Genomic DNA, 144,179 nt, shown 5'->3' with positions numbered 1-144,179 from the left:
CTGAACTGATCACTCACTAGTAGCTTGTTATTAGTCACTAGCTAATTTTTGAACCTCACCTGCTGTCCAATTACATAAAAGGAATCAAATAATTTTTTGAGAATAGGTACAGCTGTTGAATACATTGACCATATTTAATTTGTTTCTTGCTGAGGAGGCTTAAACTCTTGTTTCCACAGAATTTCAAAATCACAGACTACTCCCAAAGTGTGCTCGTTATCTGTGCATATAGCAACTCTCTTCTCCATTGGCAATCTGTGGTGAGTATGATAGGTTCTGTCATCTGAACAAACTCTACTTTAGCTGGGGGATCATTGTCTAGAGTTAAAACTGAAATCTGTTAAGGCATATCCTGTCTGAACATTTCCTATTTCAATCTTCGGATATGACCTGCCAACAAACAAGATTAAATCTGGAGTTTTAGATGCTAATAGATTTGTTCAAGGCTTAATCAGTTCTTAGAGGCAAGATAGTCATGGATTTCCCTTCCTCAGGTAAAGGAAGAAAAACAGCAGGATTTAAAGTGTCATCACAATGGATAGAAATGGATGGAGGAATGAAGCATGAGAGACTATGGACTATGAGAAACAAACTGAGGGCTTCAGAGGGGAGGGGGGTGGGGGAATGGGATAGACTGGTGATGGGTAGTAAGGAGGGCACGTACTGCATGGTGCACTGGGTGTTATACACAACTAATGAATCATCGAACTTTACATCAGAAACCAGGGATGTACTGTATGGTGACTAACATAATATAATAAAAAAAAACGTTAAAAAAAGAGAAATGGTTGAGAATAAAATAATAAAAATCTGTAAGAACTAAGCCTACATACTGAAAAATGTGGTAAATTTTCAGTCAGCAGCGAGGACTATATAACATAAGAGGCCATTGTATTGAAGACACACCTCAAATTAAGTCAGCAGAAGCCTTCACTTATGTAGTTGCTGCTACCACAGCCCTTGGATAAGGTGAGTAGGATTTTCCCCTAGATTTAAGAAAGGCCGATGTAAGAAACTGGCATATCAAGCTTCCTTTGAAGTTGAGTTAGAATATCAAGGGTTTATCCAGATTGATCATGTACAAATAGGTGTGTAAAGTTTTATGATACTTAGAAAGGACAGACTGGAGAGATGCTGAAAACCTGATTTTAAGTTACAAAATACCATTCATATTTAGATTAAATTACCAAGAGTGTATAACATCATTCCTATGTAGTGACTCCAGAAAAATGGACACCCTGTTGCCTACAATGGCTAGTGAGGCCTAGCAAACCTCTTGTCTCTTAATAGCTTAGAAAATTTTTGAGTGATTTATCATCTATCAGGATGGAGATTTAACTCTTCAGGATTGCCCTAGTATAGTCTGTGATAACAATACCACACATTGAGTGCCTTATTACCAACGTAAATTTATTTCTTCTAGTTCTGGGAGGTGGAATCCAAAATCAGGCTGTTGGCATGGTCAAGTGAGGGCTGTTTTCTGGGTTGCAGACTTTTTACTGTGTCCTCACATGGTGAAAGGGGGCAGGGGGCTCCTTGGGGTCTCTTTCGTAAGAGCACTAATCCCTTTCATAAGGATCCACCTTTATGACCTAATCACCTCCCAAAGGCTCTGTCTACCAATACCATCAACTTTGGGGATTAGGGTTTCAATGTGTAAGTTCTGGGGAAGATGCAAATGTTCAGACCATAGCAGGGATTAGTCATGACCCATAGAATATATTTATTCTGACAAAATTGTACATTTTCTTTGGTACCTCTATACATTGATCATGAGAGAGAATCTTAGTGGTCACTTTATCTTTAGGGTATAGCAAAATTTCCCTCACATGTTACTTGAAGGGAGAATCACACAGAAGATTAAGGTGCTTGTAGTCTTAGTTAACAACCTGTGGCAAAGGGAGAAAGTGTGCCTCAGTAAACCTCTAGGCATCACTGTCCGGGTAGATTGTTGAACTTCATAGGGAAAGTCAAAGAGGTATTAGTTACCTTGACCTAAAGCAACATGAAGAAAGCAGAATAAGACCCATGCAGTAAACCATGCAGTCTTGGATGGTACTCAACACAACATAGTATACATATTTTTGTCCATAGCTTGTTGCACACTTCGTGAAGATCTTTAAATTGTACTTAATTTGAACACAGATATATTGAAAGTTCAATGTTCAGATAAGCTGTCAGCAGATTATGAACAGGAGAGGAGTCAAGGATCTCAGACACGCCACTGAAGGAGCATTTGTTTTGGAGATCTTGTTTGCTTAGTGGACCACGTACTGTGAAGCTTGCAGGAGAGGTATCACAGAGGCAAGGAATCTGCAGTGAAGGGTCTGGTGGGGACAGGCACAGGGTGGGGCTGAGGACTCAGCTGACGCAAGCTTGCTGCAGAATTTGAGGTGGATACTGTCCTACTCTATCATTAAGGGTTTTGCAAGCCTGTCTTCAATATTTAAAGAAATGTCTCCTTGTTAAGACATCGAAGTGTGATTCCCCCTCAGAGGAGAATAAACCTCACTAATGACCTACTTCACTTTTTCTCTTTCAGTTTTTTTCAGCTAGTGTGAAGCAATTGTTTTTCCAATGTCCTTTTGTTTATATTACTTAAGGGTATTTTTATAAAACGTTTTCCTCCTCTGATGCTTCATGACTCTGGTGGCAGTATCTAGTTGCTCTAACTGTAAGGCCATCAGTATATTGTCAGGGCTTCTGTTTTGTTTTGTCTTTGCTTTTGGTCTAAAATTCTGTCAAGATGTTCTGTGAGGAGATTGACAACAGAGCTGTTTTATACTCAAGGATTTGCTCGTGTGTTTGATCCCTTATTTTTGCTTTAGTGTCATTCACAGAAAGCAAGTAAAGAGCTCAGGACGTATTTTCTCCAGGATCTATTCTTTTTTTTTTTTTTTTTTAGATTTTTTTTTTAAATTTGTTTATTTATTTATTTGACAGAGAGAGAGCTAGCGAGAGAGGGAACACAAGCAGGGGGAGTGGTAGAGGAAGAAGCAGGCTTCCAGCAGAGGAGCCTGATGTGGGGCTCCATCCCAGAACGCCGGGATCATGCCCTGAGCTGAAGGCAGACGCTTAACGACTGAGCCACCCAGGCGCCCCGCTCGAGGATCTATTCTTTCATGCTGTCTCCAGGTGCTAAAAAGCCCATCCCGAACATCGCTGGAGACTTTGGAAATGGATTAGTGTCCAGCCTATTTGGGCAAAAAGGATTTTAGAGAGTCTCCGAAATATGTTATCCAATATCTATGGCTTTTCCATATCTCTTCATTTCTCTGCCACTTTCAGTATCTTCTCACTCTGCATGTTCCTTATATCTTTCTTCTTCTTTTCTTTTTCTTTTAAATCTGGGGTTTCTATTAACATCTGAAACCGCTGATAGAAAACTGATAACCTTAGATTATATGTTCCTAGGGCTACTCCAAATCCCCTCTCTAAATATTTGTTTATCTTGTGTAGACTTTTGAAAGTCTTTGACCAACTGTCAGGTCAGAATGAGACCAAGGCTGAAAATACCTTGAGAGAATTGGCCTGTTATAAAGGGGATTTAAATATAAGAATTCTTAGAGCTTTGTGAGTTCCTGGCTGAGCTGAGGGGGCAGGTGGGTCAGGAGGAGGGAGAGGTAAAGGAAATGGAGAAGCATAAGATGGAGGAGAAGAAGAGTATACTAAAGCCACCAAGTTCAAATTGTCATTTGTGGTAATCTAAAAGTGAAATAGTTTTAAGCATTTTGATTGCCTTAGCTGAAAAAAATTTTATAAGGAAGCAATTTGTGTATCTGAATTTCATTTGGAAGCTTTCTCATTCCAATAAAAAAAAATGCAGGCCAATAAAAGGAATTTTACTTCCATTCTGTTCTAAAGAGCCTCTCATGAATAATTTTATTCTTATCAAAAGTTGGGCAAACAGTTAAATTTTCCTTGGTGTATTTAAGCTCTTCAGAAAGATAGTCACTGGAATTTGAATTATGGTATAAATTTATGTAAGAGGAAGGGGTCCCCTATAAAGAAATCATTGACTTATTTTTGGACTGAGAAAACCCAGAATTGTATGGTAACAGTTTGAGAAAAACATTGTTTATATGTCTTGTGTTTCAGAGTTGACCTATTGTCGACTCACTGATCACAGACTCAACACCCTGTGATTCTCAGTAGTCAGAGGTGTAGAGAGAAGCTGATTCAGAACTAGAACACACAGACCACACAACCCAGGACTGGCTTCATAAGGTCTGGATCACTGGCCAAAGGCAACGTTTGTTCAAAGGGCCCACACTGGGAGAAACTTTATACACACTTCAGGCTCTGAGCTAATTGCAGAAACATATTTATTAGGAACAATGTCGGTTCTTCCCTAAAAACATCCTCCTATATACTCACAACAAAAAATGATGAGGATAGGCAACAACAATTGACCTGGAGTGAAAGATGGGGATTGGGGTTATTCATGTCCATGGTCCAGAAGATGGGGTGGTTCAGTGTATACCTTCCCGTTTCCAAAGCTAGCCCTCAAACTCCCAGGCAGCCAATAACCTTAATGAGAAATCAATGTGTCACAAGCAGAGGAGCGGATCAAGAATTAGAATGAATCAAGAGTTGTTAAAACCACAAACTATAAATTCATTGTTCTGGAAAGGGAGAAACCAAACACCATAAAATAGTTTCTGGGAAAGAAAAAGAAATATTTTTGCCAAATTAAAAGAGAAAGTAAATGGATTATATAATAGGATAATAGCACTCAGTAGACGGATGATTTGCAAGACCAAGCTAAGGAACTAGCCCCCAAAATAGATGAAGAAATATGGAAATAGATGAGGAGCTGGTAAGGAATATGGAAATTCATAAATAGAAACTTTACGGCCTGCAGAGAAATAAATAAAGGTGTGAGAGCTTTCAGGATGGCCCAGATTAGAGCAACCCGCCCAAGAAGGCAGGAGAATGACGAACACCCAGGGCAACCTCAAACACTATCAAAAGTCCTAAACGCTCCAGAGACATTAAGCTGGCTCCATAAATAGTGACAGATCACTAAGTGATTAATGGTTTACATGGTGATCAAAGATGTCTGGACTAAGCTCTCTTCTCAATGAGGCCCTGACATTTGGGGTTGCCTGTTTGTCTCTGCATTGTCCAATTTCAGCAAGAATCTGGCTCTGTCAGTTTAGCCAGAAACCCCATCCTCCGTGTTTTACTCTGTTTTTCTTCTAGTCCCAGGACTTGACAGCATCGGTTTACATTGTAATCTAGCCATTTAATCCCAGTGCTGGTTCTGCAGTGATATTTACTATTGACCCAATCATAACGCTCCATGTACTGTTTAATTAAGCTAAAAAATCATATCCATCATATAGGAGAAAAAGACTGTGTTCTGACTACAGAGGAATTTATCTGCTTTTATTTTATTTATTTTTATTTTTTTTAAAGATTCTATTTATTTATTTATTTGACAGAGAGAGAGAGGACGTGCAAACAAGGGGAGTGGGAGGCAGAGGCAGAGGGAGAAGCAGGCCCACTGCTGAGAACGGAGCCTAGCTTGGGGCTGGATCCCAGGACCCGGGATCAAGACCTGAACCAAAGGCAGACGCTTCACCGACTGCACCACCCAGGTGCCCCCACATCTGTTTTTAAATCTAGGAAAATGTCAAGACGGTAAAATGACTTACAGAACTTACAGTTAGCAAAAAGGAACTGAAGTGTACAGAACGGCACTTTCATTTCATTTTTTTTCTTTTTAGAGAACAAATTCAAAGGATTATTTTAAAAAAGAGTGGCTAATTAAGAAGTTAGAATTTAAACGTATTATTTAAAGGTATAATATCAGTAGCAGAGCAACTAAAAATAGCCCTAAAACTAAAATATGTAAGGATTGATTTTTTGCCAGGAAAAGAAAATTGTGGTTGATTTAAAAATATTTCTAAAGTGTGTTGTTTTATAACTAGAAAGTATTTTTAAACCCGAATTAAAAAAATAAATTTTTACAAAAGTGGAATTATATTAAGAGAGCACTATAATCTATATTGAATTATATACTATGCTAATTTTCATTAATATGCTAATTTCGATTTGTCTTGCCCACATATGTGAACACGTAATGGGAAAGAGATGATTATGTCTCCTTCTTTCCGTGAATCTATTTCTATAAGCAGTACGACAAATTGACTCAGTTCCCAATGTTTATTCTATGGAGAGAAAGTTTTGCTCGGCCTGTTTGTCAGGTTAAGAAAGGTGAATTACATAACCCAAATATTCACTAAGGTCACCTTGCTTTTTTGCAATTTAAATCAAATTGGCTCTATTACCCAATTCCTCTGGGTCTTACATGTTCCATGGTCATTTCTGCCTCCTCCATTCCTGTTTCAGCTACCCTCTTAATATCACTTTTGCTTTATTTCAGTTGGCTGTCAATTCTCTTTACTTTATTACGCAGAGAAATTGAGCTTTTCATTTTGTACTTGTATGGGGTCTGCCTTTGTATATCAAAAGACTCTTTAAAGCTTCTGCTGAAACAAAGGAAGGACAATGGGATCCCAGCCTCACGTTTGGGCAGCAAAGAAGGAATGTCTGTAGCTTTGAAATGTGAAACTTTTATACTCTTTCCTCACCTTCATGTCTCTGTAAGTGGAAGGAGACACCATATGTGTAGGAGAAGTTTCCAGATGTATGGCATTGCGCCACCTGCCAGCACCCTGCACCACACAGAAAGCAAAAGCAATAGTCAGTTTCTCTGGTACAAGTCATTCTGTCTGTTGCACGAATACTCATTTAATACACAAGTAATGCTTAGCAGGCAACATCGGCATGCAAATGCAGCAAGGTTTCAACCTGAGTTACAAAGGACACACACAGCTGGAAATTATACGTGCTTGGGTATACTTGATAAGCAGGTTTTGAAGCCCATTGGAGTGTGAGGCTGTGCAGACTTCTTGCGGAGTATTCATTCTAAGGGAAGAGAGAGACAGCCAGCATGGTTGGGAGCAGATCTTTGTTTTAGCTGGGAAGGGGCTGGTCCCAAGCCTGGCACATAGTAATCAGGCGACAAATGCATGTGTGAAGGGATTGTACTGTGTTTGCACTCGTCTTCTAGCTCAGCAATCTCCCAACTTTAATTCTGAACTCGTGTGGGGATGTTAAAGTAACTAGATTGGACCCAAGGTGGAGTTGTTCCTACGAAGCTCCAGGTCAGAAACCAAACATAACTAAATTTCTGAGCTCGGCGATCCCAGAAAAGGAAGACCTAGGCCAACCCGTGAGGTCTTGTCTGTCGGTTCCCTGACTTCTCCAAGACTTCCCTTTGCTCCAATAGGGTGAGGAACTCTGCTTTAACCAATCAGGCAATGCCCTAGAGACCTTTCTTGTTCCTGCTCACTCTGATCTAGAAAAATCTCTAGCCTTGTATAGCTTTTTGGAATTCCTTTCTATCTTCTAGATTGAATGCTGCTGGATTCACGAATCACTGAATATCGCCAGTGAGATCTCTAACGTTGACTTAGTTGAATTTTGTTCTTTAATGGGCGTTAGGGTCCAGGCAGCATGGTGACCTTTGAGTGGGAGGGGAGCATGCACACTGAAGGGCACGTGATCTGTTACTCCCCATCGGAAGGGTGGACAGCTTTACACCTGGTCTCTGTCACATCAGCAGTGGAGAGGTACATATGGAGACTGTGGTGTCCATGGAAAGAAGCATATTACCCACCCCACATCACCATAATGCCACCCCCTGCAAGCAGTTAGGGATCATCCTTCTTGTTAATCTTCCTCTTCCTACTAACAACTTTTCATTTTGTAACATAATATTAAACATAATGTTTTGGACATATTTTTAAAACACAGTCCTAGTTTTAAAAGAAATCTGTGGCATCATATAAAACAATTAGAATCAGGGGCACCTGGGTGGCTCAGTCAGTTAAGCATCCAACTCTTGATTTCAAATCAGGTCATGATCTCAGAGTTGTGAGATCGAGCCCTGTGTCAGGCTCTGCGTGAGGTGTGGAATCTGCTTAGGATTCTCTTTCTCACTCTCCCTCTGTCCCTCTCCTCCTCTTAAAAAATAAAATAAAATACAATAAAACAATCAACTCTTCCCTAAAATAGTTAAATATTATGAACACAGAGTGAGAACTTCCAGGGTCGACAACTATGAATTTGACTCCTTACATATTGAATAATTCATACTGATGATATAAAATGTAATTCTATGTTTGTTTTAAAAATACATTTTTCCGATTGATAAGGCAAGAAACAACAATTGTTGGAGAGGATGTGAAGAAAGGGGATTCCTCCTACATTGTTGGTGGAAATGCAAGTTGGTACAGCCGCTCTGGAAAACAGTGTGGAGGTCCCTTAAAAAGTGAAAAATTGAGCTACCCTATGATCCAGCAATTGCACTAATGGGTATTTACCCCAAAGATACAGATGGAATAAAGAGAAGGGCCATATGCACCCCAATGTTCATGGCAGCATTGTCCACAATAGCTAAATCGTGGAAGGAGCCGAGATGCCCTTCAACAGATGACTGGATTAAGAAGTTGTGGTCCATATATACAATGGAATATTACTCAGCCATCAGAAAGAACGAGTTCTCAACATTTGCTGCAACATGGACGGCACTGGAGGAGATAATGCTAAGTGAAATAAGTCAAGCAGAGAAAGAAAATTATCATATGGTTTCACACATCTATGGAACATAAGAACTAGGAAGATCAGTAGGAGAAGAAATGGATAAAGAAAGGGGGGGTAATCAGAAGGGGGAATGAAGCATGAGAGACTATGGACTCTGAGAAACAAACTGAGGGCTTCAGAGGGGAGGAGGGTGGGGGAATGGGATAGGCTGGTGATGGGTAGTAAGGAGGGCACGTATTGCATGGTGCACTGGGTGTTATACGCAACTAATGAATCATGGAATTTTACATCAGAAACCAGGGATGTACTGAATGGTGACTAACATAATATAATTTTAAAAATTATTATAAAAATAAATAAATAAATAAATAAATAAATAAATAAATAAAATTCTAAAAAAAAAAAAAAAACATTTTCCCAAAAGATTTACACCCCAGTATATCCAAAAATTCTCTTGGGAAATTTAGGTTTTGTGTTTTCCAGGATGTAAAATTTAGTTCAAATAAATAAATCCATTGGAAATCTTGCACAAGTTTGAAAAATTCAGAAAAATAACAGCCATAACAGAAATGCTAATATTCAGAATCCATTTAGTCTTTTGTAGAGACACAGGGAACCAGGTAGTATTCTAAGTATTTAATATAAATCGACTCATTGAATCTTCACTACACGCTCATTAGAGAGTCACTAGTGTTTTCCTCCTTTTACACATGCGTGAGCTAAGGGACAAAGAGCAGGCAACCTAGCTCCAGGGTCTGAGTCACTATGACTGACACTGCCTTCCATGTTGCCCTTCATGACTGTGTTTGAAATCAGAGCACCAACGACTTCTCTAAAGTGAAGGGACAGAAATGTTATAGGGGTAGAATGAGATGTTGTAAACTCTATGCATCCAATGGAAGACTGGTACTTAGAGGCCAAAATGGAAGAGGTAGAATGGCAGAGAGATGACTTATCTGAATAATCCTGCACTCTTTGAGGGTGAGGGGAAGTAGTCACCTAATAGGTTACTTTAATTTGCATTGAGTTTCTGTCCAAGCCTTGATGACTATCCACTGACAAGCACTTTCAGACTCAGGTCATTTGTTGCTTTCTTCCTCTTGCCTGATAATTATTTTATTACTAAGATAGAAACTATGATGGTTTCTCTCTCCTGGAAATCTTTCAATGATTTCATTTGAAATTTCAAGTATCTGAATTATATTTCTTAAGCTGAACTAGTATCTCATATCTATAAAACAAAACAACAAAAGCAAAACTAAAACTTCAATCTCATTAAATTATTGGAATGAATTTGGGATGCAATAGTTCTATCCCTTTTAAGTGAAAAGTAAGGTCACATAAAATAATTTCTTACCTTTCTGGACATAAATGAATACAAATATGCTAAAACTCCTGCAATATCCATAAACAGAGGAGCTCCTTTTCTTAGGAAAAGTAGAGCATTTATTTATTTTGCTTTCAGTTAGGTAATAAAGGCTCTCAAATAAATTTATTAAGTGAGTCCATTTTTTTTTTCAATCTGAGCAAATGTGCATTGTTAAAAAATTATAATATAGTGATTTAAGGTAACTTTGCTATTAGTATTCAAGGTCAAAAATATTAGCAGAAACTGTAGAGAAGAAAGTTTCAATATATCTGTCAAAAATATAAACTTCACCATGAAAAGTTACTTATGACTAATTGGCTTGAAGTATCAAGACATTAAGCATATGTTCAGTGGGGCTTACACATCAAAAACTTGCACACAATCTGTTCATGTGAATTGTCTATTGAAGACATTGGGGTGATTAGGTGTGCTTAATGAGCAAGGAATTTAAGGAACCTTTGTTGAGCATGAAAAGTACACAGGTCGGGAGGTCTAACTGATGAGAAATGGAAACACTTTGTCAGAAGTTCAATGTGAGCGGTGGATGAATCTCCAACTCACTTTGATCTGTTCCATTCTGCCCTCCCATTTGTGGCGTTCTGGAGACTATGGATGGGAGCTCATTACTAAAAAGGCCTGTGTGCCATATTGAAAAGAGAATCGACTTGGAGAGCTCATGGCTATGTGCAGAACGAGGGGAATGAGGAATTAGAAGAAACTGGTTACTTCTTCTCCAGATGAAACTTTCAACTCACTTCTCAGTGACAGTAACTTTAAGCAGCTTCTTTTTTTGATCATCCTTAGGGTATTTTTGACACGGAAATTAAATTTAAATCAAAGTATTTACAGAAAACTGAATTTTAGTTTTGGATACTATTATTCAGTAGCTGAATGATTTTGTGTAAGTTGCTTAAACTTTAAAACAATGCAAAACTTAGGTATAAATTGAAAAATTCATACATTAATTCACATGTGAAGTTCATTCCAGGCTTGGTCTTCTATGGTCAAATTGTTGTGTGTGAGATTGGAGACCATTTAATTTCTATGAATGCGTTTTCCCAAGATTAAAGGCTATGTCTGTCCAGATCCAGACAGGAAAGCGGGAATGCATGATATTATGTATTTCTAACATAGGGTATTTAAAATAGGGAAAAGCAATATAGGTTTTGAAAGGTTGAACCAACAGGGGGCGGTACTGCTGTGCTTGCACCTTTAAGGAGACCACATTTTGGGTCGGATACTCAAAGGATTAAAACAAAACAAAAGAAAACAAAATTAAAATAATAATAATAATAATAATAATAATAATAATAATAAATAAAACAGGATGGGGACTACTGCAGCTAAAACCTCATGGTCCAGAATGAGAATACCAGAAAGAAGTACCTTCTCCCCTCTTGCCCCGCCCCAGGCTCCCTCTAGGGGGCTCCCACTGACTGACTCCTAACAGAAAGCCCACTGCCCAGAGAGTGTGAGAAATGGAGTTTCAGCAGCTAATCCAGCCTCTCAGGAGGCAGGGTAAACCAGGGCGGGGTTGTAGCTGAGAAAAACGCACGCAGAACCACATATCTTCTCTTCAATGTGTCTACCTAACAATCAGTGCTCAGAACACAGAGCCCTCAATTATTTATTGCCTTGTGTGAAAGCAGTGAACCTAATATGGCAAGTAAATAATGAGAGGAAGAGAGAACTCTGCCATCAGTTGGTCTATAGGATGAGTAATATACTCAACATTTCATAGCCTACGTGACCGTTGCTGTCAACAGAAGCCCCAATAAATCAAATACATACAAAAGTTAAATTATCTTTCACTAAAAGAAGAGGAAGAAGAGAGGGAGAAGAGAGAATAGCAGGTAAGATCATGTAACTGTACAAGACACAAGCATTTGGTTACCTAGGAGTATATTTTTGTCCTTATAGCAGAGAAGAGAGCATAATTTGCAGAAAAATTACTGAATTTTAATCAAAAAGTTTTGTTTTTTTTTAGTGATAGAGTGAAATCATTAATAATAGACTAAGTGGATGCCTTCTGACATGAAAATTGTGCCCCGTGGATTAATTAGAAGAAAAAAAAGTATTACTCTACACCCTCCCCCATCTATGCGCTTAGCACTGCTGTGACTACCGGGCTGCTGATACCTTTCCCGTGATGTTTAAAGGTCTTTTACTCTCTCTGTAATGCATTATTCAAATATCCAATTTCATAGGTTGTTTTTTCGTTTTTGTTTTTTGTTTTCGGCTTCATTTACTTGGACACAAACAGTTGCACCACGGGTGTGTTCACAGCCTTTTTTTTTCCCCCCGGGGGTGGGGGGGAGGTATGAGACCAAACCTTACGCAGAAATGAAATATATGAAAAATAAAAGAAGAGCGATTTGAGCTGAAATGCAGGGCAAGCATCAAGCTCCTTGCGCCCAGCCTCCAATTTGCCTCGGCAACCCTGGAACCGCTCCTCCGTGCCTGGGGGTGATGAGGAAAACAGCCCGAGAGCCCCAGTCCTACCAAGGGGGCTCCTGCATTAAGGTCTTGCAGGAAGTCAGTACAGTCACCAATTAAATATGCAACAGCAGCTAAAAACTTTAAATACGAATTTGTAATATGACCAACTTAAAGGTTATTACTTTTGCCCTTGTTACATTACTTCTAAATTAAATTTTAAATTAATTTTCATTTCTGTGAACAAAAGATTAGCCAGTTGAAAGTGCTGTGGTACAAGCCAGGGAAGATCACCGTCTTCTGAGTTACCAGCCGTCTAATGAGATCTAGTTCCGTTGATGATTTAATTATCCCTGTAATGCTGCCTCCTATTTTCTTTTGACTTTAATTTTTAAACTCTTTGCTTTTTAAATTTTAACATTCAATAAATATTTTAAAATTACTTTATTGCAGTTGAGGCCAATTCTGCTTATTGTGTCGGTAGAAGTGGGGTTACAAGTGGTTATGTGTTGGGTGTTTAAGCAAGGTTATTCACCTGGGTCCTCCGGCACCAGGCTTGATAGTATGATTTCTTTTAGCCAGGACTAGGGATTGTCCTGGCTTGACTCTCTACCATGACCATTTTAGATTAATAAACGTCTGGTCGTTTCTGGAGAAGCAGCGAGGCAGTCTCCGTATCTGCATGCACAAGGGCCTCCTTTTCCAGAACGCTTCTTAAGGGAAGTATGGGTCAGCTGAGTGCCTTTGACTCTACAGTCGAAGTGAGGTTGGCACAGTCTCAGTCCGATGGACCGCCAGCCCAGTCCCCTGTGAACATTTACCTGGGTCCGAAGGAAGGAGGCTTTGAGAGAAATGTCAGGTTAGTTTCCACAAAAATCTGTGTGAGATGTTATCTTAGGAGGAGGTGTGGGGGGGGGGGGGGGCGAGTGAGACAAAGCTGTCAGGAAATGGGATTTCTTCCATTTCTCTGGCAGAGGCACAAGAATTTGCTGAACTGAGGTCTCCGCACATCGGGGGAAGGGGATCAGTAGTTTGGCATACTGTAATAATTCAGAGAAGAGCACTGTCTCGAGCAACCCAAGGTTGTGGCACTGGCAAATTTTGCAGTAACATAAATAGAGCTCTGGGAGCCCAGACAGAAAAAGGAAGCTATGCCGCCTCCCCGCCCACCCCAACACCCCCACTCCCCCCCACCCCCCGGCGCAGCACATTCAGGGCAGGCACCTGCAGCATCACAGTGGCAGGACCACGTTCTTCGGACAACAAAGGAAAGAAAGAGCCAGACTGGCAGGAAAGGGTACTTGTTTGTGTCACACGTTAAACAAGAGACAGTGTCCTCATGTGACTGTGTAGGTAAGGGCAACTTGCCTGAGGGCTTGGTGGTCTCCCAGAAACAGTCACAGAAAATGCCAGAGGAAAACCAGTGTTTCCTCCACCCCAGGCATGTATTTATCCATTGTTACTGCCCCCCCCCCATGGTGATGTCAGCACCTTTAAGGTCATCACCTATCACCTATCTGCCACCTGCCCTGTCGCTGGTAATGGAGCGCCGTGCCCTCACACAGCCATCACACCAACGTTTCTTAAATTGAATGTATGAACAAGGCCGGTTACTTCAGGATGAATCTTGTTTAACATGTCTCCTTTTCCCTTTTTTAAATAATAGTAGTGGATATATGTATTGCTCAGGACAACGTGAGAAAGACATAAGGGGGCAGGCACAGGGTGCTGGAGGGCGTGCCCATGTCACAGCCCCCCATCACTTACAGGCACCATCTCACTGGTACAATTACCTTTTTATAGTGTAAAATATACATGACATAAAAGTTTACCATTTTTAAGTTTGGCATCAGGAGCATTCACATTGTTGTGTCACCTCCCAAACTGAAACTCTGTCCCCTTTAACCACTAACTCCTCACGCCCCCTCCTCCAGCCCCTGGCACCCACCATTCTACTTTCCGTGTATGCATCTGACTCCTCCAGAGCCCTAACACAGCTGAAATCACACAGTATTTTTCCCTTTGTGCCTGGTTGATTTCACTTGTCATAATGTCCTCTTGGTTCATCTACCTGTGGCAGGTGTCACAGTCCCCTTCCTTTTAAGGCTGAATGGCATTCCATTGCATGAATGGGCCACGTCATGTTTATCCATCTTCTGACACATAATCCCCTTGTTTTCACATAATTGTCTTGCTCAAAAAAATCTTTGGTATTTTTCTCAGAATAAAATCCTGTATCATGGGACTATTTTTAAACTTTCAATTTCTTGCAACTTATCTTCTAATGTCACTTGCCAGAACTTCTATTCTAACCAAACATTTTCACAGTATTCCACATCCACAATGTACACTATTCCGCATCAAAATACAGTCCCATCTTATAAGGCCCTCCTTTATCCTCTTATCTGCTTAAATTATGTTCGCCATTGTAGACTGCACTCAAAGCCCACCTCCTACAACAATGCGCCCCTGTCTACCTGAGTCAGAGGCAAGAAGTCCTTATAACCAGAGAGGGAGACAAATCATGAGAGACTCTTAACTCTAGGAAACCAACTGAGGGTTGCTGGAGGGGAGGTGGGTGGGGGATGAGGTAACTGGGTGATGGGCATGAAGGAGGGCACGTGATGTGGTGAGCACTGGGTGTTCTATGCAACTGACGAATCCCCCAACTCTACATCTGAAACTAATGATATCCTATATGTTAGCTAATTGAATGTAAATGAGGAAAAAAGAGAAGTCCTTCTTCTGATTTCTTATCCCAAGTTATTTTGTTTGTGAATCCATCTGACCATCAGACAGCACTTGGGAATAGAAGTATGATGACCACTTTGTACCATTAATGAAATTTCCTTTCACTCTTTGTCCAAGTATCATTTTCCCAATTAATCTCTGTGCCTTGCAGGGAATTTTCCCCGGATTTTCCTTCCTCACTTCTCCACTGTACCATATCTGCACCCATAATATCACCTCTGAAATATTTTTGGTCACCTTACCTCTCCTCCTCCAGTAGAACCAGTCATGCCTCCTGTGTTCTCCCAGACCCTGAGGGCAAACCTCTACCTTGGTGCTTGTGCTGCAGAACCAGCCACGTGTTCGCTTTGGCTCTGATTTTCAGTGAGCTTTTAAGGGCTAATGTCATGCCTGGCTCCATTTTTCAGCAGAGAATCCTGTTATGCCTGGCACACATTTGCCGTGTCTCTTTCCTCCACACACTGGACAAGGAAAACATACTGTTTGATTCCAGATGGGAGGAAACAAACTTCAAAGGTATAATACCAGTAGCATCATGGTGACATCTATGATGAATATTTAGGGAGCACCCAGGTGCCCAGGATTGTGATAAATACTCTGGAGGGTGCACAGATGAGTAACCCATGGTCTCTTTCTTTAAGAGCTTAGGATATATGAATAAAGAGTTCATAACACTAGAGGTCAGATGGGCTATGTCTTGTAACTATGTACAACAAACCATGATGAGGAAGAGAAGGACAGTGTCAATGCAATGATTGATTGATTGATCTACTGATTTAGTGTAGAGTAGTACATGTCAAATGGTTTGAGTCCAGATAGAAATGGGGAAGCCAGAGAACATAACATGAGTGGAACCATGGAGACTGGATAGTGCAAGGTGCCAGTAGGAGGACAGCATATTATGGATTTGCAAGGACAGTGGGTAGAGGTTCTGGGGCTCAGGGAGCAAGCTTGGCTTCCCTTCACTGACAAAAGCTTTGCAGCAGGATTTTGAAGAGGAAGGCACCAGGATAGAGAGGTGACCTGAGAAGCAAGCAAATTCTCACCTGCTGGTTCTCTGTCCATGCTCAACATTTCACTTCAACTTTTCATCAGTCTATATCAGAGAATTCCAAGCTGTCTTGAGCTCCCTTGAAGAGGCGTAGAGGCAGTGATCGTGCAGTACAACAACGAGTACAGTGCTCCCGAGGGTACCCTGTATTCCCCAGAAACTCTGGAGCATTCAAGATGAAAGAGACAGCAATCCTTATTTTCCTGACTCCCTGGGAATCCTGCCATGTGAACACACCAAGTGACTGCTGGCAGAGAGAGAGAGAAGCAGCATGTGATATATCAGACAGGGACAGAGACATGGGCAGCACAGTGGTTGGAAGGGCAGCAGAGCATTCCTGAAACAAACAGAGCAATGTGGGACTGCCCCTTGGTTTACACTCTGCCGTCAGTTGCCCACGTTCCTGGAGCTCTCACAGCAAGCCTTGCCTTGCTTTCTTCTATCTGGGCAGTTTATCTGCTCTCCCTTTCAGGCTTTATTCCGAATTCCAGCTCTTCTCCCCTAATCAATGACTATTTTTCATAAATCTCAATCACTGCTCTGGTAAATGGGGTCTAATGAAACAACTAATATGCTCATTTAGTGCCTATTAATAGGAATTACTGAGGATACATTGAAGCACAGGACCAAGAATATAGATGAATTTTACCTTCAGCCAGAAGAGAGTGTTGACAGATATCATCACCCTCTAAGGTTTTTGTTTGTAAGATAGTTGTGATTATTACACTAGAGAAAACTACTCTGAGTATCTTATATTTTTTAACTTGTAATTTGCTTCTGCTTTTTCATTCTGATACCCTCCATCTATTCCTATTGTAAATGTTAGGATAAAATGGGCCACCAAGAAAGGAAAGCTCAAACTGATTCAATTTAATAACTGTATCTTTCGGCTTCTAGCTCAATTTCAGAAATTTACCGCTCTCAGTGCTGGGTATACACATAGTAAATGCTGGACGAGTGATTGAATCCCAGAGCACTACTCAGTAATTTTCCTAGCCAGAATCCCATGTCATTGACAACCTTTGTTTTTTTCCATGTGCAATAATTACAAGAATAGCAGTGGAGGATCTCACAGAAGAGAGGGGGGAATAAGGGAAAGAAAGAGGGAGGGAAGGTAGGAAGGAAAGAGAAACAAAATGAAAAAAAGAAAAGATAAAGGAGCATAGAGGGGAAAAAAGGAAAAGAAAAGAGTATAGCAGCTCTGCCATTCTGAATAGATAGTTTATAGTTTAGATCGAGGAGAACAAAAAGTTAGGAATAAAGATTTGTGGGTCATCTAAGCTACATTTGGTACAATGGGCATTCTTCTGATATGTTGAAGACCTTCCTCCATAGAAAAATCATTATTACATAAAGCATCTATGAACAGAAAAAAGCTAGGGTTTGAATAAACACTTGAATAAAAGCTTCTGAATAAAACTTTCTTAGTAGGGGCACCTAGGGGGCTCAGTTGGTTGAGCATCAGGCTCTTGGTTTTGGCTCAGGTCGTGATCTCAGTGTCCTGATGTGGAGACCCTCAGCCACTCAGCACTCAGTAGAGAGTCTGCTTTCCCTCTTCCTCTGTCCCTTCCCCTACTCACACACACTCATTCTCTCTCTCTCTCTCTCTCTCTCTCTCTCATAAATAAATAAATCTTAAAAAAAAAACTTCTTAGAAAATGGATTCAGCTGCAAGAATAAAAGAACAGGGGTGAATCATCACAGAATTCCAAAATGACAACATATAGTGATAAGCACTTTCGTTGATGTGGCTTTTGTACATGTTGTATTTATCTTCATACTGTCGTGAGGTCAGAATTATTTCTGCCTGTGGATATGAAAACCGCTTTCTTTCTCTAACATCTGTATCTCAGAGAGTAAGGTGATTTGGGTGTTCCCGATGGTGCAACTACAGCATGGTCTTCATTATTGTGCTCATTTTACAAATGATAACACTGAGACCAAAGTGAAATGTCCATAGATATGGCACAGTTAAATTCCAAAACCATGATCTGCAGAACTTCTGCTCTCAACTACTGCTTTATGACATGTCCCATGGCACCTCTTCCAGACTAATAAGATTAAGTAGCTAGAACTCTGTGCATGGTAGGGTCAGGTCAGAGCACAATAGGGACAGACAACCAGACACCTGTCTTCTGTCCTAAGCCTCAGCCACCATCTCACTCTTTGAAGATTCAGCAGGGCTGCTCCAAGGTCTTTCTGTCTTGTGTTTCCACCCATTGTACCCTAACAAAGGGTGCAAACCAAAAGAACTATCTCTACCACGTGACCCACTTCACCTCATTTTCCCTAATTCTTAACCACAGTTCCTCCAAAAGAAGCAAACCATAACAGATTTTGAATGATTTCTCTAAGGCTTACTTTTTTGTAGAGGATGGTCAAGGCTTTAATTCTTATTTTCTATTTTAATTTGATGAATTATGATCAAGGGGATCATAGTTAGATCACGCATCTGTTGATTGTACAATGATCAGCAGAAGTAATGTTTACTATATAAGATTTTAAAAATTTCTTATTTGAACTAATTTTAAATTTACCGAAGTGCTGCAAAGATAGTAAAAGAGGTCTGTGTTACCTAGCATACCATCCATATAATTTTGTTGTTATCCAAGATTCAACCCAGGACATTGCTTTGCATTTAATTGTCACCCCTCTGCAGTCTCCTGTTTGTGACAGTTTCTCAATTTCTTCTTGGTTTTCATGCCCTTGACGCTTGTAAAGTCAAGGTCACGTATTTGTAGCATATCCTTCAGTTTGGTTTTATCTGATGTTTGCTTGTGTTTTGATTGGCGTTGTGAATATTTTTGAAAAATACTACAGATATGATGTGTCCTTTTCATCAAATAATATCCTGGAATACATTGCATCAACATGATTTATTTCTGCTGATTTTTGTTTGACTGTTTGTTTGCTTTAAAGATTTTATTTATTTGACAGAGAAAGACACAGCGAGAGAGGGAACACAAGCAGAGGGAATGGGAGAGGGAGAAGAAGGCTTCCCGCTGAGCAGGGAGCCTGATGCAGGACTCTATCCCAGGACCCTGGGATCATCATCTGAGCCGAAGGCAGATGCTTAACGACTGAGCCACGCAGGTGCCCCTCTGCTGATGTTAACCTTGATCACTTGGTACTATCTTCCTAGTTTCTCCACTATAAAGTTACTGTTTTTCCCTTTTTGTATCTTATGTTTAGAGGCGAGTAACTAAAGGTGGTAGATTCAATAGACGAATGGATAAGAAAACTGGTACACACACACAAATACACACACACACACACACACACACACACACACTGGAGTATTACACAGCCATAAAAAGATACAATTGTGCCATTTGCCACAACACGGATGGACCTAGAGGTTATTATGCTAAGTGAAGTAAATCAGACTGGGAAAGAAATATACCATATGATTTCACTCATATGTAGAATTTAAAAAAATAATACATAAACAAACAAACAAAAAGCAGAATCAGACCTATAAATACAGAGAACCAACTGATGGTTGCCAGAGGAGAGGGACAGGTACAGGCTTCCATTTATGGAATGAATACATCACAGGAATGAAAGGCACAGCATAGGGAATAGAGTCAATGGTATTGTAACAGTGCTGTATGGTGACAGATGGGAGCTACACTTGTGAGCATAGCACATACAGAGAAGTTGAATCATTATATTGTACACCTTAAACTAATGTAACATTGGATGTCCACTCAAATAAATTTTTTAAAAAGATTTTATTTATTTATTCATTTGACAGAGAGAGAGACAGCCAGCGAGAGAGGGAACACAAGCAGGGGGAGTGGGAGAAGAAGAAGCAGGCTCCCAGCAGAGAAGCCTGATGTGGGGCTCGATCCCAGAATGCTGGGATCACGCCCTGAGCTGAAGGCAGACGCTTTAATGACTGAGCCACCCAGGCGCCCCTCAAATAAATTTTTTTTATTAAAAAAAGAAAAATAAAAGAAGTGAATCACTAAGTACAGTTCCCTTTCAAGGAGGAGGGAATGAAACTCCACATCCTGAATGGAGTAATATCATGTCACTTGGGAACATATCTTAAAAACCAGTACAGTAAATAATAAATATTGTGCTAGGGATACTCTGGGGCTCTGTTATCTTCCTATTCTATTTCCCTCCTTCCCCTACATTTAATATTTGGAATTCTTTTGTAAGGAAGATATGTCAGTCATTTATTAATTCACTGATTCATTCATTCATTCATTCTTTGATATCCATACAGACTCATGGTATTCATTTTATTGTTTGTGTTATAATCCAATACTATCATTATTTTTAAAATAAATGTATTTGTTATCACTTACTGTATAACTTTTAAGATGTATTATACCAGGCCTACATATTGCTCCTAAACTCAATGAAACAACCATATGTGGCAGCAACTCAGAAGGGGAATTTGAGGCAAGAATGAAGGATGCAACTGAAAATCTGTGGCAAGTTCTGGAAGTCCATATCTTTATTCAGCCACCCACCCCTGCCACCCCGTGCTACCAGGTGGTGACTCAATTTAGTGAAGAGCTGGTGGCTGATCTATAGCTCGCCTTAGCAAACTTTGAGCAGCCCCGTGCAAGCCTGCCTGAGTCTATTCTTGAACTTTTCTATGCACTGGAACTGCCTTAGGCTCCTACCAAATATTGTAGAATTCAATTAGATTTTAGGCAACTGATTACTTGATTAAATTATTCCTAGGAAGGTGTTCATTTCAAAAGATGAGCTTGTCAAAAGACATGACTTAATTGGAAGAGTCTATTTGGAGATATTTTTGAACTGTGTGGTTATTTATATAAACTCTAAATATATACAAGCCCTGATCCTGTGTCTTTCAGGCTCCCCCAGGGGATATCTTGGAAGGGGAGTGACAATGACTTCCTAAAATTGCAATAAAATCTAGTTATTTTCTCAGTTTTGTTAATGACAATTATAAAAAATATTTTATTGCCTTGTTATGACTTGAGAAAAATTGGATTAGAAAAATGATAGAATGACACTCCATGAAGATGGGCTGAGTAGGTAATAATTATAAGTTATTGAAGGTGAAGTTTTGGCGAAAGGACAAGGAAACCTATTTGGAGCCAAGAACGTAGGTGACCAATGGATCTAGGTGACATTGAGAGTAAAGAGGGATGTGATGGCTTTTGAGTGGGTCCTCCCAAACCAGGGAATTGACCCCAGGGACATCAAGAGCAGTCTGGTCTGTCTAGAAATATTTTATCTCTGATTTTTGCACAAACATGCATACACACACACACACACACACATTACTCAAATCACTAGTCCAGAAAACATCCCTTTCATCCATATAACAATTTAAAGGAGTCAATATATGTCTTCCCAAAATATGTCTCTTTGACAGAAGAATTATTTTGAACTGAGGACAATTAAGAGACAGCAAATGCAGGGAAAGCTCTCTGCCTCTCTCTGTCTCCAGTGGGACAGAAATTTACAGAAGTATCCCCCCTCTCTCCACCAGGAAAGACAAAAGTTAATCATCTGAGACAATTTTAGACCCTCATTAGCCTACAGAGGGCACCAGAGGAATCTACATAACAAACATTACAATCTAGACTTTATCTACAGGTGTTTTCCGTATATTTGCCTTACCACAATTTGCTGCCTATAAAAACTCAATGTCTTTTTCTTTTGTTTTGCCACTTCCCTAAAAATGTATTGTTCTTTGTTGAACATGCTGTATAAATCTGAATTCTAAGCTACCTCTTAGAGTTACTCATCCCTGAGTTTTTCTCATATATATCCGAGGTATTCATGTAAATAAGTTTCTCTTTATTTTTCCTTTCTTATCTGTCTTTTGTTGCAAAGTCCCAGCCAAGAACCTAAGATGAGAACCAAAAGATGTTTTGTACTGTAACAATACTCTACAGCAAATTTCAAGGTCATTTATATTGTTTGAGCATATTCATAGCCACGTCCTCCACACATAATGCTATGGGAAATTTGGCTGTCAAATATTCATTTCTTTCACTATGGTAAGTATTTCTGAATATATTCAGGAAAAAAAGAAAAGCACCTGAGAAATCTTTGTCAGAATCCAGGCTTCTTCTTACAATGTTTGGAATCCTCAAAAACATACTTCCTCTCTTAAGAAAGAAAAAAGCAATAAGCATTCTTCCACATAAGCCCATGGGAAGATACCAGGTTCTTTATTATCTTAAAGAATCATAAAATCAACAATTAGGAAATTAAATGAGAACCTTCACAACATACAGAAGTTGAACAAAGAGAGTCATAAGTTAATTTTCTATGTGGTCTGTATCAAGAGGTTCTGAAATTTATTCCTGGTTTAGAACATAAAAACATGCATGTATGTGTCAATGAACGATAGTCCAGACAATAAAAGTACTAGTAGTTAGACACATAGCCTTAAGAATTATGGCAGTTAAAAGTATGTAGTTATGGTTTCTTTCCAAAGATTTGATTGTAGAAAAAGAAAAGACCCAGGGATAGTCTAATAGGGGAGGAGAGAGTCAGGTATGATGACTGGTAAAGGGATTAAGAAAATATAAACATACTTAGAAGACCAAGACATTATGGAAGCCAAATTAGAGTTTAAAAATTTTTTAAGTGAGAGAAAATGGTGTTAGAGACATTAAAAATGGTGACCCAAATAAGTTGGGTAAAATACTATGATTTGAGTCTATAGGAATTAACAATGTAAACATTTTATTTGTTTATTTTTATTTTTTTAAGATTTTATTTATTTATTCGACAGGATAGAGACAGCCAGCGAGAGAGGGAACACAAGCAGGGGGAGTGGGAGAGGAAGAAGCAGGCTCATAGCGGAGGAGCCTGATGTGGGGCTCGATCCCATAACGCCGGGATCATGCCCTGAGCCGAAGGCAGACGCTTAACCGCTGTGCCACCCAGGCGCCCCTAAACATTTTTTTTTTTACGATCACATGGATTCTCTTGGCCAGTTGGCCTTCTGAAAAGTTAGGTTAGCAGGACTGATATCTTCGAAAATTAAAATATATGGAGGAGGAAACAACTATCCCCTTACCCTTTTAAGCTTTTGGCTGAAAATTCTGTAACAAAAAATACATTCATACAAGAAAAACACAAAAGTTCATTGACTGCATACCTCACATGTACATGGGAGACACCCAGGGAAAAATGAATAACTCAAAGAGGTAGCTTGGAATTCGGGCTTATACAGTAATTTCAACAAAAAGCAGTACATTTGTACAGAGATAACCGGACAAAGTAAATCAATTTAAGGCATCCAAAGGAGGTAAACTGTAGGGAGATAAATTTATGTGAAACAAATGGATAAAGGTTAGTAAAGATTTTTATGTATATTCCTCAATTTAAATTTACTGAATTTACTAAAATAACATAAATCTTTTCATGTTTCCATGGAAAGCATGCTGACCTAAGAAAATATATAATGAATGCAACTTTTATTAATACATTTTTGTCATTTATTGAGTTATTAAAAATGTTTTCATAATATACCTTTATAAATACTCAACTCAGAATAGAAGTGACTTTACCAATTTTAAATTTAGATGACAAATAGTTCATTACTAGGCATGCTGTGATCCATGTTAAAATGAAAACTGTAGGGAGCGTCTGGGTAGCACAACCCATTAAGCATCTGACTCTCGGTTTCGGATCAGGTCATGACCTCAGGGTGGTGTGACGGAGGTCCACGATGGGTTCCATGCTCAGGGTGGAGTCTGCTTGAGTTTCTGTCTCTCCCTCTCCGCCTGTGCTCTCTCTCTTTCTCTCTCTCTCTCAAATAAATAAATAAATCTTTTTAAAAAATGAAAACTGTAGGTTGCTGGAGATAGGGACTTAGTATTTTACAATTTTTTAAAAAATTTTAAAAATACTTTATTTATTTATTTGAAAGATAGCACGTACAAGAGGAGAAGGAGCTGAGGGAGAGGGACAAGCAGACTCTACACTGAGCCCAGAGTCCAACATAACTTCCATCTCAGAACTCTGAGATCATGACCTGAGCTGAAATCGACAGACGGACACTTAACTGACTGAGCCACCCAGGCACCCTGAGACTTAGTAGTATTGATGGAACACTCACTGAGTGCTAGCTATTATGCTGGAATGGGGGGAAATCAAAGATGTATCCAATCTATACATAATCCAAGAGACTGGGCACCTAGGAATATGCATAGAAGGATAAAAGGCAGTGTAGCCTCTTCTAGGGAGAGGGGAAACCCTTATAAAATGATTCATATGGACTTGAACATACAAAACATGCTTTAAAAGAGGAGTAAGTTTTCTTCATAGTGAGGGAGGGAATTAGTAGACTCAGTATAGTTTACAACTTCAAGATTTTTTTTTAAATAAGCCCAAAAGTTAGGGAAATATTTTTGCCAAGCCCTTTGACCATTTTACTGATGGTTGATACAATATCTGCTAAGGTAAAATATCTTCAAACACCATTTAATTGAAAAGGAAGGCTCACACTTAAACAATGGAGAAACCACTATGAATTCAGCATCTCCAACTAAAAAGGAGAATGGAAAGCACTAGAGGAAACAAGGCTTCCAAGTGATCTTATTTACAGGAAGTCTTCACAGGCTATTAACGTATCAGTCAATGTCACAATGTCTTTACTGCACTGACCTGTGGGTCATTTTATTAACTGATTCCAAGACTTGTAACTGTACATGGTACTATTTGCTAGAAGGTACATGGGAGCAAATTACATTGCAGGGAATAAAGTCAAGATCTTACACTAAAATAAACACCAGTGTACCTGTTAATAGATATCATCCAAAGTCAAATGGAAAGTTTAATGTCACTCCTGTGAAATGTTAAATCCGGTTGGACACAGATCCTAAATGAGGATTAAAAACTAAATAAAATACCACTACAAATATGGCATAATTGCTACTACGGCAAATGCAATGCCTGGGTCACTTATCCTTACCAGATTGGATGCCTTACAACACATACCTCACACATATATTGCCTGGATAGAAAAAGGTGTTATAATTGATTATAATTTTATCATAACCAGGATCTGAGGGGGATAGGGATTACTGAAATGTAGGGAAATGTGGTGGCCAGCACAAATATCAGGAATTTAGGATCAAAAAGGACTAAAGCCCACAAGACATTTTCAAAAATGACGTAGAAACACAAACAAAATGTAACCAACAGCCATTTTTGATGGATGAAGAATCGTATTTATTCTGTCCTACAACTTGGAAATTGTACTTCTGTGACCTGAAAAACAGCACCTAGCACTGATGAGGACATGCCTCCCAGACAAAGAACAAGAACATTTTTCACCCTGAGACAATTCTCCAAACCCTTAGTTATCTGGGCAGCAGGAGTCCTATCCAAACTGCCATTACCATAGCCAGTCCTGGGTGCTTACTTCTTCTGCAGTCCAGCAAGTGACCGACCTGACACTTTTTATTTTCCTGTGAACCAACGGGACAACTACAGCCTGCAGTTGAACAGACATATGAACAATTATCCAGGAATTATTTTGAGTAGTGGCCTTCCAGGAACGCATCCTCCTACACAAACTAAAAACAAACAAACAAAACCAAACAACAACAACAAAACAAACTGACTTAATTAAAAAAATAAACCATTTCCCAGGGGCGCCTGGGTGGCTCAGTCGTTAAGCGTCTGCCTTCGGCTCAGGGCGTGATCCTGGCGTTCTGGGTTTGAGCCCCGCATCAGGCTCCTCTGCTTGGAGCCTGCTTCTTCCTCTCCCACTCCCCCGGCTTGTGTTCCCTCTCTCGCTGGCTGTCTCTCTTTCTGTTAAATGAATAAATAAAATCTTTAAATAAATAAATAAATAAACCATTTCCCAGAGTCAGGGAATTCCATCTGCATGGCAAGTTTTAGACAGAGCTTTTGTCTCTGATTGCCCGTTCTAGACTGTCTCCTGGGCTGTGCATATGCTTCTTCAAACTGATAGTGACAACGGTTGAATTATATAAGGTCAGAGTATATGTGGGCGAAAGTTTTGACACCAAGCAGAGAAAAACTAAAAGGCAATGTTCTGGCTTATGATAACCAAGTCTGTGTCTTTTAGGGAAAGACAAGTTTTGACAGCTGGAGAAACAAGAACAGCTCCAAGGTTCCAAGGACAGGACCAAATTGGAGTGAGAAGAGTACCTGCAGGTCTGGGAGATAGCCGTGAGCGCTGATGGATATTTTTGGCTCGTCATCATAAAAATCAGTTTTACTCTGAGCCTGTACTTCACATTGGGATCACAGAGAAAACTTTCATAAAATGGTACTGCTACATAAGTAGACTACTTCTTAAAATTAAAAAAAAAAAAAATCCCAAGGTATTTCCACTGTGTAGACAGCATTGAGAGCTACTGATGCAAAGTGACAAAAGGTTTTAGGAAATGACCTTGAGATAAGAATGTCAATGCCACAGCCAAGTTTATATTAGTCACATGATTTTATTCAAATAACCCACTCCTCTTTGGTGGTGATGTTTATTCCATCACTAAAACTTGTCTGCTACCCTAGCAGTGATCTTCCATGAGGCAAGGGCTGGCTCCCTCCACTCTTGCCTGTGCCTTAATATTAAACTTTTAATTTGATTGTCATTAAATATATAAAAGACATATGCTGTTCCGAGTCAGTGTTTGAAAAATTTGATACATGTATTCAATTACGGTACCTATATCATAGCCTGTCGGTATTTATTTCAAAATATCCTAATCACTGAAGAGCAAAAATAGCAGTGATTCAATGGACAAAATTGATATGGTCTGATATAAATATCTAGATTTCTCATATTGCATTACCTTGCTAAATTACTTATCAAACATATTGATAGAAAATACATGTATTGATAAACGTGTGTTTACCATGAAAAGATGTCACGAGTGAAGTTGCCTAGAATACCAAAAGTTACAGTGCTGATGGTGGCTTCAGTATAGATGGCATGGGAAGCTGTAAGGATGTCTGGGATCTGCAGAAGTGAGATAAGAGGAAATGATAAAATTGTGGCTGGAAAAGCAAAATGTGCATGTTAACGTAAGTGCAGCACCTTGTGAGCTGCACCTTCAGTCCCAGTTTTCCACACCGGTGGGTTCTGGGACCAGAGACTTCTGCTGGCATTGGGTGTCTCATAGTAAAATAGAAAGAGATCTCTGGCTGCCAACATCTAAAGTATCAGGTTTGATTTGACCATTGCTTCTATAAGCTCGAGCCCACAACATCTTTTTAAATTACATTCTGGATGCCTAATGAATCAAAACAGACATCCTCTACCCACTACAATTCTTATTGCCCCCTGAACATCATACAGTTCATTTCTTCCATGAATTTTGTTGTTGCATTTGGTGGCTGGTTTATCTACACATTATTTTTAAGGTGGTTATATGTCCTAAGATTGAGCATACTTATTGTGTCAAAGTAATCAATATGTGTCCATTATTAGGTGAATTGGACCAAGGGGAATAGGAAACTAGAAAGTCTTTTTTTTTTTTTCCAAAGTAAGAAGCTACAGGCAACAATGAGAAAGAACAATCAATATCTGTCAATTGTTGCTTCCTAACTACAGTTATCTATTCAAGTGGGTCTATCCTCTGCCCTAGAATATCACTACTACTACATTCAAAGACAAAAACCTTCCCATGAAAAACTTAGCTAAGCCTTTGACATTATCCGTGTAGATCTTATGATGAGTGAAATTTGCATTCTAAGCTCCAATAAATATTTGTCTCTATGAATCCTACTTTACATTCTCTGTTGCTTTAAGAGGAAAATTCTGGGATCGCATCAAACTAAAAAAGCTTCTTCACAGCAAAGGAAACAATCAACAAAATGAAAAGGCAACTTACTGAAAAAGAGAAAATATTTGAAAATCATAATGATAAGGGACTAACTGCAGCAGCCCTTGCCCAAGAGCTTATGCTAAGGATATAATAGGAAAACATGTTTGTGACCCTGCGGGCTTTAGTGTGAACGTCAGAGCATGAGCAGATGGGAATGCCCAGCTTGCTCAGTGTGGAACGCTGCCCTTCGTGAAACCCGCTCAGATAATGAGCGGCCAGGAATGCCTGGTCCTCTAAGGGCGGAATGCAGCCCAACAGAAACCTGATTGCTCTTGACAATAGCCCACGAGGTCCATAGAAACATGCTTAAGAATAGGCCTCACTTGCTTGACTTTACATCATTTACTCCCGTGACTTTCCCCATGATGTACTACTATTCACTAGGATCACGAGACTCCCCTTGATTGTCTTTGATTGTTTATCGCCAATAAATATGCGAGGTTGCAGCTGCTTGGGGCAATTGCGCACTTTGGGTCGTCCCCTGCACCCACGCTCTCTTTCGCAGCTAACCTGTCTGTGCCTTGTCCTTCTCTGAATCATGCCGTGGCTCCGCGGGCGGTGTCAGGGCAACTAACATCCAAAATAGATTAAAAAACCATATAACCCAATAGCAAAAACAAACCAATTAAAATATGGGCAGAGGGTCTAAACAGACATTTTTACAAAGCATACAGATAACCAACAAACACGTGAAAAGATGTTCAACATCACTCGTCATCCGGGAAAGGCAAACCAAAACCACAATGAGATATCACCTTATACCCATTAGAATGGCTATTATCAAAAAGATAAGAACTAACAAATGTTGATAAGGATGTGGAGAAAAAAAGAAACCCTCCTTCCTTGTCTGTGGGAATGTAAATTGGTGCAGCAACTGTGGAAAACAGTATGGAGGTTCCTCAAAAAAAAAAAAAAAAGATATGATCTTGCAATCCCACTTCTGGGTATTTATCTGAAGAAATTGAAAACGCTAACTAGAAAAGATACATGCAATCCTATGTTCATTCCAGTGCTAAAGTAGCCAAGAGATGGAAACAATCTAATTGCCCATTGATGGATGAGTAGATGGAGAAAATATGATATATATCACATATATGTATGAAGGAATATTATTCAGCCACAAAACAAATGAAACCTTGCCATTTTTGGCAACATGGATGGCTCTTTAAGGCATTATACTAAGTGAAAGAAAGTCACATAGAGTGAGAGAAATACCATATGATCTCATGTATATGTGGAATCTAAAACAAAACAAAGCAAAAAACAACACAGAACAAAGCTCACAGATACACAGACCAGATTGGTGATTGCTAGAGGGGAGGGTGAGGGATGAATAAATTGAGTGAAGGGGGTCAAAAGCCTCAAACTTTCAGTTATAAGAGAAACAAGTCATGGGGATGCAATGTACAGCATGACAGTAGGAGTTAATAATATCATATTGTGTATTTGAAAGTTGCTAAGTGAATAGATTTTAAAAGTCCTCATCACAAGAAAAAAAAATTCTGTAACTATGTGTGTGATGGATATTAACTAGACTTATTGTGGTCATCCTTTTGCAATATATACAAATATTGAATCATTATGATGTACACCTGAAAGTAATATAATGTTCATGCCAATTATACTTCAATAAAAAACTGCTGTCACAAGTTTTATTGAAATATCAATTAGGAATACCCATAATATACAAAGTGCTTGTCAGAAGATTACAAAAATATTACCTGAATACACAACAGAGCAAAGGACATCAGCAAACAGAAGGGAGGGCTCACAGTCGGCTGCTCAATGGTTAAGCATCCAACTCTTGATTTCGGCTCAGGTCATGATCTCAGGGTAGTGAGATCAAGCCCCGCATCAAGATGGAGTCTGCTTCTCTCTCTCCTCCCTCTGCCATCCCCTCCCCCTCTAAAAAAAGGGAAGGACAATTATCTGCCTCCCTAACAACTATAAAAATGTGCTTCTGAAAAATGAACAAGTATAAAAAGTAGTGCGCAAAAATTACATATTCTATAATTTAAGCTATGTAAAACATTTGTGTATTGTAAATATCAAACAATAGAATAATGTTTGACTGTTTAATATCAGGTAAATAAAATCAGATTGTTAATTACATGAGATGGGGTTGAGGGTTTCTTTTTAATTCTACATAAGAGAAGTTGAATTTTCAAAATAAGCTACGTATTGTACAATAACTTCTTTTTAAAGAAAAGAAGCTAAAATAAATTATAGTCATTATATTTTGATAAAGATATGTTGAAAAGAATACTCTGGTCTTTCTTCATAACCCCAAGGATGTGCATGAGGCCAAAGAAACGTGGAAGTAAAGCCTGTGGGACAAGTACATTTGCAATGTTTCTGTCCAGTGAAAATCCAAAGCACCAACTATTTATGTCCTAAATATGAGAGGATGAAGCTCCCATTTAAACAACCTGTTTGTAAAACCTTTGGGACATATGTACACAAAAAGAAAAATTCTGGTCTACTGATTTTTAGGTTTGTTTTTGGCCATTAGAAGACATGTGAACAATTTCATCTAACTTTTCTTAGTGAGATTTCTGTATAAATTACTGAAATTACAAATGGAGATTGGGTTAGACATTCTTTTCTTATTGATGCTAATAATTTCAGGCTTAAAGTTTCAATTGCAATTAGTCAATTAAAAATTAACAAAGATACAAAATAATACAATTAAAGCAGGATTAATATATTCAGTAATACAGACATTGGCTGCAAGAGATAGAAATTAACATGACAAGAAAAAAGCTAAAACTATAAGATGTAAACATATCATTTATCACAGGAATCAAAAATTGTTTCAACTAGACGGACAAAACAAAAACAAAAACAAAAACAAAAACTAAAAAACAACTCTCTTTGAATGTGTCAAATAACAAAATTCAACTCCGTTAAGCAACGTAAGATTTCTATTGATATGGTCTCAAAATGGTAGTGAAAAATGCAAATTATTTCCAAATAAACACAACCATACCAAAAGAGAGACATGAGTATACTATATACAGTATATATTGAAGTATAATTTAAGGTAAATAAAATTAAACATATTTTGAGCTTTTTTTTCAAATTTTGAACTTTTATTGAGGGAGAGTAAATGTATCAACCTATCTCTCAATTTATCTATGTAAGTAAAATTAATACAAAAGAAGGAGTAAATGATGGGAAAACAATATTAGAAAATATAACCATTCCTTATCAGTCTATAAAAATATTACTGAGGACTTATTAAATTTTAAATTTATTAAGGATACCAATATGTATGTTTATGTGTATGCACCTATGTAACATATACTTTATTTTATGCTCTCATGGCCTTAAAATCTTAAATAAATTCCGAAACAGAAACAATACTAACCTTCTTATTTGCTAAAATGCACCGCTTTATTTAACACTTATTTATTCATCACTTATGTTTTGGCTGTTCCTCTGTCCTTGAGGGTATAGTGTTGCGTCACACACAGTTCCTGCTCCTGTGGGGCTCCCATCCTAGTAAAAGTCATAGGAGTCTAAAAGCGGGCACATGTGAACCAGATAAAATCAGGAAATGTTAAGTGTTACAGGGAAATTAAAGTAGGGTGTGATGACCACATATGGCTAAGTGGAGAATGGAGGGACTGATGGATGCTGGGTGGTGAGGGGTGGTCCCCCTGAGGAGTTGACATGTGAGTAGAGACCTAATGGGATTCCAGAATACCTGAAATATAAAAGCTAAATGAATATGTGCTAAGTAAAGCTGTGCATTTTTGAAAATTCTAAGTCCTGTATTATTTTTGTTTTGGAAATTTATTTAAGTTTTAAAGGCCATGAGAGCATAAAATAATGTATATCTTTATTTATATACATGTTTATACATAGGATGGCTACGATTGAAAAGTCACAGAAAACACATTTTGGTGAGGACATGGAGAAACTGGAACTCTTGTGTACTATTGCTGGGAGTGTAAAATGATACAGCGCTGTGGAAAACAGTATGGCAGTTTGTCGAAAACTTAAAAATAAAATTAGCATATATCCTAGAAAGTTCACTTCAGGGCATACTGACTGTGGAGTCCCAAAGATATATTTATACATCCATTTCATTGCGGCATCATTCACAATAGCCACGATGACAAAACACCCAGTTGTCCGCTAACAGATGAATGGATAAGCAAACTGTGGTATATACATATAATAAATTATTATTAAGCCTTAAAAAGGAAGGAAATTTTAATATATGCTACAACATGGGTGAATTTTGAAGGCATAATGCTAAGTGAAATGAACCATCACAAAAGCCAAGTACTGTTTGATTCCACTTGTGTGAGGTACTAAGAGCTGAGACAGGAAGTAGAACGATGTTTGCCAGAGGCTGAAGGGAAAGGATCCAAGGAGTTATTGTTTTGTGGGTAGTAAGTTGCTGTTTTACAAGATGAAAAGCGTTCTGGAGAGGGATGGGGGTGAGGATCACACTTTACGAATGTTTTTAGTACCACTGAACTGTACACTTAGAAGGGGTAAATTTTGTTTGTGTATTTTACCACAATAACAAAAATGGAAAAAAAATGCATTAGAGCTTTTCTGAGTAGTGCATTTTTACACTTGAATACTTCCACAGTTGCAAAGACAAAACGAAAACACATAAAGTAGTTTTAGAAGAAAAAAATAAAACAAATTCATGAGAAATTGGGGGAAATACGCATGAAGACTGTTCCTCTGCTGGCCTGCCATTGTGTCTGAACACTAGTAGGGAAGAATATTTCTTGAGCTTAATTCTTTCACGCCAGAAAACATCCTTGAAAAAGCCAGCAGTTTCAACTAATTCAGACCCATCCAAAGAATTCTAGTACAACATGGCAGCTGGCTAGCAGCCTTTCATAAAACCTCTTCCAAATTCCAAATAGAACAGGCCACACAAAAGAGAAATTTGGAAAATAAGACACTAAAATATAGCTCACCAGTCATCCTACTAGAGGAACATTGGCCCTGTCTTTACTCTTAGGCAGATGGAGCAGAATGGAAAATGAACTACCCATTCTGCCCCCCAAATAGCTGGACTTCATCTCATAAAACTGTGGCCAAAGCACAGAACAGCCATTTTTCTATCCCAGGACAGTGATGTGAGTACTGTCTGCCCACCACGTCCACCAGCTTCCTCTGTACCATCACTCTCTTCCCACGATGAAGTTATGCCTCCAACTCTTTAGAAGATTTGGGTTAATTCCTATTGTTAGAATGTCTGACTCTTCCGTCTGCCTAGCCCACCGTGAACCCTTTTTTTAGCACTATTCATACTACTTACCATAACCATATTTAACTTTGTAGAAGGATTCTAAAAATAAACAATCGGGACATAATTACCATGGCTTAATGTGGTTTATTACATAAACAAGCAGCATCCTCTGATCACCTTTTCTTTTTTCTAGGCCCAATGTTATGACCCCTGTGACATTCAAATGATACTGTTCTTGAATCCAATTTGAATGACCCTTCCTCTGTCACACTGTATCATTTTGTAACATTCTCTGGGTTTATTAAAAGTTCAATTAGTTGAAACATTCGATTTCCCTCATTCCCAAGACACTTTCTCTCTGGCCTCTCCACAAACGTTTGGTAATTGGAATTCGTGGAGAAGTTAAAAATCAGTTCGGTCTGCCTTCACGCTTCGTTTCTATTTTGAGAGAGCACTTTCGTCTTTAGTTTGGGAATCTTTTCTACAAGATCTAGAAGCCTTCTCCAATCACCCTCTGCTGATCTGTGTGTCAGTGAGGAGCCTGGCGTTAGAACGAGTCATGCCCCTCCTCTGGCATTCTGTTCTCCTTCTGGGAGCTCTGATGATGTACTAAAATGTTACCCTGATGGAATTAGTTGGGGTGCACTCATTGTGCAGGACATTTGCTGTGTTCACGTCATCTGCAGCCTGCTGGCCTCGACAGTGGTGGCGTTCCCTTGGGGACTGATCCTCCGTTCTCTTTATATATATTCAGTTTTATCTCTTTTTTGACTTTTTGTTTTACTTTTGGTGAGATTTCTTCAATTCTATTGAATTAAAGTGACTATACACACACACACACATATGTGTATATATACATACACACACACTTTACTATTTTATATATATATAAGCTTTCTATCTATATATATAGGGTAGATTTAAATCTATATCTATCTATCTATCTATCTATCTATCTATCTATCTATCTATCTATCTATCGTAGATTATATAATAAACTCTGATGGCCTATTCACATGAATCAACCCCCTCCCAAACCCTCAATACTTTTTTTTTTTTTTTTTTTTTTTTTTTTTTTAGCATGCCTAGCATTTAAAAACTCCTCTGCCTTTTGTTTTGGCAGAGTTGACCTCAAGTTACACTGGGTTCTTACCCTTTTGCAATAGTTATTACTGAATAAAATCTCTATCACCTTTCCCTCATATTTGGCTTCTGTTATCTTTGACAGTGAAGCTCTTTAATCTGGAGTACTAGGATCTCAGTATCTGCCCTAGAACTCCCCAAAGAGTAGATTCAGTTTCTTTAGAGAAGCATCTTTCAATATTTCACCTAAGCAATAAAATTCCTGCCTATAATCCATTCTGCTTTGGCTATGGAGGGGCCAGGGCCAGGGTTGATCCTTCTGTGCACAGAACTGAACTTCCGCTAACTCCCTGATCATAGTCTGATGCCTCATTCTTGCACACGTTTATAACATCTCCAAGTCCCTGTCCCTGTCTCTTCAAGCTACTTGCCCCCTTTCTCACCTGTAAGTATGCTCTCTGCTATGCAAACTCCTAATGGGAGCCTACTTTGCCCAGTTTTACTAATTCCTGTGCTTCTTTCTGCTTTCTGCCCTTCAGAATATTGTGGAACTACTTCACCCGTAGAAGGACCTCATCGATTATATTTGCTTGTAGGGATTATATTTTATACTAAAGTGTGTGTGTGTGTGTGTGTGTGTGTGTGTGTGTCTGTTTATTGAAACAGAAAATACTATGAATACTTCTTATCTAATAAAATGGGAGACTTTTCTAGGAAAACATGAAGTACCAAATATTAACCAAGATGATCTCTCACAATAAGGAAATCATTAAGTGTAGAAAATTATGAACATACATTTTTACAAATTCTCTTTAAAGAGTAGATAATACAGATAGTTTTATAGAAATGAAGATTTTAATCCATAGGAATCTAATAACTTCAAGGGGTATAAATTGATCTAGAGAATAAAAGAATTGTGGATAATTTCCTACCATGTTAGTTCAAAGTTAGAGTGGAAGGTTATCCTACTGAGATATTAATTTTTGCTCCACCTATATGTTTGAATACTCTCATTCTGTAAAGTAGTTGGACCTTTTTTTGTTTTTTTGTTTCAAGGATACTTTCAGACTGAAAGCAGAATAGATAATAGCTCCTGGGTCACTTGTGAAAGATTCAGCTTATGTCAATTATGCTAAATATCTCTGTAAGAAGGGAAACTGACCAGGGCGCCTGAGTGGTGGAGTCAGGTAAGCCTCTAACTCTTGGTTTCCACTCAGGTTGTTATCTCAGGGTTGTGAGATTGAGCCTTGCATCAGACTCTGTGCTCAGCAAGGAGTCTGCTTGAGATACTCTCTCTCTCTTCCCCTGACTCTCCTGCTTGTGTGCTCTCTCTTGCTCTCAAATAAATAAATAAATAAATAAATAAATAAATAAATAAATATCTTTAAACAAAAAAGTGGGAGGGGGCACTGATCATAAAGGAAGGGCAATAAGAGAAGGGGGGTGGAGAAACACAGAGAGAGAGACAGAGAGGGGGGAGGGACAGAGAGATTCAGAAAGAGGGAGAAAGAACATTCCACATTCTAAAACTTGCCCCGAGATTGGTGTCAACCAATTCAGAGCCTGCGTGCCACTCTCTGGAAGGACTTAATGATCCCATTTTTGAAAACAAAAACTAATAATTCTGTGAGCTGCTCTTCGAAAATTACATTAAAACAAACTCTTAGGTAAATTAGTGAGAAAAATATAGAAAAGTACAAATAAAATAAACAACTAAACAAAACAGTGAGAATTTATAAGATAAGGATTGACTGGTTTGGAACTGGAAATGTATTTATGAAAATATTTCAAAACCTGGTTGAAGAGGTGAGTTTTCTAGCAAAGTGAAAAGGGTCGGAAGTAAGCTCTGAAATAGCAACGTTGATCATAAAAGAAAAGAGAATATTGTCAGGGAAAAAAAAATCAAGAGATCCACAATATTTCACAGATGGTCTAAAGCCATATGGCTCTAATGTTTTCTAAGTTGCTTTGAAACATGGAAAGACAATGTCCAAGTTCTTGCTGTAAATTATTCTCATGAAGAAAACATTATTTTAACATGAAAAATTACATGAGCATGTAAACCTATAAAACCATCGTAAAATTTTAGTTATGACCCCAGATTAAGATTGAATCTTATATTTAAAAAATATGAAGTCCAAGGACCTTAACAGACAATTCATCATAAAAAATATAGAGATGACAAATAAGCATATGAAAAGATTTTCCACATCATTTGTCATCAGGGAAATGCAAATTAGAACAAGGACATAGCATCCACACCTATTAGAATGCTGAGATTCAAAACACTGGCAATGCCAATCACTGGAGAGGATGTGGAGAGACAGGAGCTCTCATCCACTGTTGGTGGAAATACAAAATAGTACAGTAACTAAAGAAGGCAATTAGGCAGTTTTTCATAAAATTATACACATTCAGACCAGCAATCATGCTCCTTGGTACTTACCCAAAGGAGTTGAAACTTAGATCCACACAAACACTTGCACTGAAATATTTAGAGCAGCTTTATTTATAATTAAGAAAACTTGGAGGTTACCAAGATGTCCCTCAGGAGGTGGATGGATAAATGAACTGTGGGACATCCAGGCAATGGAATATCATCCAGTGCAAAAATTAAAAGAGGTATGAAGCCATTAGACAAAAATGGAGGCACTTTAAATGCATATTACCAAGTGAGAGAAACCAATGATAGTAGTCTCCACACTGTATGACTCCAATGCTATGACATTCTGGAAAAGGCAAAACTGTGGGGACGGTAAAAGATCAGTGGTTGCTAAGGGTTGGACAGAGAGGGAGAGATGAATGGATGGGGCACAGACAATTTTTAGGGCAGTGAAACTATTCTGTGTAATATTCTAATGAGGGATATGTGTCAGTATACATTTGTCCAAACCCATAAAATGAAACATAAGCTATGGACTATGGTCAATGTTGGCATAAACCATGTGCTTTGGGTGATTCTGATGTGTCAATATGGAACGTCAGTGTAACAAATGCACCGACTTCGCTGGGGAACGTCCATGATGGACGAGGCTGTGCATGTGTGGAGGCAGGGGGTAGTTAGCAAATTGCTGTACTTCTTCTTAATTTTTTCTGTGAACCTTAAACTTAAAAAAGTAAAGACCCAATGTTTTAGTTTTATTTTTTTAAAGATTTTTAAGTAATCTCTATGCTCAATGTGGGGCTCGAACTTACAACCCCGAGATCAAGAGTGGCACACTCCACCGACTGAGCCAGTCCAGTGCCGCAGGCCCCCCAACATCTTAATTTTTAAAATTGAGGTAAAATATTGGTAGACTTAAATATACAATGTAATGGGAGAATAATTTCCCAAGAATACATGGGAGCTGTACCTAGTAAAAAAAGATTAAAAAAAAAGAGTAATAAAATGATTTATTACAGGATAGTCAAACAGAAAAAAAAAGGGATCATCTTAAATGCTGATAAGCTTTCGAGTAAAGTCAGTATCTAATCTTTATTTTAAAATGCTTAATGAAAAAACAATAATATGCTTATCTTCATAAACATCTGCACATTTACATGCAATGTCTCATTTTTATTCTATTTAACATGACACTAATTTGGAGTACAATGTGTGTGTGTGTGTGTGTGTTTTGTTCTCACAAAATTGATTATACTTGGAGCGCCTGGATGGCTCAGTCGTTAAGCGTCTGCCTTCAGCTCAGGGCGTGATCCCGGTGTTCTGGGATCGAGCCCCACATCAGGCTCCTCCGCTGGGAGCCTGCTTCTTCCTCTCCCACTCTCCCTGCTTGTGTTCCCTCTCTCTCTGGCTGTCTCTATCTCTGTCAAATAAATAAATAAAATCTTTTAAAAAAGTTGATTATACTTGACTCGTGGCAAACAAACATGGAATCTTATATGCAAATAATATGTAAAATCCCAGTGTAGCATCATGTGAATAAAGATGAAAACATGCTAGAACCATGTGAATTTTTTTACTAAGTCAAAATTGAGGAGTTTCTTTCTTATTATGACATAAATGTCCAAACCACTCCAAAGCAAATAAATTTTACCATATGAAAACCAACAACAATTGGCAGAAATGACAGTTAAAAATCACCCTTCAAAAGTTGAAATAAAAATAACGAACTGTGAAATTTTTGAATACTTAAAGTAATAATTCTTCTAAACTAATGAGTTATAGGTCAGTAAATAAAAGGATTCCAGTAGAAAAACAGGCAAAGGGCATAAACTGACAGCTTACAGAAAAAGAATAATAAGTGGTATGTTAAATATGAAAATAGCAACACCACCATACTTAACAAGAAAAATGCAAATTAAAACTTTAATGAGGTACAAATTTTTAAGTTCCTGGTTTGCAAGTAACTGCATGATGATTGGAAGGCAAGCAGTGCGATCTTTTTGAAGGGTGTTTCACAGGTCTAGCAAAGTCAAAAGACCAATTATTTTACCTAGATGCATACCCCACAGATAGGGCTTTAATTTGCATATATCACATGTCCCTAAAGATACCCCTTTGATTTTAGTAATAAAGAACCAGAACAACTTAAATGTTCATCGATATGGGATTGCTAAATAAGCATATTATATATTTACATTGGAATAACACACAAACAATAAAAAATAAAGTTATCTCTCTATGTGTCCATATATAATTATCTCTGAGATCTATATTTGGCAAAATAGCAAGACTCAAAACCATGAGTAGTCTAATATAAAAGAAAGAAGAATCTGATTTGAAACTATATATGAAAGTTCACATGTAAGACTGTGTGGACGAAGTATTTCTGGAAGAATACTAGGGAACAGTGGTTGCTGATGGGGCAGGGAACTCAAAGGCCCTTAGCCGGTTGGGAAATAGAATGAGAACCTTAAACCACTGTGACAAGTCAGACTCTGAGGGACACAAGGGGAGTACAAAGTGAGTCAGTGGAGTGAGGGCTGTTATCCTGCCCCATGAGCCAGATTGCAAGGCTTGGATCTGAGTGCGACAGATGCGTCCAGGTAATGATTGCATGAGCATGGCCAATCTCTGGACCTACGGCTTCATGAACAACCATGTCCCACCTACCTCCCTATCCCTGAGCGGATCCTGTGTTGTAGAGAAATGACTTTTAATCATCTTTGCTATGGAAACCCTTCTGAAAGAGCTACCACAAGAAGTGGAGGGATCTTTTCTGCTGCCCAGGGGCCACAGGGCATGGCAAGCCAAGAGTCCAGAGAGCACTGACCAAGAGACAGGTCACTAATCTAGGTCAGGGGTATGGAGGTAAGTCCCAGCAACGTGGACAGGTGTGCAGACCCAAACCTGCAGGCACAGCCTCAGGAAGCCAGTACAACAGACCCGAGCATGAGGACCAAGACCCATGACATCTCAGGATGTCTGCAGAAGATGGAAGTTCAAGTATTAGGCACAGGACATTCAGAATAATATTTTTCTTCTTCTAAATGTATTTGTTTTGCTTCGTGCAAAGAAAGATTGTTTACGGTATTGAAAATAATGTAAAAGGACTATAGAACCTGGCAAAGGACCAAAAGGAGAATTCAAAGAAGAGAGAAATATTATGTTCCTAGGTGGAAAACATCACTATTTCAAACATATCAGTGCTCCTTAAATTCATATTTATATGTTACTTTTTCAATGAAACTTTCAATAACATATTTTTTGTTCCCCAAAAAATGATTGCAGAATCCATCTTGAAGAACAAATATTTGAGGGACGTAGTAAAATAATGACAATGAGAAACAGTACATGAGAATCCAAAAGACAAGATTATAACTACATAAATCTGATATCTGAATTACTTTCAAAACAAAGCAGATTTAAGAGCCCAGAAATAAATGTAATGGTCAGTAGAATGTAAGTATGTGGATGGCAGGATCTGTCTTATTCACCAGGCCTGGCTTTGTTGAAAGTGCCAGCTTTCTCCCCCTCTTCCTCTCTTTGTCTCTCTCTCTCTCCATGTGCAAGCACACACACACACACACACACACACACACACACACACACACTCTTGTTTGCAAAAACACACACAATGTAAATGCACGTGTCAACTAATTAATTAAAATAATGAATATGAATAACAGAAAAGTCCAAAATCATTATTATTTACTTAAGTGTACGTAAGAAATTTAAATTGTATATTTTTAAAACACCAAAAATTCATGTATATTTAATACTGCAGAAAAATACTCATAATATCCATTCATGTACAAACCCGTTAACATTTAGCAAACAAAAAAAAAAGTGCAAACTCCCAAAGGAAAAATGAACATGAGATATGAGTAAACAATCCAAAAAAGAAAACAATATAAAAGAGAAATATTTTAGTGTTATGAAATTTATAAATATATCGGCATACATAAACAATTGTGGCAGAAAGTTTGAAATTCACTGTCAACATTTTTAAACTGTAAATTTTCTCTGACTCAGCAATTCTCCTTTTCGAAACCAGCCCCACGCAAGCATTGTGGTGATGACAAAGATGGATCCAGATGGGGCATTACAGTATTATTTGCAATAACATTTGTCTTTTAAAGAAAACTTAAATGTCAAACAAAAACAAAAAAAAAACAACCCTATGATTAATGAAGTTAAGATGTAGTAAGATCAGTAATGTGAAAATGTGAAATATACACCAAAATATTGACTTTAAGTATCTTTCAATACTTCAAAATTTTGGTAATTTCCATTTTCTTTTGGTGTCTCTCCTGTGTTTTGAGTTTATGTACACTGAACATTCAAGCTATATAGTTATACCTAATTACTTAAAGCAAATCCTCAGAAAACTTTTAACCAACTGACATACATGGCATAGCCATACATTTTTCTCTTAAATGTACATATCTTAGCCTTAATATGTTTGATTTTTTAAAAATTATGAATTAAAAAATCCAGTAAAACCCAATAAATACATATTTTTGGATATTTAAGTGTTAATGGAAAATTTAAAAGATTATTTGTCTGGACTACATGAACATATATCCAAAAATTAAATTCACAGTTATCAATCCTCAAGGATTTGTTCTCTGCTTTTGCTCTTATGGTGATGATTTTCGTTATGACTTTGTGAGCCAGAAACACATCTAGAGTCTTCTCTTCACATTGAACATTTAGAAGACACTAGGAAGGCTTATTATCTCAAAATCACACCATGAAATTGAAACTTTTCATGTATTCTGTTTTCATAGGTTTATCTACTTAATATAAGCCGTTAGGTTAAAAAGTGAAGTATATCGAGACTTGTGGTAGTCTACAAATGAAAAGTATAAAACAATTTACCTAACAGTCTTAAATTTATGACAGTGTGCTGTCATGAAGTATTACCTAAGCCACAGTTTTTAAATCTTTTTCCCTACAAGTATCTTAAAATGTGAAGACACTACTTTTTTAGGCTAAAGTATTCTGGAAATATATTTAGTAGAAAGAAAAAAGATCTACACATCTTATTTTTATCTACAATGGGATGTTTACTTGATTTTTGTATGATTTTATTTCTCTCCCCAGACTGAAAATATGTGGTCTCTGCAAATTTTTTTGGTTATTGTATAAAATAATCATCATATTTATATATTTGTATACTACATTTATGTAAATAAATTAAATGTTATACCTAAATATTTATTTACCTAATATAAATATATTTGTATATTTATAATAATATAATATAATTTATAATAATTATTTATATATCATAATTCTTATGCTTCTACTTAGTATAATAAATATTCAATGATATTAATAGTGCATATTATAATAGTACACAATTAAAATTATAATAAATATTCCATTTATAATAGATATAAGTAGCTATAAACAAAAACTATATGAATATAAGTGAAAATTATAATTCTATTCATATCTTCTCAATCATCATAAAAATGTAATATATAATGGAATCATATAATCATAACTATATACAAGTTTCTTTTATGTTGGAGTTCTGTGGTGGAAGAGCACAGGCTGCTTTTTGACAAAAAAATAAATAGATATGATATCAATAGAGATTTTCTGTTAGTCACCCTTGTTGGCCCTTGGGCTGGCACCCACAAAAGAAAATCAATAGTTCCTTCTATGTGGTAGGACTTTTCAGTCTGCAATATCATTTCATGAAGTCATTGTAGTTGTGAGTTTTCTGCATCTCCTATCATACACTGTATGCTGTATCAGTTTTCTACTGTCGCTCTAACAAATTACCACAAGCTTAGAGGCCTAAAAACAGAAACAAAACAAAAAATCACGTAAGTTTATTTTCTTACGGTTCTGTAGATCAGAAGTCTGACGTGAATCTTCCTGGGTAAAGATCAAGGGCACATTTCTTTCTGGAGCATTTAATAAAGACTTTGTTTCTCTACTTTGAGCAGCATGTAAAGGTCACCTGCATTCCTTGGCTCATGGTCCCGGTCCTCCATCTTCAAAGTCAGCATCATGGGGTAAGTTCTTCTCATGCTGCCATATATCTGACTCTGTCTTCCAATCCCCTCTTCCAACTTTAAGGATCCTAGAGATTACACTGGGCTCACCCGAATAATGAAGGATAAACTCCTTGTCTTAAGATCAGATGATTAGAAATTTTAATTCCATCTTAATCCCCTTTATCATCCAAACCTGATGTTATCATAGGTTCTGGGAATTAGGATGTAGACATTTTTGGGAAGACCATTTTTTTTGCCCTTGATGGGTTGTAAATTATTCTGGTAATTTCTGTAGGATAAAACTTTTGACCTTTTAGTGATTGAAACGTCACACAATTAGGCATGTACAATAATATACAGATATATAAATATAAAAAACACAAGTAGAAAAAAATCACATTTCTGAACATTATGGTAATTTGACTAGAAATACAGGATCTTCACTCAAAAATACTTGCCTCTGGGAAATGGGAAAAATTTGATAAGTGATGAGTAAAGAATATATTGAAACAAAACTGTTTGAGAGAAGAAAAATAAAATTGAAGTTAAGATTTTTCAGTGTGTGGTATCATCTTATTAAATTATTATGCATTGTACTTATTCTTACACAACAGTAGCTAAATACATGATAATTTCCACTCTAGCCATGCATTTATTCTTATTGTAGTCCATCTGTCATGTGTGATAATCTATTAGAAGTCACAAAGGAAGGGAAGTAAGGACAAGGTGGAAAGTGTCATGGTAGTGGTTACAGCCATTGTCATCATCTGGGAGGTAAAGGATTCATTAGATGCTTTACTTCTGTTATTAAATTTTAACAATATTAATAATGGTAAGAACAATTATACACTTCACAAGTGAGTAATTGATGCTGTGAGATAAAATAGACTATCCCAAATCACATAGCTAAAAAGAGGCCTTGAATAAGGACTCAAACCCAGTTCTCTCTGACTGCATAGGCTGTGCCTTGTCCATATCACAATGCCACAGAACAGTAGAAATGCAGCAAGTCCTCATTCTCTCTGCCTGTCTCTAGGTATCTCAGACATCCCATCAATTCATGAGATACTGGGGATGATCCTGGGGAGCAGCTGTTGTAGTAGGTTAAAGTGCTATCTGGTGCTCAAAGTGCATGCATTTGCAGAAAATTCTTAGACAATGTCAATGTAAGTGTCACCAAAAACTACATCACACAAACATCCTTCTCATGTCCAGATCCATATGGTTGTCACTATGCATGGATAGTCTTGGTGACCCACTTCTACCAATGCTTGTAAAACGCTCTTTATCTAGACTCTTCCACAGTATTGATGGGGAGGAGGAAAGCAGCTATGTGAAGGTGGCCTGGTGTACTCCCTCCTGCTACCTCCTGCCTGAATACATGGTGTTTGTGAAAGCCTGAGGTAGGGACAAATGCCTTCTCACAGAGAAGAAAAAATACTTGAGGAGTCCAGTGTTCTGTGTAACTTATTTCTACTCTGATTCTGCTGATGCCCTGCACTGCTAGGTGAGAGGGGTTTTGTTTAATTCATAGGAACAAGTTTAGAACTCTGTAAACATTAGCCTCTCCCTTACATTTATTACCACTGTTTCAATTCAGTTGAACAAATGTTTATTTACACAGTACCACTGGTTTGTAAAATATTCATGACTCCTTGCATTACACAGATAGGTTAATATTATGCTTTTCTTAGAGCTCTGGCCATAGAAGTTTCATATGCTTGAAATGCTGACCACTTTCCAGACTTTGTAAATTTGCTTTCAGCCTATTCAAATTGGTATATATAAGTCATGAAGACTGAGGCATTCAAGCTATCAAACTGTTTTAAAGTCTTCCCCCTATGGGACCAAGCAGTTAGAGAATCCCAAGTGGGGTTTGAGTCATGGCTGTAAACCAAATGCCTTACTATCCTAGAAAAAGCTTTGACATTTCCAGACAGCCTCTTTGAGCTTTCCTATTTCTGCCGGAAGAGTGACCTCACAATGATCCTCATTGACAGCCCACCCTTACCTACAAATCACACACTGGAAGAGCACGGCAGTAGGAGCAAATGTCTGATAGGGCTGTCCCAGCCTGAGCCCTCTAATCTGGAGCAGGGATACTGAGGTAGAGGTGGAGGAGCTGCTGAGGGCCTTAATTAGGCAGACACACACCAAATCTGATTTAACTGAGCCTTCTGTCACCCTGGTCCTTTGTATCTTCCATGTGTCTTCCCTTATCTTTGTTCCCACCCCATCCTCTCCAACTCCACTCTTCCCTTGCTCTCTTCTCATGTCTAGGAAATTCCTATTTACTTAAACATCCATTTTTAGCCCTGATTTAACTTCTTGAACTTACCAATGGATAAAAACTTGATATTCCATGACTCTTTGCTTGAATTTTCCATTGTGTCTCTCCCAACTTCTCCCAATCTCCATTATCTCAGCTTATTTGATCCTTTCTCTGGCTTATTTGATCCTTTCTCTGGAAGATTGACTTTGATTCCACAGAAGGCCCCATTACTTACCAAGAAATATCACCCTGATCGGTACAAGTTGTTGCCTCTAAAATTGTACCTTTCTTTCATTGCCAGCCCTTATATGGAGCCCTGTTCTGTGTAAGGGGAAGGGTGTAGACCTAACAGAGGCAGGCCCTTCACTGGGCCTGGAGAAAGAGAGAAAGATGAGCACTGCGGGGAGGAAGAAACACTTCATGAGCCTCATTGCTCCATTTGAGAAAGATCCTGGATGGCTAGAAAAGCAGGGCTGGAGAGAACAAATCGATGCTTGTAAGAGGAAGGGGGTGGTAATGAAGATCTGGACAAACTGGAAAGAACCTAATGAAATGATAAAACCACTCTTGGAAATTTTTAAGCTGAATAATGAAGGATATCTCAAACTTCTATGTCAAATAAATAATGTTATCAACTATCTTTGTTTCTTTCTCTCATTCTTTTGCTCTCAGTCTTTCCATATGCCCCTTTCTTCCTATTTCTGTGTTTGTGCCTTTCTGACTGTCTTTTTTATTTATCCATTTGTCTTGCCATTTCCACATGTACCATCCAAGCAATGTAGTGAATATCGTTTCAATTTCTTTTCGATCTACTTATTTGTTAATCCAATGATGTCACAAGTACCTGATTCTGAATTTTCAATTGTAGTTTAACCTTTCCACAAATGAAAGAAGAGTCTCTTTAATGTAAGCCTGATCTCCAATCTAATAACTAAAAAGCAATGTCATGCTTAAATCGACTCTCTGTAATCCTCCAAATGAGGTGGAGAGATTAGAGAGAACAGGAATTAATAGATCATGGATATTGAATGAGGAAAGTGTTCTTTAATTTAATTCATACTTCAACTCTGATGGACTCTGATAGCTTAGGAATGGAAAAGTACAAAGGGTGAAAATATGACTGATAACAGCTTTGAAGTTTAACATTATAGAGGCAAATGGAAAAAAAAAAAGTACTGTGTTGAGTGACAGCATACATACCAGAGTAAAGCAGAGTAACATTAAAAAATAATAATAATATTTTAAATATTAAGCTGATTTCAGCCCAGAATATGATTACAAAGAAGATATTTTTGGCAAGCCACATCCCCCTTAACAAAGATTTCAGATATTAGAAAGGATAAGAAAAAAATCAGAAAAATACACAATGCTGATATTTAACAATGATACATAGATTTCACACTCAACAGCACTTCCTCCTCAGGTAGGCTAGCTTCACATTACACTGGTGGAAACTAAACTGTAAGTATTTCTGCTTCTGCTGTTGCACCAAAAATATAAAAATTATTATATTATCCATATTTGAACCAAGTTATCATTTAATATTAATGATTTTTAACACCGATGTTGTAATCAGTATATTGCTTTTTATGATTTAATTTAGTATGTGGAATTTCTGTGGGCTTTCAAATCAAATATAAATCAGAAATAAATCATAATACTAACTTATCATCCAACTATCTGTGGAATGCATTATTGATTAGTTTGGTCTGATGTAGAGCTTTTCTGAGAATGAGAATGTCCTTCTCTGAAGTATAAACAACCTTCAATTTTCTTTTTTAGTGAGACTTCAAGTATTTCCACGTGTTACTCTTACCACCATGTACTGGAAGAAACAAAAGAAAGGAGGAAAAAAATTATTCATGAATTTTGGATGTGGACTCAAAATTCAGCTGTGTCAACTGATACTGGGCAATGCTTGTCAACTGACTTCCTATGAGCTGCATTGTCCTCATATTAAATTCAAAACCATAATGTCTATATTGTTGCTTATATTATCACTTAAATAAGACCATAAAAGCATACATAAAGCACAAAGCTTCATGTCTACTATTTGAGTTGATTATTAACGCATATAAATAATTATCTCATTCGCCTTAGAGTTTCAAATTTGAATTCTATTTACTAAATCTTATTTGCCAAGAAAGAAGTTCTGGTTCTTTCTTTTGAGTGGTCCTTATTTACAGATTGTTACACAAGCAGAGTAATGTGAGATAGTATCCTTCCTATCCTTTTCCAGGACATCAATAAAGCAACTAGGTGAATGGGTGAAATAGGTGGAGTGGCAAGTAGCAGAAAAAGAACTGTACAAATATTATTGTCATCAAAAGTAGAAAATATTACAATTTATAGACTGTAAAAACATCGAACGACCACCAAACCTTGCTGCGATTGCGTGGATCTACAAGGGAGCATCGTACTGAAGTAGATGTTGTCTGTTGTGATGGTAGATTTCACAGAAAGCCTGCAACATAATGTACAGAAGCGAAAGTTACTGTTTTCAGAATGAAGGCAAACAGAGATGTGGCAGCATTCACGAGAGAGGAAATACAATGGAACAAAAACAAACAAAACTCCAAAAAGTAGATAGGAACATGGCCCAGAGGTTGCAGATTTCAGAAAATGTCAATATGCATACAGTTCCTTGAGATGAAGGCTCACTTCACAAATAAAAGCTCTGTATCTTACATGCAGCAGTGAAAGGGAGTACCTGTATGGGCAGGCACGACTGCAGAGGCCCTCTGACAGCACATTTGGTTCAGAGAAGCAGAGGAGAAAAGACTAATCAAAAAGAGCAAAGAAAGCTATTTTTTTTTTCCGAGAAGTTACCCACCCAAGAAAAAGTGAAGAAGAAAGTAATGGGCATCAGAGTTGGAGTAGGATCCAGGGCAGTTTGAAATGCAGAGATCATTGGGTGTAGCTAACAGTCCATGATGTTCCTAAGGGTGAGTGAAGGATTTCATTATTTGACTTATGAATAGGATCAGCAACTGGCAAGGAGAAGGATGCTCTTAGCCACCCTAATAAAAAATATATATGATCCTTGGCCTGCTTCCACTTTTGATCAAGTTCTCAGACTCTGAGCTGATCAAATGAAGGGAAGTCTGGAAATTCGTTTCTTTTTTTTTAAGATTTTATTTATTTTAGAGAGAGAGAGAAGACAAGCAGGGAGAGGGACAAATGGGGAGGAGAGGGATAAGTAGACTCCACACTAAGCATGGAGCCCAATATGGGGCTCAATCTCATGACCCTGAGATCATGACCTACACTGAAACCAAGAGTTAGATGCTTAACCAACTGAGCCACCCAGGCACCGTGGAAGCCTAGAATTTCTTAAAGAAAGGCCTTCTAATATTAGTTATTGAGGCTTTGTACCATGGAAGGCCTTAAAGGACAGTTGTGAGGGGAAATTCAATGTGCAGAGCTTTAGTGGTAAACTTGTTTACACAATGAAGTATGAAGTCACAGTGGTCTGAAATGAAGATTTGGAAGGACTCAGTGTTAATGGCAAATAGTTCAGCTTGTTGGCAAAAGACTGGAAGGAGAAAGATTAGAATATCAGAGAAAACATTGTCTGAGGAACAGTCATGAGGATACTTTATGACACTCATACAAAGTGTGAGGATCTCTGTATCTCACATCAATAACCACCAGATATTGTCAGTGCAGAGAAGTCAGTGGGAAGTTATTACACAGAGTACTGACAGTGGAAGTGAGACAGTCTCTGTCTATACGTGAACTCAACAACACACAACTTTCTTCACCATGGCTATCTAGCTACTGCATCTGCTAAACATTCTACATATTATCAAGAGCAATGCTAAGCTGTATATAAGGCACTACACCTTAAGGAGACTGAAATACACTGCACGATGTGTTGTTTACATCAGACCTCTATTATGAGGAAGGCAGCGCTTTGCCCTCATTTAGAACTGATTTTTTTAATAGATTTTATTTATTTATTTGACAGAGAGAAAGGCAGTGAGAGAGGGAACACAAGCAGGGGGAGTAGGAGAGGAAGAAGCAGGCTTCCTGCTGCACAGGGAGCCCAATGTGGGGCGTGATCCCAGAACGCTGGGATCATGACCTGAGCTGAAGGCAGACACTTAATGGCTGAGCCACCCAAGCACCCCTAGAACTGATTCTTAATCTGATGAATCTGTGGGTAATATTTGCCTCCCTTCCCCAAAGTTCCCATGAGTTTCTTTCATTTAGAAACCAAAAGGGTAGAAAGAGAATTGGCTCCTCTCTCTATCATTCCCAGGGACTCCTGTGGGGAGTTTGAACTATCCAATGCAGTTTAAGTCTCAGTATAATTGAAGGCACTCACATTAAAGGATTGGGGAAGAAATGCTTTCCCCAGAGTATACAGTAAGTGTTTCACTGAATCTAAAGCTATCATGCACACCTGTTCCTCTTGGTAGACCATTGGGCAAAGAATAATTTAATGCTGGTGATGATGATGAGAGAACAAAATTGCTGCTATGTGTTGGGACCTGGATAAGTTTGTGTGAATCCCAGGTAACTTGTGCTGGTTTCATGATTGGTGAAAATGGTAAAATGGAAATTAAAGCAGCAGCAGCTTGATAAGGCTACATTAACTAGGGACTCAAATTCCTCAGGAAAGAATGTCTGGACTGTACAAGCAAACTGAGTAGAAAAATTCACCAAAAAAGAGGCAAATCTATACTGGAGAAAAATGATGACAGCTGCAGCAGTAGGACTATGGAATGCTTCCCATATTCTGTTTTAAAAACTTATTTGCAGAAATTGAAGTTGGCTGCCAATGTGAAGTATAGTAACAGAGTGAATTCACAGTGGACCATGAACAGTCTTGAATGACAGGAGTAAACTGCAGCAGACATGGTTGTCATGTCACCACATATCCCGTTTGCCCATCTCTGAGTAATCTGCAGCCACAGTGGACAATTCCTAGTGCTTCGGCTGCTAGCTTAATCACCTTTATCCTTCTACTTCTCTTCCAGAGAGCTCAAGAACTTGCCTTGGGAACTTGCTGAGCCCCTCCCCAGGACATCCTAAAAATTCTGGGTAGCTAACATCTCCAGGAGCAACCCTCAAGCAATGAGGGCCTGGAGGTGGTAGATAAACATGCCAGGTTTCTCATCTCTCCATTTTTTATGGTTCTTCTGAGAGTTCCCATAGGACTAAACTGCAATTGCTGACAATGATAACATGCTCATTAACACACATTTACCGCTTTTTCTTAATTCACAGATTCACCTTCTTTCCTTTCCTCCTTTTATATTCTGAAATCACCTGTATCCAAGACCACGTCTAAAGGTCTGCTTCCGGAGAAAGTCGCTCAGATATAATTCAAGGCATGTTTTCTGATGTTAAAAAAGAAACCTTTACTGTAAGTATTGAAAGTGTGTATTATGTGTCATGGACCCATTCTGATAAACACTAAGACATTCCTTCATAAACTTATAAGGTATACACTTAGGGATAAATTGGGCAGAGAGAAAAAATAATCAATTGACTTACAAGGAAGAAAATGTTAATGTAGCCTCAAATTCTCTACAGAAATATTCACAAAAAATAAAAATGAGACCCAAGAATTTAATGTGGCGCTAAGCCTGCTTTCAATAATTAAGGTTTCAGGCTAATAGTTTTTAATGTAGGTCTCTATATACCAAACAAGCATCACTCTAGGAAACTATGGGAGGATAGCCTCAAGAAATGACTTACCTAGAGTGACAACAACAAAATGGAAGATAAAAAGCCCAGGTCCCCATAACTCAAGGGAGACATTGAGCTAACAGCAGTGCATGGACCACAATACCCTGATAAGAATACTAGAAACCATTTAAGGGACTGCAATACCCAGGCAACTACATAATCAAGAGAAGGAATTATGCCAGTTAGAAGATTTTATTGCATTTTGCTTGTTCCTACCCTTTTTCTACCTAGCAAAGCTTGTTGTGATTGGTGTGATATTCCAATTTTCAACTCCTTCCTGAGGACAGAGGGAAAGAGTGTAACTTGAATCCAGTGTTTGGACTTGTCTGGAAGCTGCCCAAGGGTTGGGTTTCTAGGTCATGTGTCCCAAGCACTGACAGGGATAGTGGTATACTTTGAGGCTGCTAAAAACAGAGGCAAGCACTGCTGTATCTTCAGTTCTACAGCTTAGCACCAAGGGGAGTAAGAGATTATAGGCAGAAGAATACAACAGAAAATAAAACTGAAAACTCCTAAGAAGAAACAGATATGGGCTATTGAGGGAAATCAAGATAGTTGAAAACAGCCATGTGTGCTAGAATAAAGGCACCCACACAAATCTAGAAAAGATGCATCCCCTGAAAAGTTTGAGTGGTCTTCAAAACCTCTAGCTGAGTATATTGGTGAAGAGCTTTCTATCATGAAACCAGCCCATAAAGACTGGAAAAGGTGGCTATTATTTCAAGTGGTCAAATCTCACCAAATATAACAAGCCATATGAAGAATTAGGGAAACATGACCAAATCAAAAGAACAAAATAAATATCCAGAAACTTACCATGAAGAAATGTAGATTACTGAGTTTCTTGACAAAGAATTTAAAACAAATCTTTTAAAGATGCTCACTGAGCTAAAAGAAGACACAGAAGGACAGTTGACTGAAATCAGTTAAATGATGCATGAAAAAAATGAGAATATCAACAGAGATAAGAACTAGAAAAATAACCATACAGAAATTTTGGAGATGAAAAATACAATAACTGAATTAATAGATTCACTAGAGAGGTTAAACAACAGACTTGACCTAGCAGATGAAAGAATCATCAAACTAGGAGATAGGTCACTTGAAATTATGTAGTCAGAGGTTCAAAAAAGAAGAAGAAGAAGAAGAAGAAGAAGAAGAAGAAGAAGAAGAAGAAGTCTACAGGACTTATGGGATAAACATCTAATGGACCAGTACATGCAATACGGGAATCTCAGAAGAAGAAAGTAAAAAGGGTAAGAGAACTTATTTAAAGAAATAACGGTCAAGACTTCTTACTTTGGAGAAAGAAATGAACGTATGGACTCGGTAAGCTCATTGAACCCCACTGAGGCTAAAAACAAAGACATCCACACTAAAACACATTATAATCAAATTGTCATAAGTCAAAGACAAGAGAGAGCCTTGAAAGCAGCAAGAGAAAAGCCCTACATCATATTCAAATATGCTTCTATAAGGTTATATGTGGATTTCTCAGCACAAATCATAAAGACAAGGAAAGAATGGGATGATATATTTAAAGTGATGTAAGAAACCTGTCAACCAAGAATCCTAAGGACAGCAAAACTGTCCATCAAAATGAAGGAGAAATTAAGGCATCCCCAGATAAACAACAGCTGAGAGAATTAATTACCATTAAACTGACACTACAAGAAATGTTAAAGGGAGTCCTTTGAATTGAAATGAAAGGATACCTGACAGCAACATGAAGCTACTTGAAAATATAAAGTTGTCAGGTAAAGATAAATATATAGATAAATACAAGTCCTGTATTATTGTAATTTTGGTGTGTAAAATCAATATGAATCCCCAATTTCTATTCCTGTATAGAATTTCAGAGACAAAAGTATTTTTAGAAGCACGTGGGTGGCTCAGTCAGTTAAGCTTCTGACTCTTGATCTCAGTTCAGGTCTTAATCTCAGGGTCATGAGTTCAGGTCCCACCCACATTGGGCTCCAAAGCTGGGCATGGAGCCTACTAAAAAAAAAAAAAAAATTAAAAAGCCTGTAAAATCTATGTTAATGGGAACACGATAATAAAGAATTGTATTTGTGACATAAATTTAAAAAGTAGGGGGCAAAAATGTGAAAGGGCAGAGCTTTTGTACGTGATTAAATTTAAGTTGTTATCACTTTAAAATACATTGCAAAAACCTACAAGAAACAGAGAAAGCAATTAACAAAATGCCAATACTAAGTTCTTCACTGTTAGTAGCTACTATAAATATAAAGGGATTAAATGTCCTAATCGAAAACATATATTGGCCGAATGGAAAAAAAGAGAAAGAAAGAAAAGAAAAGAAAAGAAAAGAAAAGAAAAGAAAGAAAGAAAGAAAGAAAGAAAGAAAGAAAGAAAGAAAGGATACAATGATGTGCTGTCTACCTGAGACTCACTTTACATCTAAGGACACACAGAGGCTGAAAGTGAAAAGATAATAAAAGATGTCCCATGCAAATGGTAATCAAAAGAAGGCAGGAGTGACCATACTAATCAGACAAAGTAGACTTTAAGTCTAAACTTTCACAAGAGAGAAAGAAGAACAAAATATAATGATAGTTGTATAATGATGGAAGGATCAATTTGCCAGGAAGATACAACAATTATAAATATTTATTCACCATATATCAGAGTTCCTAAATATATGAAGCAAACATTAATGAAATTGAAGAGAGAAATAGAAAATAATATAATAATAATAGGAGCCTTCAATACTCTAATTTTAATTAATGGATAGAACAATCAGATAGAACATCATTGAGAAATACAGAACTTAAACAAAACCTTAGAACAATTGGACCAAAAAGACAAATAGAGAACAACCCACTCAACAATAGCAGAATACACATTTTTCTGAAGTGTAAATAGAATATCTCCAAGATACACCAGATTTTTTGTCACAAAACAAGTTTCAACAAATTTAAATCGTTGAACTCATTGAAATCATACAAAGTATTTTTAGGATACAGTACTTTTAGAAATCAAAAGCGGATGAGAAACTGGAAAATTCAATAATATGTAGAAGTTAAACAACACATTCTTTAAAGAAAAAAATATTTTATTTATTTATTTGACAGAGAGAGACAGCGAGAGAAGGAACACAAGCAATGGGAGTGTGAGACAGAGAAGTAGGCTTCCCGCTGAGCAGGGAGCCCAATCCCAGGACCCTGGGATCATGACCTCAGCCAAAGGCAGACGCTTAATGGCTGAGCCATTCAGGGCCCCCTAAACAACACATTCTAAACACATTTTAAAATGACCAATGAGCCAAGGAAGAAATCACGAGAAGTTGAAATGAATATGAAATGAATGAAAAGAATATAAAATATATTGAGACAAATGAAAATAAAAATATAACATGCCAAAACCAATGGGATTGAGCAAAAGCATTGTTAAAAGGGAAGCTGATAGCTGTAAATGCTTATTAAAAAAATCTCAAATCAACAACCTGAGGAGCAACCTATACTTGCCTCGTCCCTCAAATACAGCTGGATAAATATCAGATCCTTCTGAACACCCAAGAAATCAACTTGAAGACTGACAGAACAAACTACACAACTAGAGGGAGAGAAGAAGCCACACTGAGGAAGGTAGAAAGTGCAGAGACATGGTTTGGGGTAGAAACAGATCGTGGGTGCTGTAGAAGGGAGGAAGCTCAGGTTGTGGAAAAAGGTGAGAGAAAGTGGAGTACACAGGGATATGCACAAGAACACTTCCCTAAAACCATTGGCTGGGAAAATGAAAGTGGCTTATTTTTATGAGTTTGTAACTAGCAGGGCTCAAAGGCTGGAGCTTTAGAGGTCCATTCTGTGGTCAGTGTGGAGCCCAGTGGGCACTGCAGTGCTCATGTGGAGAAGGAGGGTAGGAGCATGGAAGTAGATGGTATGATCTGAGGATCCTCTGGGACACACTGGGAGAGATGGTTCCCCTTTCTTGGAGTGCATTTGGGAGAGGTGGCATTGCCTCTCTAAGGACAAAAGAGCCAGAAGATGTCATTTCCTTCCCCTATGTCTCAGCATAGGTGCATTTGCTGAGGGAGGCTAACCTGGACACTGGTTTTTTGCTGTGCTTTACCCCAAACTCCATGATGCTACACTTTGGTGTGTCTGCCCTCCTAGCAAAAACCTTCATCAGTCCCAGCACAGTGAGACCCTCCCCAGGGGACCAGTGTGGGTCTATGCAATGCCAGGTCCCTAAAGTTTGGTGTTTTAAAAAGTCAAGCAAACTGCCTGGGTTAAAGCATAGGTGTGCTTCACAGCTGGGTGGGCAGGTGGCCCAGACACAGACAGGGTGAAGGGATCACCTGGGACACATAAGGGGAGATAGTTTGCTCTTCTAGGAGGGTTTCTTGGACAGCAGCAGGAGCAAAATCCCCTCTCCTAGGATGAAGGAAGGAACTAGTGTCAGTTCACCATAAATTGACTTCAGTAAGCAGCACGGTGCCAACACTGGTGGCCTAAACCACTTACACCAAGCCGTACCCCTTTGCATTCTGCAGGTCCGCCCTTCCTTCCTTCCTTCCTTCCTTCCTTCCTTCCTTCCTTCCAACCTTCCTTCCTTCCTTCCAACCTTCCTTCCTTCCTTCCTTCTTTTTTTCAGTTCACTGATTTATGTATGTATGTATGTATGTATGTATGTATGTATGTAAGTGCTGTTTTTCTAGGGCAAATGTGCCTGAGAACAACAACAGTGTGCTCCTTTCCCAGAAGACCATTACCCACCCTGTCAGGCACTAAGTCTCCTGACTATAGAGTGTTGCAAACTTTGGCTCTAGTGGAAATAAGACCAGCCTTCTTATAACAAGCAGACTGGAGCACACCTAGTTAACACTTGCCACATTCTGGCCAAGGTCCAAACACTCCCCACTGCAGGCAAGGAGAAATTCTGCAGAGGACTGACCTGAGGGAAAGAGCAACCATAAAACAGCAGCAGAGTGCACACAACATACACCGGAACACTTCCTGAAGCACCAGGCCCTGGACAGTATATGACCTCTTCTTCATAAAGCCATTATGCTCAGGAGCAGGAAACATAACAGGCTTTCTTAACACACAGAAAAACAAAAACATAAAACAAAAAAAGAAAACAGAAACGAATAGAGACCTAGACAAAATGCCAACATTGATGAATTCATCCCAAAAGAAAGAACAAGAAAATGACATGGCCAGGGATCTAATTGAAACAGATATAAGTAATATGCTTCATCCAGAATTCAAAACCATCATAAGAATACTAGCAGGGCTTGAGAAAAGCATAGAAGACACCAGGGAGTACCTTATCACAGGGATAAAAAACAAAAACTAGTCAGGCCAAAATGAAAAATGCTGTAACTGAGGTGCAAAACTGACTGGATACAATATTTGTGAAACCGTAAGGATAGAAGCACAGGAATGAATAAGTGATCTAGAAGATAAAATTATGGAGAATAATTAAGCTGAAAAGAAGAGGGAAAGAAAAATAAAGTCACAGATGTAGACTTAGGGAACTCAGTCACTCCATAAAGGATAATAACATTTATATCATAACAGTCCCAGAAGAAGAGAGGGAAAAAGCAGCAGATGGTTTATTTGAGGAAATTATAGCTGAAAACGTCCCTAATCTGGGGAAGGAAACAGACATCCAAATCTCAGAGACACAGAAAACTCAGATCAAGATCAACAAAAGCAGGCCAACACCAAGACATATCATAGTTAAATTTGCAAAATATGAAGAAAAAATCCTAAAAGCAGCAAGAGAAAAGAAGTCCCTAACTTATAAGGAAAGACAAAGAAGATTAGCAGCAGAGCTAAGAATATTCTATCCAGCAAGGGTGTGATTCAGAATAGAAGGAGTGATAAAGTTTTCCAGACAAACAAAAAATAAAAGAGTTCATGACCACTAAACTAGCCCTGCAAGAAATAATATTAAAGGAGACGCTTTGAGTGGGAGAGAAAGACCGATAGTGACAAAGATTAGAAAGGAACAGAGAAAATCTCCAGAAACAATGACTTAGCAAGTAACATAATGGCATTAAATTCATATCTATCAATAATCACGCTGAATGTAAATGGACTGAACACTCAAATAAAAGATGTAGGTGTCAGAATGGATAGAAAAACAAGACCCAACTATATGCTGCCTACAAGAGACTCATTTTAGACCTAAAGACACCTGTAGATTGAAAGTAAAGGGACAGAGAACCATTTATCATGTGAATGGACATCAAAAGAAAGCCAGAGTAACCATACTTATATCAGACAAACTAGATTTTAAATCAAAGACTTTAACAAGAGATGAAGAAGGGCATTATATAATAATAAAGGAGTCAATCCAACAAGCAGTTCTAACAATTGTAAATATTTATGCCTCCAACTTGAGAGCACCCAAATATATAAAATAATAACAAACATAAAGCTGTTGATAAAAGTTTCTAATGATCCTTCCTATTTCATTGGTCTTGGTTATGACCTCTCCCTTTTCATTCATAATTTTATTAATTTGGGTCCTTTCTCTATTCTTTTGAATAAGTCTGGCCAGTGGCTTATTGATCTTCTTTATTCTTTCAAAGAACCAGCTTCTAGTTCTGTTGATCTGCTCTACTGTGCTCCTGGTTTCTAATTCATTGATCTCTGCTCTAATCTTGATCAACTGCTTTCTCCTGTGTGGGTTAGGCCTGTTCTTCTGTTCCTGCTCCAACTTCTTGAAGTGAGAATATAAAAACTGCATTTTAGATTTTTCTGTTCTTTTGAGTGAGGCTCGGATGGCTATGTATTTTCCCCTTAGGACTGCCTTTGCAGTGTCCCTAAGGTTTTGGACCATTGTGTTTTCATTCTTCTTGGTCTCCATAAATTGTTTAAATTGATTTTTTATTTCCTGGTTTATCCAGTCATTCTTGAGCAGATGGTTCTTAGTTTCCAAGTGTTTGAGTTTCTTTCAAATTTTTCCTTGTGATTGAGTTCCAATTTCAAAGCATTGTGGTCTGAGAATATGCAGGGAATAATTGCAGTCTTTTGGTATTGGTTAAGACCTGTTTTGTGACCCAGTATATGGTCTATTCTGGAGAACGTTCCATGTGCACTCAAAAAGAATGAGTATTCTGTTTTTCTGGGGTGTAGTGTTCTATATATATCTATGAGGCCCATCTGTTCCAGTATGTCATTCAAAGCTCTTGTTTCTTTGTTGATTTTCTGCTTAGGTGATCTGCCTATTGCTGAGAGTGGAGGGTTGAGGTCCCCTACTATTAACGTATTTTTATCTATATGCCTCTTTATTCTGGTTAAGAGTTGGCTTGTGTATCTTGCTGCTCCCCTGTTGGAGGCATAGATATTTATAATTGTCATAACCACTCGTTGGATGCATTCTTTAAGAATAATATAGTGTCCTTCTGTACCTCTAACTACAGTCTTTAGTTTAAAATCCAATCTGTCTGATATGAGAATTGCTACCCCAGCTTTTTTTGAGGTTCATTGGCATGAAAGATGGTTTTCCATCCCTTCACGTTCAGTCTAAATGTATCTTTAGGTTCAAGATGAGTCTCTTGTAGACAGCAAATGGATGGGTCATGTCTTTTTATCCAATCTGCAACCCTATGGCATTTATGGGAGCATTTAGGCCATTCACATTGAGAGTGATTATTGAGAGATATGATTTTAATCATGTCATGTTGCCTGTAAAGTGTTTGCTTCTATAGATTGTAAATTTCTGTTCTGTATCACTCTTGGGGCCTTTTTACTTTTATAGAATTATCATATGGTTTCACTCATTTATGGAACATAAGAAGTAGGAAGATCAGTAGAAGAAGAAAGGGAAGAAGAAAGAGGGGTAAACAGAAGGGGGAATGAACCATGAGAGACTATGGACTCTGGGAAACAAACTGAGGGCTTCAGAGGGGTGGGGAAATGGGATAGGCTGGTGATGGGTATTAAGGAGGGCATGTATTGCATGGTGCACTGGGTGTTATATGCAAGTAATGAATCATGGAACTTTACATCAAAAACTAGAGATGTACTGTATGGTGACTAACATAATATAATAAAAAATATTATTATAAAAAATAATAATAACAAACATAAAGGAAATCATTGATAATAATACAATAATAGTAGGGGACTTTAACAGTCTACTTATAATAATGGACAGATCATCTAAGCAGAAAATCAATGAGGAGACAATGGCTTTGAATGACACACTGGACCAGATGGACTTAACAGATATATTCAGAACATCTCATCCTAAAACAGCAGCATACACATTCTTTTCGAGTGCATATGGCACATTCCCCAGAACAGATCACATACTGGGTACAAATCAGCCCTCAACAAGTACAAAAAGATTGAGATCACACCATGCATATTTTCTAACCATAATGCTATGAAACTTGAAGTCAACCACAAGAAAGAATTTGGAAAGACCTTAAGTATATGGAGGCTAAAGGACATCCTACTAAAGAATGAATGGGTTAACCAGGAAATTGAAGAAGAAATTTTTTAAAAATTACATTTAAACAAATGATGATATAGGCCTACTTGAAGAAGCAAGAAAAATCTCAAATAAGCAACCTAACCTTACACCTAAAGTAGCTAGAAAAAAGAACAACAAATGAAGCATAAAGCCAGCAGAAGAAGAGAAACAATAAAGATTAGAGCAGAAATAAATGATATAAACAACAACAACAACAACAACAACAAAAAACCAGTAGAATAGATCAATGAAACCAGGAATTGGTTCTTCAAAAGAATTAATAAAATTGATAAAACCATTGCCACACTTATCAAAAAGAAAAGAGAAAAGACCCAAACAAATAAAATAATGGATGAGAGAGGAGAAATCACAACCAATACCATGAAAATACAAAAAATTATAAGAGAATATTATAAGTTGTATGCTAATAGATTCGGGAATCTGGAAGAAATGGATAAATTCCCAGCAACGCACGAACAACCAAAACTGAAACAGGAAGAAATAGAAAACTTGAGTAGAACACTAACCAGCAAATAAATTGAATCAGTAATCAAAAATCTCCCAAAAAACAAAAGTCCAGGGCAAGATGCCTTCCCAGGAGAAGTCTATCAAACATTTAAAGAAGAGTTACTACTTATTCTTCTCAAACTGTTTCAAAAAATAGAAATGGAAGCAAAACTTCCAAACTAATTCTATCAGGCCAACATTACCTTGATTCCAAAACCAGACAAAGACCCCAATAAAAAAGAGAATTACATACCAATATCCCTGATGAACATGGATGCAAAAATTCTCAAAAAGTACTAGCATTGAATCCAACAGTAAACTAAACAAACAAACAAATAAGTAAACAAAACAAAAAAACATGATCAAATGAATTTATTCTTGGGTTTCAAGGGTGGTTCAATGTTTACAAATCAGTCAGTGTGATATACCACATTAATAATAATAATAATAATAAATAATAACAAAAGGATAAGAACCATATGATCCTCTCAATAGATGCATAAAAAAGCATTTGACAAAATACAGCATCCATTCTTGTTAAAAATTTTCCACAAAGAAGAGATAGAGGGAATATGCCTCAACATCATAAAGACCATATACAAAAGACCTACAGCTAATATCATCCTCAGTGGGGAAAAACTGAGAGCTTTTCTTCTACAATCAGGAACGAGACAGGGATGGCCACTCTCACGATTGTTATTTAACCTAGTACTGGAAGTCCTAGCTGTAGCAATCAGACAACAAAATAAATAAAAGGGATCCAAATCAGCAAGGAAGAAGTCAAATTTTCACTATTTACAGACAACATGATACTATATGTAAAAAACTCAAGACTCCACCAAATATTGTTAGAATTGATACAAATTCAGTAAAGTTGCATACAAAATCAAGGTACAGAAAATCTGTTGCATTTCTATACACCAATAATGAAGCAACAGAAAAAGAAGTCATTGAAAGCAATCTCAATTACAATTGCATCAAAAACCATAAGATATCTATGAATAAACCTAACCAAAGAGGTAAAAGATCTGTACTCTGAAAACTAAAACACTTATGAAAGGTATTGGAGATGACACAAAGAAATGGAATAGAATCCCATACTCATGGGTTGAAAGAACAAATATTGTCAAAATGTCTATACTACCAAAAATAACCTATACATTTAATACAATCTCTATTAAAATACCAACAGCATTTTTCACAGAGCTAGAATAAACAATCCTAAAATTTGTTTGAACCACAAAAAAAACCTGAATAGCCAAACAATCTTGAAAAAGAAAAGCAAAGCTGAAGACATCAAAATTCCAGACTTCAAGTTATATTGCAATTCTGTAGTGATCAAGAGAGTATGGTACTGGCACAAATACAGACATATAGGTCAATGGGACAGAATAGAGAACCCAGAAATGGACCCAAAACTCTATGGCCAATTAATCTTCAACAAAGCTGGAAAGAATATCTGATGGAAAAGACACTCCCTTCAACGAATGATGTTGGGAAAACTGGACAGCAACATGCAAAAGAATCAAACTGGGTCAATTTATTATACCATATACAAAAATAAATTGGAAATGGTTGAAAGACCTAAATGTGAGACAGGAAGCCATCGAAATCCTAGAGAACACAGGCAGCAATCCTTTGACCTTGGCTGCAGCAATTCTTCCTAGACATGTCTCCAGAGGCAAGGGAAATAAGAGCTTAAATGAACTATCAGAATTTCATCAAAATAAAAAGCTTCTGCACAGTGAATGAAACAATCAACAAAACTAAAAGGCAACCTTCGGAATGGGAGAAGATATTTGTGAATGACATATCTTATCAGATAAAGAACTTATCAAACTCAATACCCAACAACAAATAATCCAGTTAAGAAATGGGCAGAAGAAATGAACAGACATTTTTCTAAAGAAGACATACAGATTATACGTAACTAATGAATCATCAAACTTTACATCAAAAACCAGGGATGTACTGTATGGTGATTAACATAATATAATAAAAAATATTTTAAAAAATTAAAAAAACAAATAAAATCTTTAAAAAAAAGAAGACATACAGATGACCAACAGACGCATGAAAAGATGTTCAACATTACTGATCATCAGGGAAATACAAATCAAAAGCACAATGAGATATCACCTCACACCTGTCAGAATGGCTAAAATTAACAACACAGGAAGCAACAGGTGTTGGCAAGGATGTGGAGAAAGGCGAACCCTCTTACACTGTTGGTGGGAACGCAAACTGGTGCAGCCAATCTGGAATATAGTATGGAGGTTCCTCAAAAATTTAAAATAGAACTACTCTATGACCCATCAATTGCACTACTAGGTATTTACCAAAAGGATACAAAAATACTGATTAGAAGGAACACATGCATACTGATGTTTACAGAAGCATTATCAACTATAGCCACATTATGGAAAGAGCCCAAATGTCCATTGACTGATTAATGGATAAAAAAAAATGTGAGATATATATATATATATATATATATATATATATATATATATATATATATATATATATATATATATATAAAATTCAGCCATAAGAAAAATGAAATCTTGCTATTTGCAATGATGTGGATGGAGCTAGAAAGTATTATGCTAAGCAATATAAGTCAGTCAGAGAAAGACAAATACCACACAATTTCACTCATATGTGGAATTTAAGAAACAAAACAGATTAACATGGGGGGAAGAGAGAGACAAACCATAAAGCACCTCTGAGCTACAGAGAATGAACTGAGGGTTGCTGGAGGGGAGGTGAACAGGGGGATAGGTTAAATGGGTGATGGGGGTTAAGAAGTGCACGTGTTGGGGCGCCTGGGTGGCTCAGTCATTAAGCGTCTGCGTTCAGCTCAGGGCGTGATCCCGGGGTCCTGGGATTGAGTCCTGCATCGGGCTCTCTGCTCCACTAGGAGCCTGCTTTTTCCTCTCCCACTCCCCCTGCTTGTGTTCCCTCTCTTGCTGACTGTCTCTCTCACTGTCAAATAAATAAATAAAATCTTAAAAAAAAAAGGTATGGGACCACTGGGTGTTGTATGTATGTGATGAATCACTGAATACAATTCCAGAAAATAATATTACACTATATGTTAACTAACTGTAATTTAAATAAAAACTTGAAATTAAGAAAAACCTAATTTTATATCTCAAGAAATGGGTAAAAAGAACAAACAAAACTCAAAGTTAACAGAATGAAGGGGGGAAAATGAGAGATAAATGAAATAGAGAATTAAAAAATAGAACAAATCAATGAAAGTAAGAATAGCTTTTTTGTAAAGATCAATAAAATTGACAAGAGTATAGGTTTACTAACAGAGGATAAAAGAGATAAGATTCACATAACTGGAACTATAAATGAAAGAGAGGACATTACTACCCATGCTGCAGAAATACAAAAGATTATAAAAGACTATGAACACTTACATACAAATAAACTGGATAACCAAGAAATGAATACATTCTTAGAAACACACAACCTACCAATATTAAATCATGAAGAAAGCAGAAAATATGCATAGATCTGTAATTAGTAAGGACATTAAATCATTAGTAAAAATTTCCCAACAAAGGGCAAATCTAGGACCAGATGTTTTCATTGGAGAATTCTATCAAACATTTAAGAATTAACATCAATCTTCCTTAAACTCTTCCAAAAAAAGATTGAAGGGGAAGGAATGCTCCCAAACTCAATATATGTGGCCAGCATGACTCTAATATCAAGGCCGGACAATGGCACCATGATGAAAAAGGCAAAACAAAAACAAAACTGCAGTTGATAAATATTGACGCAAACAGAATTCAATGGCATATTAAAAGGATTATACACAATGACCAGATAGGATGTATTCTTGGGATACAAAAATGTTTCAGTATGCTAAAATCACTCAGTGTAATACACAGCATTAACAGAATGAAGGCTTAAAAAAAGGAAAAGACATGATCATCTCAATACTGCAGAAGAGCATTTGACAAAATTCAACATCCTTCCTAATAAAAACACTCAACAAACTGGGAATAAAAGGAAACTATCTGAACATAATAAAGGCTGTATATGAAAAGGCCATTAGCAAACATCATAGTCATCAGTGAGAAACTGAAAGCTTTTCCTCCAAGATGAAGAGCAAGAGAAGGAGGCCAACTCTATACTTCTATTCATTATCCTACTGAAATCCTAGCAGAGCAATTAGGCAAGAAAAAAAAAATAAAACACATCTGAATTGGAAAGGAAGCAGCGAAATTATCTCTGTTCACAGATGACATAACCTTATATATAGAAAAAAACCCTAGAGACTACCCATGCATGCACATACAACTATTAGAACTAATAAGTTAATTTACCGAAGTTTCAGGATATAAAATCAACCCAGAAAAATCAGGTGCATTTCTATGCACTAACAGTGAACTATCCAAAAAAGAAATTAAGCAAACGATTCCATCAATATGTATCGGTCATGCTCAGGCTGCCATAACCACAGACAGGGTGGCTTGAACAACAGAAAATTGTTTTTCACAGTTCTGGGGGATGGAAGTATAAGAATGTGTTCTGGCTCTTTTTCAGTTTCTGGAGAAGGCTCTCTTCCTGCTTGTAGAAATCCACCTTTTCACTATGTCCTCAGGTAGTCTTTCCTTGGTGCATCCAAAGGGAGAGACCGAGACGAGGGGGTGAGGGGGGAAAAAGGAAGGAGGGAGAGAAGGCAATCATAAGCTCTCCTATCTCTCTCCTTCTTATAAGGACACCCATTAATATTGGCCTAGATCCTAACCTTTAAGAGCTTGTTTAATCTTACTTACCTCTTCATAGGCCCTATCTCAAAGTATAATCACATTAGGGTGTAAGACTTCAATGTGTGAAGCTTTTCAGGGGGCCCAATTCAGCCCATAAAAGAAATAGCATAAAAAATAATAAAGTATTTAGGAATAAACCTAACCAAGGAGAAAAAAGGTGCACTGAAAATGACAAAATATTGCTGAAAGGAATTTAAAAAGACACAAATAAATGGAAAGACATCTATTTTTAAAGGATTCAAAGCCTTAATATTGTTAAGATGTTATGGTTACACAGAGTGATCTACAGATTCAATGCAATTCCAAAATCCCAATGGCCATTTTTAAAGAAATAGAAAAGTCCATCCTAAAATTCATATTGATTCACAAGGGATACTAAATAGCCAAAACAATCTTGAAAAAGGAAAACTAAGTTGGAAGTCTCACACTTCCTGATTTCAAAACACATTAAAAATTACAGGAATCAAGATGGTGTGGTATTTGCATAAAGACAGATATGCAGACCAATGGAATAGAGAGCCCAGAAATAAACCCTCACTTACATGATTGAAGGATCTTCACCAAAGATGGCAAAAATATACAATGGAGAAAGGATAGTCTATTCAACAAACAATGTGAAAACTTGATATTCACATTCAAAATAATGAAATTGGATCTTTACCTTACACTCTTCACAACAATCAACTCAAAGATTTAAATATAAGATCTGGAACTGTAAAACCCCTAGGAGAAAACATTAGGAAAAGTGACTTGATATTAGTCTTGGTGCTAGGGTTTTGGAATATAGGTGAGGTTCAGTGGGGTGGCGTCCAGAGCTGACGGCCAAGAAAGAATTCTTGAGACTTCTTTGGTGCAAAATGGTGGTTTATTAAAGCATGGGGACAGGACCCGTGGGCAGAAAGAGCTGCTGCCCCGGGTTGTGAGGGGTGGCTGATTATATGCTATGGGGTTGGGGGAGGTAAGGAAAAGGGAGGTTGAGAAAGAACTTTCATGTATTAAAGAAGACTCACAAGATACCGGAGACCTTGTCTTTGTCAGGTTAGGGTTGTTGACCCTTCTAGTAAGGCATTAACAGTAAGATAGTTGGGAGCTTCCTGGAGGAATGTTACATTCCTCCTATCACACGTCCTTATCAATGGGCTACAGGTTTAAAAGAAATTCAATTTTATTCACATTTCCTTCTGCCTCAGCCTCCCTCAATTTTATGGAAGGGAGGGTGATGTTAGGGCTTCTGTCAGGAAACTGAGTTATGGGTCTCTGGAAGTTAGGCTATTGATAAGAAAGCTTTTTCCTTGTAAATCACTAGGACATGTGTAAACTGAGGGAGACTCAGGTCTTGCAGGGTTGTGATCTTTACAAGTTAACTATTTGTTTTTCCTTTAGGGCAGCCAGGAGTGCCTGAGGAATGTCACATATATCCCGGGGCGGGGGGGGGGGGGGGGGGGGGGGGGTGTCAGCTTCTGCTTTGTCCACAGCTTGCCTTCTGCTCCCTCATCATTGGCAGTGATTTCTTTGATATGACAACAAAAGCAAAATAGACAAGTAGAACTACAAAAAACTAAAAATCTTCTGCAACCAAAAGAAATAAACAGTGTGGAAAGACAGCCTATGGAATGGGAGAAAATATTTGCAAATACTGTATCTGATGGAGAGTTAAATATATAAGAAACTGGCCACTCAACAACAAAACAAAACAAAACAAAACAAAAAAGAACTACCATATAACCCAATTAAGAAATGAGGAAAAGAGCTGATAGATATTTCTTCAAATAAACATATAAACAGTCAACAAGCATATGAAAAGGTGCTCAGGATCACTAATTATTAGAGAAAAGCAAGTCAAAACCACAGTGAGATGATCTATCACCTCACACCCCATTAGGATGACTATTATATAAATAAATAGATAGATGAATTGATAGATGGATAGATAGATGATAGATGATGATAGATAGATAGATGATAATAGATTTTAAAAACTAATTTTAAAATGGAGTGTGGGAGGATATGGAGAAATTAGAACCCTTGTCTACCATTAGTGGGGATGTAAATGGTGTAGTTGTATGGAAACAGTACAGTGGTTTCTCAAAAAAATAAAAATAGTATTATATGGTCCAGCAGTTCCACTCTGCCTATATATCCAAAATAATTCAAAACAGAATTTGAAGAGATATTTGTACATCTGTGTTCACTGCAGTTTTATTCATGATATCCAAGAGGAAAAAACAACCTAAATGTCTATTGAAAGATGAATGGATAAAGAAAAAGTTGTATATACATACGATGGAATATTATTTAGCTTTAAAAAGGAAAGAGATCCTGTAACATACTGCAACATATATAAATGAGCCTTGAAAATATTATGCTAAGTGAAATAATCCAATCCCAAATAAATGAAATATGATTCCACTTATATGAGGTATCCAGAGTTTTCAAACTCATGGAAATCAAAAGAGGAATGGTGGTTGACACTGGTTGGCAGAGGAGAAAATGAGTAGTTATTATTTAACGGGTCTAGAGTTTCAGTTCTAGAAGATTTAAATGGTCTGGAAATCGGTTGCATAACAATGGGAATGTACTTAACAATCTTGAACTGTACATTTTAAAACAGTTAAGATGGTAAATTTTATGTCATGCATCTTACCACTATAAGTTTTTCTAGAAAAATTAAAATAGCATTATTGGAAAAAGCTGGTGAAATGCAAAGTCTGTGGTTTAATAAATAGTATCGTACCCAAGTTAATTTCTTGAGTTTTATGGTTATAAAAAATGTTAAGATTAGGGGAAACTGAGTGAGTAGAACTCAGTACTATTTTTTAAAAGAAAAAAGAAATATTTAATTTCACTTAAATATTTATTTTAAATATTTAAACATTAAGTATTGTTGAATAAACAATAATAAACTCAAAATTGATCATAAACATAACAGAAAACCTAAGATTATAAATCTCCCAGAAAAAAATGTGAGGGAAAGTATTTGTGATCCTGGGCTATGCAAAAATTTTTAGATACTATACAACAAGTATCATCTATAATGAAAAGAAAAAAAAAAGATTAGACTCCTTCAAAAACAATTATCAAAAATTTTTTTCAATTATCAAATTTTTAATTTTAAATATGTACGATTTATTTTTTTGTGCATTATGCCTCAATAAAGCTGCTTAAAGTAATAAGTATAAAAAAAGTAGTGACTTATCCACAGAAAAGGAGCTGATGGTGAATGTTTAGCTAGAGAATTAAGACCTTAACAAATATGGGGATTAGAGCAACAAAACAGAATGTAAGTATTACATATCCTGACAATGAGGAAATGACACAGCTGATAGTACTTGGCAGAAATAGTCGTAAAGAAAATGAGGAGTAATATAAAGACTCTGACTATATTTTCCTACCAAGACCAACCACTCACATTAAAGCTGAGAGAAATCAAATACCATTTAACAAGTCAGGTACACTGATTTTAATTGTTCAAAGGCAAATGAGAAAGAGTATATTAGCAATTATAAAATTATGACAGAAGAAGAGTAGAAGAGAGAAAGAAGAGCTGGCAAGTTGTACCATTGTTCACAGTAGGAAATAACAGTGAATTTAGGGGTGCCTGCGTGGCTCAGTCAGTTAAGCGTCTGCCTTGGGCTCAGGTCGTGATCCCAGGGTCCTGGGGTTGAGACCCACATAAGGCTCCCTGCTAAGTGAGGAGCCTGCTTTTCTCTTTCCTTCCCACTTATGATCTCTCTCGCTATCTGTCTCTCTCTCTCAAATAAAAAAAAAAAGAAAAAGGAAGAAAAAGAAGAAGAAAGAAAGAAAAAGAAAGAAAGAAAAAGAGAAAAAAGAAAAAAAGAAAGAAAGAAAGAAAGAAAGAGAGAAAGAAAGAGAAAGAAAAGAAAGAAAGAAAGAAAGAAGAAAGAAAGAAAGAAAGAAAGAAAGAAAGAAAGAAAGAAAGAAAGAAAGAAAAAGAAAGAAAGAAGCATTGAATTTAAAAAGACAAACAGCACTACCATGTGTGGTGTGTGTGTGACAGAAGAGGTGACAAGTAGGGGACAGAGAGAATCTGTTTCTTCTCATATTTCAGAAGATTTTGTAATCACTAAATGCATTAGTTAAGGTTTCCAGAGAAACAGAACCAAAAGATATGTACGTATGTATTATTTCGTTTATTGACTCATGATTTTGTGGAGGACTGATTAGTTCAAAATCTGATGGGGGAGGCTGGCAGGCTGGAAACTCCATGAAATGCAGTTGGAACCCAAAGTTCATCTGACAACAGAAATCCTTTTTGCTCAGGGAAGGTTAGTCTTTGTTCTACTTCTCCCTTCAACTGAACGAATGAGTTCCACCCACATTGCTGAGGGCAATTTGCTTTACTCAGTCTATGCAGGCGTAGCTGGGTGGCTAAGCCAGTGAAGTGTCTGCCTGCCTTCGGGTCAGGTGGTGATCTCAGGCTCCTGGGCTTGAGTCCCACATTGGGCTTCCTGCTCAGCGGTAAGCCTGCTTCTCCATCTCCTTCTGTGATCTCTCTCACTCTTGCTCTTTCTCAAATAAATAAAATCTCTAAAAAAAAGTTTATGTAAATGTTAACATTATCCAAGCACATCCTCATAGAAACATCCAAAATAATGTTTGACCATACCTCTGAACACTGTCACCCAGCCAACTGACACGTAATCATCGTACAAATATCAGAAGAAACACACACGAAAAAGGAAATGGACCACAAGGTGTAAGTCTATGAATAATGAGATGAATCATTGATTTTAAAGTCATCACTACAATTCAAAAAACTTTACTTCATATTAATAGAAATAAAACTTGATTTTCAGCTACTAGGGCTTCAGAAGCATTTTCTAAGGGGATTTCTAAAGAGCCCATCCACTTTTTGAAGTTGTTCTCTTGGTAAATACTTAAGAATTTTTACTCTATGAAAATGTCACTGCTAAGCCTCCAGCCTTTCCCCTTTTTACTCTTCAAATTCTTTCTGCTTAGGAAAGTATGGAAAGCAATTTTATCTGGGAGTATTTGGGTGTATTTAGGTGTAGGAAACAAAAGCCCATTAAATTTCTGGCACTGGGGTAATGATGTGTCCCTTCCTTCTCAGTTATCTTTTCTAAATGACCGCTGCCTTACTCTTTTTTTTTTTTTTTCAAAAAATCCACACTTCTGATAGTGTAACTGTGGTATTTGTTTTTTTTTTTTTTTCCAGTTTGGGAAAAATCTTTTTTTAAATTAACATATAATGTATTATTGGTTTCAGAGGTACAGGTCTGTGGTTCATCAGTCTTATATAATACCCAGTGCTCATCATGAGAGACTATGGACTCTGAGAAACAAACTGAGGGCTTCAGAGGGGAGGGGGTTGGGGGAATGGGATAGGCTGGTGATGGGTAGTAAGGAGGGCACGTATTGCATGGTGCACTGGGTGTTATACCCAACTAATGAAACATCGAACTTTACATCAAAAACCAGGGATGTACTGTATGGTGACTAACATAATATAATAAAAAATATTATTATTTAAAAAAAAAAGTAACTGTGGTGTTTGTGGTAGCATTTCTTCAGGATGTGCCACTTCTTAGCCTTGTGAATTCTTTGCTTCCCCCCAGACTGCAGTGGGAATCTCCTGAGAGTGCATAAAGTTGGCCTTCTTTGTCATGGGCACAAAAAGGCCAATCAAGCATTGTCTCTAAGTTATGTCTAAACCATGCTGGATGTGTGCGTCAGGTTTAAAATATTCTGATAAATAGGCTGCTCAAACTCCTTCCGGATCACTCCCATCTTTACCACTCACCCACCCTCTGAACTCCCCCCACTTAAAGTTAAAGAGACAGTGCAGGACAATAGGACATTTATAAAAGAATCACATTAGAGAGGATCATACAAGCCTTTCTTCTCTTAAACTACAATATGCATCCCCACTCTGCATTGAATAACATGAGATTACAGTTTTCAATAACCACACTCCCTAAATGCCCTAAACCTAAATGTTCCAAGCCAATTAATTATGAATAAATTTGTACACAAACTAGAAAATATTAAGTATAATACTTTCATTGTCATTTCCTGGAATAGTGGATTGGCTTTTATTATAGTGAAACTTCCCCATGAATAACTAGAAGATATGAATATATGTAAGAATATATTTAAACTGCTGAAGTCACTGGGAAACACTAAGATAAGCAAAACTTGAGGGGCCAACATTCCAGAAAAAAGGGAAAACGAATGGCTTTGAAACTTAATGGCGATTTCCCTCTTTAGTTTCTTGATAAATGGCTTGCCCAAAGCCTGAGAAGTCGAGTGTCTGAAAATCAAGTTTTACTTATATCAGTACAAAATAAGATTTTCTCAATCGCAGTAACAATTTTTAAAAATCTATTCTTTTCCTCATTTTTCACAGCCTTCCACCATGTCTATTTTCTTTGTTGTGTGTGTTTCTTTTGATATTTGAATTTAGCAGCCTCACAGATGAACTGAAACTATACTGACCTTTGCAAAAACTAAAACCAAGGTTTGAAACAACTCATTCCTAATTCGTATTATGGGGATCTGCCATTAGCTTCAGTAATGGTAAGAGACCATGACCCTAAGAGGTGCTTTCATCATCGGCAACAACTTTCAAGGAGGCAGATCACTGGTAAAAATTAATGAGTTAAGTTAATTAATTAATTAATTATTACGGTTTTTAGTTGTTTCTGAAGGCCATAAATTTTCCTTATAAAGATAAAAACTTAGCTTCAAATTAGTTCAGTCCCTTACTGGGATAAATCCTATCTAGAGGAATAAAGTATCATTTTGAGCTTCAATTATCTCTCCAGTGTTTTTACATACAACGTCTAGCATTCAAAAAAGCAAGGCCAAATGATTTAGAGCCAAAAAGAAGAAGGAGGAAGAGGAATATGAGGAAGAGGAGAAGAATTGAAAGAAGAGAAAAAAGAAGAAAATAGTTAATATAAACAAATTTCCAGGAGAGCTAAATATTCTAGTTAACCAGGCATAGACTTTAAAATAACTAATTAGTGTGCTCAAAAAATTAAATTTGAAAAATGAGAAACTTAATAGATAACTTGAGTATATATTTTAGAGGAATAGAATTAAAATTCTAAAGATGAAAATACAATACTTGACTTTATGAATGCTATAGATGGAATTATCAACAGAGTAGGCAGAGCAGAGGAGAGGATTAATGAAACAAATACAGGTCATAAGAAAATGTGCAAACAGATGCACTGAGAGTAAGTTTAAAGGAAACAAAAGCAAGAGTGTCAAATACAAAAGGACATAGGGAAAAGGTTTAATATATGTGTAATTTGTATAATTTGAGTTCCAGAGGAAGTCAAGATATAAAATAGAACAGACACAAATATTTGAAGAGATAACCATCAAGAATTTTTTTAACTTATAGAAAACATTAAGTTACAGATTCAAAATTGCTATAAATCCCAAACAAAACCAACACAAAAAGCCAAACTATTTTTTTTTATGTCTTTTTAAGAGAAGTTTTAGGTTTACAACAAAATTGAGAAATAGGTACAGAGACTTCCTATACGCTCTCTGCTCCGACATGCACATAGCGTTCTTCGTTATCAACACCACTCACCAGAATGGTACATTGTTTTTCACCAAGGATGAAGCTATGTTGACATATCATAATCATCCAAAGTCCATAGTGTACCTTAAGCTTCACTCTTGGTGTTGTACATTCTATGGATTTGGGCAAATGCATAATGGCATATATCCAGCATTATAATATCATATGCAGTCCTTTCACTGCCCTAAAAATTCTGCATTCTGTCTATTCATCATCCCCCCACACTTCCTGGCAACCAGTGATTATTTTTTTTAATCACCATCATTCATGCATTTTCCAGAATGTCTTAGAGTTGGAGTCAGACAGTATGTAAACTTTTCATATTAGCTCCTTTTACTTATTAATATGCATTTAAGGTTACTTCATGTCATTCTATGGCTTGCTTGCTTATTTATTTTTAGTACAGTATAGTATTCCATTATCTCAATGCATCACAGTTTATTTATCCATTCACCTGCTAAAGAAAATCTTGGCTGCTCTCAAGTTTTGGCAATTATGAATAAAGCTGCTATAAACAATCTTGTGCAGGTTCTCGTGCAGGCATAAATTTTAAACTTCTTAGGTTAAATACCAATGAGTACAATTGCTGGATAATATGGAAAGAATATGTTTAGTTTTATAAGAATCTGTCAAACTGTATCCAAAAGTGGCTGTACCACTCTGCATTCCTATCAGTGATGTATGAGAGCTCTTGTTCTCCACATCCTTGTCAGCATTTGGTGTTGTCAGTGTTCTAGATTTTGGGCATTCTTACAGGTGTGTGGTGGTATCTCACTGTAGTTTAATCTGAATTTTTCTAATGGGATATGACGTAGTACATCTCTTCACATGTTTATTTGCCATCTGTACATCTTCTTTGGTGAGGTATTAAAGTCTTTGCCCCATTTTTTAATTGAGTTGTTTGTTTTCTTACTGTTGAGTTTTAAGAGCTCTTTATATTTTTTCAATAACAGTCCTTCATCAGATGTGTTTTTCGCAAATATTTTCTCCCAATGTATGGGCTTGTTTTCTCATTCTCTTGACTTTGCCTTTTTTTTTCTTTATTTGTTTTGTTTTCTTTTGAGTCATTTCTACATCCAATGTGAAGATTACATTTACAACTCCAAGATCAAGTCTCATGCTCTACTGACTGAACCAGCCAGGCAACGCTTGACTTTGTGTTGTACAGAGCATGGGTTTATAATTTTAATGAAGTCCATCTTATCAATTATTCCTTTCATGGATCATGTTTTGGTCTTGTATTTAAAAAGGCGTCACTATACCTAAAATCATCTAGGATCTCTCCTCTGTTAACTTCCAGGAGTTTTATAGTTTTGCATTTTGCATCTACGTCTATGATACACTTTGAGTTAATTTTTGTGAAATGGATAAGTTTTGTGTCCAGATTCATTTTTTGTATATGAATTTCCAGTTGTTACAGCACTCTTTGTTAAGGAATATGTCTTTGCTCCAATATATTAGTTTTGCTTCTTTGTCAAAAATCAGTTGACTGTATATTTATGGGTGTCTATTTCTGGGCTCCATATTCTGTTGCGTTGATCTATTTGTCTATTCTTTTGCCAATCTCACACTATCTTGATTGCTGTAGTTTTATATTAACTCTTGAAATTGGGTAACACCAGTTCTCTAAACTAATTTTTTTCCATCAATATTGCGTTCGCTATTCTGGGTCTTTTGAGTATCCACATAAATTTTAGAATCAATTTATTGATACCCACAAAATAACTCACTGGGGTTTTTATGGGGGTTACATTGACTTCATAAATTAAAATGGGATAAACTTGCATCTTGACATTATTGAGTCTTCCTATCTAGGAACATGAAATATCTGGCTTTTTTTTTTTTTTGTCCTTCTTTGATTTTATTCATCAGAGTTTTGTACTTGTCCTTATGTAGATCTTGTACATATTTTATCAGATTTATTACCTAAGTATTTCTTTTTTGGGGGTGCTAATGTTAATAATATTGTGTTTTTAATTTTAAATTCTACTTGTTCATTGTTAGTATATAAGAAAGCAATTAATTGTATATTAAGCTTCTATCCTGCCACCTTGCTTATTAGTTCTAGGAGTTTTTTGTCTGTTCTTTCAGATTTTCTACATTGATTATGTCATCTGCAAAGACAGTTTTATATTCTTTTACTTCTTTTTCTCATCTTATTCCTTTAGCAAGGACTTCCAATAAGATGTTGAAAATGACATATTATTTATTTTTCAATAGAATCTGTATCAAAATTCTATGTTTTGAATTTTGAATGATTTGTTTTGTTCTTATAAAACTTAGAAAATAATCATTCACAATATTTATCATCTAAACTATTGTGATTTTAATACATTTGAATAATTTTATAATTATGCCCATTAATAAATTCCCTGGGAAATACTACTCCACCAAAGGAAGTGTGTCATGAGTTCTTTGTGTTGCCCAAATCTGCTTCACACCTTTTTGTAAATAATCAATATTGAATGCTGTCTCAGTATTTGAATACCTGTAATGGTTTCCTAGAATTAATTCATATAAACTTTGATTTCCACTTTTACAAAAAATTGGCCTGCTTTTATATGATGTCTTCTTTATGCTGTGTATGGATATAAGTCTGCACTGACTTAACAGGGCTAGAATTTTTGAAGCAGCCTCTAGATGTTCTGGGACTTTACCTTCTATTTCTAATGAGCAAGATATCTTAGTTATATATTTTAAATACAGTCTGTGTTCAAACAAGTTGTTTTCAGAACATTTCATCAATTCCTCTCTTCTTATAATCCAGGACATTTTATTATTATACCCATAGATTTTTAATTTGGTTGTTAAGAATTACCTTTGGAAGACTTCTGAATGGAGTCTACAAACTGTACCACATTGTGTGCACACTCCACACTGTGCTAGAAGGTATGGCACACCATCTGTACTGTCTGAGTATTTGATGTTAGCTTTAAGATTGATAAAAGAGCTATATTTCAAATGATGACACTGAGGGTTTCAGTGTAGCTACCCAAATTTCCATCTTGTGAAGGATTCTGAAGCTGAGTCTCTGCTCTTTGGCTCTGAGTTTAATAGTCCAATGATCACTGAGCCCTTTATACGATTTTTTAGGGAGAAGTAGTAATAGCAAGTGTCAAACATTGGCTCAGAATCCTCTAACAAAAGCCACAGTAGATAGTATTATTGGATTAGGAAAAAATTGATAGTTTGGGAAGAGAAGCAACTACAAGTTATCACACAGTTATCTTAAACATGAATACAGAGAAAGCAATGTCAACCATCATCTAAAGACATGATTTGGGGAAGAGAAATGCCTTTGACCATTGAATCCAGCAATACAGTTGCCCTCAAAGACTTTTTGTTTAGCTGGCAGGTCATCCTGATCCAGATCCTTTGAAAAAGTGAGAAATTCAATGTTCAGTTTCCTGAGGTGAGTATGTGTCAATGCATAAATCATTCCATTTAATCCACACTGCAATATTAGATATCATGTTCCCAAGTGAGAAATGAGAAAATTATTTCTCTGAAATTCTAAATTACTGATCTAAAGTCATTAATTTAGTAAGTGTCAGCAGGACTTCAAACCATTGATTATGCTCATTCCACTATATAAATGAAAAGGTAAAGAGAGAAAAAAATACCTATAGAAGCATTACAGGAAAACTTGAAAGTACTAGAAAGTTCTCTCTCATTTGACCCCTTTCTAGAGTAAAAGCTAGATCAGTTTGAGGAATTCTTTTGCACTTCAGCAGAGAAAGCTTGGAAGTAGAGTAGAGCTTCAGTGTGCACTACAACCATACCACATAGATGACCACATGCTAAGAAGGCACACAAGTTACAGCAACAATCAGTAGGGATGACCAAGTAGGAATCAGAAGGAATGTCATACAATAGGAATAGAAGTTCAAATCAGAAAGAAGATGTCAGCCTAGGCATCTAGAGTAACAAAGGACACACAACGTGAAGGAAGGAAATAATGCAGATTGTGCAAAGAGATATTATCATGACCCTCTGGAATAACAGATTAAAATGAGAAGTAGTAGAGTATCCTTATGTTGGTTAATTGGATATGTCCACTTGGCTGGGCTATGGTGCCACGTTCTTCGGTCAAGCACTTGTCCAGATGGTTCTGTGAGGTGTTTGGTGGGTGTGATTAGCATCTACAATCAGTTGATTTTAAGTAAAGGAGATTATCCTTAAAGTGGGTGTGTTCCATGCAGTTGACTGAAGTTCTTAAGAGGAAGAGCAGCAATTCCCTGGAGAAAAAGGAATTCTGCCTCCAGACTCACATGGAAATCCTGCTTCAGTTTCCAGACTGCCAACTTGTCCTATGAATGTCAGACTTACCAGATTCCAGAATCATGGAGGTTAATTCCTGAAAATCTGTCTCTCTTATTCCCTCCCCCACCTCACTCACTCTCTGTCTCTCTCTCTTTCTCTCTCTCTCTCTCTCTATATATATATATGTACACACACACACACACACACACACATAAAATACAACTACTATGCATGTATGATGCGTAATATATTAAAATATAATTATACATATTTATTGTATTATGTCTTATTTATATATAATATATTTAAATATAATCTGACCTAAAAGCAAGGAGCTAATGTAGCTGAAGTCCTGTGGACAAGGCATGGGGTTTTAGACAGTGAAGTAGACATAACAAAGAATAAGATTGGGCAGGGCCTCAGGGTTAACTGTAGATTGGGTTACAGGGAATGAAATGAGAAGCCATCGGAGGGCTGTAAGGTGAAAAGTGGCATAATTGTAACTTACACTGAAGTCACAAATCGAAGGGTAAATCTACATGCTGTGAAGATAATAGCATGTAAGAGGGCAAGGGAAAAGGTAGGGAAAACCATCTCTTTGATTCTGTGAGAGCTGTTGGTGTCCTGGACTATGGAAGTGCCAGGGGAGCTGGGAGGTGGTGGTCATATTCTGGGCACATTTTTAAATGGTGCTGCCAGGGTGTAAGAATTAGATGTAGGGCGTGAGATAAAGAGAGGAATCAAGGGTTGACTCAAAAAGTTTTGTCTCAAGCAATGAAAATATGGAGTTTGTATTTTCTAAGGTAATAATAAAAATAATGGGAAAAACAAGGCCTGTGAGGGAAGGTAGAGAAGGAGGAAGGCAGGAGCTCAGGTTTTGGTTAGCTATTCTTGCTTATAGTTCAGTATGGAATACTGGAGTTCAAAAGCAAAGTCATAGGTGTATATATCATATATTCATGGAGATGTTGTAGTAAATTGGGCATTCTTCCTGTTGAGAGAAGTATGATTTTGTACCACTGAAGAATTTAGCAGTATCTGTACAACATTTTTAAAATATTGATATACTTAAAAAACAAAACAAAACAAAACAAAAAAACAGTTGCTGGCATTTAGACACTGACCTGGCACTCTGCTAGGTCATGTTTTTCTTTTGTTAGACATAATCTCACAGAATATCAGCTCCAGACAAGGTTACTTTTAGAACATTACAAATTGTGACAAAGCTAGGTCAATTAATAATTCTATCTAATCATAGTCTAAGACAAGTTATAATTGGGTCTCCCACAAAATGCCAAAACCCTCTTTCTCAACCCAAATGAGTAAGTTTTACTTTGTTATCAATTATAACTTCATTGTAGTCTCCCCTGTACAGAGATAAGTTTTATTGGCACTCTCCATCATAGAACTGCCCCCATTTTCTGGCAGCATCCAATCTGGAGCAAACCTCCATTTCCTCCGACCCTTCTCCAAATCAGCTAACCAAAGCCCAAATCTTTTTTTTAATGATTTTATTTATTTATTCGACAGAGATAGAGACAGCCAGCGAGAGAGGGAACACAAGCAGGGGGAGTGGGAGAGGAAGAAGCAGGCTCATAGCGGAAGAGCCTGATGTGGGGCTCGATCCCATAATGCCGGGATCACCCCCTGAGCTGAAGGCAGACGCTTAACCGCTGTGCCACCCAGGCGCCCCTCTTTTCTATACTCTTACAGACTACAGTGTCTGTCTCCCTCCTAGTACTGACTGAAAAGCCTGACTTTCCAATTACAGGTATGTCCTTGACTTCTCTAGAGGGCATAGAAGTGCAATGTGGCATTACTAATAAGGAAAAACAAAAAAAAAATGAAAAAAAAAAAAAGAAAGAAAAGCAAAACCAACCAACCAACCAAACAACAAAAACTATTAGTATCTATTGCAATTGCTTAAAAATATTGTTATAGTTTAAGACAGTAATTGTGTACTGGAATCCACTGTAAGGACATAAAAGGCATGATTAGAAACATATGTACAGAAACTTTCTTTAAAAATGCTGTAATGCAGGCACAAAAACAGACACATAGATCAATGGAACAGACTTGAGAGCCCAGATATGGACCCTCAACTCTATGGTCAACTAATCTTTGACAAAGCAGGTAAAAACATCCAATGGATAAAATATAGTCTCTTCAATAAATGGTGCTGGGAAAATTGGACAGCTATATACAGAAGAATGAAACTTGACCACTCTCTCACACTATACACAAAGACAAACTCTAAATGGATGAAAGACCTTGATGTGAGACAGGAATCCATCAAAATCGTAGAGGAGAACATAGGCAGTAACCTCTTCAGTATCGGCCACAGCAACCTCTTTCAAGACATGTCTCTAGAGGCAAGGGAAACAAAAGCGAAAATGAATTTTTGGTACTTCATCAAGATAAAAAGCTTCTGCACAGCCAAAGAAACAGTCAACAAATCAAAGAGGGAACCCACAGAATGGGAGAAGATATTTGCAAATGACACTACAGATAAAAGGCTGGTATCTAAGATCTATAAAGAACTTCCCAAACTCAACCACCAAAAAACAAATAATCAAATCAAAAAATGGGCAGAAGACATGAACAGACACTTCTCCTAAGACATGAGAATGGCTAACAGACACATGAAAAACTGTTCAACATCATTAGCCATCAGGGAAAATCAAATCAAAACCACATTGAGATACCACCTTACAGCAGTTAGAATGGCAAAAATTGACAAGGCAAGACACAACAAATGTTGGAGAGGATGCAGAGAAAGGGGAACCCTCTTAAACTGTTGGTGGGAATGCAAGCTGGCACAGCCACTTTGGAAAACAGTGTGGAGGTTCCTCAAAAAGTTAAAAATAGAGCTACCCTAAGATCCAGCAATTGCACTACTGGGTATTTACCCCAAAGATACAGATGTAGTGAAAAAAGGGCCATATGTACCCCAATGTTCATAACAGCAATGTCCACAATAGCCAAACTGTGGAAGGAATGAGATGCCCTTCAACAGATGAATGGATAAAGAAGATGTGGTCCATGTATACAATGGAATATTACTGAGCCATTAGAAAGGCTGATTACCCAACATTTGCATCAGCATGGATGGAAATGGAGGAGATTATGCTAAGTGAAATAAGTCAAGCAGAGAAAGACAATTATCATATGGTTTCACTTATTTGTGGAACATAAGGAATAGCATGGAGGACATTAGGAGAAGGAAGGGAAAAATGAAGGGGGGGAAATCAGAAGGGGAGAAGAACCATAAGAGACTATGGACTCTGGGAAACAATATGAGGGCTTCGGGGGGGGGGGGGATTGGGCTAGCCTGGTGATGGGTATTAAGGAGGGCACATATTGTGCGGAGCACTGGGTGTTATAAGCAAACAATGAATGATGGAACACTACATCAAAAACTAATGTATATACTGTATGGTGACTAACATAACATAATAAAAAAATAAAATAAAAATAAAAATAATATGATGTAATGCAATAGAAGCTGGATTTTTAGAACCCACAATAGAAAAGAATAGACATTTAAGGGGCGCCTGGGTGGCTCAGTTGTTTAAGTGGCTGCCTTAGGCTCAGGTCATGATCCCAGGGTCCTGGAATAGAGCCCTGTATCAGGCTCCTTGCTCAACGGGGAGTCTGCTTCTCCCTCTCCCTCTGCCTGCCTCTCTACCTGCTTGTGCACTCTCTCTGTCAAATAAATTAAAAAATCTTTAAAAAAAATAAAAAGAATAGACATTTAATTATTGTTTCAAATAATATTTAACATTAAGATAACCACCACAAATTCTTAAACTAAAGAACTTAAGCTCTGGTGGAAATGTGTGTGGACACTGAATTAGGTTTCTGGGTTGAAATCCCAGCTCCATCACTTATTAGCTTCATAACCTATGGGCACGTTACATAACCTTATTGCTCCTGTAAAATAAAGATTGTAGTAATATAACAAATAAAAATACAGATTGATGAGTTAAATTCAATGTTCAAATAAAAATATATGTTTGCTTTTTTAGTTTGTTCCTTGTGCAATATTTGGGAAATACTTTATTCTACAAAAAAAAATCTAAAATTCAAATTTAACTGAATGTTTGCTATAGACTGAATGTTTAATGTTTCCCCCACCCCAAATTCATATATTGAAACCCAATGTGGTGGTATTTGGAGGTGGAGCCTTTGGAAGATGACTAGGTCATAATGGTGCAGCCCTCTTGAATGGGGTTAGTGCTCTCATAAGAGAGACACCAGAGAGCTCCTTTGCCCCTTCCACAGCTAGAAGATGTCCTCTATGAACCAGCAAGGGGCCCCTCAGTCTATGGTATTAGAAGTCATAGCTCCCCAAATGGACTAAGACAAAATCCTATGTATTATCTAGTAAGGCTACCCTAGAGAAATTCTGTGCAGGAAATTTGACACTAAGGCATGAAGGAAGAATTTTGTGTAGTTTTTGGGTTTGGATTTTTTTGTTTGTTTTTCTTTTTTATTGCAATCCTCTGTTTTTTCAAAAATCTAAAAAAACTTTAAAAATCTATCTTGAAATAGACAATTTTGATATTTTAATATTAAGCAATATTTGATGAATGGAAAGAATCAGGCTGACCACTTAGAGCTGTATAAGGCAGATACCACAGCACATGTTTTTTTTAAAAAAGGGGTGGTTTCTGTTCAGTGGACAGGAATCATCAGGGTGTGTTGCTCAGAGCTGATTGAAGAGGCTCACCATTGAGCCGGCTGTGCATGGGCTTGTTGCTAATCCTTTCCTTCCTCACATGGACCTTTACAAACTCTATTTGTCTAAAACTGTTGTGTAATTCTATTAGCATAAGACTTCACACAATTTGACTTATAACAAGTGCTAGTGGAAAGCCCCCAAGCAACTTCTAATTGGTTGTAGCAATTCCTTACTTGCCCTTGCCCTTGGCCCTTGTGGAGATGATTTCAAAGCACCACCCCCCAGGACCAAACCCTGGAGGGCTAGTTCATTGGAGGATAGCAGAGTCTCACATGAATATGAAAAGCATAATAAGTTGGATGGACATAGCGTTTGGAGTAAGACAAAACACAGTTTAAATCCTGACTGTGCTATTTAATATAGCTGGGAATCTTGAAACAATTATATAACTTTTCCTACAAAATGGAAATAATAGTAGTATTTAGCTTGCAATGTCTTTGTAGACATTAAAATAATGTACAGATAGTACTAATAAGTGATTATTATAAATATGAAGAATACATATTCATTCAAACATATATGAAACTACCTTAAAATAATGAGTTTATTTCATCATGTAATGAAGATGATTACAATGTAAATCTCACAGAGTTGAGAGGATCACATTATTATATACGCATAATTGTGTATATGTATTATGTGTAGGAATATCACACACACTAAGATACGTATGACTTGACCATGAGCACACACGCACACACAAGGCCATTTTCTTACGGTGGTAACCCTTACCCCATTCCCTACACCACGACCCTAAGACGCCACATGAGTTCCACCATGCTCTTCTGCTCTCTTTTGCAGTTACAAACTCCATCTCAACAGGAATTTCTCATATTTTACATATAATTTCAAACTTAGGTTAAATTAGCAAAGTAATCAAATGAATTCCCATATCCCGTATCTCTTTTACGGGGGATACGCCTCACACTCTGCACATTTTGCCTTATCATTCCCTGTCTCCCACTCTATGTCTCCCTCTGAAACATTTGAGAGCAATTTCAATAGGAGGTACCCCTTTTCCCTAAAATATGATTGTACATTTCTAAGAACAGGAACAAAGACATTCTCTTGTAGTTCCCCATCATTTGCACTTCCACACAGGTGCTCAGTAAGACACTTGAGGGGAGACACTGGTCTGATTTGACCTGCATATTTCTAGCACACTTTCATTCAGAATCTCTAGGGAGAGGGCCCAGGAGTCTCAGCATGTTTCCTTTTTTTTTTTTTTTTTTTGAAAGATTTTATTTGTTTGAGAGAAAGAGAGATAGAGAGACAGAGAGTGCATGGGCAGGGGTGGGGAGAGTAAGAAACAGGCTCCCCACTGATCAGGGACCTGGATGTGGGTCTGGATCCCAGGATCCCAGGATCATGACCTAAGCTGATGGCAGACACTTAACCAACTGACCCACCCAGGTGTCCCTCAGCATGTTTCCAGCCTGGGTTGCACTGCTCTGAGTTTCTTAGGATGAAGTGCTCACAATACACACCTCAGAGTTTCATCATTTTACTATGGCAACACTGATACATTTTGTGGCTTTAGGTGGAAAGAGGATTCAGAAATAGAAATGAAATTCAGTTTTAAGAAAATAAAAAATATTATTTTTTTTGCATCTGTGATTTTATGGATATAAATTCATACCTACTCCACTAAGGAGTAAACAGGAGCATAAATGAATTTCCCTGTTCTTCAAAAGAAGTGAGTAGTTGGGAGGTTATGTGGGAAAGATGGGAAGTAGGGGAAAGTTCAGTTATTTGGGATATTATTTTGAGGTTTTAGGATTTAACATTGAACTTAGGCATTTGAAGTTGCGAAGATAAGACATATTGAGCTTATGGTAGTAATGAAGGATATTTTAAGGACACACGGGAAAGGAAGACAAGAACCTGAACTTGCATGTTGTCAGACCTATATCTTACCTTAACTGGCTTACCCAGACCTGTGGGGCTCCGCTCCAATGAGGCTCTGAACTGATTTCACTTGTTCATCACCTGCTCACACAGTTGCAAAGTGATGCCTAGACATTGTTATATAGTCTCTGGACTATATTGAAAGAGGCCATGGGCATGTAGTAAGAAATTGAACTCGGAACTAAGAAGCTAAGTGATGTGATTTGCTAAAGGAAATATTTCCTTCTTATGCATAAATATGCTCACATTTCAGGGTGATGTGGTTAAGGTATAAAAGATTTGGTAAAACCTAATTTGGGCTTGGTACGTCAAGGCAGAGCCTCACCTGGGACAGGTGGATACCATCACTTCCAATCTATACACCGTTCTCTTGAGGTACTGAGGAGCATACAAAAACCAAATGCACAGAATATCATCTAGCTTCATATCTTCTGGTGAGATTTGTGCAGAATTCATCCTCTGCATTTATAGCAGTAAACTGTAACCTCTCTAAGATGTAGGTGTCAAAATTCTCATTTTCATCAAGCCTCCACTCAGTGCTCTGTGGGACTATGACAACACATCACGGAAACTGGCCTGCATTGACAATGGAATACAATCCTTAGGGACTTCCTCAACAGGCATTGCTTGCTCCTTTGGTGGCCGGCCATTAATTGCAGCTCTGTATTTTCTCTGGTCTGTTATGTTTATGACATGTATTTCAACTGCCTTGTGGCATGTAGTCCTGCAGATTACCTGTTTTTAAAACTTGTACATAGGTCTCTTCTGTCTCAGATTCCACATTTCAATAATCTGCACACTGACACTCCATTTGGGCAAATTATGTCTTTTCCTTTGGAAATGTGAGTGCCAGACACACAGAGAGAGGTAGTGGTCTTCAGGAAGGACAGAAGGCAGTGAGCAGAAACCATGGAGGCTGGTCATGGCGCTCATCCCATTCATTCCATTGTGATATTTGTAGCCCAGTCCTGGTCTTCAAATATTCACTCCATTTTCCACTGTGGTGTCTCCTCAGGTAACTTTATTCTCTGGTCAAGAAGGTTCAGCTGTGACACTTGGGTCTCAGAGCTTGGGAGAGTCAGGGTGTACACAAAGATGCTTTTTGACTAAGATACTATAATTTGCTATTCCTACCATATGGTTAACACATGAATATGACATGAGAAATTTCTCCTTAGCCTGCTGGCCCTCAGAATTCTGGACAGGAAATGGGGATTGTGTCCAAATTTAGCTGAGAATTGAAGGCCATTCCAGACCATTCTCAACACCTGCATCCATCCCAGAGACTCACCCAAGAGCTGGGGGGATATTACAGGCACTCCCACCAACACTGAAGCATCCTCCTTCATTTTCTTCAACTCTTTTCCTTCTCCCATCATGGAGAATTTCACATGCATGTGTGACTTACTTATTGTCTCTGCTTGATGGTATCTTCTAAATCTTTCCATTTTACATCTGATGGTGATACGTTTCAACTTACTTCCATTTGGGGACAATAATGACCCCCTCTCTTCCAGTCCACATGATAGTTGACAGAATCTTCCCCTGGTCTTCCAACCAAAGGTTGTGTTTCTTCATTATCTTTCTTTCACTACCAATTGGGGGGAAAAAAAAGAAAAAGTCACCCACACTCAGTGTCTGGTCCACCCTGCCATTCTCACGCTCTGCTGCCAGAGTCATCCTGACCTGGCAGTGCTCAGGTCTCTCCTTTGCCTAACGGCATTGTCCATTTCCCATGGCTCACCGGGCAGTGCTCAATCTCAGGGCTTAAAAATTCAAAATCCTAAACGATCTGACACAATTTGCCTTCACCAGTCTACTTTCAACTTACTATCCTACCTAATTTCTACCTTCTTGACAAAGTTGAATCCCTTAATATTTTTCATATATGTTATTTTTGCCTCTGTTCTTCCATGCCCCATTAAATGCCAGGAATGTCTTTGTGTTACCATTTTCACACGTTCAAATTCTAGTGATTTTTCAAGGTTCAACTAAAATTCCTCCTTAAATCCCAACATACACACACACAGGCATGCACACATGCATATGAATATACACAGAGGCATAGACTCATAGAACCTTGCACACAACACACAGACATATGCACACACAGGCATATGCACACACACACACACACACACACAAACTCTTTCATCCAAATTGCCACAATCCTCTCCTTGTACTTCTCTTAGACCCTTGTTCTCCATCTCATGTTTTAAAAAAAACAAACTCACAATACCTATTTTATAGCTTAAAACTACACACACTATATAGCAAGGCCAGTAGAAGTGGGAGGGAAATATGGAGAAGAGAAGGAAGCCAAAGTATTACATGAGATGTACTTTAGAACCAATGAATGGAAGAGTTTTTAATATCCACCCAAATTTAATGTATTTTATTTCCAAAGTGGTAGAAGGAATCGTTAAAAAAATTAATCCATGCAAAATAACTTGAAACCAAGGTTCTTGGATATGTTTACTCTCACAAGTCATTCTTTTCTATCCTGGAATTCAAGAAGGATTTTCATCAACAGCTATCATTTCTGTGGAGGATTTTGTGACATGGTAATATCGCTAATTTCTGCAAGTACATGAAGCATTATTATACAGCACTTTGGCCAGGTTTTTCCATGTCTGCTGAGACAGAAGAAGGAAAAATGCATTTGTCTGCCATATACGGTATTAAGTTGGATTTAGTAGCAACTCTGGGGCTCTAGGATTAGATTGTTTTCAAAATGAAAACACCATCTGTGAGAGCTGTCAATCAAGAGTTGAATTCATCTATTCATTCTAGGAAAATATTGCCCTAATAATACTGAAACACATTAGAGAGGGAGGGTTCACAGTTGCTTTCATTTTCCTCTACACCCTTGAACAATGTAGGTTTCCTCTGTGTATGTGAATATGGAAACTTTTTACGGTGACATGCACCAGGGGCCTGGAGTTTGCCAGAGTTGCTCAGAACTGTACACAGTAGGCACTCAGCAAGTGTTTGTAGAATCAAAGTGATGAATCCATAATACTCAGAGTTCCTACTGGATTTATGTTTTCTCTGAAATGAGTTACAGCAAAAGGAAATTTCCACAACAGATTTTTTATAGTGACATAGCCACATCTAAGAGTAGGCTTTAAGATTTTCATGTCTAAAAGGAGATTTTTCTCTGGACCTATTAAATATTTCATCTTTGCTTTACATTCACATTTAGGTGTTTTTCATTCTTCATGACTTATAATTTTGATATGGAATTTTGTAGAAATTATTTATCTCACCTTTTTAAAAATATCTCAAAAACCTCCTACATCAGATTTTGATAGAATTTTAAACTTCCTCTTATCTGCAAATCACATCCATGGCAATCATGATATTTCTTTTTATTATGGAGTCCAACCTTGAAAATCTTTACTTTATCAATCCAATGCTGAATCAGATTATCTTCACTTTTTTCCAAAATGAGTAAGTAGATAAAAACAATAACAGATTCTGGAAACATGCTTATTATTTTATAAATGTTTATTGAACCATTTTATATTCGTATACAGGATTATTAATTTTGTCAGGGAAGAGGAATACAGGTCAACCACTTAAAAAAGACACATTTTGAAATATATGGTGGTGGTGGCAGTGGTGGTGGTGGGATGTGTGTGTGTGTGTGTATGTGTGTGTGTGTGTGTGTGTGTGTGTGTGTGTGTTGGGAATATAGCCGTGTATTAATCTTGGTTGAAAGGCAACTATGTAATTGTGTTTCTGAAGGCCAGCTTGAATTATCACTTCACAACACAGCTAGCTATGTTACATTCAAACTGTTGGCAATAGAATGAGCTGTAGTCTGATGGCAAACAGAAGATTAAGAGATGCTCTTGGTCTTTGTCAGGATTCCACACTGCAGACTAAGAGAAGGCAAGTGGTGAACAGGTGAATGAATGGCGCCTTCAGTAAAGTCTCAGCCACAAAACCTGTTCCTTCCATCTCCTAACAGCATCCTGCCAATCATCTCACCACCAAGAAATATGTAGAAACTTGGTTTTATTTCTTAAGTGTTTGGTTATCAGGATGGAAGAAAACAACCCCAAAGAAGATTATTCTTAATTATGGAATTTAAGGCATTTAGATACCAAAGTTCAAACAAACTTAGGGGATATGGACTTTCTCTAAATTCTTTAAATAGCATTATATTCAGGATCCATGTTTAGAATTAGTCTTAACATTCTCTCACCAATAAATGGAATTCCACTCAGGTTGCTCTAACAGATGCAACAGGTGGTATGACTTAGACATGAGAAATGTATTTTCTGGAGGCTGGAAGTCTCAAATCAGGGTCCACAGGGTTTGGTGTCTGGTAAGAGGTCTCACCTGGCTTGTAGACAGAGATATTTGCTTTGTTCTCATATGGCTTTTCTTCTACATGCATGGAGAAAGACCAGCTCTCTGTTTCATTTTTAAGGACACTAAATGTATCAGGTGAGGGCCCCAATCTTATGACCTCACTCAACTGAATTACTTCCTCGGAGGCCCCATCTCTAAAAACAACACACTGGAGGGTAGGGCCTCAACATATGAATTTGAGGGAAGACACAAACATTCAGTCCATAACAATTAACTAATTTTGTTCTTGTTTTATTAGGAGCTTTGTAGATTTTAAAGTAAATATTTCAATCACAGAGTACATTTATGTGTCATAGAACCTGGAACAGTCTAATTAAGTCTATAAGAAATATTACCAGAAATATGATCTTATGGACATAAGAATGTTTGTTTACAACTTCAGACAATTATGGTTTTCTTGAAATACACCCAAGGATATCCCCCCACCCTGGTGTCCATAGACTCTACATTAATAATATTCAAGATGACTCAAATTGTAGCGTGGAACATTACAGAATATCAAGAACTATTCAGTAATGTAATATGGAAAATGTAAAACTAAAACCCAAATAACGACTTCTTTAAATAACCTAATTAATCAACAATTGGCCAACTGACATTAAAAAATGAGTCTTTCTGTTATAAATTCCCAAGATCCCGTCCTGCTGAAATCAATGAAGAATGTGTGGTCATAAAGGAATCTTATTGCATTCTACTAATGGTGCCGATCCAACCCTCATGTGGCAAGAATACCACAATTGGCCGAGTTGTACTTACAGAGGGCAACTTATCTGAAAATATTGCCAGCAAACCTAATTTGACCTTGTTGGCATGGGCACATTGTCACTTGTTTGCTGAAAGTGCACATTTTTTTAAAATGTATTAACCCTATGAAAAATGTGCATGTAGTTCTTCTAGCATGTGTTATTTTTGGTAAAATGAGTCTTAGTTCTGTTATTTATCTTTTTGTCAATTTGCAGATATCTCTATAATAGCATAGTAGAAGCACAAAGTGTAACACATACTGTTCTACTAATTAAAAAAGTATTAACACATTTTACCTTTTGATTAATATGACCTATGGCAAACATACAGAACTATCATTGAGAGTTCTCAACTAAACATCGAGAACTATCTCAATCTTTTCAAATTCATTATACAATGGGCCCCAAGATGACACTTTGAGAGAGCCACTCATGAAAGAGGGAGCAAGCCTTTGATTTAATTCAAATTTCAGAAGATACAAGAAAAGTCTGCAGGACTTATCATAAGCCTATGATAGGCTTAACTATGTATACAGTTCTTATAATAGCTGTAGTAATTCAAAATAGATAAAAGAAACTTAAATATTACAGAAATTCTAATACCACTTCTAAAAAATGAAGTAATTTTAACAACGTTTATAATGTTTGTAAAGGCATGTAATACTCACTGAAGATTACAAAAAAAAAAAAAAACATGGGCACAGGAGGGGTGGGCACCCTGGGGAAGGAGCTCATTGTGTCTGGAATGAGTGATGTTTCCTAGATGGTCAGAATGCCTGGAATTGCTAGTATGGGACAGTGAGCTCATCCTTTGCTGGCCAGCGTTTTTGTCATTGCGCTTAATTTAGTCAATATGACATCATTGTGTCTCTAGGAGTCAACCTCTGTAGTCACTGGCAAGTTTAGGATGGCCATTGCTCTGTCCATGCCTTGTCTATAACAGCCCTGCTCTAGCCTCTCACACCCACTTAGGGAAACTCATAGCAGTAATAATTTATAATATATAAGAAATTGTAATAAAATATGCCTGCACACAAGAAAATTAGAAGCTTAATTTTCTGGGGGAAGTGATACAGATAGGGAATTTACAATAGCTGTCATATGCAATAATGACCTTGGAGAGGTAAGACTGCTTAGATTTTATTTATTACCAGGATCTCACGAGTGACTGAAGGGATCATATTTGGGCAAAGGAAATGCCCTTCAGTTCTATTAAATAGTAGGACTTCCAGGAGATCTAATAGCCAGATCTGCAGGTATTTCATCTTGGTCCCCATTGCCTTATATAGCAGGGACCTCCCCTACTGCAACTTAGTGTACTGGAATTCTCCAATAAAAGTGTTACATTAGTAGCTGAGAGGTCAATGGCCCCTGAGCCCCAAAGCAACATTTCAACCTTTAAAGACTAAAGCTTCTTGAAAAGCATCATAGCCTTGGGGCGCCTGGGTGGCTCAGCCGTTAAGCATCTGCCTTCAGCTCAGGGCCTGATCCCAGCGTTCTGGGATCGAGCCCCACATCGGGCTTCTCTGCTGGGAGCCTGCTTCTTCCTCTCCCACTCCCCCTGCTTGTGTTCCCTCTCTCGCTGGCTGTCTCTGTCTCTGTCAAATAAATAAATAAAAATCTTTAAAAAAAAAACAAACATCATAGCCTTTAGTTCACAAATGAAGCTGGACATGGATCTCAGCAACATCATCACTAAGGTTCCAAACAGATCAATTCACTTGAGGTTCAATTCCCTCGAGCTTCAATTCCCTCGCCTCTAAAAGGAACTAAAGTGAGCATTTGCCCCATAAATTTTTCCTGAGAGGATTAAATTAGAACATATCTGCAAGGTACTTAACAGAAGCATGGCATAGAAAAAGTTTAATGAAATCTCAATTATCAAATCAGCCCAGTGTGCATATATGTGCATGCCAGAGTGTTATACTAAGGTTCATCCCAGTGAATTTTTTTCTTGGTCACTGCATGGTTGAGTGATCAAGGGAAGACCAGGTTTGGCTGATCATTAGGGAAACAGTAAAATGCATGCCTGGATAACTTTGGAGAAACTTGATAAAATCTATTCCCCAGTTGAAACTTTGGGAACATACCTCAATTTCCAGAAATTTTCTGGAATTCATCAGGTAGTCACCTGATTGATGAATCCTGGACCCCACATTATGGAGCTTCACACACCTCCTGGCCTCTCATTTCCTGATCCACTTGAAAAGAGGTGAGTCCATGTGTCTGATTCTGGCAAATGGACTGTTACCCTAAAATGACCTGCTGTATTTTCCTGGTCTTTCTCTCATTTATGTGAAGTAAGAAATCGTAGAGTTGGGGGTGCCTGGGTGGCTAGTCCATTGGGCTTCCTACTTGATTTTGGCTCAGGTCATGATCTTGGGGTTCTGGGATCCAGCCCTGCCTTGGGCTCTGTGCTCAGCAGGGAGTCTGCTTGAGCATGCTCTCTCCCTCTCCTACTGCCCTTGCCCCCTCTCTCTCTGTGTCTCTCAAATAAATAAATAAATATTTTTTAAAAATCATAGAGTCAAATGATGGAAGGAGCTCAGGTACCTGAATTTGCCACTTGGAAGAAAGGAATGAAAAATAGTTGATCATAAGCTGGCTAATGCATACTGACCACCTGAGTGTTATTTGAAGGCATTCAAATTTTCCTCACTATCGTTTCAATGATTGAGAGAATTTTCTTAACTGATGAGAATTTTGTTTGCATTTCCTCTATAAAGTGTCTTCCTGAAGTTAAGTTAAAAACTTCAATTAAAATTAAGGTATATAATCTCCTCAGGGAGTAAATAGCTGACCAACCATTAAACTATGTGAGAACATTATTGAGTCATGTACACAAATGTTGAAGAAAAAAGTGTTTTGTACGTGGAAACCAGGAAGAAAAATAAACATGGGCTTGTTTGGTAACAGTGGAAATTAAAATCAGGGTCAAAGAGAAAGAGACTTTCAGATCCGAGTTCCTGTTCTGGTGTGCTAGTTAATTCTGCTACTTACATTAGTGATTTAACCTCGTAAGGCCTCAATTCCAAGTGGGTTAAAAAGGAGTCTGGGTAGCTAAGACAGGCAAATGCAATAGAATGTGAAACACCTTAGCGTATGTGTATTGAATAAATATGCCTTTCTGTTTCTTGTCCTTTCCTTGAGACAAGATTTCATCAGAAAACAGACAAATAACTAAAAACTTATGATAAGAAACAAAATTATAATACGGTATAAAAGTAATGAATGTTTGGGTGCAATTTTAACAAAATTAATCAGTTGAGTAATACAATTAGTATCACACATAGCTCAGGCAACCACAAGGCCTATCACCTATTAGAGACAGAAGTATTAGCAAAATAATTACAAATAAGTGCATGAGAATAATGCAGGGAGCAATAAAAATCAAAATCAGGAAAATTTCACACAATCTAGGGATGTTTCACTCATTTTGATACTTACACTGAAGACTGAAGAATATGCACACGAAGGCCAGATACAATCATCTAAGCCTGGTGAGCAGAATGTGCACAGGCTCAGATTAGAGAGCGTGGTGGATCTGCAGTGGTTAAGCTGAGAGGAGGAAGGGTGTCAGCTCAGGGAGGCATGGTTTGTAAGGTGAGCTCACACAAGGTGTTGGGAGCATGTGAAGGGATTTGACAAGTGCTTTAAGGGCAATGGGAAGTTATCTGTGGTGGACTGAATGATTTGCTCTGATTCTTCACCTCCCTGTGCCCGTGCCCTTTGCCAGGTAACTCTGTCGTGCCCACATACTTTATCCCTTGGTTCAGCCATATGACTTGCTTTGGAATGATGTAGAAATAAAGAAGTGTCAGTTTCTGAAGCTAGACCTCAAGAAGCCTCACACGCTCCTTGCTGGGCTCTCAAGCTTCTGTCAACACCATGCAAAATGAGCCCAGGACAGCCTCCTGGTCGCAGTAGGTGATGAAAGGTGCAGAGATTAGATTTGTGTGAACTGAGCATTCCCAGCAGAGCTGCCCTAGAGAAGACTCCACCCAGAGAAGATCCCCCAAACCCTCACTGATGCATAGTGAAACATCTAATCTGCACATACTTGAGACAAATAGCCCGTGTTAGCAGAATTCATCCAAACAAGCCATGTCTAGGTCAGCTCCCTGCTACAGATGTGCAAACAGCAAAATTTTACCCCCCTATGCTACGCTACTGAGGTCTTGAGGGTTTTCAGCATTCAGCAGTTGCTAACACTAAAGGCTGTGAATCCAGACAGGTACAAACTTGTTGTACTTTTGAAAGATTATTTTTGATGCAATACCACAAATAAAACATAGGGGGTCTGATTACAGGCAGGAAAATCATTTAAGAGGAATTGGCCAGCCTATGTTTCAGAAGGAAAGACTAGCGAGAGTTAGGTAGAAAGAAATGCATTGATTTAAGAGCTATTTGAGGTACAGAAGAAAAAAATCAAGGGCTTGATACAGTTTGTATATGATATGTTGACACTGAGGAATGATGAAAAACTCATTTGCTCTTATCTGTGATGTTTACTAAAATGGCGGAGACTTTGTAAAAGGTTGAGTCCAGAAGTGATGATGAAATTATAGATGGTTCTCTATATAAAATACGAATAAATCAAATTATCCTGGGAACGTTGTCATAGCAATGATTTTGGAATTGTGGCCTGAAGGACAGTTTTGAGAGTCACTCAAGACCAAATGGGAAGACATAAAAATGTCTATTGAGTTATGGATGAAGCTTGAACCAGGTGGCAATACTTTAAATATAACACCAAATCGTCGATTGTGGTATATCTTGATCTGAGGGGATGTATTTTGAGAACTTTGCCGGATAAGCATCTGCATGGTGGGTGGGAGGGGTACCCTGTAGATATATCAACTATATAAAGGGCCTAACATATCTTTCTGAGCTTAGTGTAGAAAATCTTGTTGAAAATATGTTTAGCTTCTAAATATATCTCAGACTTATGTCCCTGATAGAAAAGCAAAATTATGGACAAATTTGGACCCAGTTACCTCAGCCTGGACTGGTCAATCTGTATCCTTAAAAACAGTGTTTCTCAACCTCAGCACTACTGACATTTGCTGGGGCGGGGCTGTCCTGTCCTGTTTAGCACCAGCTCTGGCCACTACCCACTAAATGCCTGTGGTATCCCCCTTGTTGTGACAACCAAAAACGTCTCCAGACATTGCCAAATGTCACCCTGTGGGGCAACATGGCCCATGATTGAGAAACACTGCTGAAGAAGGTAGGGGATTTTCTAATATTTAAAGTGAAATAACCAAGTAGAGATTTGACAAAGTGTATCAAAACCATGGTAATAATAGTGTTATATATGGTCTATTAATGTTCAGCGAATGTTTATTTTTTGAAGTGTCGATACGAAGTAACTTTCTGGGGCAATGAAAATGTTCTGTATTTTGTTTGAAGTGTAAATTGCATGAATGTACACATTTGTCAAAAGTTACCGAAATGAACTCATGTGATCTGTGCATTTTATGATACGTAACTATGCTTCAAAACTTAAAAATAAAACTTTGTTACCATTCAAGATAAACTTGAAAGTTGGTCTTTCATTTTAAGCACCAAAATGTGATACAATTTGATCAAGTGCATTCTTGTGTTGCAATGTTTTACCTAATGTTGTTTACTGTTATGTTTAATATACTATATTCATAAAAAAGTTATTTAAATGCATTTGAATACTGTGTTGATTATACATGTAGATGTTTCCTGTCAGGCATGTGAAATTGCTAATAAGAATACTTAAATTCATAAATATAGTTTAATATATTAAAGGAATTTTAATTAACTAGGTTTTAAATGATTTTAAACAGAGTTTAGTCTGTTCAAGTTAGGTTAACTGAACCTTGCTCCAAGCATAAGTAAAGGTGATTTTTAATTCCCTAGGTTAAAAAAAGAATGCATAGCAATTTACAAAAGTTGAAATTTAAAGGTCAGAGGTGCCTGTACTTTTAAATTTTTAACTTTAATAAATTGAAAATTAATGTCAAATCCAATAACTCTGAATAGTTCTTTGTTTGCCCATGGGAAGCATACGTCAAGGGCAAAACCAAAAGAAGCTTTAAGTTAATGAAGACAAAAACACTCAAGGACACAAAACAGACATCACCAAAGATGCGGTGAGACAGCCCTGGGAGCAGCACAGAGACTCCAGGGAAGAGTGTGTAGAAGAGGATGCTGTGGCCAGGGTGTGACGGGAGCAACACAAGAAAGCAGGAAGAGAAGAATTCTCGCGATGCAGAACATTGGTGCCTTTCTGAAAGCCCTTCTAGAAGAGCACATTTCAAGTGAGAAAAGAAATCATCCCAGAAATGGAATACACTAATTTCCAAGCCAGTTACCTTTTCTGTCATTTTTTAAAATATATTCTTACCTTACGCAGTTCAAAATAATAGTAAAGTTTATAATTGACAGTCATCTTATTAATAACCCTACAAAACCAAAGGAAAACTCTATCACTTTGCCACAGAATCAGGAAGTGGTTGTTTTCATAAATCTCATAACTTAGCAACTACTTGTGACACCAGAATGAAAAATGGGTTTGCCTAGTAAAACATACAGCTTTAGAAAAAAATGTTGACTCCCATAAAACTAATTTCTAAATAAAAATAAAAGCTAAAACACAAGTAGGTAAAAGAACTGTCATACTGATACCTAATTCCTCACGTTTGAATGTAACAGAGAAGTTAATAAAGTCCGTCTATGTATCTATCACCTAATTTATGTATGTATGTGTGTACGTATGTAGCACGTGCATATCTATCACCTATGTTGACAGTGAATTTACCAAATAATCATATGTGTGGCGGAAGTGTCAAGTCCCATCAGTCCTTTATCCCACCAAAATACTTCTCAAAGGCTTTGATCAGAGTAACGTGTATCAAATCCAGGTTTGACATATCAATAACTGTGTGAAATTGAGCAAGTTGCTTAAATCCTCTAAACACTGATTTCTTGAGTACAGTTCTCCTGTGGTGACTTGGGGACTAAGGGGTGTGGTCCCCATACAAGGCTCAGTCGAGGACAGTGCATCCCAGCCTGTGACGTAGACTCCCCCACGGACCTGCCACACCCGACTTGGATGTTCATTTGGTCTCAGAAGAGACCTAGGCACAGGTTTCCTGTATTCATTTTGTTTTAAAATTTTCTCCAGGTGATTCTGATGCAGTGAGTAGAGAATGCTTAATAGGAAATCTAGTACATAGTACATTCTCAGCAAGTGGCAGTTCCCATCATTATCATCATTAACTGTAACACCTGGATTCCGAATGGACTTTTTACATCTAAAGAGCTTGTACTGACCTTGGCAACCAAAAGTAGTCATGAAGGCAAATGCAAAGAAATCACTGATTTTAAAAGGTATTACAAACTTCCTGTTGTAAATAAAATCTCCATTGTTCTATGATAGGGGTAGACTGGGTAACAATTCTATCCAAAAATGTAAATTTTGGGGACAGAGTAAATATCAGATGTGTCTTCCAGATGAATGATTATAATCAGAATTTAAATTCATGTAATTTTGATTAAATTCAGATTACTATAAAAATGTTGCATTTGAAAAAAGGGCTATTAGATGACATTTATCAAAATACCAGTTGTTTTAAAATGTACCTAAGGGGCACCTAGGCAGCTCAGTCAGTGAAGCAACTGACTTTTGGTTTTGGTTCAGGTCATGATCTCAGGGTGAGATTGAACCCTAAATTGGGGTCACGCTCAGTGTGGAATCGGCTTGAGATTTTTTTCCCTCTCCCTCTTTTCCCTCCTCTTCCCCTTCTATGTGCTGTACACTCTTTCTCTCTCTCTCTCTCTCTCTCAAATAAATAAATAAATATTTTTTAAATTAAAAAAAGTACCTAGACAGTCATAATGAAAGTTTTAGTGTTAATAAAAAAATAATAAAGAGATAACATTGTTCTATGCTACTTAATAGCAATTTATGTACAGCGGACCCGTGAACTGTGTGGGTCTGCTAATATGTGGATTTTTTTTTTCTTTATAAATACAGAGCAATATTGCAAATGTATTTTCTCTTACGATTTTCTTAACATTTTCTCTTCTCTAGTTTACTTCCTTGTGAGAATGCAGTATTTAATACACATAACATGCAAAACTGTTTGTGTTATTGTGAAGGCTTCTGGTCAACAGTACGCTGTTAGCAGTTAAGTTTTGGAGGAGTCAAAAGTCACACAGAGATCTTTGACTATGTGGGAGCTTGCACCCCCAATGCCGGTATTGTTCGAGGGCCATCTGTACTGCATCTTCCCAATTGGAGAGGATAGTAGCATTCTATCTGTACTGTAACTAGTGCTTATAAGTTAGAAACAAATGAAGAAAACCAGAAATGTAGTGTTTTAAGTTCACTGACAAAATAGTTAAATTCACTGCAAAGCACATGAATTATTAAGCATTTTTGAATTATCATTGCCTTTAGGTTTCTCAAATTTGCTGAACTTTCTTACATTTTGTAAATCCTCAAGACTTCATTTGGAAAATGTGGCATTTCTGATAAACCCAGCCTTCAGCACATATTCTAGGACCATGCAGATGAGGTGTCAATCCTGACCGGCTCTCCAGAGCTGATGAGGACACGACATTTCATCAAGGAGGCGTTTGAGGGTGAGGTAGAAGCTCGCTGGAAATGTAAGGGCCATTAGACACTGAGAAAGCCACTTGCAAGTGATTGGCCGCACCAAACAGCTTCCGTTCTGAGGCTCCTTACAGGACCGGGGCATTTCCTATTGCTTCCTTCATTCCATTTTTCTGTGACAGTTTTCAGTTTTGTTGTGATGAAAGGAGTAACTTTCTGAGAAGACTGACCTAAATTAAATTTCTCAATACAGTTTTACCTTTCTGCTGGCATATTATTCAAAGTTCCTAGTTTTATACTGTTTAATACAACAGGGAGAAAACATCTTTATAGTTTAATAGTAGCTTCAGTAGTCCTTGAAAAATCATGCCACCTGTTTCTCCTTAATATTTGGGGTGTAGTGGAAGGAAGCACGTGCATTTGAAGGCAGACCCTCTCCACAGTGAGGTTCCCCATCAGCTGTCACCTCAATATTTCACACACTGGTTAATTGAGATATATATATATATATATGTATGTATAAATGTGTGTGTGTGTGTGTGTATACACACCAATTATGTCAGGAGAAATCCATTTTGGACAGATAATTTGTTCTACTCTGTATATACAGTTGACCCTTAAACAACATGGGTTTGACCTGTGGGGGTTCACTTATACATGGATTTGTTTCAATAAATATATACACAGTGCTGTCAATGTATTTTTTTTTCTTATGGTGTTGTAAGAATACAGAAAATAATACATACATACAAAATATATGTTACTCACTTTCTGTTATCATTAAGGTTTCTGGTCAACAGTAGGCTATTAGTAGTTAAGGTCTTAGGGAGTTCAAAGTTATACTGGGATTTTCAACTGAGTTGGGTGGCAGCAGCCCTAACCTGTGCATTGGCCAAGGGTCACGTATACATATCATTCTCTCCTGTACCTTGCTCCTCCAAAGCTGGGATCAAAACAGTTACAAAGACTGTTTTTCAGACAACAACCAGATTTCTAGTATACCTTCATAATCCTTTTCCACAGACTTCCTAATTTTTTCCATCTTTATAATAGCTGTATTTTTAGTGTTGTCTTATTTTAAATGGACTTAGATATATGACAAAGGTTTGCATTTTAATTAGGGGTTTTCTAAATTATGGACTTTTTGGAAAATTTTACTGCAATTCAGAAAGGGTGTAAGGCAGTTACTTGCTACAAGTGTCAATTTTTTTTTGCAATTAGAAATAGCAAAAACATTTTTCTGAATCCTAATTTTGTGCCTTAGTTTATCTTCTGAAAAATGGGCCTGAAAAGAGTAACTTCCTCTTAGTTTTGCTATGAAGGTTAATGAGCTTGCTCGATGACAAGCCCAGAGGAGGGACTGGCACAGAGAATACTCAATACACATTAGCCACTATGATGGCGATCCAGCAATAAGCTTGCCAGATGTCTTCACACAGAATGTCATTATTCAAATTTCCCAGATCAAAAGGAGGAAATATTATTCCCACATCTGCCACTTTCCTTCTTCACTCTCTTAGAACATCATGCACTAAGTCACCGGCTTGCCTATCTATATTCTCAAACTCTCATCAGCATAAAATAAATCTTGGTGCCTGGGTGGCTCAGTCTGTTGAGCAGCTGCCTTGGCTCAAGTCATGATCCCAGGGTCCTGCGATTGAGCCCCATGTCGGGCTCCCTGCTCAGCGGGAAATCTGCTTCTCCCTCTGTCTGCTGCTCCCCCTGCTTGTACTGTTAAATCTCTGTCTCTCTCTGTCAAATAAATAAATAAAATCTTACAAAAATAAAAATAAAATAAATGGTCACATCAGTGCCACCTTCATCCATCTCCTGAGCTACCGAGGCCTCCCGGAAGCCCAGGAACTGCTCCAAACACCTCCATCTCCACATACCCCACATTTTAGTAAATTATCAGATGTTCCTTCAGCCAGGGTTTTTGAAATTTAGGTTGGCTGTTTCTTATTTTATTTTATTTTATTTTATTTTATTTTATTTTATTTATTATTTTATTTGACAGAGAGAAAGACAGCCAGTGAGAGACGGAACACAAGCAGGCGGAGTGGGAGAGGAAGAAGCAGCCTCCCAGCGGAGGAGCCCCATGTGGGGCTCGATCCCAGGACCCTGGGATCACGCCCTGAGCTGAAGGTAGACCCTTAAGGACTGAGCCACCCAGGTGCCCCAAGGTTGGCTGTTTCTTATCCAGGTGTGGGCACGAAGCAGTATGTAAGGCAGGTGAGGCCCTGCTTTTATGGAACTTGTACCTAGTGGAGAGAGAAGTCAGTGAATAATAAATCTGATTGTGTCAGCTGGAGCCTGGAGCGATGGTGGAGTGGAGAGGGTCTCAGACAGAGTTGTGGGACCATCCCCATGGTTGCATTCACTCTACTGGGACACAGCATCTTGCTGTTAGATTTCTCAGGTATAAGGAAGGGACCAACCTATCTTTTAAGACCCAGGGGACACATATAAGCTGTGGCTCCATTAAGAGAACTTTCCTCAGGTTTGAGGGGAGGGAAAATAGCCTATTCCCACACTATGAGTTGGAGACTCACCACTCATGAATGAATTTCTGCAAAAACTACCCCCAGTCTCCTATTCTGAATTCATGAGGGTCTGAGAATCAAAAAGCCAGATTTGGTCCTTTTGATTGTAGTCCTGCAAGGTAATCTCACGCCTCATTTTGCTATGGAGAAGTAATTTGTGTCGATTGTCTTAGAAGTTCAGTCAAGGGGCACCCAGGTGGCTCAGTCAGTTAAGCATCTGACTTCAGCTCAGGTCATGATCTCAGGGTCCTGGGATTGAGCCCTGCATTGGGCTCCCTGCTCAGCAGGGAGTCTGCTTATCTCTCTCTGCCCCTACCCCCTGCTTGCGTGCTCGCTCTCTCTCTCAAATAAATAAATACATCTTTAAAAAAAAGAAATTCAGTTAAAACTGAAGCAGAAAGAGTGCAATTTTCACCTCCTGTTGTATAGGCATTGACTGTCCCTAAAGACCTTAGAGAGGAAGCAAGTCACTCAGGCTAAAGAGTCATTTCACTCTGGGAAACTGCAGACAGAAAAGGGTTGTTTCTCTTATTCTTTTTGTTTTTGTTTTTGTTTTGTTTTGTAATGCAAAAATAATGAACAGCCAACAGCAGATGAACTGTAGTCTAAAGAGCGAGGTACACAGCAGAAGTTCATAGAACTCAGATATTTTATTTTATTTTATTTTTTTAAAGATTTTATTTATTTATTCGACAGAGATAGAGACAGCCAGCGAGAGAGGGAACACAAGCAGGGGGAGCGGGAGAGGAAGAAGCAGGCTCATAGCGGAGGAGCCTGATGTGGGGCTCGATCCCGTAATGCCGGGATCATGCCCTGAGCCGAAGGCAGACGCTTAACTGCTGTGCCACCCAGGCGCCCCAGAACTCAGATAATTTAAAAGAAGACTTTCTCAGACCTAGTATTTTTCCCAGGAAAATGTTTGTTTGAACTCTTTATTGGGGTACAGATGGAAACTAATGCCAATGCCTCACACATATCTGCAGTTAACCCAGAATTAGGCATACCTGACTTTCTTTCCAATCTGTATGTGCTTCTTGTATATTTAGTTCACTTTTTTTTTTCCAACCACCCATACGACTTCATAAACTATCTAAGGAAAAAGTGCAAGACTTTTCTCTTTCTTTCTTTCTTTCTTTCTTTTTTTTTTTTTTTTTTTTTTTTGCTTTAGAAGTTTGTCTAGAACAGTCCCTGCTAACTATCAACAAGAAGATTTCAGGAAATCAGAAACCTGGTTGAATTTTACATGTAATGCATGACAAAAAATCAAGTATCTGGAAATTTCTAGGAGCTAAAATAAATTATCCAAAATTATAATAGTATCCCTGTAAGTGCTGACTCCCTGACTCCCCTTTACAGGGCTGAGCAGAGTGGAAAGCAGCCAACACAAGGGAGGAAGGGCACTTCTTCAGACATTCAAGTGAGTGAACAACCCTCTACCTTATTGCCACATTGGCTGAAACTAAAATTTGTCCCGTAGCATCATGGCCATCAAGTGATACTCAAAGCAAACATAAAAAGACTATGCTTTCCACATGAAAACATTTGAAGAGTATTATTGTACAATGTATAAAAATTCAATCCATAAAACATTGAAGGAATGTTTGAACTGTTTTAACATGACTTGTTATAATTTATGTGTCACCTGTATTGCATTAATTTAAGTGCAAAGAAGAAAAAATAAAAGACATGGAGACACCTTAATCCCACCCTAGTGGTGGGATTAAGAATGAATCCATTAGGGGAAAACCAGCAGATTTCACTGGCTGGAAAACATGATTTGTGAAGATTATAGTGATGGAGACATTAAACCTGAATAGAGATATGATTATGGAGGGATGTGTGCAAACTTAGATTTTGGCTTTTCAACTTTTTTACCAGTGGAGTTCTATATCCAATTTGTCACATTTGCATGCTCCAACACCCAAGATATGAAATACCTCCTTCTTTGTGAGGAGTTCTGAAGCTCCTACTATTTTCTCTTGTAGGCACAGTCTGGCTTCTCTTTGTCCTCATTTCCTCCGTACTGAGTGATAGGTTTCCGAGTTAATCTGGACTATGGGATCATTCAGAATGTGTGCCCTTATTTTTTTAAGATTTATTTATTTATCTGAGTTGGGGGAGGGGCAGAGGGAAAGGGAGAGAAAGGAATCTCAGACTCCTTGCTAAGCATGGAATTGGACATGGGGCTCAATCTTATGACCCTTAGATCATGATCTGAGCTGAAATCAAGAGTCAGATGCTCAACTGACTGAGCCACCCAGGCGACCCAGAACACGTGCCTGTGTAATTCTGAATCACTGTTATAATTTTTACATATTTACACTCTTACTGCAAATTATTACATTGGTATAGCATTTATATTTCTTCATGTTAAACAATGCATGCTATTTACTGAAATTTGGACAATAGACAAGTATTGAAAAGAAAAAAAAACATAAAATTCTACCACCTGAAACAAATAATGTCAGCATTTTGATGCATTACCTAATGTTCTTTTTTCTACGCATATATGTACATAGATTTATTTTATTATAAAATTGAAATCATACCCTATATACAATATTTGTTCCTTGTTGGTAAATTACATAATTCCTAATTATTGAGCTAATATAATAACAGTGCAACAAATACTATTATATGTCAGTCTTGTGTATCTCTGATTACTATTTAGAAGCATTTATCCTGGATGTCATTAGGAAAAACTATAACAATTTTATTACTTTTAATACATCTAGCCAAATATATTTCAAAGAAGAAGGGCTCTGGGAAAAAACACATTTCCATTTTAAAGTCATCACTTCTAGAACTTTACATCTCCCAGGAACAGACTGTGAAGGTAAAGAACCCTGCCCCAGGGGCTTGCTGTGTTCCACGGGAACTCCAAAAAGAAAATGAAACTACATTCTAATCATCAGAAACTGTCAGGGAGGGAAGGAAGGCCATTTTAGAACACACCATGAAATAAATGAGTTTTCATGAATGGATAGACATCATTTACCTTTCACATTCCAAGGATAGCCGGTGATGCGAGCTGAGCTTGCACGCTTCGTGCCGTTTGTTACTACGTGCAGGGAGGCACCGATGGTAGGACGTTCCTGGGCTGTCAGTCTCCTTGTTGGCAAGACTCTGTGCCTGACTTGGTTGAAGACTCACTCCATTAGTCAAAATAATTAGCTAAAGGAAAATTCCATTGAGTCTGTCCCTGAAAGGGTCTGTGAAATCAAGAAGTGATAGAAAGAGCGTATGGCTGACTGCCTCTGAGCAAAGTCTGCCGTGCCCATCATTTAAAACCAATGAGAAACGAAATGTAGAAATGTAGCTGCAGACAAAATCCCATGTTTCTGGGCACAGTTGCTGTCAGTCCTTCTTTCCGTCCTTCTCAAGGTTCAGACACTGCAATAAGTTGGAGCTCTGGCTCTTTTCAGCTTCTCTCTGAGTCACGTTTCTCTAAAGTTCTCATTTGTACTTGATTCCCTCCTAAATCTGTCGCCCGGCTTGGTACTTGGTGTCATAATTATCAGAGGAGAAACTGGATGGAGAACCCCATTCCTCCCTTTCCTCTTTCCACTTTACTGGCTGTCTTACCTTCAGGCAGGTCTCAAGCTTGTCTCTAGCACCACTTTGACCAGATTTATCTGAACCACCTCTTCTCAGCGGAACTTCCGAGGTGACCTCCCGCCTGATCCCTGACAGTCTGTTACAGAAGCCGCCAGTGTATTTTCCAGAAAGCATGGTGACACATTAACTCATATATTTGCTCATCTGTTGCTTAATCTGTTCCAGTGGCTTCTCCTTGCATTTCTAACAAAACCCAACTTTCTTTCAAAAACCGTATTCCTTCCAGACTCTGATAACATCTAAACCTCCTCTCCTTTCCATCCCTTCAGACTTCCCCTGGGTCTCAGGCTCCAGCACAGACTCTTGTTTTGCCTGGAATCCCCTCCATATGGACGATTCCTCTCCCTCATCTGTTTCTGAGCAAGCTCACCCCCACAGAGTAGATTGGAATTACCCTCTCATCTAATTCTCTCTTTATTTCTTCCTTAGAATTTACAGAAGGTTTTAATATTATTATTATTATTATTATTTTCTCTTTAGTTCTGTTTGTGTCACCCTCTCCATGCTTTATGGGATAAGTCTTCGTCAATTTTTCTCTGAACCCTAATACATAATAGAAACTCAATTCATAAATGACACAGCACATCTTTATTGAAAGAAATGCTGCATCAGTAAACTCTTAGAGCTCGGACTTTAACAATGTACCTTTTTATATTATTGACATTTTAAATCTGTTTTAATGTTTCCTACTAAGTTTAAAAAACTGAAGTAACACAGAAAGGAAGTTAAAGCCAAAGCAAAGTAAAAATTGTCTTATCATCAGAAATAACCATCATTAACTTTTGGTGAATATCTTTCCTGACATCTCTCTTTAGAATGATGCACATAGTTCAGAAAATAGAATGAGGATCACACTGAATATTTCTTTCAATATAATCTATTAAATTTATTTTTAATTTGTTCTCACAAAAGAAAATGAACCGAAGTTCAGACTGAAGGACTTGAATGACTATCGAATGTGTCTTCACCACAAAAATATATTGTCCAGAGAGTCATCTGTTGTTAACAAAAATATTTAAAAGCAATAAAAATGGGGAATAGTGATCAGATGAAGGATTTATTATAGCAGAAGATAGATGCAAATATTATATAGTAGAAACTGAAAAGTTATCTTTTCAATTTTTGAAGAAACACAGCCAGAACAAAGAGAAGGGAACCTTACAGAGAGAGCTGACTGGAACAAGAGACCAAGAGAGAGACAAGGAATAAATGGAAGGAGATAGGCACAGTTGTGAAATGGTTTGCATTCTGTTAATGACAAGGAGGATAGCCAAGAACAGTGGCTAATTGTATCTTAAAATTTCTTTGGTTTAGTAGGATTTAATCATTGGATTTTTAAAAAGGTATTTTACTGTTATTTTCCCCCAGGGTTGGTTGGTTTGGTTGGTTTGGTTTGGTATGAGTGTTTGAGAATGTCTGTACCTTTGTTATGCTGCTGGGTATAAAATGTGGATCCAACTTATCTTCAATATCTGGCTAGGTTTTCTTCTGATATTAAAAATTTCTGTAGAGAAATCTAGAAGTTGATTCTATTTTATATGCAGCTTTCTCTTGGTCTGGTTCCCTGAAGAATTATTCCTGTAATTTTGAAATTAAATTATTTAAATATTACTCACATGTTGGGTGGGGTTTTTTGTTGTCGTTATTTGGGAGAATTTTTTCTTGTGCTCATTCCACCTGCAGATTCAACTCTTCCTTCATATTAAGGGAATTATCCTAAATGAATTCTCTGTGGTCCAGTTTGTGAGTTCTCTCTATTATCATTTATACATCAGTATGATAATAGCAGATTTTAAAAATGGGAATCCATGGTTATAGAATTCTTGAAAACATAAGCATTCAGAACAGAAGTAAGTGTTGTTGATGGAAAACCAGAGTCTCCTCTTCCCAGCCTCCCCCTCTGCCTCCCAGAAATAATACTATTATCAGTTTGACGTTTATCCTTTTGCCTCCTATTTACTTTCAACATATATATGTACTCTTGCAAATATCTAGTGTTTCTTATTTTCAACTTTATTGCATTTAGCAAAAGTTCTGTCATGTTTATAAGGCTGTCTTTCCTTGCTTTCATTCAGCAGTATCATCAGAATGTGTGTTGGTACATGTAAGTCTAACTCAGTGGTTTTGACTGCTGGGCAGTTCTATGTATTTTAATTTACCAGGACATTTAGGGAGACTTTTAATAGTGGACATCAAGTTTGTTTACAATCTATACTATTACAATACTCAATAAATATGCAGGTAGATGAGAGTTTCCCTATGATAGAAACAGTTCTGGAATTAATGTCATAGGGAAATTTTACATTTCAGTAGATCTTCAAAATTCTCTTCCAAATAGGTCTACCATATTTTATTTCTGCCATAGGACTACCTTTATTTCAAATTCTTCTCTAAACTGAGCAAAGTATTGACCCCCTTTATATCCAGTTCTGTTTTCCAAGGTTTCAGTTATTCCCTTGTCAGTGCACATGATTTGACATGATTGACAATCATGATTGACATGATTGTCAAAGCACATGATCTTCCTTCAGAGGAATCCTCAAAAGGTCAGTAGCAGTCTGCCTCCACATCATGATGCCTACGTCATTCACCTTGCCTCATCCTCATCGCAGGGGCACTTTATCGTACATCATCACAAGTAGAAGAGTGAGTATAGGACAATAAGATTTGGAGAAAGAGACCACATTCACATAATTTTTTATTACAGTATATTGATACAACTGTTCTATTTTATATTACTTATGGTTGCTAATCTCTTACTGTGACCAATTTATTAATGAAACTTTCTCATAAGTATGTGTGTATAGGAAAAAAACATAAGTATATATAAGGCTGTCATTGTTTCAGGCATGTGCTAGGGTCTTGGAATATATCCCCCACAGACAAGGTGGGCAGGGGACAACTGTATTATCAGATGTCCTAATATTTTCTTTATTTCACAAACTGGGTGGCTTCAAAATTTAAAAATAAATTTAAAAGAAAAATAAAGTATAATATAATATAATATAATATAATATAATATATAATATGATAATACAATTGTGTTATTCTCTGACACTTCTGGAGATCAGAAGTCCAAAATTCAAGGTGTCTGCAGGGTTAGTTCCTTCTGGAAGCTCTTCTGATCTTGCTGAGTCTGCCCTCTTTGTTTCTAACTCTGAAGCTTTGACATCATGTTCTTGTTTCTCTGTCATCCTTATTTTTCCAGTCTCCTTTTTTTAAGTTTTATTTAAATTCCAGTTACTTAGCATACAGTGTAATATTAGTTTCAGGTGTACAGTATAGTGATTCAACATTTCCATACATCACCCTGTGCTCGTCACAAGTGCACTCATTAATCCCCATCTCCTATTTCACCCATCTCCCACCCCCTCCCCTCTGGTAACTACCAGTTGGTTCTCTATAGCTAAGTCTGTTTCTTGGTTTGTCTCTCTCTTTCTTTTTTTCCCCTATACTCATTTGTTTTGTTTCTTAAATTCTACATATGAGTGAAACCATATGGTATTTGTCTTTCTCTAATTTATTTAGCTTAGCTCAATACTCTCTAGCTCCACCATGTTATTGCAAATGTCAAGAGCTCATTCTTTTTTACGGCTGAATAATATTATATATATAGATATATAGATATAGATATAGATATAGATATAGATATGTATACATATATATAGGTAGATATCTATCTATCTATCTATCTATCTATATATATATCACATCTTTTTCTTATTTTTTTAAAGATTTTATTTATTTATTTATTTATTTATTTATTTATTTATTTAAACAGAGAGGAAGAGAGCATGAGCAGGGTGAGGGGTAGAGGGAGAGGGAGAGAGAGAATCTCAAGCAGACTCCATGTAGAGTGGGGAGCCCCATGTGGGCCTCGATCCCATGACTGAGCTGAGATCCCATGACCTGAGCTGAAATCATGAGTCAGATGCTTAATGGACTGAGCCACCCAGGTGCCCCTACCATAGCTTCTTTATCCTTTCATCAGTCAATGGACCGCTGGGCTGCTTCCTTAATTGGGCTAGTGTTGATAATGTTGCCATAAACATCGGTGTTCATGTGTCCCTTCGAATTAGTATTTTCATATTGTTTGGGTAAATACCTAGTATTGCAATTGCTGCATTGTAGGGTAGCTCTGTTTTTAACTTTTTGAGGAAGCTCCATACTATTTTTCAGAATGGCTATACCAGTTTGCATTCCCACCAACAGTGTCTCCCGTCTCCTTTTTAATTTCATTCAGTTGTTTCATCAGTTTTGTTTTTGTTTTTAATTCTTGAGATTTGTTTCCTTTTAAACTTGCATCATTGTTAGAGTTTCTATACTTGAGGCCCTTGGAAATTTCTTTTTCTTTTCCGGGGTTATATTTTCTTCATTAGCCTCTCTGCCACTTGTATGTGGCATCATAGTTTTGTTTGTTTGTTTGTTTGTTTTTTGGGGAGTTTTTTGGTTTTTTTTTTCCCCCTTCTGAGGAGTATTTTACTTTCTGTGATGCCTTTTCAACTTTTTCTGTTATTGTTCAATGTGGGAAGGTGTATTGTCTCAAAAGGGTGGGAAATTCTACCTCATTATTACCTTACCTCTGGTGCATGAGACCCATTTGCCTTTCGTTTTGCCCAGTTTCATTTGCTCTCTCCCCTTCCCACCTTCCCTCTCTTGATCTCTTTCTTAGTCTCTCTCTCTGATTTCCATGCATGCACATTTAATTGTTCTTTTATCTTTTCTATTTTGAAAAGTTTATAGGTACATGACGTTGAAAGAATAATACTTAGAGCAATCCTTTCCTTTATAGCTCTCCCTTTCTCTGGATCTCTCACCATACATACACTGTTTGCTGAAATATTTTTAAATAAGCTGCAGAGGATATGCTGCCTTAATCTCAACTATTTCTGCATGCATTTTCTGGGTAAAAAGACACTTTCCTCTCTAACTGCAATACCGTTACCATGCCGCACCCAAGAAATTAATTTTGAGTCTGTCCTACCCCCTGATAAGCAGCCCACACTTAAATTTCCCAGGATGCCCACAGAATGCTTTTCACGGCTCCGTCTTGTGTGGTCCCGGAACCCAGCTGGTGCTCACGCACCGTGTGTGAGCGCTGTGTGTATCCAGTCTCTGTTCATGTCATTCCCATCCCAACCAATGATTTTGTTCTTTCAGGACATCGACATTTTTAATGAGTCCTGGCCAGTTTCGTTATAAATTGTCCCAAAATTTGGATACAAATTTGGATACAAAACATCTACAGAGTAGACGTTTCCTTTTGTAATCTGGGTGATAATACTTGGAGGATGCCAGGCTCTCCTGCTGACAACACGTATTCACCCAATGGCTCTTGGATCTTCTCTGCATCCATTATTATACTATGCCACAGGTTAGAAAGATTTCACATAGCAAGTGAGAAAATAACTTTCCAACTCTATGCTTCCTATGAGGTGGGAGTTTTATGTAAGAAGTAACTTTGTGTAATATAAAAAGAAGGGAATTGGGTTGAGTATAAAGGGAAATATATAAAAGTAGATTGACAACAAACTGATAATCACTGAAGCTAGGTGATCGGCCCATGTTGATTTATTACAATATTTTATCTACTTATATCTATGCTCATATTTGTTTGTTAGTTCAATACGTTAAAATGCATTATTCAGGGCACACGGGTGGCTCGGTCCTTTAAGCAACCAACTCCTGATATCAGTTCAGGTTGTGATCTCAGGGTCCTGGGATTGAACCCCGTGTTGAGCTCCACAGTCAACAGAGGGGTCTGCTGGAGAGTCTCTCTTTCCCTCTGCCCCTCCCCCTGCTTGCTCTCTATTTTTCTCTCTCCCTCTCTTTCTAAAATAAATTTAAAAATATCTTTTTAAAAAATGCATTACTCTCCTGGCTTTACTGTTCAAACTGTACCTAATTTATTATTCTTTTTTTTTATGTGCACTTTGATGTCATCCTTTATGACTCCCAAAATAACATTTTTGGTATTTTATGTGTGTCACATTAAAAAGTAATTACCCAGGGAAAATTGACACCTACATGATGTTGGGTCATTCTATCAAAGAGCACAGGTATCTTTCTATTTGCTCAAGTCTTTTGTTGTGTTTTTTCAGGGCTGTTTGGGGTTTTCCTCCTGTGATCTTCACACAATTCTTAAATTGATGCCTAAATTTTTATTGTCTCCTCCCCTCGTCCCTTCCTTCCTCCTCCTTCTCCTATTTTTCCGTTATTTTAGATGAAGTTGTCTCTGCTACTATTTTTTTCTCTTTGATAGTTCCACACGGAAATGATCTTTATTTTATAATGCTTTAAGCACTTTTTAAATTCCTTTTATTCACGTTGTGGTTCCTTTTCCTTGACTTCCAGTAATATCCTCTGGAATACGAACAGATTCAATCCTTTCTAATTGTGTGCCCTCCTCTGACTGATTCGGTTGCCATTCCTAAGACAGGGTAAGATAGGAGAGGAGCAGCATATGTCCTTGCACGCCCCTAGTGCCCCTAGTGAGAATGTGTCTGTTGTTTCCCCATTCCATTTCGTAAGATAATGTCTTTAGGGATATTTCTCTGCTACATTATAAAGAGTGTACACAAACATTTGTAGAATTTGAGGAAAGGAGAGAGGGGCAGACAATGAAACGTCTTTATTTTAAAGTTTGTGGCATTAAGTGTATTCTCCCTTGGTTGTGACTTGAGAAGATATTTTCTCTTTTCCTTGTGTTTTATTTGCTGTGCAGTTTAAAAAAAAAGGCAATTCTTAAATAAAAGGAAAATTAATGTAGTGACCCACCAAACTAAATTTGTTTCACTTTTAAAACATCCTACTGAAGCATTACATGCATAAAATGTGCAAGTTTGTGAAATTTTATACTATGAACCTGCTCATGGAACCAACACCAAAGTAAAGTATCAGATCAGTGCTGATGTCCCAAAAGATTCCCCAAAGTTTTTCTTTATTTACTGCCCATCCTCACTGCTCTCACAAGGCAGATAGAGCATAGAATAATTTGACTTGTTTTCTACATTAGATAAATGGTATCATAGCACCTGTATTTTTGAGTGGTCTAGCTTCTTTTGCTCAGCAATATGCTTATGAAATTCACCCATATTTTTGAATATAGTGTAGATTCTAAATTTTTATTGCATATATAGTATTCCATTGCATGACTATACTACAACTGACGTTCATTCATTCTTTTGCCAGTTTTTCTTTTTTTTTTTTTTTAATTTTTCTGACTGTTGCGTCCTTGTGTTTGCTTACTATTTGGATCTTTATTTTGTAACTTGAAAAGAGGATTCTGTGATCTGTCTTCAAACTGTCATCCTTACCAGACATTCTGCCCTGCATTTTTGAAGTTTTGCTTAGGGTGAAACCCAGGGGGAATTCAAGGAATTCCTTCAAGTTGTAATGAATGAGAAGAGTAAAAATGGGGTTGATGATCGGGGGAGTGTGGCTGACCAGATATTGTCACAGACTTAATTACAAAGGACCTTAAGGAGTTCAACTAGTAGCCAGGACCAGATGCAAATGGACTTGTTAGCCCCATAGTGGCAGATGAGGAGAGCACATTCCACTGCCCGATTACAGGAACTACAATTACAATGTAGACTTGCTTTTATCTCTTGTATGTGTATGTGATGGTAATAAATAAAACAACAAACCGATGCCAATATTTCTTACCATATCATTGACATTATACTCAATTATTCTGGATTCTAGGTGGAAAATTATTTTAAATTTTATGTGTGTCCTGGTTTCTAGTCAGTTGTGTCCAGAAATGTAATAAAGTGAATTTAGAATCCTGTGTTTTATCATTAGCTCTGACACTTAGTAGCTGTGTAAATTTGACCAAGTTATTTATCTTTGCAATAAAACATAAAATATCCTAAGGGCAAGCAATTAATCTTTTAGTGTTTAACTGAAAGGTAAATGCTTATAAATGTCTAATGAAATAACTCATAATATTTTCTGCATGCTCATTGATGCTTCTGGACTAATATATCAAAATTAGTTGATACTGAAAGGAGTTCATGGAGGTTTTAACTGGTGATAACATTCTGTTTGACTTCAAATATAATGGGAATAAGATATCCTGAAGGTTAGGAACTTAGGTTTGTGAAAAATATGAAATACCTAAATTTGTGAATAAAATTGAAAATCCACAGAAGCTTATTAACAGGTTTATTTAAAAATATTACAGCCTAATCATTTAGTTTCTACTACCATGCTTTAGTATATATTTAGAATTTTTAAAAACCTTATATATATTAAAAATAATTAAATTAGGCCTCAAATTTATGACACCATTTCATGTCAAATTATAGTTCCTAAAGAACTTTTATCACCAGAATATTGATTAAAGACACTAAACTAACATCTTCAATACTATAAAATATAAAATGCGGGAATTCCAATTTATTTAAATGAAATACAGAGGACTATTGAGAAAATTCCAAGGGGAATTTTAAATTGTGGCATGCCAGAAGAATCTCATTGCAGGTGTTTTTCATTATAATCTTGGCACAGCTGCTTATATTTTTAGTATTTCTGAAAGGGATAGGTGGCTCTACCTAGAGCTGCCATCACGTGGTATGCCGTGATGCTCTACAGTGGGTAGAATTTTATGATTTTTCATCCATATATCCATAGGGGTGTGTGTGTAAAAAAGCAGAGAATGGAAGAGTTTTTGTTTAAACGGCTAACAGCAAAACAATTGAACACTCTTTCTCTTAAGCCCGTGTTGTGGAGATACTCAAGTATCTTAAAACCCATTCTCAGCTGTTTAATTTAAAAGGCTGAAGAATATTAAGAAGCTGTCATTTAGGCTGAACTGCATGACTTCTCCATCAACGAATGCTGTTTTATGGTGAAAAAGAAATCAGCAGTAGCAGCAACAACAACAAAAATAAGCTTTAAAAAAAACGAAAAGGCTATAGATAACAGAGAACAAATTGATGGTTGTCAGAGGAGAGGGTGGGGGGGATGGGTAAAATGGGTGAAGGCGAGTGGGAGACGCAGACCTCCAGTTATGAAGTAACATGGTTAAGTCCCGGGAATAAAGGGCACAGCACAGGGAATATGGTCAACGGTATTGTAATAGTGACAGAATAGTGAACAGTGAAAATAGTGAACAGTGAACAAGGTAGCTACACTTGTGGAACATAACATAACGCATAAACTTGCGGAATCACTACGTTGTACACTTGAACTAATGTAACATTGTGTGTCAACTATATCCTAATAAAAAATAAAAATAAATAAATTTAAAAAATGGAAAGTCTCTTACAATTTTCACTATCACATTTATTGACCTAAACTTGATATTCCATTTTAACACATCATATTAAAATAACAGAAAATAGGAAAAAAAAGTAGGGAGGGAATTAAAGAAATAAAGGGTATTTGGATCAAAATGGGAAGAATTTTAAAATTATTAATATCTAAAATCATTTTTGTCTTTGGAAATATTGTTAGAGATTGTGAGAGAGAGAGAGATTTTGCAGGTGGGCTTCAGTATGGAAACCTGGTGTTCTGACTTCAGGATGCACAAGAATAATCCTAATTATAGAATGAGAGCTGATTTCCCAAATTTGACCCATGATGAGGTCTGGGCATCACTGGAGAAAAATGGTTTGGAAATTGTGTTCCAAATAATTCAGGGTTTCCATGGCGATGTCTTCCGAGCATTTCAAACCATTTCACTGGTTTGAACATAAGGAAGCCAGGGTGTGGCCCTACACCCCTATTCTCCTTAAAGAAAGCCTATTTTTTCTCTGCTTTGTACATTGGGACTCAGCATACAGTTCTATAATCACTAAACAACAACAACAAAGAAAGGAACCACTATTGTGGAAATCGGCAGAAAATATTTCAGTGGTCAAAACCTTTCAAATCACTAACTTCAATGGAAGTACTTTGAAATCTGAACACAAAAGTATATCATAAAGGTCTCTTAAAAGAACCTATAAAAAGGTGTCCCATGGTTGCTGCAGTTGAAGAAAGATACAAGGTAACTGGAGAAGCTCACAATTGGAGTGACGGAGGAGTGCAGAGGTTTCCCGGATTAGACCTGTCTGTCACGGGACGCCTGCGCCCCAGATACAGCTCTGCCCGCGCGTTTCCAGCACCTCAACCAGACCACCTGGCTTGTATTCTGTTACATTCAGATCCGTGCAAATCAATTAATGTATACTCTCATCCTTAAAAACAGGGATAAGAACAGTGCAGGCATTTCTGCTCTACACATTTCTGAAAGAACATTGGCTTCTGAAAAAAAAATAATAAAATGCACTGATTTGAATAGTTTCAGGGCGATTTAGGGGTAGAACATGCAACTTTGTAACCAAAGCAAAAACCTGAACAAGCCGGCCGCTCAGTTCAGGGGAGTGCTGCCTTTGGGGATATTAGAAATGCCCCCCCAAAAAACTAGAATGTAACTTCTGTTTGCAGGTGCTGAGACCACCCAGATGGAAGTGGGATTCTGAGGGTAGGAGGAAATGCAGCCTGCTCTGAACCTACAGTTAAGCAGTGCTGGGGGGCATCCCTTTGGAAAGGAGGCCCTACATACAGATGCCTAGTTTTATTTTTCACAGCTTTTGTTGCATAATTGACTTGTGATTAAGTGTACATACCTATAGTGTATAACTTAGTAAATTCTGATGTGTGTATACACCTATAAAAATAGTACCAGACCCAAGATAATGAACATACCCATTACCCCAAAAGGTTTCTCATACTCTTTTATAAACCATCACTCCTGATGCACCTTCCTTCCCAAGCACCTACTGTCATAATTTCTGCACAATGGATTGATTTCCATTTTATACTGTTATATTCATGTAATAGATAGGTTTTTTTCCTCTGGCTTCTTTTCCTCAGCATCGTCATTTTGAAATGCATCCATATTATTTTGTGTATTAACTATCTTTTCCTTTTATTTCTATGTAGAATTCCATTGCATTAATGCACCGTAGTTTATTAATTTACCTGATGATGAACATTTTGGTTGCTTCAATTTTTTGGCTATTAAAAATAAAATTGCTATGAATAGTCACTCAAAAGTTCTGGGGCACCTGGGTGGTTCAGTCAGCTGAGCATCTGACTCTTGGTTTCAGCTCAGGTCATGATCTCAGGGTTGTGAGATCGAGCCTCATGTCTGCTCCAGGCTCAGCGGGGCATCTACTTTATATTCTCTCTCTCTCCCTCCTCCCCCAATAAATTAATAAATCATAAAATTTTTTATCAACATACGCTTTATTTAATCTCAGATAAATAGTGGAATAGATTATAGAATAACCATATACTTACGTTTTTGAGAGACTGTCAAATTATTTTCCAAACAGTTGCACCATTTTATACTTTCATAAATGGTACATGAGAGTTTCAGGTCCTACAGAGCCTCTGCAACACTTGGAATGCTCATTCTATTTAATTTTTGCAACTTAATAGGTGGGTGATGACAAAGATCTTGCTGTAGCTGGAGACTTCAACAACTTTCTGTCAGTAACTGATCAAGCAAGCAGACAGGAAACCAGTAATGATATAGGCAACCGAACTGCAGTAAATTAAGCAATATTTCCCACGGGTCAAAGTAGGAGTCTGTCAAGAGAATAATAACAAAAAAAAAATGAACTAAACAAAGCACAATTTATCAAAATTTGTGAAACGCAGCAAAAAGAGTGGTATATCTTTTTTCATCCTTTTACCTTTAACCCACATGTTTATAATAAGTTTTTATGACGTAGATATGTGGGTCTTGATTTTTGAACTACTCTGAGAATTTCTATTTTAAGCTGTCGGGGCACCTGGGTGGCTAAGTCAGTTAAGCGACTGACTCTTGATTTGAGCTCAGGTAGTGATCTCCGGGTTCTGGGATCAAGCCCCCTGTCGGGCTCTGCCCTCAGCTTGCAGTCTTCTTGGCATTCTCTCTGCCCCTCTCCCCACTTGCTCTATCTCTCTCTAAAATAAATACATAAAATCTTTTAAAAAATATAACTAAACTGCTATTTTAGACTATTCACATTGAAAGTGACTATTAATACAGTTAAATTAAAAATATGTCATCTTGGTAACTATTTACTATTTATATTTCATTTTATATTTCATTGTATTTGCTTTTTGCTCCTTTCCTTTTTATTTGCTTTCTTTGGTTTTAATTGAGCATTTTCTATGATTCCTTTTACATTTCTCTTTGCATATAATTTATACTTCAATTGAAAAATGTTAATAGTTGCTGTAGTGTTCACAATATATATTTTAAAATAATTTAGGTTCATTTTCAAATAACACTGTATCACTTCATGTACGGTTGACACATGGGAAAGCAGAGTATTTCCCATTTCTCCCCTTCCCTTCCGGAATCATGAAGGGATTTTGCTCTATTCTTTACGATGAGGAACTTTGGGGCTCCCAGAAGTAAAACTCACAAACTGCGGTCCCTCATTCTAGACCACCACCTGCCTCTCTGGAGCGTTTAGCTCTCACACTAATCCACACTGCTTTTCTAGCAATCCTACAACTGCAGGGCAGGTGTCCCTCACTCCTCCCCCGTCTCTAGTTCCAAGTTCTGTTCCCAAACTTCTGCTCCCAGTGACTTCTGATTCTTGGTATCTCCTCTCTCTCCAGTTTTTCGTATTTGACCTCAATTATCTAATGGATTTAAGAAGAGTTATCAATTTTCACATTTTTTTTTCTTGTGAGGAAGGAAGTCATGTTTTCTAAATTCTTTACACATGGGGCCAGAAACTAGAAGTTTTAATAACCTATTTTTAATACTAATATTTGAATTTTCTAAATACATAATTTTCATTTTATTCTTCTGTTTTGCTTTTGCTCTTTCTATGGTGTTTTGAATCCCTGAAAATAGCACTCATAATTTTAACATCCATGTCTGATAACATTGTCTATTTTTTGTTCTTCTTTTTCTCTTATTGGTTTTTCTCTTGATATTCAGCTAAGACTTGTCTTCTAATATGCTTTTTTTTTTTAATGTGTTCCAGACACAGTGTATAAAAATTGTAGATATAAAATGGGGTTTGGGATGCTGTAGAGGTGTTTATACTTCTGGTAGGCAACCAGGACAGGGGCAGACCTCCCCATCTATTCAGGATTTATAGTGTCCTAAAGCTACATTTCAGCACTTATCACCACTTGTCCATTTCCAGGTCACCTTTTTGAAGGACACAGTTCTCCCTTTAATATGTGTCATGGACCCTCCTCCCTGAGGTCCTGAAGTCAATGTTTTGTCTCAACAGGCTCCTGAGACTTAGAAACATTTCTCCTCAAGGAGAAAAGAGATGTCAAATGCCAGCCTCCCCTCAGATGTCTTTCCCCATCTCCTGGATCATACCCCTGCAAATTCACATCAACCTTGGGAATTTGTCTTCAAACAGAAGGTTTTCTTATTTCATTTTGTTTCATTTCTAACACTTTTTTTAATTGATTGATTTGAGAGAGAGAGAGAGAGAGAGAGAGAACAAGCAGGGTGAGGGGCAGAGGGAGAAGCAGACTCCCTGGTGAGCGGGGAACCTGATGTGGGGCCTGATCCCAGGACGCCAGGATCGTGCCCTGAGCTAAAGGCAGACACTCAACCAACTGAGCCACCCAAGCGCCCCTCGTTTCATTTCTAATAGAGAAAGATACAGCTTTTCTTTCTCAGAGAGAAGATTAATTTGAAACATCTAATCTATTTCTGCCAATAGGTGAATTCCACTTAATCAATATTAGGTAAATCAATAAATAATAAAAAAGAAATAAAATAATAAAAATTAAAAAATCAATGGTTATTCCACTTAATTTAACTGATTTAATTTAATTTAAAGATTTTTATTTATTTACTTGAGAGAGAGGGGGAAGGAGAGAGAGAGAGAGAGCAGAGAGGAAGAAGCAGACTCCCTGTTGAGCAAGGAGCCCGATGTGGGTCTAGATCCCAGGACTCTGAGATCATGACCTGAGCCAAAGGCAGACGCTTAACAACTGAGCAATCCAGGTGCCTCCTACTTTTTGAAAAAGATTTTTATTTAGATTTAATTTAATTTAAACCAAATAAGTTAAATAATATCTCCTTAATCTATCAAACAGACACACATCCGAGAAACCTCTTTGCATATGCAAAACATGTTTTGGTGACTAAAATTTATTTAACAAGAAATCCAGGAAATAGACCATTCTCAAACTTATGTCAAGAAATTAACTTTAAATTTTGGAAATATGAAGTACTGTTACACTCAGAGACAGAATACAAGGCAATCTTTGTGGATTGTTTTTTTGTTTTGGTTTGGTTTGGTTTTGGTTTTGTTGTTGTTTTTAATAATTGAATATTCCAAAATTTAATGTTAGGTTAATGCGTTAACCTTGAAACCTCATTGTTAAATAAATAATTGTAGAGAGGTGGGCATCAGAGCACTGTGATATTATTGCATCGATGTTAGGGATGTCTGGATTCCACAAAATAGTAAGAATCTTATGGTAGTACCACTGGACCAGAGGGCTTTAGAAATTGGATGGTATTCATTCCCAAGGACATAAATTAAGGCTTTTGATGAAAATTTATCCAAGTATGGTATCCTTTTAAACCATATGCGTGCAGTTACAGTACCTGCTGTCTGGTAGACGAAGTTGCATGGTGTTAGCCAGCTGATTAAGCTGTCCCCAAATATAAACATCTGATATTCATAAAATTAAGTCCATGATCAGACAATTCCTTCATATTAAAAATAACATAAATATTGACTAATTAGTAATTCATTGTGCTTCTTATAGTAGTACCAAAAGAAATAACTGAGATAAAATATATGCACTCATTCTTCATTAAATACATATATATATTTACATCTCAGTTGGTCTAATCCTGGGTTATAAAATTGAATTATAAACTTTTTTGCATTCTTTTCCTTGAGCCAGAAGTCATCAACTTGCTAGAGGAAGTGACAATGTTTTTCTTCTGAAAATTCTTACTAGTTAAGTGCTCATTCTGGATGGGTTTTAAATTTCCTTGCAGGATGGCTTTGAGACAGGGTCATAACAGCAACACCAAACCATCCCGCACAGAACTCACTTCTCACATGTCTCTGGGTTTCAAACTATGCAAACTACAAATTAAGTAACTCTCCTTGAATCCAAAATGCTTCAAGTTGGTGGTTGCTTTAGATAATTTATAAACCTGCTTTCAGCAAACTCTTGGTAGGTTTTGTTTTTTGTTTGTTTGTTTGTTTGAAGTAGACTTCCGGGCATGGAGCCCAGTGCAAGGCTTGAACTCATGACTCTGAGATGAAGACCCAAGCTGAGATCAAGAGTCGGTTGCCCAGCTCTAAGCTGAGTGGGGATCTGCTTTGCCCTCTCTCTCCCTCTCCCTCTGTCCCTCCCCCATTCGTGGGGGTGCTCTTTCTTTCTCTCTCAAATAAATAAATAAAATCTTAAAAAAGAAATCAATATCCTGGTTAAATATTTTTTTTTCCTGACAATACATAATTCAAAAATGAACCTGTAAAATTTAAAATAATTAGCTGTTACAAAGAGAAGCTTTAGCATGCTTGTTTCCTGTCATCCTAGTCATTTCCTACCTTGGCGTGCTGGCGTCCTAATTAAGACAATCAGGCTGGAACTTTAGGACATGTGACAGTCATACACTGTTATAATTTGTAACCTCTAAAGACCATAATTTCTTCCCCAGACATGTTTCTAGTCCCATCTACACCTTCATGGTTTAATTAAAGGTGTGTTTTTTTTAAACTCCTGGTTATTTGTGAGGTTAAACCCCAATTTTTATGGACTTAACGCAATAAAATCTCTCCTGGGTGGATGATATCCCTGATCACCAGGCAGCTGTTTTCCAGATGGGCACTCAAGGTACCACCCGGACCCGGCGCCCCGGGGCCTTGCAGTCCAGAACTTGGCAGCAGCAAGTGGGACAATGCTAAAGACTCACATCCGAGAGCCTCGGCACCACATCACTCGTGTTTCATCTTGACAGTCAAACAGCTCCACGTCAGGGAAAGATGAGCTAAGAAATACAGCCCCTGGCTGTGCAGCCATTCCCTGCAACAACTCCCTACCACGAAAAGAGGGGCACAGTGGGAGCTGTCTCTGCAATGCATGTATCTCACAGGTTCGCCTTTGCAAAACCCCAGAGTCAATGAAGCCGATTTCTACAATGTTGCTTCTGCCCCATGTCCACACAGTCCCAGGTCCACAGGAAACCACCACAGAATCTTGGTGAGCAGTCTGAGAAAGCAGGGCAGAATTGATGAAATGGCCCTGTCTTCAGGAACCCGGAGACGTCACTGAGCCCCCAGTTCACCAGAGCCCAGCCACATTTGCCAATTAATAGAAAGCTTCAATCCTAGTATTAGATCTGATACTATGTTTTTCTATTCAACTCATGCATAAACGAAGACATTCTTTGCCCCGAATTACTCTCTTTCTATTTTTGAAGTATGATGAAAAGTATCATGGCCTCAAACTATGCTTCTCTTAGCTCTGTACCGCCTCTGGTCTTTTCCACGTGGTTGCAGATAGATGTCCTCTGGGGTATATTCGTCCTCAAAACCATGCCCTTCCTCAGCTACTCCAGCATGAGTGACCTCGTGGAAATCGTTGCGGCCACCTACTTTCTTATTTCAACATTTTGGTATACTGCTATTTCAGCCCCAACTGAAAACAGAATGAGAAAATGTAAATTAAAACAAACAAAAGACATTAAAAAGAAAATGAGATCAGAATCAAGGACTAATCTGGTGCCCTGTACAAAAGCCCAACAAACAGCCTTGCATGGTTCTGCAAGTATTTCTCTCACCTTGTAGATCTTTAAGGAAGACAGAGAAGAATGGGATTCTCCCAGCTAGTCAGTCTCTAAAGAAACACCCTCTGGCTTGAAAGAGCATCTCTATCTCTAGCTAAGACCAAATGCCCAATTGCTTGAAACCATTCTTGAACTCAAAATAAATGTTACTTCTAAATATAGTTGCAACCCTTAACCTGCTACTAACTGCCCTAACATCTGAGTTCTTTGCAAATAATACTTCTTATTTTTAAAATTAATATATTGTAATAATAATTACAACAGAATAACTAATATTCATGCAATATTCATTTTTTGTCAGGCAATCTCTCAAGTTCTTCACAAATAAATTTCAAAGGGAGGATTAATATTGTTATTCAAAATAAGCAAGTGGCGTTTCTGACCGTGTACATAGGTAAAAACAGTGGCGCTTATTTCCTGTAAGTAGAGCAATGCATGCTGACTTTAGGCATCTTTAAATTGGGACCAGGAGCTGAGATCAATGCCATTGGCTGGTACTTCTTCCAAGGGAAGGTCCTGAGTAATGTCACTGCTTGGAGGAAGGGGGTAATAATGGCAAGTTACCCACTGCACGCAGTGAGGAAACAGGACACATAGAGAGTAACAACTATCTGTTCCAAGAGGCCAGAAAACCTGGCCTCTTTACCAGCTGGGGGATAAAACCCATACAAAGCAGGGAACAAGTCTTCTAAGGCTTAGGGATAGGGTCCCCTTGTGTTAGTGGATCTGGTAGGCAGACCTCTAAATTTGCCCCCTTCCTCCAAAATTTCTGTCTGCTGTTATTCAATGAAATATGAATCTAGTTACTGCTGTCAAGGGACTTCACAGATGTAAATTTACTCATCAGGTGACCTTAAGAGAAAGATGATCTATGTGGTCCCAGTGTAATCACAGGAGCACTGCCAAGCAGGAGGCAGGCAGAAAAGGAAGACAGAGAGATGCATCAGGGGAGAACACCAGAGAGATTCAAAGTCTGGGAAGAGCTTGGTGCACCATTGTGGCTCTGTGGCGCGGGGGTGCAAGGGCGCCATCGCAGCGCTCTGGAGCAGGGACGCGAGGATGCAAGGAAGGCTTCTGGGGACAAAGGAGGCTTCTTCTAGGACCATATCAGCCTTTCCAGGATTCTGGTTCTGCAAACAATCTGCCTGAGCTTGGAGGCAGATTCATCCCAGAGCCTCTCTGTAAGTGATGACAAACAGCTTGCTTTGGGCAATAACTCAGGGTGAAACCTGAAACACAGAACCAGCCCAGGGAACCAGGACTTCTGACCTATACGACTGTGAGATAATGCATTTTGTTGTTTCAAGTTGTAAAGTTTGTAGTGATTTGTTATAGCAGAATAAAAGTGAATGACCCAATCAATATTTAGCATCTCCTCCTCCCTCGTGGAAAGTTAGGGAAGGGCTGGGCCAAGGTTGTCCTTTTGTAGGGAGAAAGAGAGCTGTAGTGATTTCCCTTCATACAGTTAGGGACATGCTTCAGTCTTCCTAATGACTGCCAGGCAATCCCCGTGTAGCCATTATCCCTTATGACAAAAATACTATAGAGAATACTCTGCAATAAATACATTATGTGAGTTTTTCTATAATATAGATCCTTGGGAAGATAATTAAAGAATCAAATGATGTGAACATTTTAAACTCAAATAAAATCAGACTTGTCTAAGGGCACCTGAGTGGCTCAGTAGGTTAAGCATCTGACTCTTGATTTTGGCTCAGGTCCTGATTTCAGGGTCCTGAGATCAAGCTCCGCATTGGGCCCCCCACTTAGTGGGGAGTCTGCTGCTCTCTCTGTCTCTCCCCCTGCTCACTCTCTCTCCTTCCTAAATAAATAAATAAATCTTAAAAAAAATTAAACTTGTCTAAAAATCCCCTGCTAATTTTTAGTCTCTCTAGCCATAAGCACAATGACATCTTCCTCTCTACCCTGCCAATAATGGGAATTATTGATCTTAAACATGTGAATAATTTCTCCCTGATATTCTTTAATCATTTTATTTTTGCAAATTTGTTCACATACATTAAAAGATTATTTTATGAAATTGAATTTTATCTATGATCAGTGGGTTTGATATCTTGCTCAGAAAATTCTTTGTCTCTCTCTTCTTTTTTTTCTTTGCCCTTGGTCAGATTTCCTTAGCACTGTTTGTTTGTTTGTTTGTTTGTTTATGTTAATATAATAAGTTTTGTTTTCCATTTTACTAGTGTCTGTTTTTAAGTTTGTTATTAATTCATGCGACTTTGTTTTGTTTTGTTATTTGTAGCTTCTGAGACTGTACACATATTTGACCGCTTTTATTTCATTTTCACAAGATGTCCCTTTGCTACCCTTTGCTTATAATGTCATGGTTAGGTATTTGTGTAATACTCATCTATATACTTTTTGTTGGCTTGGGTGTTTTAAGAACATCTTTCCAATCCATGAAGTTTCTATCTATGTTGGACATTGTAAGTTGTATTATGTAAATGGGACAAATGCACTACAAATTTGACCATTTTCATATGATTAGACAATTAAACGGCTGTTACATTTTTGTTCTACCGTGATGCTATACTGTCCTGTATACTGTCCTGTGAGTAGAGCAATGCATGCTGAGTTTAGGCATCTTTAAATCGGGACCAGGAGCATGAGATCAATGCCATTGGCTGGTACTTCTTCCAAGGGAAGGTCCTGAGTAATGTCACTGCTGGAGGAAGGGGGTAATAATGGCAAGTTACCCACTGCACGCAGTGAGTAACAGAGTTTTGTTGGATTGTTTTATAGTAGTTTAATACCCTTGCAACAGAGCACCATATACTTTTGGTTTCCTTATTGTTCCATTGATTTCCAGAGATTCGGCTGATATACCAATAGATAGTTAAATGTGAGGTGTTTGTGTGTGAAAATTTAAGAAGTCTTTTCAAATTTGCCTTAAAAGGTAGAATCAATGGACCCACCAAGAAAGTAAGAGATACCATGTACGGCCTCACCACATAGTCTTTCATAGTTGTAAGACTGACAGGCTAACAAATGGTAACTATTTTTGCAATCATTTCAATTATTTTATGAAGAGTAAAGTTCAGTGTTTTCATTGGTTTATATAGGTTAATAGGTCTATTGATTTGCTCATCTGTTTCTGTTGATTTGGGGGCAGGTTTGACATTCAGCCTCTAACCACTTGAATTGGGACTTCTGTTCCAACAGAGAAAATATTCTAGTAGAAACTTCCTACCCAAGCTCCGTGGTGTATCCTGATGCTTTTGCAACCCCTCTAAGGGGACCCCACTCTCTAAGAATGGAAAAGGCACAGCAGCCCCTTCTCCCTAAACCTTAAACTAGTGCTAGAGCCAGACTTGTCTACAGGTCTGTGTCTACCCATTCCTATTGCTAAGTAGTATTCAGATTGTTCCTGAATACAAGAAGCTCATTGTATACAAGTAGAAATAATATTTCAGCAATTATATACACTTAATTTGTCTCTAAAAGTGATCCCTTGTTTTGCTGTCTAAATTTTTATGATGTCTTAATATTTTAATTAAATACATCTGTCAATTATTTTCATGATTTTTAGCTTTCATTTCTTGATTAGGTGGGATTTCCCCCAAGAGACTGATAGATTTTTTTGAAGTATTTTTTTTCCTATTTCTTGAACAGTTTTATTACAACAGCATCTTTAAACTATTTTGAATTATTTGTTTTATAATACTAAGGAAGTTAGTATTTTTAAAAAATTTTTCTGGAAGATACTCATCCTAAAACCAAGGCACCTTTGACAGATACAATTTGTCCTTGTCCTTGTCCTTGTCATATACAAATACACGCAATGATGTTGCTTAGCCTTTTCTGTCCCATTCATGGATATCCATTCTTATATTTACATTATGGCCGATTTATAGTAGATTCTTATATTTAGTCGGCCAAATTATCATTTACTATTCTCTTTATTTAAGCTTTAAAAAATTTTGAAGTTTATTTTGGTAACTTTTATCTCTTAATAACTGTCAAGTTTCTTTCCTAATACAATAATTTTATTTACGAAAACATTGTGCTGATTTTTAAGTTTGACTAATAATTTTCAGGATCCCACGATATTTTGGACATATCCATACACTCTTCCCTAATGCTGTGCCCACCACTCTCCCCGTTTTTTTCTGAGCATTTTCAGAGATTTTTCTATTGTACTTGTGTTATCTGAGAATTAATAAGATATTCAGATTACATTTTTTATTATGAAAATTTTATTTTATATGTCAGATAACTTTCAAATTCATATAGTATATTCCTTTGGAATTTAATTAGAATATATCTTCTCTGTCTTCCATTTTAATTCCTACTCTCTCATAATTTTCTCTTTTACGTCCTTTCCTTTTACAACTCGGGGGGGTTTAATTTGTCCTCCTCTTCATTTGATTTGCAATATCAGCTTCTCTAATGCTCCTGAAAGTTTGTGTGCTCTCAAATTTCCTTTTCTTGCTCATTGCTCTGGGTCCTACAGTATCTGATCCCGTCTCAAATGTATTTTTCTTCTCCTCAGTACATTCTTTTCCTTTCCCAAAGAAGCCATATTCTTCCCTATTGGAAATGCCATACAGTGTTTTTCCGGCTTCTGGGTTGTATCAAAAATAATTTCGGAGGGTTGCGCTTCCCTAGGTTGTGAAGAGGCTATTCCTTTCACCTTTCTCTGACATGAATTTTCGGAATCTCAGTGGTTATTTCCTGTAATCGTTCATTCCTGAGGGGGGCAATGTACCATCCCCGTTCTTCCTGTTTGTCCTAACACTGTCTGCATCGGCCTTACATCTTTCCTCCGGTGTATTTTCGGGGAGGCCGAGTTCCCCTCTCTGCTGCAGCAGGAGCACACTGCAGGCGCGACCCCCGATACCCAGCCAGCCCCCAGCAGTCACGCGCACATCTGGCGCCTAGTTCACAGGAGAAGTTGAGTGGTTCTAAGGTACAGAGTCCTGGGAAGCTCATTTTCTGCCCGAGATTATTTTGTTTTGCTGTGACAGAAAACACAGAACACTTCCAGAGACTATCGTTCCCGAGTCAGCGTTTCTGCTTGTCCACTTGCACCAACGTAGGACAAAAAAGGCTCAGTTAGCCACCAATACACACCCAGCTTTAGTGCAGAAGGCGGAAACTGCCCTGTAGTTTCAGGGGAGCGGACTGAACACAGAGAATCGGGTGCCCAGGAAGTATCCGGAGAACTGGCAGGGGGCGAGTCCAGCCACCACAGAGACACGCGCTCTTAAGCCGAAGAGCTGCTCTGACCAGGACCACGCAGACCACGACCACGCAGGAATGCCACGCTCTTGCTGGCGGGAGCTGAGGTCTGTGGCTACTGCGCTCTGAGTGGTCCTTCCCTGCTATGAGACAGTCACATCTGTGTGGCCGCACTTGCTGGCGGAGAGCAGCCAAAGAAGGCCTCGACCTTGTTCTGACATCCAAACCTTACCCAGGGCTTGGAGATCACAAACAGGGTTTTGATCCCGAAATCAACCTGCAAAGAGGGGTAGGAAATGTGGCGTCTCTTTTTGTACCCTTCATTATCTGAGAACTTCTCCAAAGAAGGCCAACACTGAGTTGAATGAGCCAACAATCTGCATTGTGCTCCCTCCCACGTTCTTCAATTTCAAAAATTGTCCATGTCTCCATTTTGTGTGCGTTTAACTGTTAGCTCCCAATTTCCTGGCACACCCTGACCAGGGTATAGCCTCTTCCCTGCCCTCCATATAGACAATTCTGTGTGTGGGTCTTTTTGACATTCAATCTCAGCATAAAAGAGGCAGTTAGGTCTAGAAGACAGCATGCAAACAGCTCTGCACTGCGCTGGGCGTCCATGTCCTTGTGCCAAACATAGGCAATCTGCAGGGCACAGAGGTCAGTCTTCCTGTCTCATCCTATCCAGGTCAGGCTACTTTTCATGCAGGATGTCATGCACCAACACACATCATTTTCTTTTTTTGCCAGTCTATCTCCAAGTGTCTCATTATTAAGGTAAATTTAAAGTTTTAGCAAGAGCCCGCTGATCAGTCTCAGTTAAGTGAATTGTAGTATTTTTTCCTATGTCTTTTCTCAAGTTTCTTTTTTTTTTTTTCAATTTGACTATAGTTGACACAATGTTATATTAGTTTCAGGTGCACAAAATAGTGTTTCAGCAACTCTGTATGTAATGCTGGGTATAGCTACCATGTGTACAGCTACCATTTGTGACCACACTGGAGAAACTATGTAGGAGCTTCTCTTTGGGGATAATTTGACCCGACAATCCTACAGATGATATTTATGCTAATTCACTAAGTATCTACATGGATGATCTTCACAAAAATCACAAAAATATGCTGGTAAGAATTTTATTTTATTTTATTTTTTAAAGATTTTATTTATTTGACAGAGACAGTGAGAGAAGGAATATAAGCAGGGGGAGTGGGAGAGGAAGAAGCACTTTGGCTTCCACTGAGAAGGCAGCCTGCTGGATATGGGCTCCACCCCTGACACTGGGATCATGACCTGAGCCTAAGGCAGATGCTTAACGAGTGAGCCACCCAAGCACCCTTATTTTATGTTTTTGCGAAAATTTAAAGTTACCTAAAACAGGTGATGTAAGTAAAATGCTACCTGTCACTTATCACTGTTCTCTTAGTCTGGTTAAAAGTATGCTTTCGGTTGTCACTGAATAACAATTAGACTCATGGCTAATGGTTCTGGTAGCAGGAACAGACTCACCAGAGTGTGCATCTAGAGTGGCCCATGAACGATCACCGTCCTCCAGCTATTTTTTGTTTTTTGTTTTTTTACACAGCCTGTGCCTTATTTAAGAGCAAAGATAAGATAAGTGGGACAATTGCACATGGGATGGATCGAGCGGGTTACTTCATATGGTCCAAGGATGCCTCTAACCAAAATTAAACAGAATTGCCCATGGAGCTATTAGTCTCTCATTTCGTGATTTTTCATGGAGGTTCAGTGATTCAATGAGTTTTGATGCTGAAATTTTTTTTATGCTCCAATTGTCATAAAATTTGCCCGTGGGAGCTCCTTCAACCTGGATCCAGTGTCTTTTGCTATGATTTTGTTAGTCATGGAAAGCACCTCTGCTTCATGATATAAAATGCACCAGGGAGAGTCACATGGCTCATTTTTCCCCAAGCTGGAAATCAGCCATCCTCAAAGGAGACTAGATCAATTTGTTAGAAAATGGTATTTATAGACTTCAATTTAGGTAGTATTTACTGCTGGTGTGCTCACTGCTACTGACATGACATTGCTTTTAGGCCATTTTAAAGAGCAGACCTAGTAATACCTTTATCTATATCAATATCAATGTCTACCTATATATTTTTTACAAATCTTGAGTTAACACTGATGTTTGCAATTTTATTCATCTTGAGACATTGAAATGTCTCTGTTCCTATGATTTCATAATTTTAATGATTTTCCTTAATTCATACGTTGATAACAGCATTTATGAAATATAAAACCCACAAGAGCTTCAAAACTGCAGTGCAGATACTACTACAAACAAGAAAACCTAATGAACAGAATTTTATTTATGCATTCATTCATTCACTCATTCATTCATTTTCATAGATTGCCTCCCACTAAGTATGTAGACTGAAAATATTGGTTTTGAAAGTTCCACAAATAAGCCTTTATTTTTTTTAAGTAGAAACTTCTTGGTTTCTTTCTTTCATTTTTTAAAGATTTTATTTATTTGAGAGATAAAGAGAAAAAGAGAGAGAACGTATGCGCGGTGGGGAGCGGCCGAGGGAGAGGGAGAAGCAGACTTCCAGCTGAGCAGGGAGTCCGATGCGGGGTTCTATCCCAGGACCCCAAGATCATAACCTGAGCTGAAGGCAGACTCTTAACTGACTGAGCCACCCAGGCGAGCCCACTAATAGCCCTTTTCAAGATGGTTTTGCAAGTCATTTGATAATGAATGGTTCATTTATGCAGTAAATATTATCTTGGTTCCCTTTCCTATCCCTGTGGCTTTCCCATGCAGTTTCATGGGATTTGCAGAGCTTGTCCCTGTGGTAAGGGGATAATTCTGCAGCACTGTGGTCAGGTTGGACTTGTGATTTGCTTTGCAAGTGGAAGTGACAGACACACTGTTGAGTGAAGAGGCTCTGTCTTTTCTCTTTTCCCTCTGCCACAGGGCAACATGCCTCTGTTAGGAGCGTTTCTTGAGCATAAGACCCCATTGAAGAAGTCACAGGTGATCTGCAGTAGATTTCACAAGTGATGTGAACAAGAAGATTATTATTTTAGGCCACTGAGAGCAAATGGATATGGAGATACACACAGAAGTCTGCTGTCCTCCTGTGCCCAACACACACTGATAGTCTGGCTTTCCTGGAAATGTGACCATTTTCAAAATTTCCTATTCATGGTAGAACAAAAGCCTACTTAACTAGTTCTTGATCTGATGGAGGGCACAAAAATATAAACTTCCCTTCTAAACAAAACAAAAATAAATGGTTGTTATACATTAATTTCATGTCCATCTTTACACCTGAAGGTGAGACAATAAAGAGGAAGAAGAAGTTGATTTTCATTTTGTTACTTATAAGGTTAAATTTAATTACAAATGGTAGCCTGCTTGGGAGAGATGGTGGTGATCTCTTCTACAAGAGCAAGAAGAACCACATTTTCCTTCTAGATTGAGACAGTTTCTCTACAACCAAGAAAGGGACTGTAAGAATTCTGGAAGGTGACAGCTTTCATGTTCCACTAGCTTGTGTTTTTACATTTCTCTTTCCCATGCTGATTGGCAGTAAATATCCTACAATGGAACCTTCTGTTTTTTTCCTAAGCAATCTAGAAAGGTAAAACCAAAAAGGAAGAGGGTAGGTTCCAGGGGAGTTCACAAGCTGAAAGACAGAAGCAGGGAGGTCTCAAAGTCAGCTACAACCAAGAAAAAAAGATTTATTTCTGAGGTCCGAAAAGGGGGTTGTCTTTGTCTGCTTGGGCTGTCACACAGAGATGGAATGGCGTGAACAAGAGAAAGCTATTTTCCCACAGTTCCAGAGGCTACAAGTCCACGATTAGGGTATTGGTGTGGTTGGTTCTGGTGACAGCTCTCTTCTTGACTTGTGGAGAGCTGTCTCCGTCTGTGTCCTCACATGGCTTCTGCCTGTGTGTGTCCAGGGAAAAATGTCCCTCTTTTCCTCTTCTCATAAGGCCACCAATCCTATCAGATTAGGACTTCACTCCTATGACCTCATTTAACCTTAAACTCCTTCTAAATATCCTATCTCCAATATAGTAACATTGGGTGTTAGGGCTTCCGCATGTGAATTTCCAGGGGACACAATTCAGTTCATAGCAGGGCTTCTAAAGCAACAGGAGGAAGGTCTAGACAGCCACATGGAGAGAGTAACACCTAGGTATTTTATTATACTATCATTTTTTAAAAATTTTCATGTCTCAATGAGGAGACTATATTATTGTTATTTTAGAAATATACACGTACAATGTATCTTATAAAGACACACATACAATGTATCTTATAAAGACACAAGGAATAAAAAAAGTTATATATATATATTATATATCAATTATATATATATATATATATATTATATATCAATTAACATCACCACATAGCAGAAATATATATATATGTGTGTGTGTATATATATATATAATATACATATATACACATATATATGTATATATATATGGTGATATTGAGAATCTCCTTGAAAAAATTTAAAAATTAAAAAACAAAAAATAAAAAATAAATAAAAATTAAAAATTAAAAAATTAAAAAAATAAAACCTTATTTATGAGGAGTCAGATTTTCTGGGGGGGAGGGATCTCTTTAGTCTGATGGTCTTCAGATGTTTCCAGAAATCCTGCCCCATCATTATAAATTTCTTTTTTCTGGAAAATAGAGGGTTTGGTAATATTTAGTGATAGACAATCTAATTGGCCATTATGGAAGACAGCTTCAATTGTGTTTGGAGAAATGCGTCATATATACTAGAAAAAATCGAAGCAGTTAGAAGAAGAAAAGTCCATTCTTGGAAGCAATGAATGAAAAATTCATGGAATAGATGGGAATTGAGTTGAGGTTTAAAGAATGAAGAAACACTATGTAAAAGAGGGAGCTGGCTCTAGTAAGGGAAGAAGAGGGTAGTACAGAATACAGACGATTACATAAAACAAAAATGAATCGGCTGTCACATGATTTTAAATTTCATTGACCAATCTTACCTGAGAATCAGTTCTGACATGTGACCAAGAGCATGGGATTTCATATCAGACCAATACAGCCTCATTTTCCTCTGCCTCACTGCAAACTCCACTCCATTCTGTGAACGTCACCTACCAATACCTCAGCACCTCGCTGTAAACGGGGAACCCAGTTCACTGAGTTATTGGGAGATGATCCCATGCCTTTAAATCACCTACGTGGCATCTGCTCCACTTAAAATAAGTGCTCAATATGTATGAGTTATTATTACTCTAACTCATCACCATGTGTGGTCTTTGCATCTATGTTTAGCTAATGGAAGTCATCGCTATTTCTTTAGCTAATATTAAATGATACTCTTCAATAGTAAATTCAGTTACCATAGTGAAGCTTCCCCCCCCCACGATTATTTGTTGTTATACATTTCTTCCTCTTATGTACATACATATTACATGAGCTATATATAATAATTATCCTAATTTGGGTTGTTGCCTTTTGATACAAGCAGAGAACCTTGTGTTGGTCAGGTACTCCCATCTTGCATCTGATTGTATTCTTCCCTACTAGCATTTCTTTCTAAGGATGGGGAGACATGTCCTAATTACCAGTCAGGAAGCATACCCCGGCACATCTCTTCTTGTGCTGTTTGTCTTCGGTGCCCCCCACATTAGTGCCTTGGAGCCATTGGATGCCCTTCATCTCTGCTGACATGTGTTCATTTTTGTCTTATATCAGGAGATGCATCGTGAAAAACTTCCCCTCTGAGGAAGCTTCAAAAGTCATGTTTCCTTTATTGCAAAGCTCTTTTCTCTAGTTATATTTTTCACAAGTATAACCTGTCTTTAATCACGGCATGACCTTGACAAGATTTAGAATCACAGAACCTTATCATTTGCTTGGACCTGCGGGGATATCCAGTTGAACCCAATACAGAAATTTCTCTCCCACATTCCTGACAAACGGCCGTGCGGCCTTTGCATGTATTTCTGCAGTGACAGGGTGCTCAGTAACTCATGAGGCAGCAAATCCCACTGTTGGCTAGCACCGAGAGCATCCTATATTTAGCCAATATATGCCTCTCTGCAACTCTAACCCGGGTAGTAATTCAGGGCTGCAGGACTGAAAGGCATACTACAGGGTAAGGACCTCTGTTCACTTTCTCCAGATAGACTGTAAAAGAAATGGGGTTTTCCTTTCTCAATATTCTCCCATACTTGACTGTGGGTAGTTCTGGTTAATCATTATCACTTTTGAAAGTGGCTCAAACTGAGCATTCTGGATATTACCAGAGGTGCAGAAGGCTGTAATACAACTTCCAAAGACCGATAAGCCATCCATCAAGCACTATTCTCTCAGGCTCCATTGGTTTTATTATTAATCGCTTATTTCATTTATTTTCCAATTGCTTTACAGAGTTTCTCACATTAAGCCAGGGGCTAACTAAAATAACTGAGAATAGATCTGCACTGTCCTCATTTATAAAAGTGGAACAATAGGTGTAGGTCCAACTTTACATAGCAAAGGATGCTATTCAAATCTTAAAGTGCCTCTTATGTCCCTTAATCCATCAAGATATTATTTAAAATCATGTTACACATGCATGTGTGTGTGAATTAACAGGCTTAATTTTTTGTTATAAAAGTAAATGCTGGAAATCACATTCAATGATAGTAAGTAGCTAACCTTCATTGTTGTTAGTGCTTTATAAATATCGAACCACTTATTCTATATAAAAATCCCACCAGGAGGGCTGCCTGGGTGGCTCAATCTGCTAAGTAGCTGACTCTCAATTTCGACTCAGGTCATGATCTCATGGGTCATGAGATCGAGCCCCACATTGGGCTCCACGTTCAGCTTGGTGTCTGCTCGAGATTCTCTTTCTGTTCCTCTCCTTCTGTCCCTCCCCCGGTCATGCTCTCCCTTTCTCTCTCTCTCTCTAAAATAAATACATAAAATTAAAAAAAATATATCCTGACAGGAAGGAATCATTCTTATCTCTGCTTCAGGGATGAAGAAAAAGATATATATAGAGAGAAAAGTATCAGAGGTGATGTTCAAAACCAGAACCTGGGGTTCTAAAGATCCCATGTTCTTCATCTTCATTCTGGCTAACCTGTGAGCTGTGGTAAGTGCAGGTAACACAGGTGTGGTGTGTGTGACACGTGCTCTTTGGTGTTTGGACAGCTGGGTGTTTGAGGACAAGAAGAACTGAGTGACTGGGACTTCTAGTGGATGCACATAAAATACAAGAGAAATTGTGTGCTTCTCAGAAAGCTTCCCCATTGTCTCTCCTCTAGCAAAGATAGCTACTCAGAATGCTTGCTTCTTTAGTAAGTAACAGAGCCCCAAATATGGGTCTTTTTTCTTGCATGCTCCTGGGAACTGAAATCTCTGAAGTTCATTGAAAGATATTTAAAAACAAAAACCTGACACAAGATTTTGGATATGAAAAGCACAATGACAGCCCTCAGCAAATGTTTGAAAAAGGAGTTTTATTAGAAAATTTTGGCTTTAGATAGAAGGTTTGAAATCAAAGGCAGATGGTGATATTCTCATGTTTAAGGCATTCTTCTGATTTAAAGTAATAGTACACAGTTATCTTTTCTTCTCCAAAGTTTGTAATCACAGGTCATTTTAGGATAAGTGAGACACTGCTTGTCACTGCAGTCCTTAAGAGCAAGGACTATTACTGAAGGCATTGGGGTGGGAACAACTTAATGTAATTGACTTAATGTCACTGCTGTGTACCTTCCGTCATCACTGAAGGGATGGTGGGGTTGGTAATGGTTTGCGATACTTTTGCTGAATATCATCACCATGTATAATTCATATGTAGCAAATCTGAAAGCAAAGAAGAAAAACAGTCCAACTGGGAATGCAAAATCAGTTTATATTCTAATTTTTGTTTTGCTCATGTCCAATAAGCAGCATTTTAATTTTTTTTTAATTTTATTTATTTTAAGAGAGAGAAAGTGCATGCAAGTGAGTAGGGGAAGGAGGGGAGGGAGAGGGAGAGGGAGAGAGAATCCGAAGCAGACTGCACACTCAGGGCAGAACCCAAAGCAGTGCAGCATTTTAGATCATCATGACTATATTAGTAACTAGGAGTAGGTTCCTCTTACGTCAGTGTTAAACTTGAATGGAGAGCACAGTCACACTTTTTTTTTAAAGATTTTATTTATTTATTTGACAGAGATGGAGACAGTCAGCGAGAGAGGGAACACAAGCAGGGGGAGTGGGAGAGGAAGAAGCAGGCTCATAGCGGAAGAGCCTGATGTGGGGCTCGATCCCATAACGCCGGGATCACGCCCTGAGCCGAAGGCAGACGCTTAACCGCTGTGCCACCCAGGTGCCCCACAGTCACAATTTAGCTAAACAGAAAGCTTTTTGCTGCTGACTGACACTATGGCTTCAAAGCTATCAGTTGATCAAAGATTGGTACACTCATTGATCTTTGATCGGTACACTCTGGTCTTTGCAGGCTACTCTGCTCACATCACGGTGCGTAAACCGTGAAGACAGAATTGCTAGCATTCTTCTCCATTAAAGAAGAATTCCAGAAGATGCAAAGGCAGATGGTGCATGATAATCTCTACACCTTGGCTCCATATTACAATGTAAACTCTTCTAAAAACAAGAGCATCGTCTTCAGGGAAAAAAATAAAATAAAAAAGACAAATCCAAGGTGAATTTGTGCTACATTGCTTGTTTGATGTTTTGAAAAATACAAAGTTAAAATGACATAATGATATTCATAGCTAGTGTCCACATCTACCATACAGACCTATTTAATGTCAGTACTAGACACTTTTGACAGAAGGGAGGCTTCTGAGATAGAAGTTGTTATGGGTACTGAGATCTCCCCTCAAGAATCAAAGACTTATTTCCTTACCTTGTGGGTACAGCTTTCTTCAGATTCACAATTCCAAGTTCACAATTCTTTTCCCTGGGAACCTGTATTCGATATCACATCAATATGGGAGATAAAGACCCACATGTTCTACCCCAACACAAGACAACTCCCATTGATACCTTGATTCTAGAGCTCCCCAAGGTGTGCTTCAGGTTATTCTGAGGGCTGCTCCACCACCTAACTTCTCCCTCTGTGGATACCTTCCATCTCTTCCAAGGTGTTGACTCCAATCTCACTCACTAATAAACATACTGTATGCTAATTTCAATATCTCAGAGTTTGCTGCCCTGGGACCTAAATCTTGACAGTTGATGCCAGGAATTATCCAATCAGAGAGACTAAAATGGCATTCTAGACCTGCATCAGATGCTCTCCAGCTGGCAATGAAGACTCCGCTGGTGGCAGGTGGAGCACAGGGTCCCTGGCCCAAGATCACTGTGTAATAGCTAAAACTCTCACTAGTTATGAACTGCAATGTTAAACCATGAATGAGGACTGTGGTTGCTGGTACAATCTTGTGGTTGAGAAATTGGGGGTAAATAGCAACTGTAATGATAATGGGATTGAGTTGGCTGTTGCTAAGTTTGAGAGCGATCAATGGCAGTTTCACACTAAATGAGGAAGCTGGAGAGCCTCACTGACTGCATAGGAAGCTCAGTCCAGAACTAGGACTTCATGGTTAAAGTAGCTGAGCTTCAAAGAAGGGAAACTCCCAACCATGGCAGTTCTGCCACACTGAGTACAGAACCCCAATTGGGAAAGAAGGGATTCTGGGACAAAGAAAGAAGACAAAGAAAGGACATTTAGATTGATACCTCCAAATTTCATGTATCCCCAGATACCTTTGAACTCTCTGATCTTGCAAAAGTGGCCTGTTCCTCTCAATTAAGGGAATACTTCCTAGTAAGGTCAGAAACAGCCCATTGCTTGATGGGAGGCCTCTGTCTTACAAGACAACATGCACATGCCATAGGTTCTCCTTCCACCTTTTCTAGCATTTAAGTCAATGAAACTGGTAGTATTCTGGGCTTGCTAAGTGAGGAGCTGAAGGACCTACTTTGCAAGTACTGGCAGGATCTGGGAGACTACTATAGGGGAGGAAAAATAATTTTCCCTCTACCAGTCTAGGTTCTTGACAGAGATTCCCCATAATAAAAGGATAAGTTCACAGGGGGAAAAAAAATTACACATGTACATACAGGATCCCACAAATATATGAGACTTGAAAAAGTGTCCAGAACAGGAATTTTTAAACCTTTTAGACAATGAAACAATAAATTTGTGAAAAATTGAGAAGACCAAAGATTTTGAGCCGGGGTGGTAAAATGGTGAAGAAGTAGTAAGGTTTGTTTTTACAGCCTTCTTGGCCCTAAATTTCCTGTCTCTGCTGATAAAGATACCTTATATCTTTCTGGTACAGGGAGGTTACCTTTCACATGAGAGGTTTATCTCCTGATTTCAGGGGGACAAAGGATGGTCTGAGTGTCCTTCTTATACTGACTGTTCCTCAAGTAACTTTAATTCAAAATAATCAATATGCCAAGGTGACATATTTTGGAGTGACATATTCTGAACTTCTACCATACATATGGGACTGGAATATGAGGGTTCTGGATCAAGAGGGGCAAACTGGAAATATCTATAAAATAAAGTTCTTAAATATGGGAGCAGTCTCCCGAGATATAGGATTTCACAATCTAGCAAGAGCATGGTGCAAACATGCTGCTCTAATGACTCTTGAAGGAATGGAAAGAGTGATGGCCCACACTAAGGTAGGTAGATTTTCCAGAACTTCTTCCAGCTAGTGGAAAAAGGGATTAAGAAGCTCAGAAAAAATGTTAGAGTAGAGATATGATAGACCAGAAAACCCTCCTGTGTTTCAAGGAGAGCTTGAGAGATGCACCATTGAGCAAAGCAATAAGAAACACACTATTGAGATGGGGCAGGAACCACTAAGGAGCTCAGTGGTGGCTCTCCATCACCCATGGGGGAACATGCTGCAACAGAACTAAGCATCCATTACAAAAGAGGTAAGAGGTAACAAGGTGGGTGAGATGACTTGTCCAGATGGCGGTCAGCCTCTGTCATTAACCACCACAGTGTTGGCACAATTGACATGTGAAAGGGAACCAGAATTGTAGGGCTGGAGACAGCCCCCTTACAGGGCTGGCACAGCTCAACTGTATAGCATGCCAGAAGTAGAAAACAAAGCAGTTTCCTGAAAATACAGCACCATTCCTTGAGAGCTCAACCAGCTAACTGGTGCAAAATGGCTACATTGGGCCCTTTCCAGGCTAGAAGGACAGTCATTCATTTTGTGACAGGAAGTGTCATGTATTCCAGGAACAGGTTTCTGATCCATAGGACCTCATCATCTAGTACCGCTATCCTAGCAATTGCAGAGGCTTGATCCACTGCCTCAGGATTCCACATGATATCATGAAATGTAAAGGATGTGGGCTCATGACCACAGTATCTGCTGTTTTTATAAAATAACCACAGCTGTCATCTGATCAAATTATGGAACGATCTATTTAAAGGCACAACTGATGCTCCAGCTTGGGGGCAATACTTTATGAAAATGGGGCATCATATTCAGAATGCAACACGTCCTTTAAATCAATGACAATTATATGCTGTTGTTTCCCCAACAGGTAGGATACTTGGGTCCAGAAAGTAAGAGCTCAAAGTAGGCACCTCCTTACCATCACTTCCAGTGATCTGTTTGGGAATTTGTACTTTCTGTATCCCCATATCTCTGTGCTCTGCATGTTTGCAGCTCTTTGTTAGTTAAGGGGCAACACATCCATGAGGAACACAGTGAGGGTCCCCTTGCACATAAGCTACAACTGCAGCCTGGGCACCTCAGGATCTTCATGCCAGGAGTCCAGTGAGCAAAGAGTGCTGTCATCAAGGCAGTTATAATGAGCCTTGATCATGAGGATGAGAGAGGTTGCTGTGGGGGCAGGTAAGAGTACATCCAGCATTTAGGTGAGTGCATTTGGCCTCTCCTGGCACTTCTTTTATTAGATTTTGAAGTAAACATAGTGACCGGGGGCTCAGATGCCTAGAAGATGAAATGGTCACAACACCAGATGAACCAGCAAGACAAGCAGAGGTGCTGGCTGAAGGGAGATCTGGACTGGTAGGAGAAGAGGAAGACGATGAAGGTCTGTTGAAGTTTTGACACCAGATGCAGAGGCAGAGACTGTAGCTGCTGGGAGTGCTAGTAGTGTCCAGCTGTTGGCCCTCTTGGAAATCGACTCCGATGAAGAAAACTCGCTCATTCCTCCTTCCAAAGGCAGCCACAATTCACGGACTGGTCCACACAAGGACCATCAGGCTCCAAACTCCCAGCCCAAATGTGGGAGCTTTGGAATTCCAGCCCTGGCTCCAGGTCTCCCTGTGGAATCAACAGAAGATTTCACTGGGACTGAATAGCTATTCCACTTCTCACCCTGTCCAATCTTGCTTCCTTCTCTCCCCCTCTATGCATATTAGTCCCAAGAGCACTCCCTAAAAAATTTCCCTTCCAGCTAGTTTCCACAGTGGAGTCTGCTTCCCAGGGAACCCTATCTGTGGCCTGGTTTCCTTATGGAAATGGCTCCCTTTATACCATCTCCTGTCTCCTGCCAGGGCCATGCAGGAGCATTTTCACTGCAGTGATAATTTTTGGTTCTATGCATTGCAGTTTGATCCTTTTTTATAGTTTCTATAACTCTGATGAGACTCCCTATACTTTAGTGTTTTCAAACATTTATAATAGCTTCTTTGTGTTTGTAAAGTTTAAGGTCTGGGAACTTAGAGTTTTCGTTGTATTAAATAGGTTTTTTTTTTTTCCTTTTTAACCACAAATTACATTTTCCTTTCTCTTTGTAATTCTGGTGATTAAAAAAACAAACAAAAAACAAATCAAAACAAAACAAAAAAAACTGGTCATATTGAGTAGTTTAATCAATTTAGAAAGTCCAGACCTTGTTAACTTTTTTTTACAAAATGCTGATTCTTGTTCCAGCAGTTACATCAATTACATCTGATCACTTTAAATTTGTATAAACCTGATTTTGTGCTTGGTTAATGAAGATCGATAGAAAATCCTGTGTTTTCCAAGCTCTTCTAACGATAAGGGACTCAAACCCCAAATTCTATCTTCTATGAGATCTTTCCAAATTTTGATTTTAGGTTTCATCAGGGTGATTCTAGTGCAGATTTCACCCTATGGCATGGTCCGCACTGCATTTCTAGTGTCTCAAGGTTTCCATGGGTGTTAATGATGTGCTAAGGAGATCTCCCATGATCTCAACATTATACTTAGTCTACTATGTGCGTCGCTCACGGTAGCACTTGCTCTCTGAGTACCTTGCAGACAGGATGGCTTGCACTGGATATGTGCATATGAGTATGAAGGGCGGATTTCTGGAGCTCTCTATAGCTCTCTTCTCTAATACAGCCCAGATTTCTGCTGCTTCGGCTGCAGTAGACTGATCTCTGCTGTTTTAGTTTATTGGGAATCTTTGCTCTGCTCAGCAAACAGTCAGTAACATTTATATTACTTTCTGGTAGTCGTAGGACTCTTCATGTGACTTCTCCCCTCAGGGGCTGCAGTCCTGTAATGCCCTTTAGCCAGTGCTTAACAACACTTCTGTCATATATTTTGTCCAATTACATAGCTGTTCATCATAAGAGAGGAAGTCTTGTATTCCTTCATGAAAGGAAACAGAAGTCTGAGAGAATTTATCTCTGTATTTAAAAATGTAATTTGTATAATTCAGTCATATACTTACATGAAGGCATGACTTCTATCCTTCCAAAAAATAAGGATAGCAAAAAAGTCAGTTACTTATTTAATACTAAATTGAAACTTTCTTATCTAAGCACTTGTTGGTGTTTCAGAAAGGATATCTTACGAGCAATGCAAATAGATTGGGAGTGACACCTTGCAATGTGTGTGTGTGTGTGTGTGTGTTTCAACACCACCAAGCAACTAACTCAACTCCACACTGTTTATCTGGAGAGAGCATCAGATTCCACAGGTTAAGGGCTCTACAAGAGGGCCTTCACCTCCCACGTTAGGTGCTAGTCCATGTTTTTACCTGTGTTTCTGATCAACTCCTTTTAATTTGGAGGTTCCCATAAAGCCCTCCTCAGGTTCAATTAATTTGCTAGAGCAGCTCATGAATTCAAACAAGTATTTACTATTATTGATTAGTTTATTATAAAGGGTATAAAGGATACAGGTGAACAGATAGATCAAGCCATACAGAGGGCAAGCTCTGGAAGGGTCCTGAGCACTGCGGCTTCTGTCACCATGGAACTCATGGAAGCCATCCTCCCAGCCCATACCCATAGGAGCTCATCTCATCTCGTTTAGGAGTTTTTGTCGTTGTTGTTTTAAGATTTTATTTATTTATTTGAGAGGGAGAGAGAGAGAGAGAGCATGAGCAAGGGGAGGAACAGATGGCCAGGGAGAAGCAAACTTCCTGCTGAGCAGGAAACCTGAAGTGGGACTCCATTCTAGGACCCTGAGATCGTGACCTGAGCTGAAGGCAGATGCTTAACTGACTGAGCCCCCCAGGCACCCCTTGTTTAAGAGTTTTACTAAAGCTTAGTTTATAGCCCCTCTTCCTAGTCCCAGAGGCTGGTGGGCGTAGCTGAAAGTTCCCACCTCTTCATTCATTGGGTCTTTTCAGGGGCCAGCCTCATCCTGAGGCTAAGGGAGACCAAAGTCACCTCATTAGCTTAAACTCAGAAGTGCTCAAAGGGGCTGCATATGAATGACAAAAGACTGCCACTCTGGAAATGCTGAGGATTTTAGGAGCTCTGTGCCAGGAACCATGGGCAAAAACTAAATATATTTCCTTTTATACCACACATTTATGAAGAGAGTGTAGATGTGTGTCTTTGGGCCAACATTCTAACACCCCTACATTGTTAATACTTCCTCTTCTCATCCTGAAGTTAAATGTTGCATGTCACAAATTTCTTCCTCTTCTTAAAGAAATGCATATCACAGGTTTTTTTTTTTTTTTTCCCCTCCGCATTACAGGACTTCTTTAATTTAACACAACTTCTACTGTAGTTCTCGTCACAGAAATTGTTGTTGTTAGTTTTTGACATTGTGTAGCCACTCTCACATGGCAGTCTGTTTTTCCTTTCTTCTCTTGAAATGAAGATTCTATGCTAACTTGCTATCGAAGACTGAGTCTGCATAGTTGGTGTTGAGGGCTGCCAGGAGTGTTTGCAGAAGGTCATTACCAGTTGAGAATATCTCATCCTCCATGTTTCTGTCTCCGAACCAAAGAAAGGAATTAGGAGACTCTGAAAATCATGTTGGAAGATGAGCAGTGGGGCCAGATGCACAAATAAATCCATGCCAACTAAAACTTACACAAGTATTTGCCAAGTTTTCCAAAGACTCTGTTTTTTCTTAACCAGTCATAAAAAAACATTCAAAACATGGAAAATGTTCATATACATGAGCAGTAGCACAGAATCAGTGAGTATGGAAACTGAGACCTGAATGACAGAGAAATATACAGTGAAGTAGAAAGTTGAAGAGACTCTTCTACTTCCTTCTATGTTATTGGCACTCAACTTGGGCCCAGACCTTCAATGCCCTTGAACATGATTTTTTTGTTTTTTTCCCCTCTCTCAAAAAAGATGTTTCCTTACTTTCTGAGGCTAATACCTTCTGCCTGCTCAGGATATCTTCCACCAACTGTCCCTCTCTTCCATTCCACTCTAAAAAAATAAATAAATAAAGGAAGATTTATTTATTTATTTTAGAGAGACAGAGAACACAGGTGCGCATGAGGGGATGGGGGGAGGGACAGAAGGAGAGGGAGAGAGAGAATCCCAAGCAGACTCCCACTGAGCACAGAGCCCAATGTGGGGCTCGATCCCATGACCCTGAGATCATGACCTGAGCCAAAACCAAGAGTCAGAAGCTCAACTGACTGAACCACGCAGGCACCCCTCTTCCAATCCTCTCTTATGTAGAATGTAGAATATTCAGAGGGAGAGGGATACAGACATCATGGTGTCAGCAATAAAGATATTTCCTCAACATTGGCTCCCAAAAAGTAGTGACTATGTCTCTCTTCTTCACTCTTTTATAAGATCTAAATATAGCCTAGTTTTCCATAGAAAGGCTTAAAATGGTACCAATAAACACTAATAGGACCTTGAAGAAGGGAGAAATTAATTCAGCCAGAAGTGAAGGAGAAGGGACCTTTTCACAAAGCATTATGAGTAGACTATCATTCAAGTTGGATTTTGAAGGATGTGGTCTAAACAATAACTCACTTGAAAGGATTATCATTTTTGATCGAATTCACTCATTCTTTCAGTAAGTGAAATATATTATTTAATATTTATTTAAATCTCCTAAGACAGGGGGGAAAAATTCTGACCAAAATTAAATATTTTGTCTGTATTCATAGAACTTCCTTAGAGGGTGAGATAGAGCACTAGTAAAATGAGTATGCATAAATAATGACTAACAATTTGAAAAGCCATTCAGATGAATAGAAGGTGCCATGAGATTATGTGACAGGGGAACCGACCGAGCCTGAAATTCCAGCGACCTTTTTAATTTATGTTCAGTTAGGCACAGTATAGTAGTACATCATTAGTTTTTGATGTAGTATTCAACGATTCATTAATTGCATATAAAACCCAGTGCTCATAATAACATGCACCCTCCTTAATACCTATCACCTGACTACCCCATTCCCCAACCCCCTCCCCTCTGAAACCCTCAGTTTGTTTCCCAGGGCCCATAGTCTCTCATGGTTCATCTCTCCCTCTGATTTCTCCCCCTTCAGTTTTCCCTCCCTTTCAGAGAAATTCTTTTTTTTTTTTAAAGGTGAGATTGCTTTGAGATGTGATTGATGAGAAGGCATTACATTAGTGATAGGAAAGGCAATGTAAATATCAGAAACAGAGAGGAGAGAAATTCTTATAGACTGGGCATCAAGATGACCAAACCATGCTGGACACAAAAGCAATACTAAGACTTTGGGGAAATATTGGAAAATTTAAATAAAACCAAAAAAGTGCAGTCAAATTTGCATTATTTAAAGGTCACTCTAAATGCACTGTGGAGAAAGAATGATGGCTCGAAGGGGTGGATGCACAGACTCTTTCTAAGAAGCTTTGGAAGCAGAATGGTGAGATACCCTTGTACAAAGCTGATAGCAATGAAAATGGGGTGGAGAGATTAGCAAGGTATTTTGAGAGTGAATAAAAGTAGCATACTTTAGTCAGCTTGAAATGAGATAGTGCGATGGAAAAGGTATTACTGTGTGTCTGTGTTTTCACTGTCTTCATATATGATGGATATTGGTGCTATTTACTGACCTAGAACCATTGGAGGAAGCACTGATTGTGAGGCTGGTGGAATATTGTGATCTTGTCTCCTCAACTGTTACATTTGAGGTGACCGTGAGAACTGCAAGAGTACATGTCCAATAACACCAGCTTCATCTTCTCTGATGATCTCCCTGATAGGCAATGCTGAACAGAGGCCATTGACACGTGGATGTGGTATGTGAATAAAATAACCTAGGGAGGGAACATAGGGGGAGTGTGATGGTGGCAATTCATCATTAAGAGGCTGGATTAACGGGGAAGAAACCTGTAAAACAGACTTCGAAACAGGGAGTAAAGAAATAAATGAAAAACAAGAGGGTAGTGTCATAAATTCAAGTCATAAGAGTATTTCAAGAAAGATGGACTAGGTTGATATGTACAAAAGCCAACAATGAAGAAAGCCTAAGTCACGTTTGTAAATTGGAGAAATAGTGTTGTTGGAGTATTGTTGGATCTTACATACAAGGTCTTGCTGATTCCGGAAAGATGAGAACAGTAATTGCACCTCTATTATCTATCAGCGAAGTATCAATTAATTTATCACATGTTATTTATTTACCCTCACAGCAATCATATGACTTCGAGTTAATCGTTCCCTTGTGCCAATTAAAAACAAAAGCTCAGAACCCAACATTTACTCATTACACAGTTTGGCCAGAGTTTCACAACTGGTGAGAAAGATCTGTCTAAATGGGAGAAAAATGAGAATATTTCCTTCTTTTTCTTTACAGAAAAATTGTTTGCTTGGGAATTGGGACTTGTTCTTAATAGCTGTTGGAACAGGATGATTCCAAATGGGCAAGAAACTGTGAATGAGCTTCGGGCTTTTTGAAGGGAAAAGTAGACCACATATCTCCTTTATATGTACATAGAAAATTATTTATTTTCTAAACGATTTCTTGAAAGCAAGAAAGGTGCTTATGTTCCTTTTGACCCCTATTGAGTAATATATTAAACAGAAAGTTTTTTATCTATATGTTGCTTTTTTAAAAAATATTTTATTTATTTATTTGCCAGAGAGAGAGTGAGAGGGCCTGCATGCAAGAGTGGGTACACAAGCAGGGGGAGCAGCAGGCAGAGGGAGAAGCAGGCTCCCCCCCGAGCAAGAGCCCGATGCAGGACTCAATCCCAAGACCCTGGGATCAAGTCACAAGAGTATTTCAAGGCAGACACTTAACTGACTGAGCCACCCAGGCATGCCTATATGTTGATTTTTAAAACACATAATATTTCATTTTGGCTAAATGTGTACCTTTTACATAGCATTCCGTGTCTGGAGAAACTCCTATCATCCGTTTCAAGCAACAGTTAATAAATATGGGCATAATGCCTGGGAGAAGCTACCTATAAGAATTCTTTCTAAGTGTGTTCCCAAGAACATTTCAATCATAGAAATCATACACTTAAATTTGAGTTTATAAACATCCTTTATTCTGTGGATGAAAAAGGTACATGTGTCTTATTGGTTTCTTCTGCTATTTTGGATGCAAATAACCAATACCAAAACCTATCTGTATTTTCAATGTGAGAATATCCGTCTTTCCCAAAGAGGAAAGGAAAGAGGAATGCAGACTTGGGAAGACATTGTGTAAAATCTTGGTGTAAGACACCAGAGTTTAAAGCCCTACTTAGGTACATAAAAAATGCTTATTTTTTTAAAAAAGATTTTGTTTATTTGTCTGAGAGAAAGAGAGAGCACAAGCAGGGGGAGCCACAGGCAGAGGGAGAAGCAGACTCCCCGCTGAGCAAGGAGCCCAATGCAAGACTCGATCCCAGAGTCCAGGGATCATGACCTGAACCAAAGGGAGATGCTTAACCGATTGAGCCACCCAGGCATCCCCCCAAAAAGATGTTTAAATTTAGAAAAAATATGTAACTTTTTGGAGGCTCTAACTTCTGATCTGAAAGTGAAAATGGTAACATTTTGCAGATATTTTTCAAAGATTCAGTTTTATATATGCAAGAGACTTAACACATAATAGGTTCATGATAGGTATTCAGTAATGAAAGCTGCCATTGTTTATTGTTAATACTGTTTTTATCCTACTATTGTTCTGTGAGATCAATGTGGAGGC

The 144,179-nt window shown here is 38.0% G+C and overlaps 1 long non-coding RNA gene across 3 annotated transcripts; it reads right to left on the bottom strand.

Annotated features, from left to right (window-relative positions):
* Positions 1–42,201: 42,201 nt before the first annotated feature.
* On the bottom strand, positions 42,202–102,933 carry LOC125281120 (uncharacterized). Of its 3 annotated transcripts, none has more exons than XR_008956453.1 (5): positions 102,233–102,925; positions 78,591–78,686; positions 47,400–47,482; positions 42,710–46,843; positions 42,202–42,543 (listed from the first exon to the last, which is right to left on the bottom strand). It is a non-coding gene; the product is annotated as an uncharacterized LOC125281120 (long non-coding RNA). The 3 variants fall into 3 exon arrangements; XR_008956451.1 differs by lacking the exon at positions 42,202–42,543 and adding an exon at positions 83,298–84,563 and having other exon boundaries at positions 46,043–46,843; XR_008956452.1 differs by lacking the exon at positions 42,202–42,543 and having other exon boundaries at positions 46,043–46,843; positions 102,233–102,933.
* Between the last annotated feature and the right edge of the window lie 41,246 nt (positions 102,934–144,179).

This window comes from Ursus arctos, unplaced genomic scaffold (genome assembly GCF_023065955.2).
Source record: "Ursus arctos isolate Adak ecotype North America unplaced genomic scaffold, UrsArc2.0 scaffold_3, whole genome shotgun sequence".
Taxonomy (NCBI): Eukaryota; Metazoa; Chordata; class Mammalia; order Carnivora; family Ursidae; genus Ursus; species Ursus arctos.
The sequence above is the reverse complement of the archived record's forward strand: the minus strand, read 5'-3'. Positions and strand labels throughout refer to the sequence as shown.